This window comes from Eumetopias jubatus, unplaced genomic scaffold (genome assembly GCF_037043125.1).
Source record: "Eumetopias jubatus isolate StellerSeaLion01/CBP00866 unplaced genomic scaffold, mEumJub1_p1.0 scaffold_16, whole genome shotgun sequence".
NCBI lineage: Eukaryota > Metazoa > Chordata > Mammalia > Carnivora > Otariidae > Eumetopias > Eumetopias jubatus.
Window position 1 is genome coordinate 86,552,531 of NW_028274822.1, and position 117,495 is coordinate 86,670,025.

At 49.6% G+C, this 117,495-nt stretch overlaps 2 protein-coding genes and 1 pseudogene across 4 annotated transcripts; 2 read left to right on the forward strand and 1 right to left on the reverse strand.

Annotated features, from left to right (window-relative positions):
• The first annotated feature begins 11,993 nt into the window (after positions 1 to 11,993).
• On the forward strand, positions 11,994 to 37,936 carry BCL7A (BAF chromatin remodeling complex subunit BCL7A). Of its 2 annotated transcripts, none has more exons than XM_028116398.2 (6): positions 11,994 to 12,214; positions 19,184 to 19,265; positions 22,393 to 22,489; positions 26,585 to 26,752; positions 33,064 to 33,248; positions 36,387 to 37,936. In XM_028116398.2, exons 1-6 carry the CDS (start codon positions 12,123 to 12,125, stop codon positions 36,456 to 36,458), a joined length of 696 nt encoding a protein of 231 aa, XP_027972199.1. In that variant the 5' UTR covers positions 11,994 to 12,122; the 3' UTR covers positions 36,459 to 37,936. The 2 variants fall into 2 exon arrangements, with proteins under 2 accessions (XP_027972199.1, XP_027972200.1); XM_028116399.2 differs by having other exon boundaries at positions 33,064 to 33,185.
• An 11,741-nt stretch (positions 37,937 to 49,677) lies between these two features.
• LOC114219184 (thioredoxin pseudogene) lies at positions 49,678 to 50,006 on the reverse strand (annotated as a pseudogene).
• Positions 50,007 to 55,417: 5,411 nt separating this feature from the next.
• On the forward strand, positions 55,418 to 115,511 carry MLXIP (MLX interacting protein). 2 transcript variants are annotated; one of them, XM_028116508.2, is made up of 17 exons: positions 55,418 to 55,916; positions 98,246 to 98,352; positions 99,128 to 99,213; positions 100,611 to 100,700; positions 101,074 to 101,115; positions 101,439 to 101,610; positions 102,244 to 102,333; positions 102,879 to 102,970; positions 103,909 to 104,563; positions 105,009 to 105,130; positions 105,252 to 105,441; positions 106,868 to 106,992; positions 107,528 to 107,629; positions 107,737 to 107,864; positions 108,085 to 108,208; positions 110,043 to 110,172; positions 110,757 to 115,511. In XM_028116508.2, the coding sequence occupies exons 1-17, from the start codon at positions 55,504 to 55,506 to the stop codon at positions 110,876 to 110,878; spliced, it is 2,790 nt and encodes a 929-aa protein (XP_027972309.1). In that variant the 5' UTR covers positions 55,418 to 55,503; the 3' UTR covers positions 110,879 to 115,511. The 2 variants fall into 2 exon arrangements, with proteins under 2 accessions (XP_027972309.1, XP_027972310.1); XM_028116509.2 differs by having other exon boundaries at positions 105,252 to 105,405.
• The last annotated feature ends 1,984 nt before the right edge of the window (positions 115,512 to 117,495 follow it).

Consider the following 117,495-nt stretch of genomic DNA (forward strand, 5'->3'; position numbering starts at 1 on the left):
TGAGAGTCCCTGCTCGTGGCTTCTCATTAGCAAAACACCTAAGCAGTTGTGTGTGGTCGTTATGAAGAGCGTCACTGGCCATGCTTAACCCCGGCGGCAACTGCCAGAGAAAATGCAAAAAGGCACCCCTGGGGCCCTGTGTGCCTTGCACCTGGACCAGAAACCACCTGGCCAGCCCCACAGAGGGCCGAACTCAGCGACTAGAGTCTGTGAGCCTCCCCCTCCCCCCACACCCCCCAAACCAGCGGGGGAGATTGCTGCCTCATATTCCGCTGGGCTTCAAAACACGTAGCAGGCAAAAAACAGAGCCCAGTTCAGGGGATATTTGGGGAACATTACTGAGTTTTCAGCGGTGTTTTGCCCTTGAGAGTAAAGTACCATCATTGTGTAAACAGGTGAAAGTGCTGGTCTGATTTTAGAGATTTGTTTTTTGGGGGTTTTTTTGTTTGTTTTTTAAAGATTTTATTTATTTTTTGACACAGAGAGAGACAGCCAGAGAGGGAACACAAGCGGGGAAGTGGGAGAGGGAGAAGCGGACTCCCCGCTGAGCAGGGAGCCCCATACGGGGCTCGATCCCAGAACGCTGGGATCATGACCCGAGCCGAAGGCAGACACAAAGACTGAGCCACCCAGGCGCCCCTGATTTTAGATATTTGTTATCAGTAATGAGTTCTCACTCAGACGTATGTGCCAAATGTGATTCTCCACACGTACTCAGTCCATCACACCCTCCCACCCAAACCAGGTCTTTCCCCAGAGGCCCTGGCATGGGAGATGACATTTCGACTCCCCTAAGGGCCCTTCGTCCTCAGGAGCAGAGTCTGTGTGAGAGAAGTAAATGACAGTGGCACCATCCCTCGTGCACAGAGCCCTCCCACTGCCTGGCCTCCACTTGGAGGCTGGGCTTCAGTGAGTCTTTGGAACACCCTGGAATGTAGAACAGAACTGTCTACCCCAAACCAGGCTGTGTCACGGTGACCGTGGGACAGACGGCGTGGGCCAGGGTTCCGTGGCACCTGCTCATCGAGTTGTGTCGCCGGGCTTGGCAACCTGGTTTACATTTTGTAAGAACCAAAACAACCAACCCCCCCCCCCCCGCAAGCTTTATGAATCAATTTTGCAGCTGCTAAGGGCTTAGGAGATATATTACCAAGCCGGTTAAAAAGTTCCTGGGGACATTTTAGGGAACAGGAAACTCTCAGATGACTTGTTCTCTTCAAAAATTTACTCAGAATTGGATTCAGTCTGGAGTCCAACCAGAGGCTTCTTTCATTAAATTGGGCACATTCTGCTTTTGTTTTTGTTGACTGCATGTATTGGAATAACTGTCTTGAGCAGAACTGGCCAGTGGTCTGACCCGCTGTGCCTGGACCAATGATCTGGAACCATGGTCACACCACAGCTGAGGGGCTCCCACTGTGCTGAGCCAGCTGCCCTGTCTCCAAGTCCCCTCCGGGAGGGGAGGCCAAAGCAGCAGGGGACAGCAGGCTTCCTGTCAATAGCGTTCCAACCACTCCCAGCCCAGCCTGGCCAGGGGCCCCCCTCCTCACCTTTGGGGCCCCCTTCTGCAGGTGCTTTTGTTCGGGAGTCTCTCAACTTGTTTGACCAACGTGGAGAAGACTTGTGCACCTTTCAGCGCTGGGAGGCCTTTGTCTCCCATCCGCAGCAGGCCCCACTTGCTGGCCACACAGATGGTGGAGGCATAGGACATCAGCGCCCCCATCCAGGGGAGGAAGGGGAGGGCAGCCTTCCTGCAGAGTGAGCAGAGCCCCCAGACTCTCCAACAGTGTGCATGGCCGAGCAGCGACACCAGGAAGGGAGCAAGGAAAGGCCAAAGAAGTATAATCATGGACTTAGGGCCCAAACACTGAACACTGTGATGTTCCTTTGGAAGAACACTGTTTCAGACGGGGCCTCCAGCTACTGACCAACCAAACCATCCTGGTTTGTTGCTTCTAGAGTTCAGGAACCATCAGGAGCCTCCCTGCCCCACCCCACCTCGCCCCCTCTGCTCCAGACCCCAGGGCTCTTCCCCAGCATGGTGAGTAAATTCTTTGCACAGCATCTGCCTTGGAAGCCCATGGGCTTGACTGAGCGTCTCTGCTCCTGCCATTTCAGGACTCCCTGTGTGCCTGTGGGTGTGGCTCGTCTCTGAAACCTGTGTTTCCTCCTGGAACAGCTCCTGGCTGGTTGAGAGGATTAAAGGAGAGGGTGCAAGTAAAGCGTTACCAGCATAAGGCAGAGCTCAAAATAGGACAGCAGCTATTATTACAGGACAAACTGCACAGAGACCTGGGGAGGCGGTTGATGAGCACTAACTGTCTCTAGTTCCAAAGTTTTGGCTTCCTTAGCGCTTGCCTAAATAAGGGTCTCTGCTAGGTTTGACAAAGGGCCCTCAATAGTATCTGTGGAATGACTGGACAGATGCACTTGGAGCTCTTTAAGAGCTGGCTTTGCTTTCAAATAAAGGCAAACGCCAGGTCCTGCCAGGCTCTCTACATCGGGGTCAGCCGACTTTCTCTATAAAGATCCAGAGAGTAAATATCGAGCCTCTGCAGGTCAAATGGGCTCTGTCACAATCCCTGCCTTGGCCATTGGAGTACAAAGGCAACCACAGACAATCTAGAAATGAATGATTATCACTGCATTCCAATCATGTTTACTTGCGGACACTGAAATGGGAATTCACGATAGTTTCCATATATCATGAAATCACCTTCTTTTGATTTTTTTTTCAACCATTAAAAAATGTGAAAACCATTCTTAATTTGCAAGCCACATTTGTCCCTCGGGCTGTAGGCCACTCTACCTCCGAGGCCAGGATCACTCATCCCAACAGATTTTTATGAACACAGTGCATCTTTACAACTGACCTGACCGGTGCTCTTCAAACCTGTCAAGGTCGTGACAAGCAAGACAGGACTGAGAGACCATCACAGGCTGGAGGAGACTAGGGAGACATGGTGGAGAAAGGCAAAACAGGCTCCCAGAACGGATTTCCAGAACAGGAGGAGGATGTTGGGGAAAGCATGCAATCCAGGTGAGGTCTCTAGTATAGTTACCAGCATCACACCCATGTTCATTTCTTAGTTTTGATCACAAGATAGTGGTTAGATAGCGTATACACACCTGGGAAGCTGGGGGAGCGGTCCCTGGGAACTCTCTCTTCTACCTTTGCAACTCTCCTATTAATCTAAAATTATCTTGGGGCACCTGGGTGGCTCAGTCGGTTAAGCGTCTGACCCTCGTTTTGACTCAGGTCATGATCTCAGGGTCGTGAGATCGAGCCCTGCATCAGGCTCCATGCTCAGCGGGGAGTCTGCTTTAGATTTTCTCTCTCCCTCTCCCCTTCCCCACACTTTTTCTCTCTCTCTCTAAAATAATAAATAAATAAATCTTCTTAAAAATCTAAAATTATCTCAAAATTAAAACTTAAAAAAAAGAAATCTGCACCACCTTTCTGACTGAGTCACCCCTGAATTGTTTCCGTGATCTGCCCTGCACCTCTCCATTCTCAAGCAAACACTCCTGAAGCCAGTCAGGGCCGGCTGCTTTGGGGTCACCCCACTTGCTGTCTATCCTCTGCAAACATGAGCCTCTGCTGCGCTTCCAGGCAATGCAGACAAGAAGGGTCTTTTTTTTAAAGATCTGTGTCCTTAAGCCACAGCTACCCTCAACACTAGTGTTTTCAGCCTGAACACGTTCTTTAGAGATTTGGCCAACAGTTCCCCTGCAGGCAGCTGCTTCCAAATCGACTGTAATAAATAGATACAGGGCACTGGGAATCAACAGCAAGTTGCCACCCTACTCGTATGTCATAGAACTACCTTCTGCTAGCTTAGCCTAAAGGAAAAAACCAAAATACAAAAAACAACGCAGGGTCTCCTGGTTGGTTCGGTCAGTAGAGCGTGTGACTCTTGATCTCGGGGTTATGAGTTCGACCCCCACACTGGGGGTAGAGATTGCTTAAAAATAAAATCTTAAACAACAACCCAGGTTGATGTGACATTCTTCAATGGCAGTGCAATACGGAGTATAAGGACCGATTGACCTCACAGGACAGCTAATAGGGGGGTCCCTGGGCCCTTTAGCTTGTTATCCTGAGCTGCTGATCGATGCGGCAGGCCTCCTGCCTTTCTAGGTCACAATGGGTACTTACCAGTGCCCAGGTGAGAGGCACCAGGCCCAGAAGGATCACCGGCCACTGCCGGTACTGCTGCTGTTCTTGGTGGTTTGCAATGACCAGGGGTGCGGCGGGGGAGTTCAACACCAGGGACGTCGCCACGGCATGTGGTCGTCCCAAGTCCTTCACGTTTTCTTGTTTTGTTGATTGGAAGTCACAAACCACATCAGTGTAAACATGGTATTTATTTTTGTATATCTTACTCTTTAAAGCAAGCAGGGGTGCTTTCTTTGGGAGGGAAACAAGTTTAGTACACCCTCCTCGCCAGCACTTCAAACAACACAGAAGCGCGTGCTGCAAGGGGCCAGTCCCCCGGCCCGCCGCCGGCCAGCACGCCTGCCCTGGAGCAGGGAGCCGTGAGCGGTGCCGCGGCCCTGGGGTCTGAAGCACCGAGGGCACGTCAAGTGCAGCCTCCAGCACGAAGGAGTTAGGGGGCCAAAGCACACCGTCCTATTGAAGGGGCTGACTGCTGCCTGGCTTCTCCTCTCCGAGTGTCTGAGCTCTTCATAGATGGGCTTCGCCCATCCATTTGTCCATTCATGAATTCAGCCAACAGTTCCTGTGCGCTAGCACTGGGTATGCAGTGCTGAGCCAGACAGGCGTGGCCATTGTCTTTAGGGAGCTCACGTGAAACAAACACATAAAGTGTCATTACAGATTGCGCTCGGAGTCCTAAAGAAAAAGCCCAGGCCCTGTGACATGGAATATCAAGAGGGGAATGTGCTTTACTTAAGATGGTTGGGAAGGGTCTCTCCGAAGACAAGACATAGATGTTGAGAGCCAGTCATGGAAAGAGATAGGGGATAACATTCCGGACAGAGAGGACAGTGTGTACCAAAGCCAGCAGCATTCAGTGACCACAGAGGGGGATGTAGGCTCAACACGACGTCCTCAAGGGTCTAGAAGTTTCCCCTATATGATTCTTCCTCGTGAGTCTGGGTAGGAATGTTTTCACGTGAACTGTGAGCAGGAGGAATGGAGGCTAGCCGGGTCTCCCAAATGGGAGATCTGGCCACTCCCGTTTCTTTATATCCAGAGTCTTGGTGTGAGATTGAGGATCCCAGGAAAGACTATCAGTAAGTCATGTGTGGAGCCAGCCCTGAAGCTGACATGTTCTTTTATATGACACAAGCCAAAGGTGGAAATGCTCACAGCTGGCTCCAGCTTCATAAACCTTACATCCTGAGTTGGCATCGCTTCATCTTCCATAGTTTTCCAGAGATTTCAATATCTTAAAAAAATGGAACCACAGTTTTCTCCGCGATCTTGTTCCCTCATACACAATCTACCCTCCCCCTAGTCGCTGCTAATTGCCAGAAGGCAGCCAGCTATGTGGGAAAGCATCAGCAAATGCATGCCACTCACCCCTTCCTCCGTGTCTGGTTGGCCACCTCTACCTTTTCGACTTCTTTACAATAAATGAGGGAATGGCCATAACTGGTCGCCTACAGATCCTCTTACTAAGTGACCTCAGTGTCAACACAGCCTGGTAAGCCCTAGATACAATGTGGCACAGAGCCTGGTTCTTGCCCTTAAGAAGGTTACATTGTAATGAGGGAAACACATGTCCATGATAATTACAGTACCTCATGATATGATATAGGGGCATCTAGAGCAGATGGGGTGGGAAGGAGGAGGAGATCAGGGCAGGTAGGGAGGAAATTACATCAATGAGGCACTCTAAGCCAATCTGAGGGGTCCCTAGGGGTGGTGGCCGGAGAGCAACCCAGAGAAAGCAGTGCTTACATTATGGATGGCGTTGTGCCCTAAATCAAGGAGGTTAAACTTGAAGATTAAAGTAACGGAGGAGGGGCACCTGGGTGGCCAGATGGTTAACCGTCTGCCTTCGGCTCAGGTCATAATCCCAGGGTCCTGGGATCGAGCCCCACATTGGGCTCCCTGCTCGGCAGGAAGCCTGCTTCTCCCTCTCCCACTCCCCCTGCTTGTGTTCCTGCTCTTGCTATCCCTCTCTCTGTCAAATAAATAAATAATCTTTTAAAAATAAAGATAAAAAAATAAAGTAACGGAGGAGAAGTGGATTACCTTTGCATCTCAGAAGCATAGGACTGGGTGGGTGATGGGCAGGAGGGGAAGGCTGGGAAGAGGGACAATGGCAAGGAGACTATCACAGTAGTTTGGGGAGAAGTGAAGGACGGCAACAGGACGCAATTCAGGAAGTATAAATAAGTGTCAAGGCTAAGGGATAGCTTAAATATAGTATCAATCATGATCTTTGACGTGCAGCAAAAGAAAGTGGCTCTGGTTAGCTCCAGTGGAAAGGGACTTTACTTGAAGACCATCCGGTAACTCACAGAAGCAATGCAAAGACTGGAGAAACAAGTTCTGAAAATGAGAGGGAACCAAAGAAGGCCAGATGTTACGGCCCTGCCGCGCCATGAGCTCAGTGCCTCCGACACTCTTGGGCTCTCCAGTGGCCACTTGTGCTGTAAGTCATTTTCCCCACTGCCCCTCCACTGCCTCACAAATCAAAGTCAAAATCAAAAGCCCAGTGAGATGCCACTTCACACCCAGTAGGATGGCTAAAATAAAAAAGACAGAAAAGAACAAGTGTTGGTGAGGATGTGGAGAAGTTGGAAGCCGCGTGCACGGCTGATGGCAACATACAATGGTACAGCTGCTGTGGAAAACAGTCTGGCAGTTCCTCAAAATGTTAGAGTTACCATATGGCCCAGAAATTCTACTCCTCCATCGCTATAGGCAAGAGAAACGGAAAAACACATCTGTACAAAAACCTGTATGGTAATGTTCATAGTAACTTTATTCAGAAGAGCCAAACAGGGGAATCATCAACCAATGACTGAATAACCAAAATGTGATAAATCCACGCAACGGAGTATTGTCCAGCCATAAAAAGAAATGAAATATTAATACCTGCTACAACATCGATGAACCTTGAAAATATGCTAAGAAGCCAGACACAAAAGGACACAGATTGTATGATTCCATTTATGTAAAATGTCCAGAAGAGGCAAATCCATAGAGACAGGAAGTAGATTTGTGGTTGCCTGGGGCTGGGGGGGTTGGGAGGGGAGAGGAGTGACTGCTAATGGGTAGAGGGTTTCTTTTTCAGATGACAAAAATGTTCTAAAAATAATTGTGGCGATGGTTTCACAACTCTGTAAACATACTAAAAACCACTTTAAAAAAGGGTGAATTTTATCGTATGCTAATTATATTTCAATAAAGCTATTATTTAAAAAAACCGACTGGCTCAACCATCGCCAGATGGCTAAGGTTGGGACCCATGCCCAGGACCTAACGCCCTGGCAGAAGAGGGAGAAAGGCCCCACTGTAGCTTCTGTAGTGGGGGGTGGCTTTCACCCCCAAGGGCTCACCCAGAACGGGAAAGGATATTCAGATGCTGGGCAGCATGCAGGAAGGAGGCAGAAGGCATTTGGGCAGCCGTCTAGATTCCTAACTGGAGAACTCACCAAGCCTGTTTGTGGACAGGTCTCTAACTTTGCTCCAAGTCACTGCGTCCTGAGCAGATACCCTGTGTTTAATCATTCATTGTTAGAAGAGCGTCTGGATTACACTGACTCATCTTTGAACGCCTCAGTATTTCAGAGCACTACACGTCCACTATCTCTTTATTTTTATATAACCTCAAGTGGCCCAATTTCTGGGCAAGCCAATGGTTGCATGGATGGATATGCAAATTGCCAATTTACTGGTATTTGAGCTGGTGACCATTTTTATGGTTGTAGTTTTAGGCGAGAAAGATATGGACAGGCAGATTACAATATCTGATTTGTCAAAAAACCCTCTTTTTTCAAGACCTCCCCAGTCTATTATAAGGCCCACACTTCAGGGGACCCCATTAAGCTCCACCAGTGGTATGCTTGTAAATGTTTACCAACCAGCTCTGGGTAGAGGAAGGCCAGGAGGCTCCTGATGAATAGCACTTGCCAATTTCCAGAGTGTCAACATTCCCACCATGCTGATTTCCAACCTTATGATGGACGTCGAGCGGGGAATCCTGGAGACCACAACAGGAGAGCAGGGTTCTGGCCAGAAGTCTGCTAACTGGCTGCATGACTCCTGAGTTTTATTGTCCTTTTCCGCAACAGGAGGGGGGTTTCATACCCTGCAGCACACCCTTTGGCTCCTGTCTCCAAGGAGGGGACTATATTTCATTCTGTGGTTGGAGGGTTCTCTTCAGTACTCTCCCTCTGCTAATGGCCTGCTCCCCAAACACCAAAGCACCACTGTTTATGAAAACAACTTGCCGCTACAAGTTGCTAGGTGAGGACCAAGGCTGCCTAGAAGCAGGAGATGGCCTGAGCTTCCTCACAATTATGTGTTACGCTCCAGAGGTGGAAACCTCCTCACCAGCCCTCTCCCCGTGTCACAGTGGATTAAGGGTTGAATTTAGCAGCCCAGGAAAGAGAGGTAGTTGACCTTGTGTGGGTCATAATGAAGCAAGGGATCACCAGGTCCTTTATTCAACAAATACTTTCTGGTCTCTAGCACTTACTATGTGCCAAGCACTGTTCTCAGTCCTTGACAAATACTGTGTTTAAATCTCATGCTAGCTCCATGAGGCAGGTGTTCTTTCCATCCCATTTTACAGATGAGACCCAGAGAGGTTAAGCCACAAGCCATAACTAAATAACTAACTTCTGTAACCCTTTTAACATATCTAGAATAATAACATTCAGAGAGAGCCCAACTTCCCAGTTTCTGGTAACCAGGGATCCAGAGGAACTCTCAAGCTAAAAGCAACTAAAAATGGTAGAAAAAGTATCAAAACATTCTAAAAGCCACCACATGCTGACAAAATAAAAAGGAATAGCTGAAATTGAAGGAAAAAGAGAACCCTGAAAGACAATCCAGCAGAGAAGCCATCTTAACCCAGCAGATTATCTGTCAAATCTCGAATATTTGAACTCTAGCGTGAATGGTTTTTTGAGGCAAGAGGCCAGAAATAAAAGTCCAGGTGGGAGATGAGACTTGCCCCCACAATAATTTGAGACCCTGTTGGTATGCTGGTAAATGTTTGCCAACCAGCTCCAGGTGAGGTTGGGGAGAGGGTCCTGATGTATAGCATTTGTCAATTTCCATAGTGTAAATACTCCTGCTACAGTTGATTTCAAACATCAACATGGGGGTCACTATACACAGAATTGGGGAGTGCACGCCTGTCAGCCACTTGCTGACATCATTGACACCCCACCCCACCCCGCCGCCAGAGGGTACAATAAGCAAACCAGTCTAGCTCGATAGGGCGGCCTGTATTTGTATCACTTGGGTGGTCCAGGGATCCGTAAGCCCTGAACTTGGATATAGATAGTCCTGGAATAGAAGTGCCCTCAGGAGCCTGGCAGAAGCAAACATAAATCATCTCTGGAGGAAGGTAACTTCATCCTGGGCCTCAAATTATCCCTATAAATAAATTTTCTCCTCAGCCTGGCTGAAGAGAACCAGGCAGATCACAAGGAAATAGGACACCATGAGCAAGAACTAGGAGAAACAGACCCTCAGATACTTCAAATATTAGAATTATCAGACACAGAATGTAAAACAACCATGCTTTGTTGAGAGAAAGGTTAAAAATATCTGCAGGGGACAGGGAACTATGAAAAGTGACACGCTAGATTTATAAAGGACATTTGTAGAAAGCTTTATAGTTTAATCAGAGATCAAGAACACAAATACCTTCAGGGGCCATCTGGGAATACGAATGAGTTAAGTGACCTGGTGATACTGGAAAGCTTTGTCTGAGGGGCACAGGGCTCCTCACCTCCAGCTGATTGTTACCATGTAGCACCAGGGTACCAGTCTGCAGATCTTCTGCTCTTTCTGGAGAAGCTAGATATTTGGATTTCTTCTTATTGTGGTAAAATACACATAAAACTGACCACTGTAACCATTTTAAGGTGTACAATTCAGTGGCATTACGTACATTCAGGATACGTATGATAATCACCATTATCTAGTTCCAGAATTTTCTCACCACCCCCAAAAGAAACCCCACCCCCTTGGAAGTCACTCTCTATTCCCCACCCCCACCCACTGGCAACCACCAATCTGCTTTGTCTCTATGGATTTGCCCAGTCTAGATATCTCATGTAGGTGGAATCATACAATATTTGTCCTTTTGTGACTGGCGTATTTTACCTATCATGTTTTCAAAGTTCATCTATGTTGTGGTATGTGTCAGTACCTCATTCCTTCTTAATACCCAAATAACATTCTATTGTGTGGAAATACATATTTATCCATTCATCAGTTGATATTTGAATTTTGCTATCTTCCTATTTTATTTTTTTAAAGTTTTATTTATTTAAGTAATCTCTAGACCCAATATGGAACTCGAACTCACTACCTGGAGATCAAGAGTTGCATGCTCCTCCTACGGAGCCAACCAGATGCCCCAAATATCTTCCTATTTTTTCAGACATATGTATTCAGAAGTTCTTTGTGGCCCTAAGCCATCAGAGGGCCAACAGTAGAGACCGCTGTTTTATAACCGGCTGTGACATATTTTCTTATATAATGTTCAGAATGACTCGCTGAGGTACTATCTTATTTTTTTGTATTAGGCATCCCATTTCCCCAGTAGCTTTTCTCCCCAAATCCAAAATCTCAGGGGAAACTGCTTGGTTCCAGAATGAATGGGAGTCTGGGGTCTAGCTTACGGGTGTAACCTTGAGCTTCCCTGGAACTCAGTTTCCCCACGGATAAAATGGTGTTGGACTGGTTTATCTCCAAGACACTGGGTTTGCTAACAGGGTCACCCTCATTTGCTCTAGCCCCCGTCTGGGCATGAATTAGCCTTGGTCAAGTCGGTTTATCGGCAGCTGAACGAACACAAACATGTGGCCACCAGGGTTATCCTGATAATTGCAGATTCTTCCACAGAGCTGTCCTGAGGCACGATGGAGAAGAAACACCTCAAAAGTCCTCCTTGTAGGCCGGCCAGCCCATTTCACCTGCTAGGGCCATATGCGCGGTAGCAGCACCCGGTCTGAGCCTGGGACTTCGGTCAGGAGTGGCTTCGATTTAAATCGTGCTTCTCTGACAGCAACCCCAGAGGGAAAGGAAGAGCCCCAGATGAAAGGCTGATAATCGTAGAGCTGTTCCTTCGCGGAAAGCTATTTAACAGGCAAGGTCGAATGTCTCGTGGTCGCCTCGCCCCTGGCACCTTTCCTCCGATTCTAGTTTTCCAAAAGGACGAGGGAAAGGGAAGCGACGTCCTAGCTCGCGTGTTTGCACAGGGCAGAGGGCCAGCAGAGATCCGTGCTTCCCAACTCTTTCCAAGAGCACCTCGCATCCCGAATCGCCGCCTTCAACTCTGAGAAGTCGGGAGCCCCACAGGAAACTTGCATTATTGCACCCGCTGCCACACACACCCGGGGCAGCGGACCAGCCGCATAGCTGGCTCCCCAGGAATGCGCCCCCTCCACGGCCGCCCGCCCCGCCCCGCCGGCGCGCCCTCCCTGGGGGGACCCCGCGGCACCTGCGGCCTCCGAGTGAGTGTCCTCGCGCCCCGCCGCCCACCACCCCCCCCTCCGCGCGCCGGGAGCCGGGGGTCGCCGGACGCCCCCGGACGCCTCCCGGGGGAGCGGGGAGTCGCGGGGGGTCGCGGGCGCCTCGCCAGGCGGGCGGGGGCGGCTCGCGGCGCTGGCCGGCGGCGGCGGCGGCGGCGCCCGGAGGCCGCACTACTGGCGGCCGCGGCGGCGCTGCTCCCCCTGCTCGGTGCAGCTGGCGCCCGGCGCTTGCGCACTGGGCCCCGAGCGCGCGGCGGCTCCGGCTTTGTGTGTATGTGTGTGAGTGTGAGTGTGTGTGTGAGAGAGTGTGTGTGTGAGTGTGTGTGAGTGAGTGAGCGGGCGGGCGGGCGCGAGTGTGGCCGCCGCGGAGCGCGAGCAGGACCCGGCGGGCGCGCTCCCCCAGCCTCTCTCTCCCCGCCAGAACCATGTCGGGCAGGTCGGTTCGAGCCGAGACCAGGAGCCGCGCCAAAGATGATATCAAGAGGGTCATGGCGGCTATCGAGAAAGTGCGCAAATGGTAAGCGGAGGCGCCTGCTCGCTCGCCCGCCCGCCCGCCCGGCGCCGCGGCAGCCCCAGACCCCCGGAGCACATACAAAAAGCCGGCGGGTGCCGCGCCGCGGGCCGGCCGCGGGCCCGGGAGTTGGAGCGGCGGGCGGCGCGCGAGCCGGGTCACCTGCGCGAGGAGGGGGCCGCGGCCGCTGCCCAGGTGCGCTCGCGCCTGTCGCCCACCTGGCGCGGTGGCGGCAGCCTGGAGGCGGCGGGGCGCCCCGGGGCCGGGCGGTGGAGCGGCGGGCCGGCCCCGCCGCGGCGCTCGGCTCCCGGGAGGGGGGCTCGGGGCCGGCCCCAGAAGCCATTTCGTTTTGTGCAAGTCACATGAAAGCGGCTTCCCGCGCGCCGGGGCCGCGATGCCGGCGGCGGAGGGGAGAGCGCGAGCTCCATTGTGCAGGCACCGAGCGGGCCGCCGCCGTCTCCGTCTCGTCCCCGCGCGCCCCGGGCGGCGCAGCGCCGGCCCCCCGCGCCCCTGCCCGCGCCGGGCCTCCCTCCCGCCTCCCTCCCCGGCTGGCTGGCTCGCTTGCTCCCCGCCTCCCAGGCCCGGCGCCCTCGAGTCTGCGGAGTTTGCAAAGCGCGAGCCGTTTAAATTTAGCGCTTTGGGCTGCCTGGAGCGAGGGTTCTCGGCGAGGAAGAAAGATGGGGGCGAGCGCGAGGAGGAAGCGCCGGGGCGGCCGCGGGCCCAGGGCGCCCGGCACCCCCGCCCAGCCCGCCCTGGCCAGCAGGCGCCCGCGCGCGGGGGTCGGCGGGCGAATCTTTTTGGCCAGATACCGGTCCTCGGCCGAGTCTGTCTTTCCCAAAGCAGCGGCTCGTGTTTGTTTTGCCGAGAGAGCCGTTGTTTTTGTTCTCTGCGCGGGGGAGAGGAGATTTGGTGCGGGCCGTGCGTGTTCTTCGAGCTCACGTTGGAGTCTGTCCGGCGTGGCCTTGTTGCAATTAATAACGACTGAACGCGTTCGCCGCCTCATCGGGGTCTGGCTCCGAATCGGCCCGCGGGCCAGGCCCCAGGCGCAAGCACCTCCCCAGGTTGGGGCAGACTTGTTGAAAACTCCCGGCTCCTTGATTTCAACTTTATTATTTTTTTCCCACGGCTTCACCAGGGTCAGGGAGGGAGAGGAGCAGCCGCGATGATCTCGAGTGTCAGCCCCCGCGGGCTCGTCCTGACCCTTTTTATTTAAAGACTAAAAACTGGGCAGGCCCCTGGTGGGGTATGTTTATGTTTAGGGGTATCATTTCTTGAGTAACGCCTTGGTCTCTAAAACCCACTGGGGGTGAGCCTCCAGCCTAGCCGTGTCACAAGTTAGCTGTCCTTTCTGAGTCAAACCCAACAAAAAAAGGCAAGAGGAAAATCAATAAAGTCCACGTGCTCCCGGGCCTCCTATGGAAAGAGCTGTCTGCGGATGGCCGGATGCCCGGCCAAGGGCTGGGTTTGGCTCCAGTGGGACAAAGAATTTTCAGAACCGTGAGAAGGGGAGGCCTTCCAAAGTTGAGAGCCGAGTTTTCGGTGCTGTGGGCGCTCCCCGGGGCACGCAGGGTGCCCAGGGCCCAACTGGAGCCATTTAAAAATGGCAGAAACAGCTGCAGGCCAAAACAGACACAGGAAAACAAGCCCACAATCCCCTCTCCTGTGGGATTCCCAGAGGGAAGGCTGGGGTTGTCCCCTGCCTTAGTGCCGGGGCAAAGAAAGAACCAGTGTCTGGGCCTGAGTCCCTTCTGTCAAGGCCTGGAGGTGAGAAAGGGGCTGGGGGCAAGCTGCCTTTCTCTGTTCCATGAGGCGTGGTGGGGCCTTCTGCTCCAGGTTCCCAGCAGGACAGAGGCTCGGTACCCTGACAGATGCTTCTGTGGGGCCAGTCTGCCAGTGCTCTGCAGGGAGGGCAGATGGACCTCTCGGGCTTTCTACCCTGGGGGTGGCAGAACAGGCAGCCTGCCCGCCCCCCCCTCTGGCCTGGCCTGTGTTTGGGGGAAGGGGAGAAGAACCGGTTTCCCTCCCTCCCTGTGTTTCGGGAAACAGGTCATGATAAAGACCTCAGGCTTTAGGATCTCCTGGCTGGGCTTCCAGTTCACTTCCTTGCTGTGACCTTGGGCAAACTGCGGAACTTCTTTAACCATGGCAGCCACGGGTCTGGTGCTGCTTTCTCCCTCCTAGAACAAGATCATGTCTCCAAAAGCACCTATTCCTGCAAACAGAAGCAGTCACTCACGGTGTCCTTATTTAAGGTGGACGCCATAAAGTATGTGTTTTGCTGATTTTCTTTTCTTTTTCTGCCCCTTTTAAGCAAAAAAGACTTCGCCTCATTTTCAGGGTTTCCCGAGCCCCGAGAAGCCAAATCTCACCTTCACTGTACTTTTAGAATAGGCCTTCCAGTCAGTCCTTGAGGCTTTGGGTTGTTTATTAACTGCGTGGCCACCAACCATGCCTTTCACTAGTGGCTGGGACATCGGGTTGCCAGATTTAGCAAATAAAATTACAGGACACCCAGTTAAATTTGAATTTCAGATAAACAATGAAATAACTTTTTAAAAATAAGCGGTATATGTGTATAAATTTTAGTGTAAGTATGTCCCATGCAGTACTTGGGACATACTTATACTAAACTGTTACATATCTGAAATTCAAATTTAATTCATCATCTCATATTTTACCCAGAGAACAGAGGTGTCTGGCATACCATTTATCCTGTGAGTCTAGGGTGGTATTTCTTCTCAGCCCTGGAGACCCCTAAAAATCCCCCCTCTGCCAACCCTTCCCTTCCCTCGTCCCCAGAAAGAGCCAGCAGTCAGCCGTGACCACCCCATCCCTAGCCGCCAGCTGTTTTCCCTCCCTCGTCTGGTGTCCCAGCAAGGCAGGCTGGTAGGCTGTGAGGGAGCCACAAGATGGCTGGACGAAAAACAAAATGGTGGGCCGGGGTTAGGGGCGCAGTGTGGGGTGGAGAGCAAGAGAGGGGGGTCACTGGGTGAGAGACAAAGGCTTGAGCCACAAAGTAGGCTTAGGCCCGGAACCCCTGAGCCCTTGGTCTAAAGGGTCCCTCAGTGAGTTTTTGAAGGAGAGAGGCCTGTTCCCTGGAGACCTCCTACCCATCCCACCCACCCGTCTTTAGGGCCACACTTCTTTACCTTTGGGGATACCCTCTTGCCAGGTGCAGGGCAGGTCAGGTGAGCCTGGGCCTAGTTAGTAGGACACCAGCCCTAGACAAGGCCTCCTCAGGTGTCAAGGACTAGCCCTGGGAAGTGATACAAAGTGAGGGATTTGCAGTCTCTTTGAGGGAGTCAGCAGGGCCCCCCTTGGGCAGTGACCCCAAGATGGTCTCCTTGGCTAGCCCTTGGACCTGGACCCAGGAAAACATTAAAAATTGACCATAGCCTAGAAAATCTGTGACGGGTGCTTGCAGTTTATATGGGAGCCTATGCTGGGGGCGGGGGAGTGTTTGGGGCTTTATTGCTACAGCTGGGACCCCATTTGCCGTTTTGTCCAGGAGCCCAAGTCTGGAGGGGCAAAACCTTGAGTACTTGAGCCTGGCTGGTTACCGGGGGGCCCACAGGCCCACTTTGTGGCAAGGTGGGGGTGTGCCCACTGGCTGTGGTGAATCTGGGCCCAGTGCCTCCAGTGGGGTGGGGGGTGAGTGCTGGGGGCTCTGAGAGAGCCCTGACTCCTCACGCACGTGGGCCCCTCGTGGCCACGTCACCGCCTTTGTGAGAGTCATCAGGAATCTGGATTTTTATGTGGAGTCTCACTTTTTTCTTCTTAAAGTTTGGCAATTGATTCAAATTTTAAAAACTAATATGCAGGCTGGACAGAACATACCTGTTGGCCACTTGTTTGTCACCCCAGCTATAAAGTAGTAAGTACAGCTTAATTCCCTCATTGAGGGCCGGCGCTGCGTGTTCTGGGATGATGGTTTGGGGAACTAGTAGGAGCTCCATCGTTTCCCTGAGCCCATGTGTTGTCTTCCAAGGAGCTGCTGTCTTGAGGAGACACCCAGAGCCCACTGGTCATGTCTGTGAAATCGCTTCCTGTCCTCCCTGGTGCTTGCTCTGCCTCATTACCCGTGTTCCAGGGCCTCGTCTCCCTGCGGGGCTGCTGGGCAGAGGGCAGTCCTGCGGTCCATTCCCGAGGTTGGGTTCTTAATGCTTTGCCCTATGTCCCAGAGCCCCTCAGTGTCCAGTAGAAATGCAACCGAAGAAAGGTTTCTAATCTTTGGGGTGAGTTGGGGGGTACTCAGGCCAAGGGGTCACCAACTGGGGCAGAGGAGGGCGCGAGAACCTGGCTGCAGTCTGCCCGTAGGTTGCAGGGCCCTCAACCACTGTGGGAGGCACGTGCAACTTGAGGGTACATCTTGGCCGGCATGCAGGCTGCAAAGCCCAGACCTAGCACGCTTTCTGCCTTGACACACGTCCTGTGTTTTGCACGTCAGTTACTTTTGTTTTTGTTTTTGTTTTTAACACAACCAAACCTTGGATTTGCTGACCTACTGCGGCCCTGGCTGAGGAAGCTGGTTGAGGGACTGTGAGTAGTGAGCGCCTTCGGCCGTTTGCGTGGGATGCTAGCAGTTTGTGTTTTTGTGTCCAGCTTCCGTAACCGATGTGCGCTGTGGAATGATTTCTTAGTTTTTCACAGGAGACAGAATAGCAGAGAGTGGGCTCTAGTCGGAGCCTGTGTCCAGTCCTCGCTCTGCCTTGGGCTAGCTGTGTGACCATGAACTAGTTATATAACCTTTCTGGACCTCTTGTTTCCCACCCATAAAATGGAATGACAGTGATTCCCCTCTCATAGGCTTATTGGGCAGTCTTTGGGGGAGAGGAATTGATTGTAAATAAAGCACTTGGCAGATATAAGCCTTCGCACACAATGACTATTAGGATTGTTGCTTTGTCACCAAGGTGGTTCCTTGGAATGCCTCGTCCCTTCCAGATACCTTCTGATTATTCAGAATAGAGGTGGGGAAGGACACGGATTATGGGTTGTCCATTCTGCCTCCAAGATGTAGGAGATGGGTGGGTGGTGACTTAGATATGTGCCTTCATTTTATTCTTTCTGGGCTAAAAGGGGGCAGGGATGGGGTTGGGAGAAGCTGCTCCTAAAGCAGTGCGGCGTGGAGGCTTTGAATACTGGTCCCGGGGAGACAGACTTCACCTTCTCATGCCTCAGTTTCTTTATCTGTCAAATGGGGAGGGTGACCGTTCCTGCCACACAAGGTTATGGGAAGATTAGAGCAAATGTGTATGGGAAGTCAGCACATTGAAGACACTAGAAATAGTCCTAAAATAAGTAAAAGCCAGACTGTGGCTTCCTCCAGCAGGGAACCTGTAGGACCTGAACAGGCACAGTTGGGGGAATGGAGATTTCTGTGGTTTGGGTTAGCTGGTTTTGAGTGTGCTCCGGTGCCCCGAACCCTCTGTGGCAATTGAGTGCCAGGTGGCTGTAATGTGTCCCACCAGCCCATGAAGGCCACCCACCCATGGAGGGAAGGCTGGGCAGGTACCTGGTAGCTCACAAACAGAGGTGCTCTTGCCACACGTAAACTTTGGTTCTGGTGGAACCCTTGTCACTAAACTTGTTGGGGGCTTCTGGCAGCTCTGTCACCTGTCCTAGGTGTGTATCTGGCCCCGTCATCCCACGGTGGGTTCCTTGAATTAAGGAGCCGAGAGAGATCCTTTGTGACCTCCCACTTCTCCTGAGATGGCAGAGCCTGGTGCCAGGAATGGAGACCCGAGAGTCCAAACTGCTTGGTTTGGAGTCCCAACTTTCTTTCCGGGTGATTCCTCCGAGCCTCGATATTGTCAGGTGCACAGCCTCTGGCTCTCATTCCCAGTGTTAGGGGCAAGAAGTGACTTGACCTGACCTGTAGCCTGCAGGGGTCAGGGACCAGAGTTTGGAGGCTGTGGCAGGAATCTAGGGAATGATGGTGGCTTGGAATACAGTGGTGTGGAGGAGAGGGTGTTAATTTTTATCCTTAATGGAAACCGGTCACCCCGTTTCCTTCTCCTGGCTTGTGATTTTTCTCCTTACCCATAAACCTGCTTCTAGTAGCGGGGGTCCCTGGATGCGGTCCCCCAGGAGCTTAGGCTGTGGTGGGGGCAGGGGCGGGGACAGTGTGCTGATGTGGGTCTTAGGAGGGAAGACCCAGAAACACATGCCTGGCTTGGAGCCGGGATGTGGGGTCTCAGGGCATCCGTCTGGCTGGCTGCTGTCCAGGCTGTGCTTCCCTGTTGAGGCCTGGGGACCACCCTTGGGGCCAAGGCCACTGGGCATCCAGGTTTGTTCTTGCTCCCCCACCCCTGTTCCCCTTGCCCCCTCCCCCCCCCCGACTGCTCCAAATGGCGTTTGCCCCGAAGAGCACTGGGTGGTTATCATGCTATCTTCTCCTGCCTTCCTTCCTCTGACCTCAGAGGCACTGCGGGGAGGACAGGGTGAGTCCCTGGGTGCCCTTGGTGAAGCCCCCTCAACCCCTGAGGAGGAAATGCCCTGCTGGCCTAAAGCCCGCCCTGCTGCCCAAGGGGTTGGGGTGGCCCAGTTCGCTGGCTCCGTGGAGTTGGCAGCGGTGTGAGGCACAAAAGCTGGAGGACCCTGGGGCACAGTTCTCTTCATCCAGAGCAATCCTCTTTAATGGCAGCCCCTCTGTCCGCCCAGTCACACCAGGCACACCCTTCAGGGCATGCGGAGGCTTTTCACACGTGCTGTCTCACGTAATCCTCGTGACAGCCCAGAGACCGATGACCCTGTGTGGTCTAACAGATGGGGAGAGAGAGGTGTAGAATGGTGAATGACTTGCCCAGCAGCCCCCAGCTATTAGATCTGGGGTGATCTGGAGCTCCTTCCCTTGACCCCAAGCTGAGCAGCCCCTGTGTCGCAGCTACTCCAAGGCCCGTGTCCACCACGAGGGGTGCGCAGGGTTCTGCCCCAGAAACCCCCTGGTAACGAGCTCTTCCTCATCTTCTGCAGGGAGAAGAAGTGGGTGACTGTGGGTGACACATCCCTGCGAATCTATAAGTGGGTCCCTGTGACAGAGCCAAAGGTGGACGATGTGAGTATGTGGGCCAAACCCCTGGGGTAGGGCCATCCATCCGTGCTCCCCGCACCGCAGGTAGAAGGTGCTGTCCACCACTGCCCACCAGTGTGCGACCCTGGGGCCAGGGCCACCTGGGAAGCAGAAGGACCAGCTTATGGCTGGAGAGGCTGCTGCACCTGGGTCCTCCTCACTCATAGTCTAGCCCCAGAGTTTGGCCCTCTGGGAGCTGGGAAGTGTCCCCTGCAGGTCATCCCTTCTGAGCTGAGAGCCCTATAGTTTGCCAGTGGGGACATGCCTTAGTGCAGAGCTGTCCCCTCCCTGGGGCCCTGGGCACCACGGTTTGGGTGTAGCGTACGCCCAGACAAGCAGACCCTCCCCTGTTGTTGTCACTGCTCCGGAGCCCCCAACCACCTGCCAGGTCTGTCGAGTTGACCCATTATCCCCTTTGGACAAGTGAGGACACAGGCTCAGAGAGGTGAAGCCACTTCCCCGGAATCACACAGCAAGTGCCGGGTCTGTTTGACTCCAGAACACATGCTCTCTTTGCTGTTGGAGAGCCTTCCGGTGGTTGGAGCTGCAGGCCACCCCAGAGCGACCCCAGAGCGAGAGGGCTTGGTGCACGGGAACACAGCCACGGCTGGGGCCCTGGGGCTGGGGGGCAGAGGGTGCTCCAGCCACTAGAAGGAGCGTCAGCAGCCGTGCCTGGTGTGGGGGAGGGCCTGCGGAAGCTGCTGCCCACATCGTGGGTAGTTTTTCAGCTTCGTGGCTCCTGGGCCAGTTTACCCCCAAAGACCCCAGGTCAGCTACTCTTATTTCCAGTCAGCATCCAGAATGCTCCCACCTACAGACCTCGGCATATACTGTCCTGCCCAGGGTGCCTTCCCTATTCATGTGAACAATCCTCCCCCCCAGGAAGATGGCTCACGCTGAGCCACATGGATTGATGGCTCCATTTGCTTCTGGGGGGTCGTAGTCATGATTGCTGGGTTCCTAGGGGGCCATAAAGGCGAGGCTAAGCCTCCCCGCAGCTGTCTTCAGTTACCTGTCCCAGGTGTCCAGGCAGGGCTGAGGCTCCATTCTTGACCCTGTGATCACAAGCTCGTCTCTGGGTAGGTTGGTGCTCGGTGGAGAACGTCGGTGTGTATCACCCTTTCTGGTTCCGGCCTGGGCTCCTGGAGCCACCAGGGTTGCGTTCCTCGAGGCCCCAAGACCTAGCGCATCACAGCCGTTGGTGCTGGCCGTCTCTAGAGGGGAGAGCAGGGTGCAGCCGGCTCCTCGAAGGCAGCTCCTGGCTCTGGCCCACATCTGTGCCTTGCACATCATTAGGTGTTGTATAAACGCTGGTTGCATTTGAGAAGACATGGTCCCTGCTCTCAAGGAATTTATAATCTCGTTGGGAAAGATAATTATAGAATAGCATGAAACAGACATCAGGGAAGTGCCAAAATGGATTGGGATCAAGGAGAAAGTGTAATATATGGGCTGTCGGGAAGGACAGGGCAGCTGCAGGCTGGGCAAAGAGAGGACAGGTGCCCCCCCCCCCGTTAACCTATGATGTCAGACAGGTGACCCCAACTTGCTGGGCCCTCGTTCCCTCTTTTGTGCAGTGGGGCAACAATAGGCAGCTCCCGGGGTTTCTGCAGCAGTGTAAAGGCGATGTGTCAAACAGAGAAAACTTAACCCGGGCCCCGCTGTGCGGACGGTGCTCTAAAAATGCTAATTTGCCATTGTCTCGGAGCCATGATGGACAATATGATGTTTCCCCCCACCCCCTTTCCCTCTAGGGCTGTGGGCCCCACCCCTGGCTGAGCATCCAATCCCCTGGGAACCGTGGAGAAATGCAGGTCCCTGGGCCCCACCCCAGACAGCTGAGTCGGAATCTCCGGTGGTTGTAGCCGGAGGGGTAGCTTTTTATTTTTCTAAACACCCAATTACAACATGGTTGCACCATCCCCCCCCCCCCCTTTGGAACTCTAGCAAGTTTTTTCCTTTTAAATAGGGAAACCAATTTACAGAATTCAAATATTGCTTTAAAAACATTTTTTTTTCCAATGAAGACAACTCACATGCCATAAAACTCACTCTTTTAAGGTATACAAGTTAGTGTTAGTGTATTTACTGTCATCTAGCCATCACTGCTATAATTCCAGAACATTTTCATTACCCCTAAAAGAAAGCTCACACCTGTTAGCCGTCACTCCCCCCCCCCCCCCCCCCCGCCTTCACGGTCCTGGAATCCACCAATCAACTTTCCATCTCTAGAGGTGTGCATATTCTTCAAATGCTACCTTTTTCAAATATGTATATATCTTTTTGTAAATCTGCTTCCTGTCCCTGTGTACGCCCCCACGCCACCCAGCTCCTTTCTCTGGAGGCGACCAGCATTTGTTTATCCTTCCAGAGACAGTGCCCACAAACACACGTGTGGATAGACATTCACGTGTCCTTTCTTTCCGTGAATAGTGGCCTTCCCTTCCCATGTTCCGCACCTTCCTTTTACGCATCCTGGAGATGACTGAGATATTCTAATATGCTGATATTTCTGTAGATCATTCCACGTTAGTATATGAAGAGCTGTCTTATTCTCAGTAATTATTGCATTACGTTATGTTGAAAGAATATGCTGTAATTTAACAAGTCTTACCAGTGGACACAGGTCATTTCCAACATGATCCTATTCCATTTGTAAAAAAAACAAAACAGAACAAAAACAAATGGAACTGCACACAAAAAGCATCCTCTTCCCCACCCTTCCTCCTTGGGATTTCTCTCCTCACCTGGCCTTCCAGTGTTTTGCTGGGAGTCAGCTGACTACTCTAGGCAACCGTGGGGCCTACAGATAGTGGGAGTGTGTGACCTGTGTCTTCTCTGTCCCTCACCTGGCATCACTGTAGCTGTTGGCATGCCTGCTGGTGCTGGCCCCCCACACAAGGCAGGTTTATGCCCAGCCCCAGAATCCTCCCTTCGGCAGGTGAGGCCCCTAATGGGACGTGTTCAAATGCAGGCCAAGGAGAGCCCTCCAGAGACTTGCAGGCTCCAAGATGAACCAGCCAAATAAAATATTCATATCACCCCCCGGGGGCTTGCTCACGCATGCACACACAATGTGGTGACTCGGTGTCTGCTCCATTTTCTCCTCCAGAAGAACAAGAACAAGAAAAAGGGCAAAGATGAGAAGTGTGGCTCTGAGGTGACCACGCCGGAGAACAGCTCCTCCCCGGGGATGATGGACATGCACGGTGAGCTCTCCTGCCCAGCCCTGGGCTGCGGCAGAGCACTCAGCTTTTGTTCTCACCAGCAGGTTTGTTCACATTCCAGGCAAGGGTAGGAGGGCTGGGCAGCACCAGGAGGCCTTCGTGCCCAGGAGAAGCCTCAGCAGAGGAGAAACTTCTCTGCCCAGCACAGCAGGCCAAGAAACGTAAAACAAGAAACAAGCTAGAGACATAAAACAAGACCTTCTCGAGCCCAGTGACACAAACCTTACGGGGGGAGGGGGACGCGACCTTTCAGCCCTGTGTGTGCTCAGGAACTTTTTGTGGGTCTACGATCTTTTCCCCTCCTAGGCCTGACCTACCGTGAAATTGACGCCGTTTTCCATTTCCTATTTCTCTTTGGCTGCTGGGAAACTCCAAACTGGATTTCCGCATCCCGTTAATCACTCTGGGACCTGGGGACCTGCGTTCCACAATGACATCCTACCTTCCTTTGCTGTCTTATTTCAAAAGTTACAACCAGTGTCCCCCTGATGGAATCCAGGCTGGAGACCTGCATTAGCCGGTCTGCGGTTTTGACATTGCTCGCGTGAGTTCCCCCTTTACCTCGTTAATGGATAGGAAAGGCACGCATCGTAAGGGTATGGCTTCATGATAGGTATACAGGTTCCATACATCCATACAGCCGGCCCAGGTCAAGACGGAAACGTGCCTGGCCATCCCCCTGGTGTCCCCTTCCGGTTGTCCTCATCCCTCCAAGGAGCACCGCTGCCCGGCTTCCGACCTGAGAGATTCCAACATGAAATTTATGCAACGTTGAGTTTCCGATGTTTATAAACTAGGAAATCTGCGTGTATGCCGTGCTTTGGGAAATCAGACCCAGAAACTCGGGGAGTGTGTTCCCCTCAAGGCAGCTGTAGCCATTGCTACAGGAGACTGTGGTCCCTCCAGGGCCACCTGCTTGGGCTGCCACTAGCAGAGCTGGTACCACTTGCTTTTTCCCATCTCTTGATCCCACTTTCAACGTCTTTGTTCTTTTGACCCTGCAGGCCTTTTGTACAGCATGGTGCTATTCGATAAATAAGCACATCGAAAAGGAATAGTGGATGGATCGCGTTTCTGCCCCTCTGGTTCCAGGGCTTTCTTGCTCTGGGGAAGGAGTGCCAGTGAACTTTTGCATTGGCCCAGGCTGACCAGTCTGGAAACACAGTCACAAGCTCTGAGGGCAGGGGGGGGTCTTGCTTATTGCTGGGCTGGCTTCAGAAAGCACGGAGGGGTTTTACTGACAGCTGACGCGTCAGGAAAGCCCCTCGCTGGCCATACAGTCGCAGTTGAAACATGGAACACAATTGAACCAGGTATTGGAGCTGGGATGTGACCTGCCCCCCTGGCATTGCTTAGATCCTCACTCTCTTGGGATTTGAGAAGGCCCCTGCCTGGCTCACAGGTGAGAGCCTTTTAGAGCAGAGGACAAGATCCCGCGTGGGTTCACATCTGGCTCCCTAGGACCCCCCCTCAACCGGCTGTGTGATCCTGGGCTAGTTCCTTAGCATGTAACCATCAGGTCTGTTTTCAGTCTGCCCAGTGGGAATGGTAATGCCCACTTCATAAGGTCCTTGTGAATATTAAATAAGATAACCCCCTCAAAGCCCTTGGCATGTTAGTAGCTGACGTTTAAGGCTGTCACAGTGTGCCAAAGCATCTTGCTAAGCCCATTTCATGCCTTACCTCATTCATCCTAAAAACAAGCCCCATTGTGCAGATTAGGAAATGAGGGCTCGGGGAGGTGGCACCCCAGGTTAGGAAGCTCACGGATGCCAGTGCTGGCCTTGAGGTCCTTTGGAGGCAGAATCCAAGTGTGTGGCCACCAGCCCGGGAGCCTCGCTCACATTCTCAGTATCCTTTCCATCTTCGCACATGTGCAGCTGAGACCCTCCTCCAGCCGCAGGGCATAGATGTGTGCAAAGGCAAGGAAAGATGTGGGCCTGGACAGGATTATCTGCAAGACTCCCAGTGGGGTAGCGGGCATCTGCAGCCACCTCTTTCGAGTCTGAGATTCTATCAACATTGACTCGAATGTCAGGGTCACATCGTTACCGGGTGACCAGGTTAGGCTCTGGCAACTAACTCGTTAAACATTAGCACTTGTTGTCATTAATTAACATAACTCTGTGCTGGGACCTGTGGGTTAGGCCTCTGCCTTTTACATACATGCACACACAGCTTGGTGTAGGAAGAAGGTTTAGATTTTCTTAAAAGGCAAATCAGGAGAGTGTGCTTTTTTTTTTTTTTTTTAAAGTCCCAGAATTCACAAGAGGATCTTGTGTGTAACTAGTACACTTAGAGTAAGATGCAGTTTACCTGGCAGGGATCGTGTGACTGCCTGGCACTTCCTTGGCAGGTTGAGTTTGGAGTTGGGTGGAGAAGCTTGAGCAAGGGGTTCTGCCGCTCAGAGCCTCAGTTTCCCCCTCTGGAAACGAGGGAGGTAATAGCACCTACTGGGCAGGTTGTCGGGAGGATGAAACAAGTGGTTGTAAGTGTTTTTGCCCAGGTGTCAGCATGAAGTAGGGCCCAGGATGTGTGGATGTGCTTCTCCGTGTCTCTTCCTTGCTATCTGTTTCACAAAAGTGGCCTTGGTCCCAAGTGCACAGCATGGCCCAGAAAAGCAGTGTGGTGGTGGTTTTCGAAATCACCACTTGGATATCTGCAACCTAACATGATTCTCTGCACGTACGACAGGGTCTAGCGCCAGGGGGTACGTGCCCCCGGACCCCCAGCCCTGCCACTGGCTCAACCATGAACGCAGTGCTCAAATTACTTCTCTTTTTTTCTCTGTATTATGAAAAATTTCATAATTGAGAACAGTAGGAAGACTAGTGTGATGAACTTCACACACCTGTCACCTAGGTTTTCACTCACATGCCATGTTTGCCTCATCTTTTTTTTTTTAATGTATTAAGTTTTTTAATTGAAATGCAATTTACATAGAAAAACCACATAGCTCTTGAGTGTTCGGTTCAGGGAATTTTGACAGTCGTGGGCAGCCTGTGCTGAACTGAAGTTTCCCTGCGTTGTGTTTTAAGTCCGTGGCTAAACCTTTCAGCACATGTCACTAACAACATTTCTATACACCTGCCGTGCTGTTTTCACTCCTAACAGAAGTAACTGTTATTCTGTTGTATCTTCTAAATCCCAGACTATATTCTAAACTCAATTCCCCGGTTGTTCCAAAATGTCCCTTACGAGCTGGCACATTCAAAACAGAATCTAAATAATTTTCACATGTCCTTAATTTAGCTGTTAATTCTCTTAAATTTCTTTACAATAATTTTCCCTGCTTCTCTCTCCCTCCCTCCCTCTCCCTCCCTCTCCCTCTCTCTCCCTCCCCCTCCCTCCCTCCCTCTCCCTCCCTCTCCCTCCCTCCCTCCCTCCCTCTCTCTCCCTCCCTCCCTCTCCCTCCCTCTCCCTCTCCCTCCCTCCCTCCCTCCCTCTCTCTCCCTCTCTCTCCCTCCCTCCCTCTCCCTCCCTCTCCCTCCCTCTCCCTCCCTCTCCCTCCCTCTCCCTCCCTCTCTCTCTCTCTCTCTCTCTTATTTAATGGTTCTGACTTGAAGAGGCTGGGCCGATTGTGCTGTGGAATATCCTACTTTCCATTTACGTGTTCTCTCCCCCTTTTATTTTGTATCAAGTGGAAGTTGGTCTAGACACTTGATTAGATCAGTGGGACATGTTTGGTAATGCTGCCTCATGGACCGTGTTTCAGCCTTCGCGTTGCCACAGAGCCAGGTGCACAAATCTGGCTTCTTCACCCAGAATGAGGCCTCAGAGGCCCCCCAAAGACTTGAAACGTGGGAGGCCACCGTGTGTCGCTGGCTGCCCCCACACACAGGATGGAGCCAGAGGGGGACGTTCAGGCAGGCTTACGGAAGCCTTCTCCTTGCAGGACGTATGGAACGGCCCCAGGTGGCTCATCTCTAAGGTCTTGAGGGTGGGGAAGTGTCTCCTTCCCTGGGAGAGTGTCCTGTGGGGCTGCCGGCAGAGAGGCTTGGGGAGGCCGAGCCCCCAACCCGCCTTTCCTCAGTAGCTGGGGGATTTCACCCTGTGGTTCTCTTCTCCCCTGTGCAGATGATAACAGCAACCAGAGCTCCATAGCGGATGCCTCCCCGATCAAACAGGAGAACAGCAGTAACTCAAGCCCTGCTCCAGAGCCCAGCTCAGCCGTGCCCGGCGAAGGCACTGACGCTAAGGCAGACGAGACCCAGGCCGATGGGAAGGAGCTCCCTGGGGTGGAAGGTACGTGGCCGCAGGGGCTGGGCCTTTGTGCAGTCGGTTGACAGGTCTCTAGGAGGTCCAGCCACATGCCGACCCCTAGAAGGTCACAGTAGAAGAAAGGTAATGCCTAGATTAGCTCTAGTTTTGGGAAGGTAAGTTCCGTGGAAAACTATAATAAGAAAGAGGAATGGCGAGTCTTGGTGAATTATGGGGAATGTTTCCATTTTAAATAAGGTGGCCAGGGAAGGCCTCACTGAGAAGGTGACATTAGAGGAAATTAGGCTAAAATTAGGTAAGGGAGCAAACCCTTTGGGAAAGGGGGAGAAAAGCACTGTAGGGAGAGGGAATGGGCAGTGCAAAGGCCCTGAGGCAGGAGTGTCCTTAGTGGCGCGGAAGGGCGGATGAGGGGTTCACAAAGTGAGATGAGGTCAGAAGAGGCAGGACCTTGAGTGTGGGGGGCTCTTAGGCCACTAAACAGACCCTTGCTTCTGTGCCAAGGGAGACAGGAGCCATTGGGACTGAGTGCCATGGTCTGGAGGGTCACTTTGGTTGCTGTGATTGAGAACAGATAGAAGGGCTAAGGCAGTCATCCAGATGGAAGAGGGTGGCGACTGTTGGGACCGGGTGGGAGCAGACGAGGTAGTAAGCGGCAATCTGGCTGTGGAGGACATACGTGTACGTGGATATGTGTGTGTTGGCTTATCTTTGTCTGTTTTGAGATCTCTGGATTCTTTTTTTTTTTTTTTAAACATTTTATTTATTTATTTTGATGGAGAGAGAGAGAGAGACAGCGAGAGAGGGAGCACAAGCAGGGGGAGTGGGAGAGGGAGAAGCAGGCTCCCCGCTGAGCAGGGAGCCCGACGCGGGGCTCGATCCCAGGACCCGGGGATCATGACCTGAGCCGAAGGCAGACGCTTAACGACGGAGCCACCCAGGCGCCCCGAGATCTCTGGATTCTTGTAAGAGAAAGTTTTGAAACATACAGAAAAATGAATAGGGTACTCTCCCATATATGTCAGCTGAATTCGGCGGTTGTTGGTCTGTTTGGCTTTGTCTGTAAATATTTGGGGGGAGGGCATTTGAAGGTAACTTATAAATCTTAGAGCATTTCATCCCTGAACACTTCAGCGCACGTCTCTTAAAAATAAGAATGTTTTCTTACCTGATCACAGGTACCGTCATTACACTTAAGAAGATGGGTCTGTAGTTCTTGCTTGTCTGGTATCTGGTAGTTTGAAGGTCCAAGATGGGGTATGTGTTGACAGGTGGTACCTGGGCTGAGCAGGGACCTGGCATCTGAGGGGATGTCCTGGCCAGCATTTGTGAAGGGAGGAGAGGGGGAAGAGGGCTGGCCCGGGGTGGAGGCCAGGCTTCCCTGTGCTTGGGGAGGGACTGGCTCGGGTCTTCTCGGGAGGAAGGCCTCTCTGTGCTGTGGTATCACTTCGAACCCCTTTCCATTTCCTTTGACACGCTTTCCCACACCTGCGGCCTGTGTGAGACTGCTTCCTGCCCCCCAAGCACTCAGAGGGAAGCAGTGGGGGATGGACACCAAAACTGAGAACGAGACTCCCCAGAGGTCACAGACAGACTAGATCCAGCCTGGGGCGTGTGGATGTGGCCACGGGCCTGGTGCTATTTTTATTTTTAATTTGAATTGGATGTCAGAATTTTAAAATTAAACAATTCACTTAAAAGAAGATTGATTTCCACCTTCTTTTGAGAAAATCAGAAGACTGGGCAATACTGGGTCTGCTTTTCCATGGAGCAGCAACCGGTTAAAGCAGAGATGTGGTTGCCCTTCCAGGGAGGGTGCGTGAGCCTGCGTTTGCTAGTCACCACACTCCCTGCCACTCCCTATTGTCTTCCTGACACTGAGCCCAAGAGTCGTGGCCCCATGTCCCTCTGTGATCACTGTTGCTTTCTCTATTACTCATTTAAAGGAAAAAGTACATTGTTTTTTTTTAACCTATTTCTCTATCAAAAGTGGAAAAGTAGAAGTCTGAGAGGTTGGGAGAATCTGTATTTTTTTGAAGAACAGAAGAATATTCCTTCAGATTTTTTTTTTCCTTACCTGTGTCTGAGTTGAACAGCCCCCATGACTCATTCACGGCACTGCCTGGCCCTTAAAGGGGCTTTTGAGTTTGTGGTCAGTGCTGTGTTAGTAGGAAAAAGGAGCCTAGGGGGCTCAGGAAAGGCTTCCTGCTGCCTGACGTGGGCTCGAAGGCTGAGCAGAGATAGGAGGGAAGTGAGCAATGCAAGCAGAAGGGACCAGGGGCAGTGCTTGGGGACATGTGGGGGAAGGGGCGAGCCAGCCAGGCACGAGGGTCTCAGGTGCTCAGTGTGGCACCCCCTGTCCAAGCCGGATGCGGAAGCCCTTGTGCCAGGTAGGCCTGTGGGCGGGGCACGGTGGGGGGGGGCAGGTGACCCCACACACGGGGAACAATGCCGGCATCAGGACGAAGACCGGACGGCCCCCCAGTCAGAACCTCGAGTGTTCTCCCTACCCCAGGAGGACCTCTGTTGAGTCTAGTGTGGTGGCCCTAGAAGAATCTAGATGAGATTATAACCTCCTTTTTTTAGAATACTTCCCTTAACAATCACCATGGAGATTGTTCCATGTTAGAACGTACAGGTTTGTTCCATTCTCTTTACCAGCTTTGTACTATTCAGTGGTACGAACATGTCATCATTTATTCAAATAGTCCCCACGTTGATAATCATACAGGTTTTTTCCCCACACATGATCCAGCAGGGAGTCTTGTCCTCACATCTTTATGTGAAGGATAGAGGGACTGTGTATTTAGTCAGAGACGCGGGCATTTAAAATTGGGGAAGATCCCACCGTTTTCCTTCAGAGATGTGGTAGGCAAGGCTTGTCAACCTCAGCGTGGCTGGCATTTGGGGCCAGATGCGTCTCGCCTTGCGGGGCCATCCTGTGTGGGGTGGCATGTTGAGAGGCCTCCCTGGCTTCTCCCCACAGCGGCCCCCAGCACCGTCCCGCTCCTGTGGCTTTGTGGGCAGTGGGCGGTGGGACCAGGGCAGGATGAACCGTCACGTCTGGGCTGACACTTGCTAGCCGTGTGGCCTTGGGCTGGCAGCATCCCCTCCTATGAGCCTTTCTGTTTCCTTATTTATAAAGTGAGACAGATGAAAGTTGCCTCCCTCACCCAGTCCCCGAAAGGAGTGGGGCGGAAAGGAAGCAAAAGTGCTCACCCAAGCCTGAGCCTGACGTGAGCGAGGGGAGGTCACGCACACCTGCCGGTCCAGGTGTGCACACATCCTGGCTTCTTTCCCATCCTTTGTGCTTTCTCCCTCATGTCTCCCATGTCTGGGGGCTGTATCTCCTTTCCCTAAAAGCCAGTGAAAGCGCAGTTGCAGAAATTGCTTCTTGGGTTGTTGCTTCCGGAATTGGTAACTACAACACCCTGCCCCCCTCCCTCCCCCCCCACCACCAAAAGCTTTACCCGTCCAGGCGGACACTACACCAGGGTCCTCTTCTGATGACCCCAGGCCACTGGGCCCACACAGTTGCCCAGCATCGCTCGAGGGAGGGGGGTGCCTGCCACGGTTGAGGGGAGCCCCCATGGGAAAGGCATGAAGGCCTCCCAGGTGGGTATGTACAGCCTGCGGGATGGGGTGGGTTAGTCACCAGCTGTTGACCTTGCTTTGAACTTGTTTACTGCTGAGTGAGTTCAGGGAATGACATAATGTCCAAACTCACTGGACTAAATTTAGGCCCTAGGAAAATAATTTCCCCTGGGCGAGTTCCAGCACCAGCACTAGGAGAATCAGGCCGCTGTACCAAGCCCTTGCACGCTCTGTGAGCTTTAAGGCCAGTTCCTGCTGAGCTCTCAGGCCGGGCAGGGGGTCAGTATGACTCTCGGGGTGGCTGGCCATGATTTCTGAACCTCCCTGTCCAGTCTGCAGAGCTCAGTGTGTAGGGCAGAAAGGGGAGGCCAGAGGAGGGCAATAACAATTCAAAGTTTGCTAAAGCAAACGTCTGTTACAAACTAGAACATAACATTAACATGGATTTCTTTCCTTTTTAAAAAACTGAGATGAAATTCACCTTTGTCCAGTTCCAAAACATTTCCATCGCCCCCAGAGGAAACTCTGTACCCATAAACTGTTGCTCCCCCCTTCCCCCTCACCCTAACCCCCGGCAGCTGCCAGTCTGATTTCTGTCTGTATGGATTTACCTGTTCTGGATGTTTCATATACGTGGCGTGTAATATGTGGCCTTTTGTGTCTGGTTTCTTTCACTCGGGATCATGTTTTCGAGGTTCTTCCACCTGATAGCAAGTGCCATTCCTTCCCTCCTATCTGTGAGTCAGTAATACTTTGCTCTGTGGATTGCGTGGATGCACCACGTTTTGTCATTTGATTCATTTGTTAATTTATATTTGGGCTGTTTCCATCTCTTGGCTGTTAGGAATAGTACTGCCGTGAACATTCATGTACACGTACCAGTTTGAGGACCTATTTGCTCTTCCTTTGGGTCTCTACCTAGTGGTGGAAGAGCTGGACTGTACAGGGATTCCGTGTTTGACTTAACATAATAGGGGCGCCTGGCTGGATCCGTTGGTCGGTAGAGCGTGTGACTCTTGATCTCAGGGTCGTGAGTTGGAGTCCCGCACTGGGTGTAGAAATTACTTAAATTTTTTTAAAAAGTAAAACAAAATATTAAAGAACTGTCAGGTTGGTGGGGAGTGTGGTCCTATGCCCTGGTAGTTTCTCCCCCCTGGGTTATTTTGTTACTTGAGTACTTCCCCTGCCCTTTCCCCTGTCCCTTTAAGGCCTCACCAAGACTCCACAGCGTGGCTGTTGTCAACCGGGAAGACTTTTAGGGCTCCCAGAGGAAACAAGTGGCAGAGGCATGACAGGAACTCAGGTCTATTTCTAAACCCTGGGTCCTCCCAGGTACCAGGTTGTAGGCAGAGCCCAGCCCTGGAGAGGGCGGGCCCCCTGAGCCTCCCCGCAGCAGCCGGAACACCCAAGCTCAGGCCCTGGCAGAGTGGTGGGACTCCGGGTGCTGCCCTCGGGATATCAGGGCTGCTGGTTTGGGGAGGCAGAGTATGTGTTAAAGAGCAGCTCACCTGGGATGGACATGCTGGGAGGGCAGCCTCCTTGGGAGAGGTGGGGTCTTCCACCTCCTTCCTGCCCTTCTCCCCAGCCCTCTGCTCCCCACTGGTTTCAGGTCATGGAGTGCTGCCGACTTGCGTGCCTGCTTTAAAACTTAAGCCTGGATATATATATATATATATTTTTTTTTTTCTTTTCTGCCTCAGAAACCCCAGAAAGTGAGGCATTCTTGAGTCTTCTAGTGCCCTTTGAAAAAATCAGGGTGATGGATGTTGTTGGGGCCTTGAGTGCAAGCCAAGTGGGGCCCTGGGCAAGATGCTGCTCCCACCGTGAGTTCTGTGGCTCGGTGCCCAAAATAACCTCCTCTCCCACAGCCGTACCGCCTCGCCTCATACAGCCGGATACGGCCTGCAACCCCCTTCTGCTAAAGGACTGCGCTGGGGAGGGGAGGAGGGAGACCGATGCATAAGAAGCAGCCCGAATCATTGGCAAAACAGGATTCATAAATAAGTGATTGCTGGATGGAAGCCGTGCAGCCATCTTGTACACTCTTGTATTCAGAGAATTTTTAAAGACATGAAAAATTTTTCCAAAATTCTGTGTGATCTCTATTTGGGGAGAGCAGAGAATTATATGCATGTCGGGGGGGGGAAACATCTGGAGAGATGAAAATAAATCCTCTGAAATGTTAGTGGGTTGGTAGTTGTGGGTGGGGTGAGGTAATCAGTGATTCTGACTTTATTTTTTCCCGTATTTTCTGTTTCTGTGCAATCATCAGTCATTGCTCTGATGGTCAGGAAAACACCCACATTATTAAGAGAAAAGTCTACAAAGGGGCAGGTCCCTCGGCCAGCTCCCCAGGCCAGCGCCCCAGGTGGAGAAGGCAGGCTCTGGAATGGAAAAGGGAGGAGTCAGCAGCCATGATGGTTGGGGTGCGTCGTGCCCACTAGAGGGCGCCAGGTGCACGCGGCACAAAGCATGTAGCATTCCCTAAGATGTCCTCTTAGGGCACATGGCAGGTAGTGGGTGTGCAGGCAAGGGTTGGAGGCCCCAGGGCCAGCGTGGGGCCTGGCCGCTTCAGACAACCTCATGAAAAACTAAGAGGCTTCCCAAGCGCCCCGGCTCACTGCAGGCCCGACAGACCGCCTGGCCACAAAACTCCCCAGTTCCAGGTATTTTTAGTAATTGGTCCATCTGGCTCCACATCTCACGTGTCTGAAAACAGCTTCTGTCATCTTGCTTTCCCTCAGATGCTTCTGACGAGCAGAATTCGCAGTCTTCAATGGAAAACTCGATGAACAGTTCAGAGAAAGGTGAACGGCAGCCATCTGGAGACGCGGGTCTAGCTGCAGAGATGTCCGCAATCTCTCAGGTACCTCGATCGAGGTCTCAGAGGGGCGGCCAGATCAGCCGGGAGCCCGCTGGGGTGTCGGGGGTACGTTGAAAGGGGTTTTGTTACTTTGTTTTGTGGTTTTCTCCTCGGAAGATTGGCACTTCCCTGCATTCACTGAGCGGGAGTCGTGAGTGTCCTGGGGCCCAGCCCTCAGGGAGGAGGGTGTAGGAAGAGGAGGCGGCCTTTATCCCAGCCTCGGCTTTGTCACTTTGTTTACTCAGGTCCACAAAAGCCTTGCCTGCTCTAGTGACCCCAAGTCAACTTCCTTTAGCGCGGGGACTGTAAGTCTTCAGAATCCTAAATGCCGGATGAATCATCCTTTGGAATTTTGCAGCTGACCGCACCGCCCCCTTGCTTGGACCCCGTTCTGGGTCATCCCTGTTTGTCAGCATCTGGTCCGAATCAGTGCAGGAGCAGGTGGCCGGTGGCTAGGAACAAACATCCTGGGTTCGAATCCCAGCTCCTTCACTTAGCATAACCGAGCCTCCTTGTCCACAGCTACCGGAATGGGATCACAGAACTGTCTTGGGGCCAGGGCGCAGATGGGATGAGAGAATGTGGCGAACACACTCGGTGTGGAGCTGGACACGGGAATGCCTCAGATGCCATCACTGTGATTTTTCACTGTCAACCCTCTGTGCCCACCTAAGCTGAGTGGGGACTCCGAGGTATCAGAACTTGAACTAGTAAAACTACTGTCCAGTACCTCCGGAGGAAGTAGCAGCAGAAAGATTGGAAGGGGCCAGGGTGCAGCAGGACTTGGTCTGCGCTTTGCAGGGCCGTAAGCCAGTCCTCCCCCAAGGGAAAGTGCCTTCTGGACTCTAATGTCTATAACCCCTTGGATCTGTAGCCTCCTCCTCCCGCAGAACACACCTCAAATGCCCAAAGACACAAAAGGAGTGTTGACGGGAGATGTGAGCCACAACCTAAGTTTGCCAAAAGGGGACTGGTTCAATTAATCGGGGGTCCTGGATAAGACAGACTGGTACGGAGCTGTTAAAAAGAGTGTGGCTGACCCAGGTACAGACAGACAAGAAAGAAATATCCTCCCAATGTGAAATGAGAAAAGCAAGACCTAGAACCTCAGGCATAGCTGGAGCCCATTAGATTAAAAATCAAAGCTTCCTGAACAGTGTGTAAAACCAGAATATCTGCTGGGGTCTCCTGGCCTTCTGAACTCAGTGGAGGAAAGGTTAGCTTGAACCTTTGATCCGTACCCTGGGGGCATCTAGTGCTCTTCCTCCCTGCTCCCACCCCCATGTCTGAAAGGTGCAGGGGTCTTCCATCTCACAAGCCCCCCACCTCCACTGCCATTCCTGGGGGATCCAGGCCTGGAATGAGGCCTCTTCCGCTGTTCTCAGGCACACGTGGACACATACTCATCCACAGAGCTCTGAAGTTTGTGAGCAAGGTGGAGGATGCGTTACAATTAAGCAAGCAACTAGACACTGACATTTGGCTGTTCCTGTGTTTAAAAAAAAAAAAAAAAAACTTCCCCAACCGCCCGACAAGAGCAGTACTTTGACTCTTGTCCCCTGTTCGGCTGTCCTTAGCTCCTGGCTCCTCTCTTTTGCTCCCTTTTCCCCTTCTCGTCCACTCCCAAGCTCACATGCCTTCCTCCCATCCAACTGTTCTGCAGAACCGAAGAACCTTCTCCCCAGGGGGACCCGGCATCCTCTGAAGGCACAGTACCTGCTTTTTCTGGTGTCTGTATCAGGCTTTTACTGCTTACACAGAGGCGGCTCTTCCGGCCTCCCTGCGGTGCCCGCTCTCAGCATCTGCCACGTGAAACTCCCACGCAGCCCACCTCAGGGCCTGGGGGCTCCATTCAACATACGTCGTGTACCCACTGTGGACCGGGTGCTGTGTCAGATACTAGGGACCCAGGGTGAGCCAGAGATGGGGTCCCTCCCTGCCCGCAGGGGGCTCACCATGACACAGTCAGGGCATCGCAGGCACGGGCGGATTACAAGGTCACAACATGTGTTGCAGAAGAACCCGAGTTCTTCTTCAGGCAAGGAGACCTGACGGTAGAGCATTCTTTGGACTGGCGTAGGCAGAGGACCGGGCAGTGAATGGGAATTTGAAGGCTGAGAAACTACGGCCACAAGGGCAGGCTTTCTGGGCTGGGCCTGGAGACAGGAGTGAGCCCGAGGAACAAAAGGGGAAGCCGCAGTGGCTGGGGCCCTAGTGGACAGGGAAGAGAACAGCCGGACGAGGCGCAGGTAGGCCTGCGCTGGGTGCTGGGCCTTCTCGGCCTGGTACGGAGTCGGGGTCTTGCTCTGGAGTCAGTGGGAAAGTAGCAACGGGCTTTATGTTCTGGATATGATTGCTGTTTGGGGAATTCTTGTCGGTGTGGAGGGCTGTGTAAGGAGGCCGCAGAGCAGAATGCTGCTTTGTCTGGGCAGGTGAGGGTTCGGGTGCGGACGGTGCAAGCACGGCCCCGGGTGGAGGTGGCGGACCCTTCTTGGGCCGGACAGAAACCAAGGGTATTTGGAGACGGAGTTGGTGGGACTGATAGGTGGGGTGTGAGGCCGTCAGGGTACCCTCAGCTTGATCCTGAGCAGGTGTGGTGTCATCGACAGACTGGGGGCGGGGGGCGGTCAAGGTGGGTAGTCGTTAGCTGGTCTCGGGCAGTGGGTCAGTTTGGAGATGGCTGAGTGGGAAAGTCAGAGTTGGGGGGGTGAGTACCGGACCTTTCTGCGCCGTGGGACTTAGGAGTGTGGTCACAACTATGGCTCTTTTCCCCAGAATAACACACATGTGCGTTCAGCAAATGCTGAGTATCAGGAGGAGCCCCTTGACCACATGGCAAGGTTGGACGAGATCTCTGAGCTTGGAGAGGTCGACGTGGAAGTTGTGCACAAATGACTACCCTGGCGATTAATGACAGGCCGGAAGGCTGATAATGGGGAGACCCTCCCTGGCTGGTGTGGGGCAGGGGACGGGGGAGCTTAGAGGTAGAGGCACAGGGGGCAGTGTGCTCGGAAGACCCGGAGGGAAACCACCGTGGTGGGGACAGGCGGGGCCCAGGTGACACGGGGCCGCGGGGTCAGAACTGCGGGTTTGAACCACAGAGGCCGGTCCTCCGTTTCTTCCTGGGTTGACCTTCAGACTCACGGCTGGCCTAAACTGCCCTCCTGGTGCGGTAACCTGTGTCCTCTTCTCTTCTCCCCCAAGGATTTGGAAGGAGTGCCACCCTCGAAGAAGATGAAACTGGAGGCCTCGCAACAGAACTCTGAAGAGATGTAGACACTATGTTCAGTCCTGCTGTCCATGTTTCACGGGAGATCCCTCTGCAGGCTGAATCCTAGAACAACTTCACCTGAGCAATTCCTCTCGGGTGCAGACAGGACTACTAACTTTCCAAGTTTACCAAGTGCAAATCCAAGAAAACCCAGAACAGCGTAACTTCTCAGACACTGAAGAACTTTCTGCTGTGAAGCAAAACACTCGAGTGTTGAAGGGACTGTCCTTGGGAAGATGGGGTTGACAGCTCAGGAGTGTCTGCACACTGTCTCTGAAGCCAAGATTACATTTGTGTTGCTGCTGTATTGTTTTGTGTCCCCCCCCTCCCCAACTTCTGTATTTAACGATATAAGCTATTCGAGGGTGGTACCGATCAGGGAATCGGTTTTCGTCGGGGCTTTTCACTGTTCGCCCGATTCCTCCCGCTTTCTTTTTTTGTGCCTTGTGCCCTTGAGGTGACCTCTGGCATGTTTTCCTGGTTGTTTTGCATCTCCCTTTGCAAAGTGCCCTCAGTTTTGTCCAGGCAGCTGGTGCCACCGTCCTCACACCTCTCTCCTCCCTGACCCGGGACTTCAGCTGGAGCGGAGCAGGCAGGGAGGAGGGGGCCCCGAGGCCTCGCAAGGGCAGGACCTCCTCGGCCGCCCGATTTGCAGCTGCAGGGGTGTCGGGCAAGCCCTGGGCCCTGGGCCCCAAGTCCGAGGAGCCTTGGATGTCGGGGCACTGCCGCCAAGGGCTGGCTTCTGGATGTGCTCTCTCACTTCCTCGGGGCATCTGGGGCCGGCGTTTCGAAGGCCACCGCGGTGGCCCAGACGGACACGCAGAGCCCTTCAATTGCTCTGGCACTTGCACCCTCCCCGCACCACACGGCTTTCTCCCACACCTCCGAAGATGAAGTGGCTTCTGTGGCTGACTGCAGGATTGTCTCCTTAGGACGGGAAAAGGGCTGAGGAGGCTGGGAGCAGATAGCAGGAAGAGCTGGTGCTGAACTTGCTGTCGTGCGATGTTGCCTGGATTTCAAATCCGCAGTAACCTGCTACCCTCTGCCTCCCCCCCCCACCACCACCACCACTCGGCAACCCCCCCCATCCCCGCCCCGGGGGAGGCAAGATTGCAAAGTGTTCCTGACGCTCAGAGCCAACAGTCTGATGGCCTCTCGCTCCCAGGATGCACTCACAGTCCCCACGGGGGGGGGAGCAGACCCTGAGGATTGGGCCTCAAAGGCCAGAAGCAAGGCACCAAGGAGTGGGACGCTCTACACTCCTCCAGAAAGGGGTGATCGAGTCCTCTCTCCTCGCCTCCGTCCCCTGCCTGTGCTGGGACACCTTCCTCTCACTAAAATGGAGATACCCCCTTGGATGAACTGCCTGATTGTTTGGTTCTGAGGCCTGGTTTGCTCTTAATTCCTAAATGGACTCCTCGGACCTTAACCCTTTTCCTGAGCTTTCTTTACTGCACTGGAGTTCCAACTCCCTTTGAGTTGAGTGAGGGGGTGGGCGGGTTGGGGGAGAGGGTTGTTTTGTTTTGTGGTTTTTTGTTTTGTTTTGTTTTCGTTTTTGTTTTGCTGATTGGTGCATATTCAGGTACCACCTTTGATACCTTTGACGTGTGGATCTCTCTCCTGACCACCATGGAAAGTGTCTGCCAGTTTCTAAGTTTCTGAGGGTGAGGCTCTTTCTTGTTTTTAAGGGAGCCAATCTATTTCCTGCACTTCAAGAAGAATCAAAATGTTCCTGAATTTCAAATACCTCATGCAAAAATGTCTCCTGAAATAAGGGAAAAAAACAAAAAACAAACTTTGAAAATCTTAATGTTGAAGTTCGCAATGCCGAAAGGTTTCTGTCTTAAAAAAAAAAAAGTCCTTATCAATTTTGCCCCTCAGGCAGTCAGCTCTGTGCAGAACTGTGTTCTGCGTTACCTCTCAGCATATCTCAAGGCGGCTTTACCTCCAGATCCTCTAGAGCTAGAGTAACTTTTTTTTCTTTGCAGCGAAACTCCATTTTGATGAAAGATGAATTTGGATATTTATTTCCTTTCTTTTTGGGAAATGAGAGGTTAGAACCAAGACAGCTGAAGGAGAATCACACACATCCACAGAAACGGCACGTCGGCTGGGGGTCCCTCCCCTGCCACCGCGGGGGCCCCTTCCGGTTGCGGTGGCCTCTCTGGACCCAGGCAAAGGGAGTCAACACGGTTGAGGATGAAGACGACATCCGCGACACCGAGGCTGTCATTTGTTTTTCTCTGAAGTGCCTGAAGGTAGGAAGGGGCCCGTGGCCGGGACCGACTGGGCCCCCCCCCCCCCCCCAGCTGCTGAGGCCACACCAGGCAAAGCACCAGCGGCCCTGTACTCATCACTGGCCAGGAAGGCCTTCCACGCGGGACAGTGAGACTACAAAAATCCAGATGTGCTTCCTTCCCCTATGCAGTCCGCTCCTCGGAGCCACTGTCCCCCACCCACCCTGTGCCCCTCGCCCCCCTCCCACCACAGAATCTAAGACCTTTCAGCCGGCCGAGCCAGGGGCGGGGGGGGGGGGGGGTGGGGGTGGGGTGGGGGGTGGCGCTCAGCAAATGCCTTCCGTGGCCACCACATGGCCTAAAGGGCTCCCAGGGCAACCTTGCTCCCCGCCACATGTGAAGTCGGGGGAGCTTCGGCTACACATTCCATGAAGTGCTGGCACTTACACCCGGAACCCGGAAGGCGGTGGGCCCGTTTATAGGGTGGTGGCCTCCCATTACCAACGATGTCATGGTTTGGAATGTTCATTATCGCCAAGGACCCGGTTAGAGGTATAAAGACCTTTTTTTCACCGTTACCTAATTTTTTTTTCCTCTTATGTTTGGGTTTTTTGTTGGTTGTTTTTTTTTTTTTTTGGTGTGTTGTACAGCAGTATAATTTTTCACTTATTTATTCCATCAAGTAGATATGGTTTGTACAATGTACAATGGTTCCATTTCAGAAAATAAAAAAAATTCAAATCATGAACACCATGTGATTTTGTAGCATTATAACAGAGCGTAAATCTGATGGATGGTGAGAAGGTCCTGCACCGGCGCGTCTGGCCTCTCCTGTGTAGCCCTGACTTTGTGTAGGACACTGAGCTCCTTGCAGGCAGGGACTCCCACGGTCATGTTAGCTGCTGTCATGAAGCACCGGCTGGGTACTGTGGGCAGGGGATGTGGGACCACCCTGTTGAGGTGAGAACACAGCCCTAGAGGCATAGCCAGGCAGAGCCCTCCTGGAAAGGCCACGCCTGCTCCCTGGTCAAGCGTACCAGCTTGCCATGTCCCTGACTTTGGGAGGCTGTGACTCATGGCCGGGATTCCGAAGGGTCAGCCCAGAGGTAGAGTGTAACTTTGTCTTGTCTTAATTGAGTGACTTGTGGCCAGGCCAGAGCCAGAGCCTTCCCAGGGCCCTTTCCCCTCCCAGCAGCTGGGGCGCTTCTCTCCCTCAGCTCAGACTCCCTCTCCAGAGTAGACTAGTTTCTTTTTCTCTGGTCTGTCTCACTGCCTCGTCTTCCACCTGAAACCTGAACGTGGCTGAGCCACCTGCAAGGGGGTGGGGCTGGGGTGGTGAGATTATTGTTTTAGCCAGGCCTGCCAAGACTCACCATGCTGACCCACCTGGAGGCAAATGTTCTCTCCTTTGTTTTGTCTGCCTCTCCTCCCCACCCCCCTTCCTTTTTAACATGTTCTAGTGTTTTTCCCAGGATTGATTGCTCAGCGAAATAAACTCCTGTCGGAACTCCTGATAGAGAAAGTTTAACGTGACAAAACAGGAATCATAGGAGCCTTGTTTGCTCAACCAAAAATATGCTTCAGCTCACACCCTTTGGCTCCCTCCTTTGATGTCTTCCCTGTGTGTCTACATCTCTGTCCTGGATGAAGTTCCTTCCAGACTTGTCTCCCTGGATCCACCGCCTCCAACCCCTCCCCCCCCAATTATGTTTCTCAGTCATTCTCTCACTCTCTGTGTCTCTCTTGGCTTCTCTGTTGCTTTCAGTTTCCTGTCCGTCTGTGGAGCTGACTTCCGCTCATGCCCATTAATAGAGGAGTGGTCATGCCAATAGGTAGAAATGTAGGCTTTGTGGGTATTCCTGTGAGCATCGTGGGTGTGCTGGGCCCGGGGCAGCAGTGACTCAAGCTTGAGCCTTTCCCTCCAGGCAAAGAAATGAGCCAGTGTGCCAGGATGGCCAACACAGTTTGGAATTAGGGGAGGTGCATTTTGATGAGGAGGTGGCGTCAGGAAGGCTTCTAGGCGGAGGGAGCCCAGGCATGGGGCTAAGAAGCTCGTTTTTCCTTGTTGATGCTAAGGAAAAGGCTGGAGGTTTCTGAGCCAGGACTCTGCTGGACTGGGGATAGTATTTCCAGGGAATGGCATGGATTGGAAAAAGCCAGACTGGAGTTGGGGGCAAAGCAACTAGGGAACCGGGGCAATGGGTCAAGCAGGAGGCCAGGAGTTGGCAAAAGGCCGAGTGCTCCCAGGCAATCAGTACTACAGCCTGGTGGGTGGAGTCAGGTGGGCTGGGAGAGGCAGGTAGAGAAATTCAGGTCCAGATCTCAGCCCAGACTAAGCCAACAGGGGTCACGGAGGCCCACAGTCAAGACTAAGGAGGGATTGCAGACCTTAAAGGCCAAGTCTAATCATCCCCCTTTCTCTGGGTGGGAAATGCTTTATTTCCCTCCAGAGGCTCATTAATAGACACCTTGCTGTTTGCCGGTTGCATTCCCCTCTCCTGCCAGTAGGGGTCACCCCTGCCCACTCAGTCCCAGGGGCAGCCAGGTGATGCAGGCTGGTACTATCAGCAGGATCCCTCCTGGGGCCTCTGCTGGTTCAGGGATGATCACATGGGCCAGCGTGGCCCAGTGAGAGTCAGCCCTGGGATTTCTGTGGGAACTGCTGGGAAAGAGGCCCACCAAAGTATTCACTGGGAAATTCCCTAGAGGGCCACCTTTGCAGCAACGTTGGGAGAGTCCTGCTTGAGAATGAAGTGGACACAAGAACGAGTTGAAAGACAGGGAGTTCGAGCTTCCTGAGAGCTGCATGTGAACACTGGGCCCCAGCCGGCCCTGAAGCCAGCCCTCCTGAACTTCTCAATCCTGTGAGTCAATAAATGCCCTCGATGACTTGGGTCTGTTTTCCCTGGGTCTTTTTCCCACGTGAGCCCCCCGTCGTCTGTCCCAGGGCTTGGAGTGTCTCCTGGATGAATCCAGAAGGAGGGGCGGTTGCCCATATGGTAGCTCTGACTCCTGACTGGGAGTCATTCTCTTGGAGAGAGTGTCTCTCTCTCTCCCTTCCCAACTTCCCCCTTTTAATGCTCCCATGTGACAAGGACTTAGACGACTCAGAGTTGAGAAAAGGGATATAAACAAGACAACATGGACCCGTTTTGGACTTCTGAAACAGCTACTTCTATCATCCTCAGAGCTGCAGCACTTCGGAGCTGTGTCACCTCAGGTAAGAGTCTTAACCTCTCTGGGCCCCAGTTTCCCCATCTATAACGTGGGAAGAATAATAGTGGCTACTCGGGTTGTTGCAAGGATTAAATGAATTAACACACTCGAAGTGCTTGGGACAGGTCCTGGCATGTAGTAAATCTCAATAACTGTTACCTGCTGCTGTTGCTACCATTATAGTTACGATCTTCAATCACGTCTAGACTCCAGAAGTCCCACTCCTAGAGAATGAGGCACAGGGAAAGGCAAGAATTGTCCGCCCCCCGGCCGCTTTGGGCTTGCCTTCTGAGTTCTATTTGCCTCTCTGAAGACCGGCCTCTGCCCCAAATGGTTGACCCTGGGCTAATCCACCCAGAGTGATCGATAGCCTGAATGATGCCTTGTGGGATGAGTAGAAGCCTGCCAGGAAACAGGAAGAAGGGAAGACACTGCTGGCTGAGGAGATTTGAGGACACATCCCTGTTGTACTCACCGGCTGTTCAGTAAAGCAGGCCCAAGTGGGGAGCTTTGGGGCCCTAGGTTTCAGAGGAACGGCCCACTGGGGACGCAGTTTTCCAGCCTTTCTTCATCACTGTTCTTCCTCCACAGGCTCTTGAGGGAAAAGCCTCTGGGGTGCCAGGACCAGGATGTGGCGCCAGGCCTGTGCGTCCTGACTCCCTCCAGGATACCCCTGGGACACTGGCGCCCATGGATGCACTGGGTGACTTGGGGCCAATGGCTTTCTCTCTTCAGACCTTGGCAGAAATAACAGTTTGCTTTGCACCAAAGAATCTCAAGAGACTCTTAATTCCTACTCTTTTCTCCCTCACGGCTCCCTCGGTTATGAGCTCGTTTGACCTCTGTGCCCCCTGGGATGGTAGTTTAGAGCAGAGACCAGCCTCCCCATTATACAGATAGGAAAACTGGGGCCAAGGAAGGGACTGAAGAGGGACTCAGTGAAGGAGGCTTTGGAATTCAGCCTTTCACTAGATGAGGGGTCAGCAGATCCAGCCCACTGCCTGTTCTTGTAAATAAAGTATTATTGGAACACATCCATGCTTGTTCATTTACATATCATCCCTAGATGCCTTCACGATACCACAGCAAAGGTGAATCGTTGCTTCAGAGGCTGTATGGTTTACAGAGTCAAAAATATTTAGTATCTAGCCCTTTACAGAAAAAGTTTGCCAACCCCTGCAGCTGACCACACTTTCCCATGGAAACACTGTGTAGATGAAAGAACAAGAATAATAATTCCCTACTATGTGCCAGGCACCACGCAAGACTTTTCTGAAGTGTTTATCACCACGTAAAGGTGGAGCTCAATGATCTTGCACATACCGAATATGCCTGCACAGCCCCCCTGCTGTCCCTTCCAGTCACTACTCCCCAAAGGTCAACCGCTTTCCCTACTTTTCTTTGCACAGGTGTGTTTTGCCTGGTTTTGACCTTTCTGTTCCTGGAATCACAGGATGTGCTCTTTTGTATGACTTCTTTCACTCAGTGTGATGTTCATGAAGTTTATCGATATGGTTGCGCATCATTGGAGTCCATTCTCCTTGCTAAAGAAGATTCTACAGGGCAAAGACACAACAAGGTACCTACCCATTCTCCTGCTGCTGGCCATTCGGTCTGTTTCCAGTTTCCATGGAGTATGACTCTGCAAGATATTGGACCCCCATTATCTCGTCTCAGCCTGGCCTCAAGCCTGAGAAGGGGACCCATGTATAGCTCCTTTGGAAGATGTGCAGGTTTGGAGACACGGCAGGTGGGAAAGACCTTTGGTAACGGTGTGCTTGTGGTCCTGGTTCTCTGGCCTCCTTCTTAGATTCTGGCTTGAAATCCCACTGTGACTACATACTGCAGGATTCCATTTACATGAACTTTATAGAAAAAGCAAAACTCTGGTGACTGAAGGTAAAGCCTGGGCTGTCAGGGACTGGGAGCAGCAAGGATGGACTGCAAAAGGACAGGAGGTGATGGAGATATTCTAACACTGGATTGTGGGCAGGATCACACAACTGTGTGAATTTCTTTAAAGCTCATGGAGTTGTACGCTTCCAAGTGGGTGAAATTTTACGGGATGTAAGTCATACCTTGATAAAGCTGTCCCCCCCCAAATCCCAAATTCACACTCATCTATTTCTTCGTGTGTGTGTGTGTGCGCGCGCGCGTACACGCACACACACACACACACACACACACCTCACCCTGCCTCGGTTTCCCTATCTATAAAAGAGAGGTCGCCCTCCGTAGGTGCATGAGGCCGATTGTGCAAACAGTCGAGGGCCGTTTAGCCTGGACCTCTTCCGGCTTCCCCCACGATTAGACACTTCCCCACCAGCGTGGCCTCTCTCTGCAAAGGCCTGGAGGCGGGGGTGGTCTCCCTGGCCAGAGCTGACATCTGAAACGATCAGGATCCTGTTTGGCTTTGCTGCATCCGACCTGCCGCCGGCGGGGGCAGGAGAGCCACGTGCAGCGGATGCACCGGCCCCGAACTGTTTCTCCAAGTAGTCCCCAGAGATGGCCATTGGCTTTCAGTTTCTGCACTTGTTTATTTTCAAAGGGACGTTGCCAGACCACTAAGCCACCCCTGCCCTTTCATGGTTTGTTTTATGCAAGGGATTTCAGGAAGAGAGAGAGGAGGTAAAGTACCCCGAAACCAATTCCTCTGCCAGCAAAGAACTGCAACAGGGCCCCCGGCTGTTAGATTTGAGCGGCACGTGGGGCCAGGATGCCCTCTTGCTGACTGCAAGCCCCCCCGAGAGCTGGGGATCCTGAGAGTGTTGATACTCACTGCAAATATTTAACAGTTGATGCTGGGACAATTGGACATCCACCTGCAAAAGGAATGAACCTCAGTCCATCCCCCGTGCCTTATAGCCAAATTCACTCAAAATGGCTCATAGACCCAAATGTAACTCTAAAAATTCTAAAAGAAAACAGGAGAAAATCTTTGTGACTGGGGTTAGGCAGAGCTTTTTTAAACATGACATCAAAGCACTAACTATGAACGAAAAAGTTAATAAAATTGGACTTCATCAAAATTCAACCTTCTGCTCTGCTAAAGACACTGTTAGGAGATAAAAAGACAAACCACAGACTGGCAGACAATCTTGGCCAAACACATATCTGATAAAAGACCTGTATCTACAATATATAAAGAACTCTCAAGAGTGAATAATAAGAAAGCAAACACCCCTGCCAAAAAAAGAAAAAAAGAAAACCTAGCAAAATACTGGCATAGATATTTCATCAAAGAAAATATATGGGAAGCAAATGAGCACATGAAAGATGCTGAACATCATTAGTAATTAGGGAAATGCAAGTTCAAAGCACTGTGAGAAGCCAGTACACTCCCACTGGAATAGTTGAAAAGATAGACCACGCGAAGTGCCAGGGATGATGCAGCGCAACCAGACCCCTCCCACCCCTCCGACACTCATCTGCTGGTGGGGAGCTAAAATGGTACAGCCATTTGGAAAATAGTTTGGCAGATTCTTACAAAGTTAAACATCAATGTACCAAACAACCCAGAAATCCCACTCCTACATATATTTATCTAAGATAAATTAAAATGTCCAAAAGCCTGTGCATAAATGTTTATAGTGGCCTTATTTATATAAACACCCTAAGCTGGAAACAACTAAAATGACCTTCAATTGCCTAGTGAATGAACAAACTGTGGTACATCATAAAACGAAATCCTACTCAGAAATAAACAGGAAAAGGGGCGCCTGAGTGGCTCAGTCGGTTAAGCAGCTGACTTGATTTTGGCTCGGGTCATGATCTCAGGGCCCTGGGATTGAGCCTTGTGTTGGGCTCTGCACTCAGTGGGGAGTCTGCTTGAGGATTCTCTCTCTCTCTCCCTCCCCCTCTGCCCCTCCCCGTGATCACGCTCTCTGTCTCTAAAATAAGTAAAAAATCTTTAAAAAATTCTTTTAGTTTATTTGATAGAGTGAGCGAGAGAGAGAGAGAGAGAGAGAGCGAGCACATGTGAAGGGGCAGAGGGAGAGGGAGAAGCAGACTCCCCGCCGAGCAGGGAGCCCAAAGCACAGCTCCATCCCAGGACCCTGGGATCTTGCCATGACCCCAGCTAAAGGCAGACACTTAACCGACTGAGCCACCAGGTGCCCCTAAATAAATCTTTTTTTTTGTTTTTAAACAGGGGCACCTGGGTGGTTCAGTTGGTTAAGCCTTTGCCTTTGGCTCGGGTCGTGATCCCGGAGTCCCAGGATCGAGCCCTGCATCTGACTCCCCACTCAGTGGGGATTCTGCTTCTCCCTCTGACCCTCCCCCCATCTTGTGCGCTCTCCCTCTCTCTCTCACTTTCTCTCTCTCTCAAATAGATATATAAAATCTTTTTTTAAAAAAAAGAAAAGAAATAAACAGGCATGAACTACAGAGACACTGAAGAATAGGGAAGAATCTCAGGTACATTATGCTAAATGAAAGAAGCCAGACTCAAGGCTACGTACTGAAAGATTCCATTTGTATGGCATTCTGGAAAGAGCGAAATGGTAGGGACAAGAAGCATATCTGTGGTTGCCGGGGGCTGGGGTGGAACGAAGGGGTATGAGGGAAGCTGTGTGTGTGTGGAGTGGGTACCGGAAATACTCCACATCTTGATTGTGGTTGTGAGTACATAACTATATGTTTGTCAAAACCCATGGAACCATACACTAAAGAGAGAGCTTTCCTGTATGTAAATTACACCCCAACCAAACAAAACAAATAATAATAAACCAACATGGCACCACATACTAGGTGCCAGGCACCATTTGAAGTACCTCTCACATATTGACTCAATCCTCATAACCACCCCAGGAAGTGGGCACTAATTATCCTAAATTGTGAAAGTTTTGTCCCCAGAGCTCTCTCACCTTCTTCAGTTTCCTCACCACTTTGGTCTGACCCCTAGCATGCTCTTCCTTCTGCAGGCCTCACCTGTCCCGTGGCTGTCTTCTTCCCACAGCCATAGTAGGAAGAGTTCCCACTAACTTGGTCCCCTGAGAGGCACACAGCTAATGAAGAGGCCTGGCAGGGAATGCAAACTCAAATGCCTACAGGAGCCAGGCAGGTAATGTAAAGAAGCAAAAGCACACTGGGGCAATTGGCAGTGGTGGGGACTGCAGAAATGGGAAAATCCATGCTGTATTTAAAGGGGACAGTTGCTCCCGAGCTCCAGCTGCTACCAGGGGGGGAAGTGATAAAGGCCCAGTGTTGTCAGACCTTCTGATAGTTCAAGAAAATTCTAACATTCTCTTGTTTATATGAGATGTCATGATTTTTTAAATATCAGCAAATCAGCTAAATTAAGAAAAAAAAACCTGTTTAGATATGTTTTTATTATTGTATAATAATCGTGTGTTCACCCCTTTCTTTTCCACCAAAGCACCCCCAAAGTACAAGAAAACAAGAAGCAGAAGTGGCAAATCCATATTTAGTGAACTAAGGCAACATCTGTAGCCCCAAACTGCAATATACAAAGTGGAAAGGAGGATGAAGAATGCAAATGAGCTCTGCAAGGTGGAGAAAGGTCAGACCCAAATGCTGGATAAGGAGAATCTAGTGAGAGGCAAGCCAGTCCTCTCCCGTGGTCCTGGAAAATCTCAGGAATTGGATGCCTCAGCTACTGCAGAAAGCAGGAGACTGAATCGGGGATTGGTTGAAAGTCTGTATATGAAACAGACCTCTAGATTGCCACCCCCATCCTGCTCAGTCTCAGCTAACTGCCTTCTCTCCCTTCCTCTGGAGACAGGAGATGTAGCATCTGGAGAAATTACATCAGGGAGGCTCCAGACTCATGGGCGGTAGCATGGAGCAGTGCAGGGAATGAGCTGCCCGAAGCTGCAGGCAGAGAGTTTGGTGGCAGTGGACAGATGAACAGCGAGACCGCTGCCCCCTTCCCTGGCCTTGCCCCAAAGAGTCTGTAGCCAGGCTTATCCTTTCCCAGAAGGCAACTGGAGCTCATTTGCACAATCTGAACCACTCAGAGCAAAGACCTCCAGATTCTGACATATAGGAGTCTCTAACCTAAAAGCTCCCTGGCAACCCACTGACTCACCACTTGATGAGCCAAGTTCCTGCCATGCGCGCTGATCCTAGCGGTCATTCTAATGGGCACCCAGACTTTTGAGGAAAGCTTCCCACGTGACAAGAGAGTTCAAAACAAACTAATGGAAAAAAAGAAGAAGAAGAAACATAAACAATTCAGGGAGCAAAAGATAATTTCAAATAAACTCAGAGTAGTATTCTTGAAGAGATAAAATGAGATTGCATCTATGAAACAGGAACCGGATGCTCTCTCTATAAAGAAATAACACTCCAAATATAAGAAAGACCTCTAAGAAAAAAGTTTTAACGTGGCATAAGTTAATTTTTGGTAAAATTCCCCTAAAAGTAGGTCAGGGAGACAAAAATCAGAAAATATAATAAAATTAGAGAATTGATCCAACGGGTCCAATATCTAATAGAAGTTCCAGAAAGAGAGAACAGGAAAAATGAAAGGAGAAAATAATCAATTACATAATATAACAAAATATCCCTCACATGAGGACATGAACCTTCAGGTTAAAAGTGCCCACAGAGGGGCACCTGGGGGGCTCAATCAGTTGAGCATCCAACTCTCAGTTTCAGCTCAGGTCATGATCTCATAGGTGTGGGATCAAACCCTGAGTCAGGCTCCACACCCAGCACAGAATCTACGTCAGATGCTTTCTCCATCTCCCTCTGCTCCTTCCCTGCTTGCATGCTCTCTCGCTCTCTCTCAAATGAATAAATAAGATCTTAAAAAAATAAAAGAGCCCACAGAGTGCCCAACCTCATTCATTTTAAGGAGACCCACACTAAGACACATGATCATAAAATTCAGAACACTAATGACAGAAGATTCTAAGGCTCCCAGAGAGAAAAACACGTCACAGGAAAACAAACAAACAAACAAAAAACCAAACCAGTATAGGAATGGCATTGGAGGGGTGGCTGTGGCTCAGTCAGTTAAGTGTCTGACTCTTGATTTCAGCTCAGGTCATGATCTCAGGATTGTGAGATCTAGTCCTGTGTTGGGCTCCGTGCTCAGTGGGGAGTCTGCTTGAGATCTTCTCTTTCTTTCTCCCTCTGCCCCTCCCCCCACTCACTCTCTCTTTCTCTCTCTCAAATAAATAAATCTTAAACAAACAAACAAAAGAATGACATTGGATGTCTCAAAAGCAATATCAGAAGCTACAAGATAGTGGAACAATCTCTCTCAAATTCAGAGGGCAAATGATATTCAGCCTACATTTTTCTACCCAGCCCAACTATCAAACAAACATGCAGGTAAAATAAAATCACTTTTAGATTTGCAAAGCCCCCGAAATTCTGCTTCCCATGAGGGAAGAGGCTTTCTGGAGGATGTACTCCTATGAAACAAGAAAGTACACCAGGAAAGACAAAGACAAGGGGTGTGTGTTTCTTTTTTTAAAAGGTAGAATTAGTATTTTATTGTCACTTACAATCAGAGGGCAGTTGGGTATATAGTCTTAATGCTTGATCTCTCCTTTTCATAAATAAAACAATTATAAACAATTTTTAAAAGATTTTATTTATTTATTTGAGGGAGAGAGAGCATGAGTGGAGGGGAGGGGCAGAGGGAGAAGCAGACACCCCACTGAGCAGGGAGCTCAATATGGGGCTCGATCCCAGGGCCCTGGGATCACGACCCAAGGTGAAGGCCAACACCTAACTGACTGAGCCACCCAGGCTTCCCCTGCCCCAAAATTATAAGTTTTAAACAGGCAATGGCTGGTTATGCTTCAGCAAACAGGATTAGATTAATTCATTCTTCAAGATTTTCTTTATTAACTCCAGAAAATCCACCCACCTTTTGTCCTTTTTTAAAAGAATTAGAAGGTTGGCATGCATTTGACTTCACACTCGAAAGCAACCTCCTGATGTCATTCACATCTACTTCCAAGGAACATCATGTTGGAACACTTTTCAGAGAAGGAATGAAGAAAGGCTTGATCATTTTGCGAGGCCCACAACATGTGAATGAAAGTCAACTGCTAAAAGTTTATCTCCTCCACTGTTTAAATCTTCCTGAGAAGCACACTTGCTTTCAATCTGCTTCACCATTTTCGTGGCTGGGGTCTGACAAGCAATTTTAAAAACCAATGAAAGGGGATCCAAAGCACCATACAGATCTTAGGAAGTAGTATATTTGACACAAGATCAATGAAGTAAATTTCCAGGATGATAAAGGGAGGTCCCAGGACAATAGCTATGCAGTAAGCCTAGACAACAATCAATCCCTATTGTTAGGACAAAGGACTTCAGTGGGAAAAATTGAGGCTGGTAAGATCTGATAGGGTTGACTCTGTCAAAGTTGTATTGAGATATATTTAACAAAACTATTGGATGGTACAGGAAGACTTAAGCCATGGGTTCAAAGAAAGCTAAACAAATGGGGGGAAAAAGTGAGGCAATTGTTAACTCCAGGAAAAACAAAAATTTGAACATTTTTTTGTTCAAAGAAACAAGGAAAAGAAATTATAGTGCACAATTATTTTGTGGCCGGGGCGCCTGGGTGGCTCAGTTGGTTAAGCAACCAACTCTTGATTTTGACTCAGATCATGATCCCAGGGCCATGAGATCAAGGCCCAAGTAGGGCTCTGGCTTGGGTGTGGAACCTGCTTAAGATTCTCTCTCTCCCTCTTTCTCTGCCCTTCTCCCCCTACTTGCATGCACATGTGCACTTTCTCCCTCTCTCTCCCTCTAAAAAAACAAAACAAAACAAAATAAAATAAATAAAATAAGATAATTTTGTAGCCAAAATAATAAAAACATTGAATATGAATTAAACAAAATATAATTTAACTATAGTAGTAAAAAAGGGGAGAAAAGAGGTGTATAACAAAATAAAGTAAAATCATTCTTTTTTTAATATTTTAATTTTTTAGTTAATTAATTAATTGTTTATTTGAGACAGAGAGAGCACGCGCACACAAGCACGAGTGAGAGGGAAGGGCAGAGGCAGAGAGAGAAACAGACTCCTCACTGAGTGGGCAGCCCAACTCAGGGCTTAATTCCAGGACCCTGGGATTTTAGAATATATATATATATATATATAGCTAAAGAGGCTTTTTTTAAAATTTGGAGATAAATACTAGAAATAATAACTAAAAATTTCAAAAGGGATTACCTCTGGGAGGAGGTGGGTGGCGCTATCAGTTACTAAGGGGTATGGAATGGGTGTGTGGGGGCCAGATAGGGGACTGGTATTTTTAATTACAAGACTTCTAACATGACTTATTCTTAAAAACTTTATTTTTTTAATTTTATTTTTATAAAAATCTTATCATAATTTTTAAGATTCAAGTTTAATTTTTGTTTTGCTCTACACTGTTTCTTGTGTACTCTATTTACTTGAATTTAATTTTTGTTTTGCTAAAGAACAACCTCCAGTAATTCTTTCAAATATCCTATGGCTGGAAAAAGCCATTTATTTAACCTTTTATCCGCCAAGATTTATTGAGGTAAAATTACATACAGTAAAATTCGCTCTTTTCAGGCATACATTTCTATGACTTTTGAGAAACTTACACAGTCATACAAGCACCACCATAATCAACAGAGAGTATTTGCATTACCACCAAGAGTTCTCTTGTTCTTTTTTGCAGTTAGTTTCCTCCCCACAAGCTCCTGGCAACCACTGATCTGGTTTTTCCGTCCCTATCATTTTGCCTTTTACAAATGTCATATAAATAAATGGAATCAAACAATATATGGCCTTTTAAGTCTGAATTCTTTTACCTAGCATAACGCTTTTGAGAGTCATCCATGGTATCAAAGTCATGGAAACCAAAGGTATAATTGATCATTACTCATCAGTACGATTAACTAAATAGTTCCAGTCGTACGCTCAGATTATACTTCCTGGCTCCTTCGTGTTTGGGTGAGGCCATGTGATTAGTTCTAGGCAATGAGTGGTGAGTACATATCACTTCTGGGCTGGACCACTGAACTGTTAATGTGAGACCCATTGATCTTTCTCTTCCTTTCTGCCACAGTGATGCGCAACATTCCAGACAGTGGTTGCTCTGCCAGCCTGAGTCTTAAGAGTGACTACAACCAGCAGAGTCCACTGCTGACCTGTGATGGACACGTAGCCAATAGATAGGTAGCAAGAGCCAGAAAACACACCTTTGTGGTTTTAAGCCATTGAGATTTGGGTGTGGTTTGTTATCACAGCACGATCAGCCTATATTGATCCATAGAGAAGGCTTGTGTATTTAAGCACAGGAAAATTTTCCTTTATTGCTGCTTTAATTATTTCCTCTCTCTATTTTTCCCTCTCTTTTTCACTTTCTTCTTTCTCTCTATTAGGCACTATTATCTCTATTAGGAACTATTAGGCAGGTGCTGGAACTTTTGAATGTACCTTCCATGTCATATACCTTCTCTTTGTCCTTTCAGAATTTCTAGGAGAAATTCTGTTTTAATCTTTTAGCTTACTACTGTGTTGTCCAGCCATATTCATTTTGCTATCAACTCAGCTTTTCAAAATCATATATTTGTATTTATTTTCCAAGACCTCTATTTGCTTCTTTTAATAAAGAAGCTAAAATGAGTTTTTGCTTGATGGGCGCAGAAGCTTCCACATTTTTTCTAGAGCTATTAATTGTTTTTAAAGCCTTCTGTTTGTTCTAACTTCCCCCTTACTTGTTGGTTCTCAGGTAGCTTTCTTCCAGAGTGCTGGCTTTCCTTAAATGCTTGCCCACTGATTTTTGCTGGTCTGTAATACTCTGCATTCAGGAATTCCTATTTGCCTGATTGTTGATTTAATTATAATGGAGGGCTTCTGATTTTTTTGAGAAGAGATGGCTGTCCTTATGAGGTTCTGTGTTCTTGTGGTTTGCTGGGTATAGGAGCTCTCTGTCCTTCGTGGGAGTTGTTAGCTCCCCTGGAGCACTGCCCTGCATGTCCCTCTGTGCATGTGGCTGTTAATACTGCTCCTTACTCTGCAGGAAGGAAGGTGGGGCCCCTCAGGCTAGATTCTCTGCAATCATTTCCACATATCCTGGTAAACTGCCCCCAAGACCTTCTCCCTCTAGCCATTGATTGCTTTTTGCACCCTCCAGATCTCACTCTTGGTAATTTTCTGCTTCCTGCCTTTCAAACTGTGTTTTCCTCCAGTCTTGTTTTCTTTTTTTTTTTCTCTAATACAATCTTTAAGAATCCGTGGTGTGAATTAAACAAAGCATGTCTGTGCACTGCATATGGCCCATGGGTTGCCAGTTTGCAACATCAGCCTTAAGAGAGGTTCTGTCCTCCTAGGGAATTGATGTTTGCTTTTTTAAATTAAAAAAAAAAAGTATAATCCTCCCACAAAGATGTCTTTTGTGCTAAGAGACCAAGGAGAAATAAAGAGTACACTCAAAAAAAAAAAAGTATACAAGTAAGAATTGTTTCTTTTGGAAATTAGAAAATACAGATAAGCATAAAGAAGAAAATAAGAATCGCTCCACCCAGAGATAAGCGGTGTGAACATTATGGTGCATTTTCTGACACACACACACATAAATATATGACTTTGTTAGTACTTGTTTGAAATTGATATCAAACTACTGATAACTTTTTTAAAAGTTGGTTTTCCACCTAACATTGTATCATGGACATTTTTCCACATCAGTAATATTTACTTCATTTAATATGTCATGTTTCAGGGGTTCCTGGGTGGCTCAGTCAGTTGAGTGACCCGCTCTTGATTTCAGCTCATGTCATGATCTCAGGGTTGTGAGACCGAGCCCTCTGTCAGGGCTCTGCGCCCACTGGGGAATCTGCTTGAGATTCTCTCTCTCTCCCTCTCTCTCTGCCCCCCCCCCCCGCCAAAATGTAGTGTTTCATTCCATTTGGGGCCATAATATATTCAATGAATTCCCTCTTGTCAGACATTACATTGTTTCTAATGTTCACTCTTGATAAGTGATGCTACAATCTTAGGATCAAATTCTAAAGTGGAATTGCTGCATCAAATGCAGCTGAGTATTTAAGAGTTTCCCAAGGAGAAAGGTCTTCAGATGAAGGAAGGCAAGTCAAAGGGTGGCCTTTTAGACATCTGCAACCAGCGTTGGGAGCACTGCTTTGGGCAAGGGGGTAGACCTCAAACTCATACTCGAAGCCGCCAGTCCCTTTGGCTTATCCCTCCTTGGAGACATCTGGGGAAGGAGGATGCATGACCCATTTTGTAAGAGCCTTTTTTCATTTTCCCTCTGAGCACTGTCCTTCTAGAGGCCCTTGTGAGGAGGAGGGTGGGGCAGGGTACTCAGCGTCCACCCGAATCTGGAAGTGAAACTGTTTTCAAAGCAGAGCACAGAAGCTGTGGAGGACTCCCAAGGGACTAGAGTGGGTGCTCTTAGCCAAGTGTCTCTTTCCCCCTCTCGATACCCTGTTATCCCCCATCTTCCCAACATGGCCCCCACCCCAGGCTGACTTTGAGTCCCTGAAACCTTGACAGCTTTCTAGAAGTGTTGACTATTAGGCTGAACCATACGAAATTGCTGTTTCTGTAGGTCCAAAGTGGTTGAGTATTGACAATTTCTAGGTAACTCTGGTCTGGTTGGTTCCATTATTTCGGTCCGTAGAACATTTCTTTAGCACTCGTTCCGAGCCAGGCACTGTGCTAAGCAATTTACCATCATTTTTAACCGTCACAACTTTCTGAGACAGAATTGCTCCCTATCTGAAAGAGAAGAAAACTGTGGCTCAGAATTTCCCCTTTCAGAATTGCTTGGGGGCTGGCTCACCCTCCAAATTTAAGATCTTAACAAAAACGACAGTATTTGGAGTTGTAGTTAAAGGAGCTGGTGGCTCTGGCATGTACTAATTGTGATGCCCCTTGGAGAGTGTCTTAACTTGGAAGAGCCAGTTTCCAACTCTGTGGGTGTGAGGTCTCAGTGAGAAGTGTTCTTGATCTTGTTTCCGCGTTAGAAAAATCCCTTTGGTATTGAGAGACTCAGTCTTTTCATCAAGAAGATGGAGATCATAACCACTGTGCTCCGCTACACGAGGGACCAGCTGTTAGGACCCAGTTCCAGGCCCAGCCAGAGGAAGCGGAGCCTGGGAGGGGGAAGGAGCCCCACCTCCACCCACCACGTGGAGCGCCCGCCCCGCCCGCAGCGCGATTCCCGGGAGTGCGGGGCGGGGTCGGCACGGCACCGCTCGGCCAACGCCTCTCCAAGGCCGCGACCCTTGCGAGTGGCACGACCCGGCCACCGCGGCCCGCAGCATCCCCGGCAGCCGGGAGCGGAGGGGGCGGCGAGGGGCGGGGCCTCAAGGCGGGGCCTCCCGCGACCTTCCTCCCCGCCCCACCCCCCGCTTTTTTTGTCCGCCTAGATACGGAAAGGCTCCCCTGCGCCTTTAAGAGGCCGACGAGGGCAGCCGATTGGCCGAGACGCGCCGGTGACGTCACACCGGGGCCGGCGCCGAGGCGGCCCTGTCGGCCCGCGCCCTACCCCTCCCGCCCCGCGGCGCGCTCGCGGACAGTCCGCGCGCGGGCCGGGCCGGCGCCCCGTCAGCCTCGCTCGCCCGCGTCGCCCGGAGCCCCGGGGGATGCTCCCGGCCGGCACCCCCTATGGCCGCCGACGTCTTCATGTGCTCCCCGCGCCGGCCCCGCAGTCGGGGCCGCCCGGTGCTGCTCAAGCCTCAGGTGCCTGAGGACGACGACGACTCGGACACCGATGAACCGTCCCCGCCGCCCGCCTGCGCTTCGGCCACCCCGGGCCGGGCCCACGCGAGCGCCGCGCCGCCGCCGCCCAGGGCCGGGCCGGGCCGCGAGGAGCCTCCGCGCCGCCAGCAGATCATCCACAGCGGCCACTTCATGGTGTCGTCGCCACACCGCGAGCACCCGCCCAAGAAGGGCTACGATTTCGACACGGTCAACAAGCAGACGTGCCAGACCTACAGCTTCGGCAAGACCAGCTCCTGTCACCTGTCCATCGACGCCTCGCTCACCAAACTCTTCGAGTGCATGACCCTGGCCTACAGGTAGGGACCCGGCGACCCCGGGCCGGCCCCACCTCTCCAGAGGAGCTTCCTACTTTGCCAAAACCGGCGCAGAGGGCTCGACCGCCTGAGGACCCCTGGGCTGCACGCATTGCCATTGGTTCTTGCCCCTTTGGGAGGGTTTATGGGTCTGGGATCCTCGGTGGAAGCCAGAGGGGTCGGTGTCCTGGCCTCTTCCCCTGCTGGCAGTGCTTGGGTTCTTCCGGCTTCACGTCCTCCATCCAGGCCCTCCCCTCCAATGTCCCGAGGCCACCGACTTTGGACGCGAAAGAGGTGTAAATACAGGCTGCGCCTTGTGTTACTCGACTCTCCACCCCTGCCCCCAGACGCTTTGTGTGTTTCCAGCAATATCGAGTAATGGGTAAGAGCACCTGTCCAGGGGTGGCTTCAGTGCTGGTTCCAGTATTTAATGGTTGCGTCAAATCTCGGAGCCTGTTTTCTCCTTTATGAAGAGGGGATGACAGTAGTATCAGCCTCCATTGGCTATTTTGGGGATGGAACGAGAGAGGTAGTGCTTATTCCAGTGCCTGACACATAGTTAGATGCTCTGCAAATGTTAGCTACTTTTCTTATTGCCCCAGCAGAGAGAGGCTGGGTCTCCGCACATCTACTTTATTGGGAGACCCTCTCCCACCTTAGTGGCCACCCTGGGTGCCTCCTAGGTAGACTTTCAGACCCACAGCTGTTGGAGGTGCAGTCTGCCCCCCTGACAAGTTGGAAGGTTCTCTGGTCAGCCCTGAAACATTATATGGAGATGGCATTGTTGAGGGCAGGCATCCCAGACACCATTCTGACACGTGGATCCAGCTCTGGGCAGAAATCCCTTTTTTTTCTAAGTCACAGATCTGCCTGGCCCTCACGAGTTAAAGTGTCTTTCCACCCTCTCCTCCTTCTGAGTGCATGTTAGGTATTTGTGCCAGGTGACTTCTGCCTCAGCAACAGAACTTCTTTGGGCTAGCTGCAGTGCAGAGCAGTCCAGTCCCGTAGGAAGCTCACGATAGGATCTCTGCTGAGTGAGGGTTATTGCATTTGTAATTGCACTGGCCCAGGCTGTCTTAGGTCTGCTGTGCAGGCGGCACAGGGAAAGTTTCCTAGGAGACTCCAGAAACAGTGTAAAGAAAAGTAGGTACGTCCCACCCACCCCCCCCACCCCCCCCGCTCCCCGCCTTTTTTGGAGAGCCTTTAAACCCAGATCCAAGTTAAAACATTACACATTTACCTGAAGTTAAAACATGGCTCAGGGTGGCATTTTCCCTCTCTGGAATAAATGATTAGTCAATTTGTTCCTTTGTTATGTTCTGAAACGAGCCCTCCCACCCCCACCCCATTTCCTCTCTTGAAGGTTTCCCTGGTGGTTTGTTTGCCACATGGCTGCAGTGCATTACCCAGAGCTCTCTTCCCATCCCCCTTGCGTGGCACATTGGTTAGGCTCTGCTCTGATTCTCTGGTCTTGCCAGTTTGAGCTGGCACTGAGCCTATGAAGATGTTCTCTCTTTTTTTTAAATGGTATTGAGATTGCAGCCTTTTGCCCTCTTTTAGCCCTGCTTACTCAGTCTCGAATTTTGAGCACTTCATTGGAATCAAACCCACCTAGATTGTAGCATATGCCACAAAGCCTTTTCCAACAAAACTATAGGTGAAAGACAGGAATGTGTTTTCTGAAGACGACTTAATCCTTTTCTTTCTTTTAATGTAAACTTCTTCGTGTGCTGGGAGAGAAGGGATGATTAAGTAGCAGGAGGCATGAGTAGAAAGCTCTTACCTAAGCTCTGCTAAAGGAAAAATAAACCAGTCTTCCCTTTGCCCTTTTAGGTTTGGATAACCTAAAGGCTTATTATTAAAGAACACCAAAGAATTTTAGTAATGGCATTTTTTCCCCCACTTCTTTCAAAAATATCTTGGCAACTGGCCATTGCTCAATTAAGTTTCTTGATTGCAACATGCACCCTTACCTTGCTCTTCAAGACCTCCAGCCGCACTGGCTCTTTTGCTTTGCTGTAGTTCCCTGTGCACAAGTCCTGCCACTCTGCAGGTCCCCAGTGGGTATCTGCCTAGTAATTTCTCATGAAGACACTCTTTGTCTCTCCCTGTGAGGCTGATTTGACTGTCCCCAAATTTAGTTGGCAGTGTGGAACTGTGGTACAGATTGACAGAGGAATGACTCAAAACCAGTTGTCTGGGCTCTCGCCTCTGGCACGGAAAGCAGCAGGCGAACAGGGGTTTCTGACCTCAGCTGTGCTATCATGACCACTAGCCGAGAAGGAGGATTGAGATGGGGGCAGGGGAGAAGCGGACTTGATCTCAGTGGTGGTCTGACTTCCCTTTCCATGGGATTCGAGACTTCACCACTGTTTGCCAGGTTTTCTCCTTCTCCTTGGGCCTAGAGGAAGGCCAGCGGGGCCTTCTCTTCTGCCTGTTTCTGGCCTAGGCTCTTTTTTAACCTCAGCTTCCTGTCTGTCTCCTGGTCTCTTGGTTCTAACTGCCTAATTCTTCCTGGTACACTCTGTGCCTTTTTTTTTTTTTTTTTTTGGCTTCGTTTCCTGTTAAACTGCTGTCTCCCAGCTGTTTCCAGATGATGTTCAACAGTTCTTTGGGGGAGGAACTAAATGCAGGGGAAGTTGTGGTAATTTTTTCCCCAGTCCCGTGAAGTGGTCCAGGGATTCTGAGTGTGATCTTCCTGAACATGCAAAGTCTTAAACTCCTAAAGGGTCTTTGGCAGGACTGACTTGGGTTGGGGAATAGGGTGTTTGAGAAATGGGGACTGCGTCTGAGTGCGCCCAGTGGCCCACCTGGGTAAGTAACAGCTCCATATCTGGCCTTAGAATCCGTGTCCTTCCCGCACTGTGATGCTAAATAGCCCCATAGGAAAACATCTTGATTTGGTCCTACAATGTGTGCTCAATTACTGGGATGTTCTGGAGGGGAAGAAGTTGCTTTTCTCCAAGGCAAAGTTTAGGTGATAGATGGTGGGGAAAAAGCCCATGGTTTACCTTTTCAAAGCCTTCCTGTCTGCCACTGTAAAATGGGGAGAATAAAACTGCCCCTCAGGGTGGATGTGAGGATTAACTGATATGATGTCTGTAAGTGTGTCTAGTACCTGGCAGGCAAGAGGGGGGCTTCACAGGCTGAATCCAATTCTCTGTCTTCACCCAGCTGACATTTAGGAGGACCAAGATTCCTCATCTGTAAGCTGAAGGAAATAACGTGTCTGACTGGGGTCTTTTAGTGTGGCTTTCAAATGCCTGCTTGACAAATACTAAATAGATGCATTCTTGCTTTGCCCATGCTTTCCAAGCTCCACAATGGAGCTATGTACTCTAGAACATAGTTCATGGTTCTTGCCCTCTTAACATTTTAAGGAATGTCACACATGTAACTCACCCACACAGATTCTGATCACATCTAGTAGATAGTTTTTTTGTGGTTGGTTTTGGTTTCACTTCTCTACCTTTTTATGTAACTCTTTATTAGGAGGCCTAGGTGTGAATGTTTCTGGAGGGCAAGAGATGGTCTTTTTATGTATTTAGGGATAAGCAGTAGCTTTCTGGACAATGGGTTTCTGCTTAAGTGGATATCTGAGGAGACCTTTTAATTCGGACCTGTAAGATAGCTTTGGGATACGAATTTCCAAAATCTACCCCTGTATACTTATGCTCTGTATAGTAACCCTGTGCTCCTGACCCAAGGTGGGAATCTCTGCCAGACTTAAGGAATTGCCAGGATTAAAGGTTTGGAGCACAATATCCTCCAAATTTTAGGTTATCAGTAGAGGTACTTTCTAATGCTAGGCATGGTAACTAGTTGTAAATGGGAACCGTGCACACAAATGACGAAATTTACTCTTCTGCAAACATGCCAAAGATAAGCAAGTTTTCTTTTACACTTTTTTTTAGTATTTGTTCATTATATAGTATGCACTGAGGGGCGAGAATGAGGTGGGAATGAGGGCTACAGAGATGATGAGAAAGACAGTCTCTGTCCTTGAGGAGCTCACAAACTAGGGATTGGGGGACAGATAGACAGTGGTAGAATAATTAGCAAGGGCTATGATAAAAAATGTGAGCCAGCTCTGCTGGCAGTACTGAGATTGAGAGAGAGAGAGAGAGAGAGAGAGAAAGAGAGAGAGAGAGAGAGAGAGAGAGAGAGAGAGAGAGTGTGTGTGTGTGTGTGTGTGTGTGTTTACATAATTGCTATCAATGTGGATGGTTTCCCCTGACATCAGGGTTTAATACTTACCTCCCCTTCCCCATGTTAACTGTCCACAGTTATGGACCATATTGCCCAGCAGGAAGCCCCAGTGTTCCTTTGCTCTATCTTCTTCCCTTTAGTAGACTGGGAGCAGATTTCCTTTTCATGTAGAGGCTGATTGGCTAATTGCCATACTGATGGAAGGGCGAAGAAAAGCGATAATATTGGGAAGAGCCTGGGAAAAAAGGTTAGAGGAGAAGGTGGAGAGAGTTTATTTGCAAGGGTGGAAGAAGGGATGAGGATTCACACTAACTGAGCACCCCTGTGTGCTGGATTCTCTTTATGTGATTTTTGTTTTTTAGATTTTATTTATTTATTTGAGAGAGAGAGAGAGTGAGCACAAGAGGTGCGGAGGGGCAGAGGGAGAAGCAGACTCCCCTCTGAGCAGTGAGCCTGAGGACAATGACATGGGACTCTATCCCATGGTCCTGGGATCATGACCTGAGCCGAAGGCAGACACTTAATCAACTGAGCCACCCAGGCGCCCCTCTCTTTACGTGATCTTAAGCAACTCTCACAATAGCCTTCTCAGGTGGGTGGTGGTGGAATTGTCATTTTTCATATTAACCCCCCCCCCAAGTTTAGAAGTTAATTTGCCCTGTTGCTGAGGTGAGGCAGCTTGTCCAAGGTAGTGTCTCTGGAGCTGAAAAGTTACCTCTCTCATCTGCTCCACAAAAGCCTGCGGTCCTGTTAGGAGGTGAGAGTGCCAATCCCTCTAAAGCAAGGCATGGGGAAACCAAGATGGGGGAAAGGGGGAAAGGAATGCCTTTAGGCTGCTCTGTGCCCTTCCATGTGCTGCCCTTCCCCACCGATGAAATCCTCCCCATCCTTCAAGACTCAGCTCAAGCACTGTTGTTCTAGTAAGGCTTTGCAAAGGGCGTGCATATCACATTGCTCTGTAAATCCATGATCCTTGTTGATTCTGCCTCATAATGTTATGTAGACCTGACTTGGCACCATTCATGCTGTCTTCACCTTTGACTTTCCCATAGAGCCTAACAGTGTCTGGCACATACTAGGTGATTAAGAAATACTTGTGAAATTGAAAACGGAAGCTCAGGGACCTGGAAGCCAACATCATAAACTTGCCCTTGGCGAGCTTTATTTATCTTCACCTGTGCAAAGGCAAACACAAACTCTGTGGAGCAGTGCTTTAGAGGATGTTGGTGTGGAGTGGAACAACAGGCTGAGTGCTTTTGTTGGCTGGTATTTGTATTGTGGCCCATGTGGACTGTTGCAGCAGATTAATGACACCTCCCCCCGCAATATCCATGTTGTAATCCCCAGAACCTGTGAATATATTAGGTTACGTGGAATCAAGGTTGCTAGTCAGCTCTCTTTAGGATAATGGAGAGATTCCGAACGCCTGGGTGGCTCGGTCGGTTAAGTGTCTGCCTTTGACTCAGATCACGATCCTGGGGTCCTGGAATCGAATCCCGCATGGGGCTCCTTGTTCAGTGGGAGTGCTTCTCCTTCTGCCTGCTGCTCCCCCTGCTTGTGCGCTCTCTCTTTCTGACAAATAAATAAATAAAATCTTTAAAAAAAAATAAAAAATGTAGAGATTATTTTGGATTATCCAGGTGGGCCCATTGTATCACAAAGTCCTTAAAAATAGGAGAGGAATTCAGAGAGAAGCAGAGAGAGCCGCAGAAGGCCTGGCCTGACGCTGCTGGCCCTGAAGACAGAGGTGGGGCTGTGTGCTAAGGAATGTGGGTGCCTCCAAATGCTGTAGGAAAACATATTCTCCCCTAGAGCTTTAGAGGGAACCCAGCGCTGCTGACATCTTGATTTTTAGCCCAGTGAGACCCATGTCAGACTTCTGACGCCTGGAACTATAAGATAATAAAGAGGTGGTGTTCTAAGCCACTCATTTTGTGGTCATTTATTATAGCAGCCATAGGAAACTAATATAGCCTAGTTTGAAATGTTCCTTGAGGTCACGTTTTTAAGCATGTAACCCAGCTTATATAAAGCATTTTCAGCTCTTCTTCAACCGCAGGAGCGCATAGCAGCCTACCGTGGAGTTCTGTCAGGTTACAGGGTGAAGTAGGCACCAGTTCAGGGGATCCAGTGAGAGGAGGGCCCAGTTACGTAAGGACAAGCCTGTAAAATGGATCTTACCCTAGTCCCCGGGACAATTCCTAGAATAGGGTATTGTAGAAAGTTAACTTTACTTATATTTAAAGATTCATACAATGGTGAAAAATTCAGTGTGAGCTCCCATTCTCTTGGGTATAATATATCCAGTTCAGACAGCAAATATCTTAGGTGATATTTTCCATCTTTTGTTGAAATTCTGTCTATAGTTAGAAACCCAGGTCACGGGAGTTGTATTTTATTTAGACAGAACTCTTGGGATCAGGATCAAGGATCAGAGACCCTCCTGTGCTCACCTCTGTAATGGGGGTTTATTGCAAGGATCAGGAAAGGTGCTGGTAATCTTGAGATGATTCCAGGATTGCTAGGACTGCCTGACTTCAGTGCAGACCGGAGCCAGGTTCCAGGCGGCTCTGGGGCTTCGGCACGGAGACGTTGTCGTTCTTTCCTGCTTCACCCCTGTGAAGTGACTCGGCTCTTCTCAGGCTCTGCTTTTCTTCACAGTCTTGCTTATCCCAGTGCCAGCTGGCTCACTTACCTGCAGCCCCGTCTCTTCTTTGCGTCAGAGCTTCTGCTTAGCGGGGCTTTTGCATCTGCCTGACTAGAGCTTGCCCGTGGCCTGTGTTTCAGATCCAGCCCTTGCTTAGAGCTTCCTATTACCGCCAGTGCCCTTTGCCAGATGCCTAGCTAAGCCCCGTAGCCTCCGGTTAAACTCTCTGAGGGGGAGACTAGCTGTCCCCTCCCTCTCTGAGCAGCACCTCACAAGCCCCACAGCATGATTCTGCCCGTGGTCTTTGGACTGGCTGCTCTTTCCTTCTAGAAGTTTTTTTTTTTTTTTAAGATTTTATTTATTTATTTGACAGAGAGAGACACAGCGAGAGCAGGAACACAAGCAGGGGGAGTGGGAGAGGGAGAAGCAGGCTTCCCGCGGAGCAGGGAGCCTGTTGCAGGGCTGGATCCCAGAACCCTGGGATCATGACCTGAGCCAAAGGCAGACGCTTAACCGACTGAGCCACCCAGGCGCCCCCTTTCTAGAAGTTACTAATCATGCCTCTGTTGGGTGCTAGGCACAGCTCTAGCCTGGGTGATACAGTAGTAAATGAGGAAAATTAGTCATCTCCTGTCATGGAGTTTATATTCTAGTAAGGGGACTCGGTTAGCAAATCAGATGTATGTTGTTAGTGCAGTGAAGAACATAAAACAAAACGAAAGAAGGAAAGTGATAGGGCGCAGGGGGAGGGTGAGCAGATAACTTTATCTCACTGGTCAGAGAAGTCTTATGAGGAGGTGACATTTCAGGTTGAGCTGAAACCTGAGTGGTGAGTAGGAGCCAGGCATGGATAGGCATCCCAGGCTGTAGAAGAGCCCGAGGCGAAGGCCCAAGGTGGAATGAACTTGGCACATTGTGGGGTTAGAAAGAAGGCCAACATGGCTAGAATGTTGAGGGCAGGGTGAGTGGTAGGAGATAAGACTCAAGAGGCAGGGGGCCTTGTTGGCCATGGTGAGAAGTTAGGATCTTGAGCTCACTGCCCTGGGGGATACGGCTTGTTGAGGCTGCTCTGTGGAGACTAGTCGATAGGAGGCAAGAGTAGCAGCGGGGGTACCACTTGGGAGGCTGTGGCGCCTTTCTCAGACTAGGATGGCAGCTGTGGAGGTGAGGAGAACTGGATGGCTTCACGGTGGGTTTTGGATTTGCCAAGGGATGGGGCGTGGAGGATTAAAGAAAGACCAGCATCTACAATGACTGGGAGGTTTTGGCGTGAGCCGTGGGGACTCTTACTGAAGTGAGGAAGCTGAGGAAGGCCCAATCAGCTGCGGTGGCAGGACACACTGTGGTGTGCCCTGAACTTGTCTGATGTGGGTGCCCTGTGACCGGAGCTGTGGGAGGGGTAGCCTCCCCAAGAGGAGGCTGAGAGGGGGCTGTCAATGTAGGGGGTCCTTCAGTTGTTCAGTGAGGTCCTCACTCTCGCTGGAGCAGTCCTCACATAGCCTTGACCAGTCTTCTGTCCACGCTCTTCCATCTTGCCTCCCAGACCTCTCGTGTGCCTCTTGAGGGGGCCAGCTGCAGGCGGGAGGTTTTGGACTTTTGAGCTGGCGTTCGGAGGTAGTGTCTTTTCTTGCAAAATATATACTATCATATATCCCTAAAGATATTTTTGCTCAGCTGGGTCTAGTTGTGGTAGAGGAATACTGCCTGATCTTAAATAGTCTAAAAAAAACTTCTCCAAATCTAGCATTCTTAATGTATTTGGGGTTGGACTGCATCACCAGAAAAATCGTCTGGAAGGAGGCAGTGTAGAAGGGGAGCTCTAGGAAGGCGTCCAAGATCTGGAAAAACAATTCCAGAAACAGGATTCCTTGCCCTTCACTTTTGAGTCTCAGAAGTGAAGGTAAAGAATCTAACAGCGAAGAGTAAAGCTAAGAAGTAAGAGCCCACAAGGAGTGAGCAAGGAGAACCAGGCTACTGGTAGAAGCAGGTTAGGGAGTTTTAGCTGCGGTGGAGTGAGAAACCATTAGGATTTAGGTAGCGCAGCTTTGCTGTTGAGGAATTTTCTGGGAGTAGGAGGATCTGTTCTGAACGCTAGTTACAATTCCTTCCCTCTGTGGCTTGTGGGCATAGGGAAGAAGGTGGCCTCTTTTGGTTTGTCACCATGAGACAAACTTGGCCATCAAAATAAAAAACCGCTTCTTATGTAAAAAGTAGGGGGATTAACTTAGTTTCTAGATATTTATCCAATAATCGAGTTTCTGAAAGAACACTCTGAAGAACTTTATCCTGTGCTCACATGATAACTGACCCGTTTGCCCATGGACTACCCCGTCTCATGATGGGCAGCTGGGACCTGCCCTGATAGCTTGGTACTGAGCTTTTTAGAGGAAGTTAATTTATAAATCCCTTTTATTTATTAAAATGAAACACTTTGAATGGATTCTTAAAACAACATATGATTGTATTTGTTTGCTATCATAAACAACTCTTTTCTAGTTGAGTAGCAAGCAGGGTCTTTTAAAATGCCTTCTTTGTTCTTTAAATTATCAAACATGTCTTTCTCTGCCTTGGAGCAGGACTCTTAGCCACTTGCACAGACAAGTTTTTGTTGTTGTTTTTTAGCAACGTTACTGAAGTATAATTTATATGCCATAAAACACACTCATCTTTTTTTTTAAGATTTTTATTTTCATTTATTTATTACAGAGAAAGAGAGGAGCGAGAGAGTGTGAGGTGGGGGAGGAGCAGAGGGAGAGGGACAGGCGGGCTCCCTGCTGGGTGGGGGCTGGGGTGGGGCTCAGCTCCTGGACGCCCAGATCTTGACCCGAGCCAAGACCTGAGCCAGTACGAAGAGTCAGACGCCTAACTGACTGAGCCACCCAGGTGCCCCAAACCCACTCCTCTTAAGTATACCACTCATTGATTGGTGGTTGTGCAGTCATTATTCCAATCCAGTTCTAGAGCTGGATTCCATCGCCCCACTGAAATCCTGCCCTTTTATGTTTGCTCCTAGTTCCCACCTTGGCCCCAGATGCGCCCTGACCTGCTTCCTGTGTCTGTAGGTTTGCCTTTGCTGGACGTTTCCTATCAATGGAACCGTTTACGTCTAGCTTAGCATCCTGTCTTGAAGGTTCATCCATGTTGTTTGTTTTATTTATAATAAAATATGTGTCTGTATTTTATTCCTTGTGGTTGCTGAATAGTATTCTATGTATTAACATAGCACATTTGTTTATCCATTCATGACAGACATGTTTTTGAGGGAAGCCTAGTACCTTCATCATTTGGGTGTTGATTTTCCCTTCCCTGTAATAAAATGCTCGTACAGATTGAGATGGGAACGTTCTTCTAAGGTGAGAATAGGAAACAGCAGTGCATATGGCAGAAAGATGATTGGTTTGGGTGCTACTGGACAGTGGTGCCACTGGTTAGTAACATATCACAGCCCCTCTAAGTCACTGTGTCTCTAACTGGGGGGAAAAAAAGGCAAGGGGTGGGGGAAGAGCTTAGACTAGAGCCATGGTTACCAACCTTATTTATCTTCAGTGGGCCTAATGTTTTTGAGAGAGATTGCCTTAGGAACAATGTGCATTCAGCAATAAAAAAGATCAAACTACCGGTCTGTGCAACCTGACGAACCTCAGAAACATTATGCTGAATGAAATAAGCCTTAGTCTGAAGAGTATATACAGTTTCATTTATATGAAGTTCTAGAGTAGGTGAAACTAAGGTGAAGAAAAATCACGCCAGTACTTGCCTCTGAGGGAGGTTGGAGAGGGGACTGACTGGAAAGAGGCACAAGAGAACTTCCTAGTATGGTGGTAATCTTGGTAGAGGGTTATATATTTGTCAGAACTCACTGAAAGAGAAGAGCACACTTAAAATTTGTACATTTTTTTTCTGTCAGGAACCATTGACAAATATTGAACGCTGGCTGATGTTATGCATGCTGATGTGTTAAGGATGAAGTGTGCAGATGTCTGCATCTTACTCTGAGGTGCTTTAAAATAGTGGTGCTCAAACCTTTTGGTCTCAGGACCCCTTTGTGCTCTTAAATATCAAAAACCCCAAAGAGCTTTTGTTTGTGTGGATTATATCTGTTGATGTTTACCATGTTAGAAATGAAAACTGAGAAAATGTAAAAATATTTGTTAGAGCATTTAAAAAAATAATAAACCCATTACGTGTTAACCTAAGTAACAGTTTTGTAGAAAATAACTGTTCTCTGAAAAGACGAGCAGATATCTTTAATGTTCAGCTAATGTTTGGTTGGAAGACAGCTGGATGCTCATATCTACATTCATCTGTTGCAGTATCACATTCCTGGAAAACTTCACTGTGTACTCTTGAGATAATGAGAATGAAAAAGGAAAAAAGCCTCTTAGTATTATTTTGAAAATAGTTTTGATATCATGGACCTCCCAGAAGGGCCTCAAGGACCCCCAGGGGTCTCCAGATCACTTTGAGAACCACTGCTCAAAAATAAATAAGATGGATGGATGGATGGATAGATCAACTTTTGATAAAGTAAATATATCAAAGTGTTAATTGTAGCATCCAGGTTGTGGGTACATGGGTTTGCACCATATAATTTTTTCAATTTTTCTGCATATTTGAAAATTTTCACATTGTTAGCAAAGTGAGAAAAATGCATTTATGTAAAGAATGACCACCATGGGGGCGCCTGGGTGGCTCAGTCGTTAATCGTCTGCCTTCGGCTCAGGTCGTGATCCTAGGGTCCTGGGATCGAGCCCCATGTCAGGCTTCCTGCTCCATGGGAAGCCTGCTTCTCCCTCTCCTGCTCCCCCTGCTTGTGTTCCCTCTCTCGCTGTATCTCTCTCTCTCAAATAAATAAATAAAATCTTTAAAAAAAAAAAAAAAGAATGGCCACCATGGCTTTATCACAGGCAAATAAATACTTTTAACAATATTGAAGACAACCTTTGGAATGAAGTACTGACATATGCTACAACATGGAGGAGCCTTGAAAACATTACGCTAAGAAGCCAGACACAAAGGCCCACCTGTCGTGATCCCATTTATATGAAATGTCCAGATTAGGCAACTCATAAAACAGAAAGTGGAGTAGCGGTTGCCATGGAGATGGAAGAATGAATCAGCAGAGCTAATGGGTGTGGGGTTTTTAAAGGAGCAATGAACATGTTCTAAAACCAGAGAATGGTGAAGATCACGTAACTCTGTGAATGTACTTAAATACCAATGAACTTTTTTTTATATTTAATTAATTTATTTATTTTTAGATTTTTTTAAATTTATTTATTCATGAGAGACAGAGAGAGAGAGAGAGGGGCAGAGGGAGAAGCAGGCTCCCAAGGAGCAGGGAGCCCGATGTGGGACCCGATCCCAGGACTCTGGGATCACGACCTGAGCTGAAGGCAGACGCTTAACCATCTGAGCCACCCAGGCGCCCTAATTTATTTATTCATGAGAGACAGAGAGAGAGGCAGAGGCAGAGGCAGAGGGAGAAGCAGGCTCCGCGCTGAACAGGGAGCCTGATGCGGGACTTGATCTCAGGACCCCGGAATCATGACCTGAGCCAAAGGCAGATGCTTAACCATCTGAGCCATCCAGGCGCCCACCAATGAACATTTTTAAAGGGAAAATTTCATGGCGTGGAAATTGTGTCTCAACAGACCTGTTATTTAAAAAATATTTAAGACATTTCAGGTTTTCAACATTATCTTTAGGAAGCCTGACTTGGGAAGCACTGGACCGTATGATCCTCAAGATCTTAAATATGTCAGTGTCTAGAAATTTCATAATTCGTTATCTCCCTGTCTCTTCTGTGTATAGTAAATGAGAGAATGGTTGGGAAAATGACCTGCCTCTCCAACTTGCCCAATAGCTTGCCAAATGACCCTCTCTGAGGTTATCCTGTTAAGACCTTTTTTCCTCTTAACGTTGTATGAGTCAGGGGTTACAAATACAAATGCCCACGAGGGCCAGGTGATGTGAGCCATCTGTGAGGAAAAGAGGACCTTTTCTATCATGTATTTTCCTCCTTTTGATAAAGTCATGGTTACAGAGAAATTTTCTATTGTGAAAACCCATGTAAGCATAAACTGCAATTGACTTGGCCTCAGTGATGGATGGAAAGGCAATAGGGAGTGGTGGGGTGCGTGGTGAATTAAAGAATGTTTGCCTGGTTTAAAGGGGGCAGCCATCACTCAGCTTCAGGTGATTCTTGCTATTTGGGAATGTGAGCCCAGTGTTATGAGATTTGGCATATTTGAAAAGTTGGAAGAAATCTGAATTAATATGTGAACTCCACTTTTAAATTTTGCTTCAATTTACAGTTTAATGTCTGAGTCCGAGTATTAGTTATTCTGGGGAATTGAGTTTGGGCTAGGTTAAATCTAGTTTAGAAGTGAGTCTTGGCCAAAGAGATGAAGGAACGTGTTGTGCTGTTTGCCACAGGTCAGCTTCTGGCACAAGGAAAATATTTTTGGGTGTAGCAGCTCTTACTGTGTACCTTCTGCCCTGTGCGTATTTAAAGTCATGGGGCCGTAATTTTAGGAATATAAAATCTAGGATTGCCTGGTAAATCCCAGAGGTATATATGCACCTAGTAGCCAGTTACTTTGAGTTAGGAGGAGCTTGGGCAATTATTTTAAATGATCTTATCTTGGGAAATGGAGGGTCCGTTCTCCATTTTTGTGAATTTCTTGGGCTAGAAGTTACTCTTAACTTTATAGTCTGTCTCAGACTATACCCCTTAACTTCACCATAGTTGGGTGGGGTGGGGCTGTTTTCATAGGCGGATTCTGGGGTGGAGGAAAGGGATAATAATTTGAACTCCAAACAGTTGATTTGGTTAGAGTTGAAACAAAATTATAACTCTGTTAGACTGAGGAGGCCTGTCTCTGGGCTCTTGTTTAAGGTTTCTAATCTACACATTTAACATTATATTACATGCCTCTGGCTTTTCTTCCCCAGTTTGAGAGAGAGAGAGAGAGAGAGAGAGAGAGAGAGAGAGTGTGTGTGTGTGTGTGTGTGTGTGTGTGTGTGTGTGGCAGTTAAGATAAGAATAGATACTCTGCTTTAGAACCCTTAGCCTAACACACACATTCCCACATAAAAGTACGGTTCCTGCAGCCACCTTGAGCATGTTCCTGCTCTCGGATTTCTATCTATATTTGATCTGATCTATAAAGGTATGGGCAAATTAGCTTGATGGTTCTTAAATGCCAGTAATTTCTGCTTCTAAGCCAGAGTGAAATAGAATTTGTATTTCTTAGAGGTGCAGTGCTTTCTGCTGAGGTATGTGCCCTGAAAAGTTGGGGAGTTAGTCTTTTAGGCTTAACACCTTGCTTTTTGAAATTTGACTGTATTGCCAGGCCTCCTTCCAGTAAAAAAAAAAAAAAAAAGAAAAAAATCCCACACCCAGATATAACTACTGTCAGTTCCCTAGTGTTTATCCTTCCAGACCTTGTGGGGTTTTTGTGTGTTTGTTTGTTTGTTTTGTCATGATGAGTGTATTTTTTTTTCCATTTAATAGATTATGAACACCTTTCAAAGCCCTAAAATATTCATCTGCAATGTTTTTTAGTGACTGAATTGTATTTTCACTGTGTGAATGGATGTACTATTTGTTAAATCCCTCTCACGGTTATTGACAATATTTCATAGTGTAACTTTTGTGTAACTTTAAGGTGTTTCTGGGCCCTTGTTCTGTTCTTCTCTGTTACCATACTGCAAGGTGGTTACTTACTCTGGAAATGTCCCTTTGCCACTTCCTTCTCCCTGACAGCAATAACCCTCCACCCTGAGAATCCTTCAGCAGACTCTTGATAACAGGCGGCAATTGGGATTGCCATATTAGCCACTCCACCTGCCTTGTCACACCCTCCCAACCCTCGTTGATAAGGTGTTTCTGGAGGGAGGAAGTGAGCAGGTACGCAGTGGAAAACACCCTTTGTTCTCTGCCCTCGGCTGCTGATAGGAAAGCTCCCCCCATTTCTATGTGTGTCCCTACAGCCTGCAGAAGGGCAGGGAACACGATGGATGGTGTTTGACACGCCCGACAGCAGCTTGCACGCCTGAACTGAGGCCTGAGCTTGCATGTCTGTGCTGTGTCCTGCTGGCTGACAGGCCCCTGAGGCCAAGGGCTTCGTAATGATGTGAACAGGTGAATGCAGTCCCTTGGCTTTTTGTTGTTCCAGAGGCAGGGAGAGCATTGAGTGTCATGAAAGGTTGTAATTCCAACTGTGTAAATCCACACCACATGTGATGGGGAGCTGTGTGGATGCATTTCCTTTGAATTATAAAACAAAATGCTGGTATGACTTGGTTTGTGGAAGGAAGAGCTAATTCAGTTCACTAGAAAACAATTAATCTCTGTCACATCAAGTCCAGAGATGCTGACCTCTGGCTTTGGCAGTTATGGGGTTTCTTTGGTTCCATCTAGTACACCCCCACACTGCTGGCAGAATGGTGGAGGGGCTGGTTGGAGACATGAGCACCTTGGTCATGTTTGAAAAACGGCGTTAGTTGTAGGACTCCTTGGTTCAGTGGAGAGGTTAGGCTGTCCTTTGTGGCATCTACAACCACCCGCCACATACCTGCTCAGGGCTCCAGAGCCAGGCCCCCCAGCCTCCTAGCTCTTTCTCAGGCTGGTCTTCTATTCATTAGACAAGTCTCTGTTTCTCTTTAGCTTTGGAATTCATGATTTTTTTCCTCCCATGAGAGACCTTGTCAGAAGGCTTTTTCCCATGGAATAAAAGCCTCTGACAAAAGCAGAGAACCCAGTTATCAGCCCCTGGCTTGTCCTTGGCACTGTCCTTGTGCAGTACCTGAGAGCCAGCAGGCAGGTGGTGCTGGAGAAACTCACCTGTGGCATACATGGCCTCCCATAGTTGCTTCTCAAAGCAGCCTACCAGAGACCTCTTGATTATTGTTGAGCTGGCTTGGCCAGTAGGTAGCCAGCTGCTTTTTACCCCATAACTTTGTTTGTTTATCTCTGTTTTTGTGCTTGTTGCTGGCTCCTTAGAGCTCTGGGTGTGTTTATACAGTGCTTGAGGTGATTGCTGCTGATTGGTAAAATATGGATAAAGTGAGCAGGGCTGGGTGTGGTGTGAGAAATACTGTAATCTGCAGGTTCCCCCACCCCAGCTCCCTCCAGGTTCTTTCCTGCAGAGAGAATTTCTTTCTTTGTCCTGCCCTAGAGGGTCCTGGGGTGCCAGCTTTCAGGCTCTTGTAAAGCTAGGGACAGTCACCCCAGCTTGCTAGCTCTAATTGAGGTCTCGGGTGTGCTGCCCTCCCAAAGTGACTGGAACATTGACCCAGCAGCACTATAGAAAAACTTGACGTTTCAGCATTTCGTTCTCTGTTGGCTGGGATCACTGGAAATATATCAGTAAGTGAGACTCAAATATGTCCTGGGAGTTCCAGCTCCTGGGTAGGAGATCCATGGCAGCAAAACAGCCAGCTCCAGTGATGTGTCATCTCTGAATGGCAGCTGGCCTGCCTCTCTTGCGTCACATGGGTTGGCTGATGTTGGTTTAAATGTATACTTTTCTCCCCTCTTTTTTGTGTGATATCTTAAAGTCATGGGGACTAGGGGGCAGAAATCAGGAGGGGAGGGCAGGTTCTTCAACTGGCTCTTGTTGGCCTGTTGCAATCTCCTGACAAAGCCATCATTGTTTTGAGTAAAGCACCAGTTGGTTCAGTTTGAATCGGTTCAGTGGCTGCTTTTCTTCCACCTCAGCCACGTTCCTAGGAGGAGGCATTCCTGGGGGGAGGCGGGAGGAGGGCTGCCCGGTTCAGAGGGAAGAACCTGCTTTCCTTTGCCCTCTTGGCTCAGTAGTATCTTGGGCTCGTTAACCATTCCAGAATAGACAGCTGCCTCCTGGTCAGTGGCCATCCCAGGCCACTCCTGGACCCCAGCTGGGTGGTAGCTATCCTGGCCTCCTGGCATGGAGCCTCCAGGAATCTGGCTGCTTGCCTATGGCCTCAGCCTCACTTGGCACTCCCCTGCCTCATACGGGAGACCACCTTCTCTGGCCAGGTTCCCCACCTGCTTTCGCTGTGGCCCGGCTGACTTCATGCCGACCTTTTGGCCTGGCATCTGCGCCTATCGTGCATATGATGCTTCAAGCTACAAAGTTAATCTGAAGAGGGAATAATTCCTCTGGTTGGAGTCCCAAACAGAGTCCCTCCAGCCTGGGAGCAGGAACTCAGCATTTGGCTTCTTTCTGCTGCTGACTTAAGTGGCACTGGCTTCCACCCCTCGTTTAGTTTCGTATTTGTGTGGTCAGATTAGTCACATCCAGCTGTCTTTGTGGAAACGCCAGCCTCACAGGTGCGGACAGCATGAACTCACGTGGGGGTGGAGGTCGCTCACATAAACAGTGAGAAGATCAGACTCCCATTTCCTTACCAAGTCAGGAACTTAGTTTCTCTGCATATGAACTGGTAGCTATCCAAATGCAGTGTGGTTGCAGAGTGGCATTTGAAGAGCTTAGGAAAAATGCAGGGTATGGGACAAACATTTTCTAAAGACCTGGGCCCCAGACAGCCAAGTTAAAGTGCTTTTTTGCAGAGGTGCAAAGGCGGAAGATTATATATGGTGGACAGAGCCAGATGGGAGGGTAGTAATAGAAAGTGATCTTATGGCAACCCTCTCGGGTCCCTCCCTCCTCCGGAGCTTTGTACTATCACTTAAGCTGTTGCTCAGTAAGCCTTGCTTTGCTGCCCACACACACACAAAAGTGATCTTGTCCACAGGGCTAGTTCTTACTCAGAGCTGGTCTTGGGAACCACCTACATGGTGAGATCTGAGGAGCATAGAAGAATCTGTCAGTGTATCTAAATTATTTCTTTAGTTCAGTCCTTTGAGTGGCATTAAAATTGGGTAGCTGTTAAAATACATTTACAAAAATACCTTAGTTATTTGCCCCTCCTTAATGAATAGAGAGCTTCCTTTGATATAAGCTAGTCTCCCAGATCTCCATGGCTCATTTTGTTAATCATCTCTTTAATAAAATTAACCATTTTTTAAAGATTTATTTATTTATTTATTTGACAGAGAGATACAGTGAGAGAGGGAACACAAGCAGGGGGAGTGGGAGAGGGAGAAGCAGGCTTCTCGCCGAGCAGGGAGCCCAATGTGGGGCTCGATCCCAGGACCCTGATATCATGACATCAGCCAAAGGCAGACGCTTAACGACTGAGCCACCCAGGCGCCCCTGAAATTAGCCATTTTTTTTTAAAGATTTTATTTATTTATTTGAGAGAGCGAGAATGAGAGCGAGAATGAGAGAGCACATGAGAGGGGGGAGGGTCAGAGGGAGAAGCAGACTCCCTGCTTAGCAGGGAGCCCCATGTGGGACTCGATCCCGGGACTCCAGGATCATGACCTGAGCTGAAGGCAGTCGCTTAATCAACTGAGCCACCCAGGCGCCCTGAAATTAGCCATTTTTAATGAAAAGTGGAAATCTCTCTCAAATACATCATAATCTCCACTCCTTTCTTGAATGTATTAAGTATTACTTGATTATCTAGCCACCTATTTCTGAATATTATTTATTGTGTCATTATAGTCCTTTCTTGATATCCTTGCACCGTAAATGTATGTATATTTGCTTCTCTGTTCAACCATCACAGGCTCTCTTGTGCGTGGGTTTTCGTATCTCTAATGATTGTCTCCTCCAGGCTCTTGGCTGCCACTTATGCAGTGAGTTTGCCACTTACCCTCCCTGTTGGTCTAGTGCTTCCATATTCTGTTGGTTTGCATAACTTGTTAAATTGAGTGTAAAATTAGAGTAATTAACTTAGACTCTCCTCTGAGTCAAGTGCACAGACTTTTATTGTCTATCTTGAATAATTTTTACTTCTGTATAACTAAGCCAAAGAGAGTTGTGAGATAATGCTGTACATATAAACTTCTTTTTACAGAATAATGTTAAGCCATTATTATCCATTTATATCACTGAAATTTGTTGATATATTAACTTGTGTATATGATAGAAATTATCTGCAAAAAAAGGGCAAAGATAATACACTCTTAAGAAAGTTACAATGTATTCTTATTTTTGAAATGTGGCAAAAAAAACCCCACAAAATTCCAAATCAACATGGTAAACTGAATATTACTTTCTATTAATTATGAGATGGAAATTCACTTTTTCCCTTTTTCAAAATGGAAATAGTTTTGTGGAGGTTCCTCTCCAGCTCTCCTCATTATATAGAAATGGGTAGTCTTTGTCAAATGGAGAATTCAGACATTTCAGAAAGACAGGAAGAAAAGAGCATTCTGCAACACTCTGTGGAGTTATATACCCTGTTATTTTGTCTCTACGTCCTTTTTATTATTTTCTGTACCTTTGTAGATAAAAATAGACCTGCACTATCATTTTCAGTCATCTTTTGAAGAGCAAAAGTTTTAAATTTTGATGAAGTCCAGTGTATCTATTTTTTTTTTTTTTTGGTAGCTCATGCTTTTTGTGTCCTATTTAAGAAACCCCAAACCCAGGGTCTCTAAAGTTTTCCTATATTTTCTTCAAGAAGTTTTATGGTTTGGAGTCTTACATGCAGGACAGTGATCCATGTGGAGTTAATTTTTATTTATGTATGAGGAAAGGATTGAGATCCACTTTAAATAGTACGGCGTGGAATGTTTTCATTATTAGTTAGCTCTTCTCATTCCACTTATTTAATTATTCTTTTAGGATAAATTCTTAGAAGTAACTCTATAAGATAAAAGGGTATTCACACTGAAATCTGATATATGTTGCCAGACTTGATTTTAAAAGTTGTACCACTTAGAAACCCCCAGAATGGGAGAAAATATTTGCAAATCACGTATCTAATAATGGATATGTTATATAGAATATATAAAAAACTACAACTCAGAAATAAAAAGACAACCTGATTAAACAGTGGGCAAAGGACTTGAATCATATTTCTTCAAAGATATATGGATGACCAATAAACACATGAAAGAATGTTCAATACCATTAATAATTAGGGAAATGAAAATCAAAACCACAGAAATGTTGCTTTACACCCACTAGGATGTGACAAGTGCTGGCGAGGATGTGGAGAGACTGGAACTCTCTGCACTGCTGGTGGGAATGTAAAATGGTGCAGCCACTGTGGAAACCACTCTAGTAGCTCCTCAAAAAGTTAAACATAGATGTATCTGGGGCACCTGGGTGGCTCAGTCATTAAGCGTCTGCCTTCAGCTCAGGTCATGATCCCAGGGTCCTGGGATCGAGCCCCGCATTGGGCTCCCTGCTTGGCAGGGGGTCTGCTTCTCCCTCCCACTCCCCCTGCTTGTGTTCCCTCTCTCACTGTGTCTCTTTCTGTCAAATAAATAAATAAAATCTTAAAAAAAAATTTAAATAAACATAGACATACCATTTGCCCCAGGAGTTGGCATTCCTGGGTATCTACACAAGAGAAATGAAAGCATATGTGTGGACAAAACTTGTGCACAAATGTTCATAGCAGCATTATTCAAAATAGCCCAAAGGTGGAAACAACCCAAATGCCCATCAACGAATAAGTAAATAAACAAAATGTGTTGCATCCATATAATGGAATATTGTTCAGCCATAAAATGGAACTAAATATTTGCTATCACATGGATGAACCTTGAAAACATTATGCTAAGTTGAAACCAGTCACAAAACCACATATTACATGATTCCACTAATATGAAATGTCCAGAGTGGACACACATGTAGAGATAGAAAGTAGATTAGTAGCTGCTTAGGATTGGGAGGTGATGACTGAGGGGTATGTCTTTTTGAGGTAATGGGAATGTGGTAAAATTGACTGTGGTGATAGTTGCACAACTCTGTGATTAGACTAAAAACCATTGAATTGTACACTTTAAATGCATGAATTTTATATTCCAATAAAGCTGTTAGCAAAAAAAAAAAAAAGAAAAGTTGCACCAGTCAGTATTCCCAATAGCAGTGTATGAGACCCCATTCTCCCACATTCTCCCCAACTCTGGGTGCCTTACTGTAATTTGAAAATTTAATTCAGCTCTGTTGGGGTTTAACATGGAAACAATAAAATTCACCCTTTTAAATGTACGTTTCAATAGTTTTGACAAACGTATACACATGTGTAACCACTATAGCCAAGATACAGAACGTTTCCAGCAGCCTGGAGGGTTCCTTTGTACTCTTTCCAGGCATTCTTCCCATCCCCCATCTGCTCTTTCACTGTAGATTAGATTGGTCTTTCCTTGTGTTTTGTATAAATGGAATCATACGGTATGTACTCTTTTTGCTTGATTTCTTTTGCTCAGCATGTTTTTAAGATTCATCTGTGTTGCTACATGATCAATAGTTAATATTCTATTGCTTGGATATACCACAGTTTGTTTTATCCCTTCCTCTGTTGGTAGATATTTGGCTTGTCTTCGTTTTATTGTTTTCAGCTTCCCTATGAATGAAGCTGCTATGACTGTTAATGTACAAGTCTTGATGTGGACACGTTTTCATTTCTCTTGTGTAAATGCTGGGTCATAGGTAAGGAGATGTTTCACGTCATAAGAAACTGCCAAATTGTTTTCCAAAATGACTGTACATTTTTAAAAAATCGTGTGCCATTATTACCGTGCTTTTAAAAATCATTAATCCGATAGGCAAAACACAGTATCTTGGGTATTTAAATTTTCATTTTTTGATCTCTAGTGGATGTATTGTTCCCTGAATTTGACCATCTCTTTTGCTCTTTTTGTTTTTTAAATAATTTATTTGAGAGAGAGCATGAGTGGGGGGTGGGGGTGGGCAGAGGGAGAAGCAGATTCCCCGCTGATCAGGGAGCCCAATATGGGGCTTAATCCCTGGAGTCCGGGATCATGACCTGAGCCGAAGGCAGACGCTTAACTGAGCCACCCAGGTGCCCCAGGTCTTTCTTTTTCCAGTTTTTTTTCCCCAACATTTGTATTATAAGAAATCTTAGAGAAAATTTGAAACAATGGTTCAGCCAGCTGTCCCCTTCATAGCTACCCCCTGCAGTGGACATTTGTTAAATTTGGCCATACTTGCTTTACATACCAGTCTCCCTTACTTTCATATAGTTCAGAGAAAAAAATTGGACATCATGACCTTGTATTCCTAAAAATAAAGCTATTCCCTTTCATGACCATTATGTCATTTTCATGCCAAAGTCAATAATCCTTCCACCTTTCCCCTTGGCATTTTTTTGAAGTGTCAGGTCCAGTTGTATTGAAGAATGTCCCACATTCTGTATTTGTTTTCTTGTTGTGGTGGTTAATTAACATGTTCCTCTGTCCCCTGTGTTTCCTGTAAACCATGTTGGGCCTAAAAGGCTTGATTACATTTAGGTTCAGGATTTTTTTTTTTTAAGGTTTTATTTATTTGATAGACAGTGAGAGAGGGAACACAAGCAGGGGGAGTGGGAGAGGGAGAAGCAGGCCTCCCGCTGAGGGGAGAGCCCGATGCAGGGCTCGATCCCAGGACCCCGGGATCATGACCTGAGCCAAAGGCAGATGCCCAACGACTGGGTGTGCTTCACAGATAGTCACATCAAAGGTACATAATGTCAGGTTGTCCCACTATTAATGGTGCTAAAATGATCATTTGGTTAGGATAATGCCAGGTCTTTTCATTGTAAAGATATGTTTTTCTTTCTGCAATTAGTAAGTAGTTGGGGAGCTTAACCGATTTTGTAAAACTACTTAGTAACGTTCTTTCATGATCTCTCCCTCCATTTGGTACTTACCTTCTAACTTGCTTACTGATTTTTGGTTTAGGAGAGATTTTTCACTTTTTAAAGTAAAACCATCAATAGTAGAAGACATATCTTTCCCAAACTTCCCTTTTCTCAACCCTCCCCCCTTCTTCTTCCTCTCTCTTTTCCTCCCCACTTTCTCCTTCTGCTTTACTTCAGAAACGGGTGTGACAGCCTAGCTCGTTCTCCCATTCTGTCATCTTTTTTGCATGACAGATTTAGGAAATTGCACTGATCCTCAATGTAGCTACAGAGGAACTGACTTCATCCAAGGACTTCACTGCTGTGCCCAGCCCCATCCCACTGGCAAGGGGGGGACTTGGATCCTGAAGGCTGCAGACAGTCAGTGGTCTTACTTGCACTTCTTCTTCGCCCATCAAAGCTAAGGATGGAGAAGAGAGGGGACCAGAAGCCAAACTGCTAATATTTTGGGAAAGACCTCTTTATTCCTTTTGCTTGCAACCCTTTTCTCTACATCCTCTTTCCCTGGTTCATGCCTGCCCATCCTTGGGGGCTTCAGCTCAGGCATCCTACCTGAGGAAGATGTTCTGGACCTGCTGATGATGTTGAACGCTCTTTTATGGGTTTCCATACACTGCACACGTGCCTTAGCTCCCTTGAAGCTGTCTTTCCCATTAGCTTGTGATGTCCCAACATCACTGTCACCCAGTTCTCAGTGCAGAGCCTGTCACATTGCAGGTTCTTGGTACATGTTGCTGGGATGTTACCTTTCCTGGCCTGCAGATGACCTCTGCCACGTGCATCTGCTTCCTGGTCGTGAAAGCAAGATGGAATTGCAGGTTCTTTTTGATCAAAAGACATATTTATCTGTACCGTATAAATAATTGAGGAATTAAAACTCCTTGGCCACCCCCTCTTTAATTGTGCCAACAGCCTTAAAGCTGGCTTCTCCACATTCTAGGGTAGTTGTTTCTCACTCGGTACCTTCTTTATTCTTGTAGACCTATAGAATTGTGGACTTTGAGCTGAAACAGGCTTACCATTCAGCTACGCCACCAAATACACAGATCCACAGGCTGCCCACTTTCTCCTGGAGCACTGCAGTGCTCAGAACATCGTTCCACTCTCTAGCCTGAGTGGTGCCTGGTAAGGGACACTGTTGTGAAGTGTGCCCCAGAGCTGATGTTGAAGGCGAGTTATTGGCCCCCAGGGGGTACTTCCTTGCTGAAGGAGCTGCTGGGGGTGTATGTGCCAGATGGGAGGCCGTGGAGGCCCCCAACTGTAGTTCTTGCTGAAGGGCTATTAGACCTTGCTACCATGTAGACACTCCTTTGTGGCGGAGAGTGAACCAGTGCTAATAAAAAAGACAGTTGTGTCTGTGCGGGGGCACTGGTGGGATTCGATTGTGTTTCATTGAAGAACCGTGTATCTAATCTCTAAATGGCAGTTCCCTCCCACTCTCAAGACCTTTGCTCATCACCCACCCTAACAGTCATGCTCTCTCTGTGTCCCTGAGTCCAGTTGCTGGGAGGCTTGGCTGCTGTGGCCAAGAAGCCTTTAATTGTGCTTTAATCACAGCACACAGAGTCAGAGCAGCTCTGACCGTCATAGGGAACATCAGCTGAAGTCATAAATCCATTGTATTGGATTTATGTATTCTCTTGTATTCTAGACAGTTAGTCCATCTAAATACCTTACTTCATTTAATTCTTACCATAGCTCTGTAAAGTAGGTTGGTTCCTCCCCCCGCAAGAAAGTAAAGTTCAGAAAGGCCAGATGTTTACCCAAGGCTGCGCAGCGGGCAGGAAGGTGGGGACGCAGTCTCTCTCCCCACCCCTGTGGCCAGTGGCAGGTAACAGGTGATAATGAAAGAAGGGCTGCTCTTGTTCTTGAGCGTCAGCCCATAGCGGGAGCCACACTGGGTTTCCACCTGAAGAGAGTGGCCTGGCCTGAGGTTCTCTTGGTAGATGAATTTATCACTGTGGCACAGTGGACAGGATGAGATTTCCTCCGTAAAATCTGGGGTTTTGACTTAAGGATCAGATGTTATTCACCTTCCTTATACCAGGGATGTGGATTGGGCTCTTACAATAATACGAAGACTGAAATTTTACAGTTAAAAAATCAGTTTCAAGTTTCTTTCATTGGGACTTCTCTCCCTACTCTTTTCCTTCTCTTCCCAACCCACGCCAGTTCCCAGAGACCTGCAGGTTGAGAAAACAAAACCTCCTTGCCATTTGGTTCAGTCTTTCATACCACAAGCTCCGCCCGCCTGGCTCATTTGTTGGCTTCGTTTGTGAATATGAAGGGGGAAAAAAATCAGCATATCAAGGACTTTGCTTTTGAGAAAATAAATGTCCATCACTTTTTCTTTTGACTTTTTTCCTGCTGTGTAGTTTGTTAAATAATTTGTGCCTTAGATATGTTCATTTTATTTTTGTCTGTTTTCCCAGGAGGCCTTGAAGCAGGGGTAAATGAAAGAGAGATAAGTTTACCCTGACCTTGATTTTTATAGCACTGTCGTAACTAAGGTGTGTTTAGCCTCCCATGGAGCTATAAAGACACACTTTTTTTTTTTAAGCATTTGCAACAGTAGTTAAGATGGGAAATGCCCATGCAGTAGGTTTCATACTGTATAAGGTTCTGAGGTTAAAACTGGGATTCGCTAATGAACTGAAACCTCATCTTCTTACCACTATTTTCAAGTTTGATTTTTTTTTTTTTTTAAGATTTTATTTATTTGTCAGAGAGAGAGCACAAGCAGGGGGAGCGGCAGGCAGAGGGAGAAGCAGGCTCCCCGCTGAGCAAGGAGCCTGATGCAGGACTCAATCCTGGAATCATGACCTGAGCCAAAGGCAGATGCTTAACCAACTGAGCTACCCAGGCGTCCCTCAAGTTTGACTTCATGAATAGCAAATTGTTGCTTTTGACAGAAAGACCCGAGTGAAAATGAGCATATCATGAAGACAAAAATGTAGGTATTTTGAGTGCCAATAAAGACTAAATATGTACACACGTCTCAGGAGATGGTCAGCAGGGCTGTGTGGTGCAGTTGGGGCGTTGCGGAGATTTACAGTGTTTCTGAAATAGACAACAGTCTGAGATTATCTCGCTTGCCTTCGTTTCAGTGAGTGAGCCCCAGCTCTCCTGCCCACCCCAAACTTCTTACTTGGGTGCCTGACAAGTTGATTAAAATGCATGCATGGGAGGGGAATAAGAAGAGGGAGAGATTTAGGGTGACAGCTGTAGCAGATGGAAGGGAGATTGTCTTTAGCAGGCAAAGGTAAAACATTTTGGAAATTTCTATTATGTGAGGAGGGCCATACGAAGTTCTTTTGTTTGTGGTTTTTTTTTTTTTAATTAAGTTTTTATTTTAATTCCAGTATAGTTAACAGAGTGTTGTATTACTTTCAGGTGTATGACACAGTGATTCAACACCTCCATACATCACCCAGTGCTCATTGGGACAAGTGCGCTCCTTCATCCCCATCACCTAGTTCCCCCATCTGCCCACCCCTCCCCTCTGGTGACCATCAGTTTGTTCTCTATAGTTAAGAGTCTGTTTCTTGGTTTTATCTCTCTCTCTCTCTCTCTCTCTCTCTCATTTCCTTTTGCTTGTTTGTTTTGTTTTTTAAATTCCACACATGCATGAAATCATACAGTATCTTTCTAACTGACTTATTTCACTTAGCGTTCTACTCTCTAGATCCATCCATGTCATTGCAAATGGCAAGATTTCATTCTTTCCTATAGCTGAATAATAGTCCATTGTATATATATTCCACATCTTTATCCATTCATCTATCAGCGGACACTTGGGCTGCTTCCATATCTTGGCTGTTGTAAATACTGCTGCTGTAAACATAGGGGTGAATGTATCTTTTTGAATTAGTGTTCTTGTATTATCTTTGGGTAAATACCCAGTAGTGTGATGCTGGATCTTAGGGCGGTTCTATTTGTAACTTTTTGAAGAACGTCCATACTGTCTTGCGCAGTGGCTGTGCCAGTTTACATTCCCGCCAGCCGTGCGCCAGGCTTCCTTTTATTCCACATCCTCGCCAACACCTGGTGTTTCTTGTGTTGTTTGTCTGTGCTTTTTATTTTTTTTTATTTTTTATTTTTGTTTAAGTTTTTATTTAAATTCCACTTAACATGCAGTGTGATACTAGTGTCAGGTGTACAATATAGTGATTCATCCCTTCATACAACACCCAGTGCTCATCACAAGTGCCCTCTTTAATCCCCACCACCTAGTTCACCCATTCCCCCACCCCCCATGTTTGTGCTTTTTAAAATCCTCCTCAGAGATATGGCGGAGGTGTGTGGTTGTGGTGGGGGTGTTACAGATCCTTCTATTCTTTCTTTTGCCTAGCAGTAGCTGGTGTTTCCCCAGTATACCCCTACCCTGGGTACCTCTCATTTATACTCTTCAGGGGCAGCATCTCCCTTTCTGAGGAGGGGTACAGTTCTAGACTCGTAGAACTGGCAGGAAGTTGGCATAAGCTAATTCAGTTCTCTCTCATCACAAAAAGGGAAACTGAGGCCAGGAAAACTGAGTTGGACAGAGATGGTATCCCACTTAAAGTCACACTGGTGTTTAGCATCAGAACTGACAGCAGTGCTGGGTCCCCACTCCTGGTTTAGTTTTGTTCAATTTGTAACATACTGTTCCTTCTCATCTAGATATGGTCTCTACAATGAAGCACTCCCAGAAAAGACTGTAATTGTTAATGCACACAGCTGTGTTACCTGATTTTAAATGGCCAGGGGAGAAGGGAGGTAGAATGGGGGGACCCACAAACCAAGAACAAATGGACAGTAACGCATCTGCACGAGCGCCTAGCGTTCCCACCAAGGAGAGCAGAGTGTAGACTGAAACAGAGGACTTCTTGCAGAGGGGGCCCGGTACGGAGCCCAGAGGAGTGCAGAGTGCAGGACAAGTGGAGCAAGGCCAGTGGCTGTCCTAGTCTGCAGTGGGGCTCTGTGAGCTGGGGGTACACACTGGTGTTTTCACTCGGGAGGTCACTCAGCGCATACTCAAGGGCCTGTTGCGCAGTGGCGCGCTGTGTTGGTACGACACGGGTATTGGTGGATGGAATAGACACGGTTACTCCCTCATGGAAAGTGCAGTCTGGTTGTAGAGACAGACGGTCAACATACACACCAGTAGGTAATGGCAGATTGTGGTGGGTCCAGGGTGTTGGGAGAGGACTTAGCTAATACTTTACACTGAGAGTGGTCCAGGAGGGCTCCTGCGGGAAGCTGATATCTGCGAGGTGACGAAGTTAGCTGGGTGAGTGAACTGCTTGTTTATGCCAGGTGTGTCAGCTGGGGGACTCTACCTTAATGAGTGAGTGTTTAGGGACTCTGTCCTACCTTATAAGCTGTGAGAACCCCTGCAGGAGTTTCAGCAGGGGAAAGGTGTGAGCAGACACATTTGTTGAGGTCATCCTGGCATGCGAGTAGGGGGGAGGCGAAGGAGAGAGTGTGGGGTGTGGAGGGTTCAGGACAAGCCCCTGGACTGAGGGAAGGGGGAGGAAAAGCTGATGAAGGGGAGAGCAGCCTGGCATAGGAGTAGGCTGCACAGTGGGCGAGGGCATGGGGGTGGAGTAGGGGCAAATGTTGCAGGAAGCTCTGTCAGGCGAGGTCTGACAGTGACTGATTTGACAGTGTAGAGGCAGAAGTCAGGATCTGTCGGTGTCCACACTATCCCCCTTCCACTTTCATACTTAACCCTATAGAAACAGCACCTCCCAGCTCCCTCTCCACCTTGCTTTTGCTCCATACCACTGTGTGCTCCTGACATAGCACATACTTGGTTCTCTGTCTTTCCCTATAAATGTAAGCTCCATTGGGCTAGGGAGGTTGTTTTGTTTGCTGTTGTATCATTAGCAGCTAGAACAATGTTAAGTAAGTGAATCAGGCTAGTGTCATGAAGAAAGTGATGTCTTAGCCAAATTAATCTGGCTACAATATTCGTGCTGTATAGCCCACATGCAACTTGAAAATGTTCTCATTCTTATCATCAACTCATTTCTTTTGTTAAGCACCATTTTACACAGGGCATTATAGTAGGTGCTACATAGAATTAACCTACTAGCTCTAGCTCCTACCCCCAGAAAATTTAGGATTTGATAGATGTACCCATACCTACTTACCCTACTGTCACTGTGACCCTTGTTACTGTCAGAGTCAAGGTTTGGGGTTTCAGATTCAGTGGAGAACAGATTTCATGGGTTTTCTTTAATTGTCAAAGCTGACTTTTAGAAAAGGAGCCAATCAGGAGCGCCTGGGAGGCTCAGTCGTTAAGTGTCTGCCTTCGGTTCAGGTCATGATCCCAGGGTCCTGGGATCGAGCCCCACATCGGACTCCCTGCTCCGCAGGAAGCCTGCTTCTCCCTCTCCCACTCCCCCTTGCTGTGTACTCTCTCTCGCTGTGTCTCTCTCTGTCAAATAAATAAATAAAATCTTAAAAAAAAAAAAGGAAAGGAGCCAATGTTTTTAAAACCTATTTATAGGTCTTGGCTACCTGGAGAGTGTTACCTTATCCTTTGAAATGCATCAGACAGTTTCAGATTTCTCTGCCTTTTAAGTGGGTTAGGTAGCTGGCATTGCCTTGAAAATGACTAATAATGGTAATAATAACAAATTTGTTTCTTGCCAGTCTTCATAGGAACTCAGAAACATCTGCTGATCTATTTCTATTACCTCTCTGGTACACAGTTTTCTAGAGTCCTGACTCCGGGTGTGTACTCTGGCTGGAGACCTTTGTTAATTTACTTCCTCTTTAAGCCAGATGTCTGTAACGGGTGGAGTTTTTCATCCTTTACATAAAAATCTTAACCTTGGTGAATATTTGAACCTACTAATTACCTTTTTTTGTAGGTGGATAAAAGTGCTAGGAAAGAGGCACCTGGGGGACTCAGTTAAGCATCTGCCTTCAGCTCAGGTCATGATCTCAGGGTCCTGGGATCAAGCCCCGAATCAGGCTCCCTGCTCAGTGGGAAGTCTGCTTCTCCCTCTCCCTCTGCTTCTCGCCTGGCTTTGCTCTCTCTCTCTGTCAAATAAATAAATAAATCTTAAAAAAAAAAGTGCTAGGGAACGGCTGGATTTTTTGAGGGTAGTTATTCCTAGTACTGATTAGATAGAAGCTTCTAACTTGTGTCAGAGCGTCTGTGGCTTCGCCACTTTGATCAGGGTTAGGGTGGCGGTTACCATACTAGCTACTGGGGGGCAGGGGTGTGCTAAGTTGAATAGAGTAAAATGCAGACAGTGTTTGTGTTTGGGTGTGTAACTAATTTTGCTGGTTTAGCTTTCTAAATTTTCTTTTTACATTATTTTAAAACATTAATAGAAGTATATGATTAGGGACACTTGGGTGGCTCAGTCGGTTAATCTGCCTTCTGCTCACATCATGATCCCAGGGTCCTGGGATCAAGCCTCACATCAGGCTCCCTGCTCAGTGGGGAGCCTGCTTCTCCCTTTCCCTCTGCCCTTCCCCCCTGCTTATGCTCTCTCTCAAATAAATAAAATCTTTTTTTTTTAAAAGAAGTATATGGTTAAAAATGTGAAGGACATAGATTAAGTAAATTATAGAATATTAGACAGCTTCAGATTCCTCTGATATTTTAAGTAGGGTAAGTGGCTTGAGTAAGTGGAGAAACATACACTGATCTAGGAATGGAGATGACCCGAATGGAATGGTCATCCCTGCCCACATTAATTTATTTATTAAGTGCCACTCTAATCAAAATACCAGAATAGTTGTCTTTTGAGATTTGACAATGTGATTGTAAAGTTGGAACATGGAAGAGTAACTATAGGCAAGGATTCTAACATTTAAAAAAAAAATGATGGGGACCAACCTAAACTAGATAGTATATTACAAATTTATAATTATTAAATCTGTGTAATACTAGCATAGGACTGGGCACGTATCAGTGACATGAGGCTCCAGAACAGACACTAGTGTATATTATAATTTAATATATGTTAATGGAAGTTTCATAAATTTGTTGCAGAAGGTGAGACAATTAGATAGCGAATTGGGGTGAGCTGTGTGAAGAAGTAAATTGATTTTTTCCCCTAGCTGAATCAGAGTTAAATGTAAAAAGCAAAACCATTAAAAACATATGCACAAAACACCAAAAGAAATAGGATGTTCAGGAATAGTCCCAAATATATATATAGGGGAACATAGTGTATGATAAAGATGGTATTTTAATCCCAACAGGGGAAAGTTGGATTATTTAGTAATTAAGTAGCAGGATCCCATTAACACTCGTTAAGCAAAATAAATTCCATTGGAGCCAAGACTTGACTGTAAAATGGGGAGCTGTGAGAGCACTGGAAGAAGGTCCAGTTTTCCCGTCTTGGCATAGAAAAAGCTTTTTTAAGTATGGCCAAAAAAATAGAAACATTAAAGAAAAGACTTTAAAATTTTGACTACATTAATGAAAAGTTTCTACTAAAAATAACAACAAAAGCCCACAATACATACAAAAAGTAGAGTAGAGCTAAAAAACAAAAGCACACCATAAATGGTCAAGGCAGAGGTAGACCGTCAAGACAGGCCCAACAACTGTCATGTGTTACAGTCATTCCCACCACATTAAGAGCTCTCACACAACACAAAACAAGAAGATATGTGGATAATTAACATACAAATTCCAATGGCTAATAAACAAAAAAAGATAAAAGTAGGAACCAAAAAATCAACTGATTTTTTTGCTTGTCAGCATCACAAATATTAATAATAAATAATGTAAGTACTGATTTGGGGAAATAGGCACTGATCACTGCTGTTGGAAGTGTAAATTATTATAAACTTTGATTCTTTGTAACAAAATTATAAATATACACATACCCTGTATGTAAGTTTCTAGGAACTTACCTCCCAGAAACAGTCATATAATTGCACAAAAATGTAAGTAGGATGTTCATCACAGCATCGTTCATAATAGTGAAAAACAGAAACATGTGTCCTTTAGCATAAATGAATGTCTGTTTATGGAGAAACAGTTAAGTAGATTGTGATAAGTATATACAGCCAATAAAAATAATATAAAACTGGGGCGCCTAGGTGGCTCAGTCAGTTAAGCATCTATCTTCGGCTCCGGTCATGATCCTGGGGTCCTGGGATCAGGCCCCACATCAGGCTCCCTGTGCTTCTCGCTATCTGTCTGCCACTCCCCCTGCTTGTGTGCTCTCTCTCTCTCTCTGTCTCTCTCTGTCTCTCTCTGTCAAATTTATTTGACAGAGAGAGACACAACAAGAGAGGGCACACAAGCAGGGGGAGTGGGAGAGGGAGAAGCAGGCTTCTCAGGGAGCAGGGAGCCCAACATGGCGCTGGATCCCAGGACCCCAGGATCATGTCTGAGCTGAAGGCAGACGCCTAGTGACTGAGCCACCCAGGTGCCCCATAAATAAATAAAATCTTTAAAAAATATATATAAAACTATATTTATTGGCATAATAAGATACCTATAACATATAAATGAAAATGGGTTATAAAACAGAATTATGATCCAACATATTTAAATATTTTGTTTATTTATATATATAAGTATATATATGTATATTACAAGGACTTAAGGGCCAACTACAAAGTTAGGGAGACTAGTCCACAAGACCGTCCTCACTTCTAACACCAGTTTATAAATTAGAGGAATTCCCGAAACCATCTTCGAGTTGAACAATTCTCTAGAGGGACTCACGGAACTCACTGAAAACTTATATTCTTCATTACGGGTTTATTACAGGGAAAAGCTTCTAATTGAATCAGCCAAGGGAAGGGGTACATAGGGCAGAATTGAAGAGGCCTTCAAAAAATGCAGTGCTTCTGGTGGAGTTACCTCCTTCCCACCACAGCGTGTGACAATGCACACAGAGCTTTGCCAACCAGGGAAGCCCACCTGAGTCTTTGGTGTTCACAGTTTTTATGGGGCTCGATCACATACTGCCTGTGTGGCCACCTTCTGGTCCCCAGCCCCTCCTAGAGATCCGGCTAATACCTTTAGTTACCAGTTTCTCTGGAGATTGGAACTGATACCAAAGCCCCTATAGTGAATCAGATTGGGAGATTCTCCTAAGACCAAAGCCCCCAGGCAAACAAAGACACCCCTGTCAGGCATGACATTCCAGGGGCATAGAGGTCACCTCCCAGGAACAGAGGGCAAAGGCCAGACTCTCTTTGGATAAAGTTATTTCATTTCTTCACGACACAGTATTATCATCAAAATTCAGATAATAGTTATTTCTAGACAATGTAATTTCTGGGGACTTTGATTTTGTTTGTACTGTTTTGTGTTGTTTGAATTTTCTTTCAGTGTGTGTGTATAACTTAAAATCAATAAGACTAAAAACGCTAAAAAAGAGATTAATAGAAACAATCTCATGGGGTAGATGGGTGGGCAGTGAAGCAATAAAAGAAATGATAGAAGGAGACCAGTAGATACGACTGTACAAATGTATAATCTGCTTATTCGAAGATATGCTATATAAAGAATTAAAACCCCAAAACTTAAGGGAAACATTTGCAGAAACATCACAAATTAATATTATGGCATTACCAACCTAAAATAGCAAGAGAAAAGCAGCGAACATTTTAATGGATGGTGAAAACTGAGTGAGATCTGTAATCTGGTTAACAATAACATGCCAGAGTCGTTTCCTAGTGGGGAGATTGTGCTCACAGCTACGGAGGATGCAGCCCTGGGGAAGGCTGGGGACTCTTTGTGCTATTTTTTGCAACTTCCCGTGAGTCTATAATTATTTCAAAACAAAAAGTTTTTTAAAAGACAAAGGGGCGCAGACAGCTCATACAGTAAAAGAGACACATGGCTAATGCACATATTTTTTTAAGTATTAAAATTTATTAACAAATGATGCAAACTGAAGTGACATACCACTTTTTCTTGTTTTCAGTCTAGTCCCGTACCCAGGCCAAAGGAGTCTGAACACCCTGGGTTCTGGATTCAAGTTTATTTTCCTGGCAAATAAACATGAATCTGGCTTTAAATGGTGCCCTGCCCAGCATCCCTGCTCCTGCCGGGAAGTCCAGTTATGGCTAGAATCTGACCAGAAACTCCAAGCTTTAAAACTCAGCAACATGCCCCAGAACTGACTGCTATTCAGCAGCGTGCCCCAGCATTGGCTGGCACTCCCTCTGTCCTTTTATACTTCACCTGTAATTCTCCCGGTGAGGTGGACATATCACCATTTTATAGAAGGTGGGGCTTGGACAGCTCATGTCACTTGTCCAAAAATGGAAACCACTCTCCTTTCCCTGTTGGCTTGGAAGTGGTACAAGCATGGCAGTGTCTGTCCCCTCGTGGAAAGCCAGAACACAGGAGAGAGTGCTCCCAGCAAGGACACAGGTCACCAGAGTTCACAGACAGGGTGAAGGGGAGGTCACCACTGCAGCTACTCTGATTTTGCCTGGTTTCAACTCCTTCAAGTTTCTTTAATTTTTGAAGGTTATAGAAATGATTACTCCCTGGGCGCCTGGGTGGCTCAGTTGGTTAAGCGTCTGCCTTTGGCTCAGGTCATGATTCCACGGTCCTGGGATCGAGCCTCGTGTCCGGCTCCTCTGCTTCTCCCTCCCTCTGCTCGTGCTCTCTTTCTCTGTCTCTCTCTAAAATAAATAAATAAAATCTTAAAAAAAAAAAGATCACTCCCTGCTCTTTACACAAAACAAACATAGGCCCTCATAAACGTGCTCACACACGAGGACAGATGCACACCTAGATGGGCACTAGCATGCACATGTACACAGTGTGCTCTCACAGTCACACCCGCACACCACATACCTGTACACACACACCCGCACACCGTATACATGCTGCACATACATCACACACCCACACACCACATACCTGTACACACACACCCACACACCGTATACACGCTGCGCATACATCACACACCCACACACCACATACCTGTACACACACACCTCACACACCGTATACACACTGCGCATACATCACACACCCACACACCACATACCTGTACACACACACACCTCACACACCGTATGCACACTGCGCATACATCACACACCCACACACCACATACCTGTACACACACACACACACACACCGTATGCACACTGCACATACACCACACACCCACACACCACATGCCTGTACACACACACCTTACACACCGTATACACACTGCGCATACATCACACACCCACACACCACATACCTGTACACACACACCTCACACACCGTATACACACTGCACATACACCACACACCCACACACCACATACATCAACACATGCACACAACACACATTCGCTCACCTTGTCATAGGGCAGATCTGGGATGAGGATCTCAGGAGGCCATGTTCCTGCCTTGCTGTCATTGCCCTCAGAGTCTACTTTTCCAACAGGACTTTCTTTGAATATAAAAAAGTAAAATAGACACCAAGCGACCCACGAGGAGGATGAATTGCGGGTTTAGGCGTGGGAGCAGGACCTGACAACCTCGTGAGTTTCCTCTGGGAGGAGACCGCTTGGCCGAGAGGCCCAGGGCAGAGGCCCACAGCTCAGGCCATTCCGTTAAACACACGGCCCTCCTCCTGCCACGCCTCTCGCTGTGCCTGCTCCCCACGTCTTGGCTCCTCAATGAACCTTTGTCCGTCTGGAGCCTGTTAGTTTTGGCTCCTAGCAGCCTGTGGAACCAGGCCCAGATCCCAGGAAAGCCCATAGAGACCGCTCTTTTGAAGAAAAAGAGAATCCTGGAAGAGAGACCAGTCTGAGCATTATTAATCTGCTCACTTATTAAAGAAATCACTTAATAAGCATTATCCTCATATTTGGGTCTAGTTCACAAAATTGACTTACACGTAAATTTTGTATCTGCTCATGTGATTAATTGCCTTCCCCAATTAGCCCAAAGCCCTATTATAAGGTCTTGGGCGGTACCTGGTCTTTTTGCCTTACTTATTTTGAAAAAAATAACATACTCTTGTATTATGTTTCAGCAGTATAAAACAGTAAACAGTGAAAATTAAGTCTCCAACTGAACCCCTTAATTCTCCAGTTTAGCTCTCTGAAGGGAAATCACTGTTTCCCTGTTGCGTGTTTCTCATGTATCTTTCTGAGCTTGACTGACAGGCTCTCTCCTTCTCCCCAACCCCCGGCCCAGCCTGTGTGTCTTGTGTGCGTAGCTCCCTGTTATGAATATACACAGTGGCCATGCTCTTCATCTTGCCCCTTAGTTTCCTTCTCGTTACATACAGCTTGTAGCTCTTGCCTGTGTCTCAGCACATAAAATGTGTGCTGCCCCACAGTGTCCCTCGGTGTGGGTACAGCACAGTTTTCAAGCCAGTTGCCTTTGATGAGTGTGTAAGTTCTTTCCAGCCTTTTGCTGCCATGTCGGTGCGGCTGCTTGATGTCTTTCACATGTGTCCTTGTGCACGTGTGCTCGTGGCGAAGCTCCTCACGGTGGGATTGGGAGTCAAAGGGGTGTGCGTCGAAAATGTTGACAGCTGTCTGCTGGCCCCCAGCAAAGTTGGTTTTGCCCATCCTTGTGTCCTCAGTGTCAGCTGACGCGTCAGAGCTCTCCCTGCCGGAGGCTGGACTGTTGGGGAAATGACACAGAGGACTTGGTCCGCAGCAGCACTGTTCACAGCAGCCAAAGTGTGAAACAGCTAATGTCCATCAGCGGGTGAAAGAAGAAACAAATGTGGTCTGTCCCTCCAGCGGGATAGGATTCCGCCATGGAAAGCAATGAAGGTTACAACATGGATGACCCGTGAAACTGGTGTGCTTCGTGAAAGAAGCCACACACAAACGGCCACGTATTTCATCATTCTGTTTATATGAAGTGTCCAGAAGAAACAAACCCAGAGAGACAAAGTGGATTAGTGGTTGCCAGGGCAGGGGGAGGAGGAGATGGGGAGTGACTGCTCCAAGGGTACAGGGCTTCCTTTTGGGATGATGAAAACTGCTCTGAAGCTAGGTAGCAGCGATGGGCACGGAGCATTGCAGATTGCTTAAAGCCACTGAATCGTATGCTTTAAAATGGTTGAAATGGTAAATCTTATGTCATATGTACTTAACCACAATAAAAAAGAGTCCATAGGTGGTAGCCAGAATATTACCTTTATTGTTGATGAGGCTGAGGGTATGGCTTACAGGCGAATCACAGGCTGCCTTTCCAGGTGGCACAGACAATCCTGGACTAGTGTAGGCCTCACCCCCCCCACCCCCCACCCCACCCCCGCTCTGTAGGAGCAGAGCAAGAGGAATGGCAGCTTGCTCCCAAGAGGAGAGGAAGGGAAGGGCCTGGACCACCCACTCCAGTTCCCCCTCCTCCACTCACTGCTAACACACCCACTCTACCCAGCTGGGTGGGAATAAAGCTGGGGGAGGTCTTGCTAGTGGGCGTCCAAGAAGCCTTTCGAGGAATGGTGGAGAAATATTGCCCCATAACAAGCAAGTATGGTTCAGTGAACAAATGAATGGGCCCACCACTCTTCTGGGGCCTGTAGCGACAGATCCTTGAGACTCTGCCTGCTTTCTTTTGTGGAGAATGGTCCTACTAGCAGTTAGGAGCTAACCCGACCTGGGAGGGACACACTCCAAAAATCTCATCTTGGTCCCACCCACCCCTGTTCTTCTTACTTTCAGCTCCTGTCTGTGCAAAGCTTGCACTTTAATTTCCATTCCAAAGCAGTCTCTTGCCAGACCTCTGAAGAATTCAGAGTTTGCTAGTCTATCCAACAACAGTCCTTTTTTAAAGATTTATTTCTTTATTTTGGAGGCGGGAGGGGGAAAGGGGGAGAGAGAGACTCTCAAGCAGACTCCCCGCTGAATGCGGAGCCCAATGCAAGGCTCGATCCATGACCCTGAGATCATGACCTGAGCCAAAACCAAGAGTCCACTGCTCAACCAGTTGAACTCCCCCCCCCCCCACCGCCTCAGGCGCCCCGACCAACAGTTTTGAGAGACCTTTTTTGTACTCTGAATTTCCTGTTTCAGGTTGTGAGCCTGTCTTCTAGGAGTGTGTCCGTGGCAGGACAATGTGAAGATTTTTCATTATGGAAAAGGTTAACACTCACTTAGTAGCTCCGTATTTAAAACTGCCTCCCATGTGCCAGGCTTGTGCTAGGATGAGTCAGCCCTAGACCTTGGCCTTCCCGTAGTTTGGGGAGAATCTGGGGTCGTTGTTCTGACAGGAAAGCCCATGGGGCATGTAGGAGGGCAGTTTGGGGAGGTGAGGCCAAAAGGGCTTTGATTATTGAGGAGAAGCCAGTGGTCTTAAAAATCTTTGTAATGTGTTTCTGGTTATGCTTTTTTTTTTTTTTTTAAGATTTTATTTATTTATTTGACAAAGAGAGAGAGCACAAGTAGGCGAAGAGGCAGGCAGAGGGAGAAGGAGAAGCAGGTTCCCCGCTAAGCAGAGAGCCCGACGTGGGGCTCGATTCCAGGACCCTCAGATCATGACCTGAGCCAAAGGCAGACGCTTAACCGACTGAGCCACCCAGGCGCCCCTCTGGTTAAGCTTTAAAGAAGGAATGTGGTGGGGCATCTGGGTGGCTCAGTCCGTGAAGCATCTGACTTGATTTCAGCTCAGGTTGTGATCTCAGGGCTGTGAGATCGAGCCCCAAGTTGGGCTCCGTGCTGGGCAGCTGCTTAAGATTCTGTCTCTCTCCCTCTTCCTCTGCCCCTTCTCCTCCAAAAAAGAAGGAATGTAGCATAATCCTGAGTTAGACCAAGAAGGACCCCCATCAGCCATGTCTGGAGGATGAGTGAAGCTGGGCCAGGGTTGAGGGGAACAGAAGCCCAACTACAGATGCTTTCTGGGGCCCCTGCTCTAGAGAGGTCTGCCAAGGGAGCTGCGAGTTCCCTTTAGAAGTGTGTAGAGCAGGCTTTCCCTAGTATGTTCCCTGGGAAACTAGACTTTGGGTCCCCCCCATGGAAAGGGTCCCAGTCCAGGTTTGATCTGTGGACGTCTGCATAAGGAATGTCTCCTCTTCCCTCCTTGAAGACTGACAGTGACATCAGCACACCAGAGGCTCTGAGAAAGCCCATCAGTGAGGAGACTTAAAGAAATGTATCCCCACATGGGGCGCCTGGGTGGCTCAGTCGTTAAGCGTCTGCCTTCGGCTCAGGTCATGATCCCAGGGTCCTGGGATCCAGCCCTGCATCGGGCTCCCTGCTCCGTGGGAAGCCTGCTTCTCCCTCTCCCACTCCCCCTGCTTGTGTTCCCTCTCTCGCTGTCTCTCTCTCTCTGTCAAATAAATAAATAAAATCTTAAAAAAAAAAATTTATCCCCGCATTTTTCTAAAAACGTGTCTATGGATTCCTTTTTTCTCTGTAGTACTTTGATATATAGAACTGTGCGTGCTGCTTCTTCAGATCTTGTCTTGAAATTTCTGTGGGCAAAGGGTGGTCAGTCACCATAAAAAACATCCTAGTTGCTCTTTACTGTCTGTGCTTCTGTGGGTGCCTTAGGTTTTGGTTTTGGACTCACTTCTTTGTGTTGGTTGAGCACCACCTGTTGACTGTTGAGATATTACAGAAATCTGGGACAGGGATGTGATGCCAGTTGTGTATTCTGAACTCTTACATATTTGTTCTGAGGTTTGACCAAATTTGACGCAAACATCAAGGAAAAGTGAACCATTTCAGCAAGCGAGGAGGAAGGAGAGGAGAAGCCCACACTGCCCCCGTCCCGTTCGGTTTCTGGCCTCCAGGGCTTGAGCTCTCTTTGCATCTTCCCACCTCTTCATTGTGGGTAGTTGAAGCTGCCCGCGTGACCTAACGTCTTTGAGAAGATGCTCACATCAGCCACTTTTTCTTAAAGCAGGACTGAGGTTCGGTCTGTAGGTAGTAAGCACAGTGGCCAGTTCTTAACAGACCACTGCAGGACGTCAGAGGTTGTTCTCTTCCCTGGAGTTCTCATTCACATGGCAGCCCTTCTGCTTCTGTCCTCCGCGGCCATCTGTGGAGGCGGCAGACACCCTGGCAGGATTCCGCAGGGAAGGGTGGCCTTTGAATCCTGGCTTCAGCATGAGGAAGTTGTCAATTACAGAAAAAGTGTCTTTTTTCCCTTTAAGGAAATAGAAAAACAGGGACAGTTTTCTGTTTTGTTTTGTTTTGTTTTGTTTCCTGGAACCACCTGCCCAGCTAGATACCAAGTTGCTGGAAGGTCTTACAGAGGAGGGGAAAGAGGGTTGGTTTTGCCAGGTTGTGGGATCTAATCTACTCTGCCGTGTGCCCTGCTCTCCAGCCTGGTGTAAAGTGCCCTGCACGCCTCCCCCCGGCCTCATGCAGGGGCCCTTGACCAGGCGTATGGTTGCTCACCTCAGGGCCCCCACAGGCAGACAGAAGAGCAGCAGGGGCCCCTCCCTGGCTCGGGGTTGAGCCCGTTTCCTCATCCTCCAGGCGGTAGCTGAGATGTTACCTCCTCCAGAAAGCCGCCCCTGACTACTCCGACTGGGTTGGTTATACACCTCTACGCTCCCACAGCCCTGTGCTCTTCTTTGTGACCCTCAGCGCCTGATGTGCTCCACAGGGCCGGGGCCTCGTGTGCCCCATCTGTTCCTTTCCTCCCTTTGTAGCGCCCATCCCTTGTCGAATGTGTGAATGAGACCCAGTCCCTGCCTTCAAAGCACTTAGACAGGGCTGCCCTCTGCCCCGGTCTTTGTTCACTGGTGTATCGAGGGTGGAACCATGGGTGTCAGCTTTTTCCTCCCCTGGAGGAGGAAGGGCCACATGACAGTGGTGGCAAACACAAAAGGACTTGGCAAGTCAGGAGGTGTTAAAATTCAGGCCTTTCGGGGCGCCTGGGTGGCTCAGTTGGTTAAGCGACTGCCTTCGGCTCAGGTCGTGATCCTGGAGTCCCGGGATCGAGTCCCGCATCGGGCTCCCTGCTCAGCAGGGAGTCTGCTTCTCCCTCTGACCCTCTTCCCTCTCGTGCTCTCTATCTCTCATTCTCTCTCTCTCTCAAATAATTAAATAAAATCTTAAAAAAAATAAAATAAAATTCAGGCCTTTCAGTAATAACTTAAGTCCAGATAATTGAGATGGTTATGAATACCTTAAATTTATATTTGGCTATAGGGTTTACCAGTTATATGTGTCTAAGTGTATATGTGTACATACATACATACACACTGTCTCTCATTTAATCCTTATTAAAACACTCAGGAGGAGATGGTATTATCCTGAGTTTACCCAGGAAACTGGGTGTCAGACAAGCTACCTGACTGCAAAAGCCAGTGCTCATGCCGTGCAGCAGAGGCTCGAGACCTAGCCGTTGGCTACTGAGGCTGAGTGAAAGCGAACCACTTGGAGGTGGGTTAGGAGTACCTTTGGGCTGGGCAGAGATGGCAAGGAAGGTGACTGACACGTTGGAAACGTCCAGCCCTTTGAGCTGAGACTGCTGCTGTCTGTCTGTCCCTCAGAGTCTACGAGGGCGTCCTGTGACATTTTCTCTCTGGGGGTCATGGCCTTCTGGCCTGTGTGATCCAAAGCCTGGCTTGCTGGGTTGGGTGTGAGAGGCACGAGGTCTTGCCAGGTGCCCAGCCAGGGGCTTTGCTTTTTAAACCAGGTTCTCAGGTTCAGGTAGGGTTTACTGCTTGGGTGCTAGTCTTTGGAGACCGGTTGCTATTCTTCACGAGGTCTCTGAGCGGCTTTGCAGAAGAGGTAGGGCTGTGGCTCACAGCCAGGTAGAACCACCAGAGCCCCCTAGAGTGTGGACTAAAGATCATGCCTTGTCCATCTCCAGCCTTCTGTAAAAGGGAACCCTGTGTCAGCCGCCCAGAGGTGCCTTCTGACAGCACTTGGCAAACTAGACTCTCTGAGAAGCCTGTGCCACTGGGGAGTGCTCCTCGCCTGCTGGTGGCTGGGGTACAAGGGCTCCTTAACTCATCCAGAGAATTATTCCCAGGCCCTGCTATGTCCCACGGTCTGTGCTAGGTGTTTAGGGTGATGACACCTAACGGGCCTTCCCCTTGGCAAGCCGCAGGGTACTGCGTGCGGCTGTGGGTGTAGATACTGCTCCGTGGAGGGTGGCTGAATGCCGCCTTTGAGTTTGAATGGTGCTCAGGGAACCCTGAAGGGGTCATCAGCAGCCTGGGGGAGGCCAGTGCCAGCATGGAGGAGATGGTGTTGGAGCAGGGGGCAGAAGGAGGTCCATGAAGAGTGAGGACCATGTGTGCACAGGTCGAGGCAGGAGAGGGTCGCGCAGGCTTGGAGGCCAGTAGGGCGTTTGTGTGCCTGCATTGTAAATGCCTCTTGGGGGCTGGTGGCAAAGAAGGTGGCCCAGGGTAAAGGAGCTTGGCTTTCGTTTATTTGCCAGCAGATTTCTTTCTTTCCTCCCTCCCTGCCCCCCACTTTATTGGGTTGTAATTGACATACAACATTGCATAAGTTGAAGTAAGGTATACAACGTGATGATCTGATATATTGAAAAATCAAAAGATTTTTAACTTTTAATTATGGAAAATTTAAAAGACAGGTGAATGTCGACAGACTAAGACAGTGAACCCGTGTGCCAACACCTACCAACGCGTGGCCAGTCCTGTCCCCTGTGTGTGCTGACTCTGCCACCACCCCCACCGCCACCTCCCCCTTCCCTACTGCCGATCACTTGGAAGAAATCCCAAAGTGACATGTGCCTTCTGTCAGGCCTAGCCTGTGGCTTGTAATGGATTAATCCAGAATTTTCAGGCCTGGAGTGAGTGGGTGACACTTTTTGATTTCATTTCATTTTCAGAGAAACCACTAAGTTTCCCTTCTTTGTCTTACCTTTCAGTGGGAAGTTGGTGTCTCCAAAGTGGAAGAATTTCAAGGGCCTGAAGCTCCAGTGGAGAGACAAGATCCGGCTCAATAATGCCATCTGGCGGGCGTGGTACATGCAGTGTGAGTGGTACACAGGCTTCCGGCAGGAGGGGCCTGTGGGGGCCCTGAGGCCTTGTGGTGGGCAGGACCTCCAGGTTCTAGCACCTGGAGGCCTTTGCACCTTGGGGCCCAGAGCCCACTTTTCAAACATTATGCCTCAAAGGGAAGCCTCTCTTGGGCAGTCTGCAGCAATAGGAAAACCAAGCCAAATCCTAATGAACTGGATACTTCTCAAGTGTCAGGTACAGGGGGCCAGTCACATGATCTGTGTCGTGTAGTTGCCTGTAATCTGCAGGAGACAGATGTGTTCGCCCAGGGTTCATAGCGTAATGTGCTATTAGGTTAGATGCTTGGGCCCAGCGTTGTAAAGGCAGAGGAGGGAGGGCTTAGGAGGGCTTAGTTCTTTCCAGGGGAGTCAAGGAGGTTGTAGCAGAGAGGTGATATTTGAAGAGTCAGGGAACAGTTCCTATTTTCAGCAGATCAAAGAAGATACAGACGCAGGCCTTGTTCATTCTCTAGCTGGCTTCATGCCGGTAGATCCGGTGACCTTTGCAGGAGATCAGCGTGCTTGGGCATGCTTGGGTTAGGCTGGCATTTCTTTTGATAAGCCAGACTCCCATTCTTACCCATGAGTTACTGACAGATTCTTTTCCTTTATTGTCTGAAATCTCATTTTCAGGGGAAGGAGAAGAACACTTGGGAGGGTCCCACCCTGAGGGGGATGTGGACAGAGGGGGCAGGGACTCCTTCAGGGGTCTTGGTCATAGTGATGACGTCTCATCCTTTCTCTGCCCAGATTTGGAGAAGCGCAAGAATCCCGTGTGCCATTTTGTCACTCCACTAGATGGCTCTGTTGAAGTAGATGAGCATCGCAGGCCAGAGGTACTTGGCTGGTGACCATCAGTAGCTGGAAAGGATCTGCCCTCATCAGGAGGAAGCGACTCTCCCAAGGCCGGGAGCAGGGGTTGGATTCCACAGCAGCAGGGGTGGGGTAGGGAGAAGGACCATGTGACCTCTCAAAGATGAAGTTGTGACAGACCACAGAGGCTCCCCTCTTCTCGGGCTGGGCTGACCCGAGCACTGAGGGGTTCTCCCATTGGGACTTACTTTCCACTTTCCCTTAACATTGGCATTTTTCTGGAAGTCAGTAGGGAGGGATCTGGGCTCCTTACAAGGCAGATATCTTTAACAGTTAAAGAACGGCCTCAAGATCTTTATATGCTGAGATGATAAGATGCTGAAGAAATAGTAAATGAAAAAAAAAAGCAAGTTGTGCAACAGTGTTTCAGTAACTTTATGTTAATTTTTTTTAAAGTGTGTATCTGTGTGATTGTGTGTAGGAAAAGTCTAGAAGGATATACAGAAATCCTTTATTGGTGGCTACCTCTGGGGAAGGGGGATTAGAGTGAGGTGGATACCCTTATACCCTTCTGCGTTGTTTTAATGTTATCCAAACATGTCTCGAGGTTGGGATAAAAGGGGGAACAATTAGAAAGTAACCCAGTGAAAGACCCTTTTGAGTGGTGGGATGTGATCTGGTATTGGACAATATTAAGGAATACCATTTTGTTGGTCTGGTGATAATACTGTATTGTTCACTGTGAAGATTCTTTACCGTCAGGTACACAATGAAGTATTTGTAGGTGAAATTATATGGGCCTTGTGATATCTGGGACTGGCTTCTATATACTCCAGCCATAAACAAAAAGGAACCTGAAAGTGAGGCAGGCTCTCTGAGGAGGGCGTGACTTCTTCGTCACCAGAGTTCTTCAGGGATATGTGGAAGGGGCTCACCTGCGTGATGGGAAGGTTGAAGCAGCTACTCTTGGAAATCACTTTCCACCTAAAACTTCTGTGATTGGCCATTTGTTTTCACCCTTTGAAAATGTGGCAGAGTCTCCTGGATAAGGGCATTTAGTGCTACCCCTGGCTCTCTGTAGGGCTTTTTCAGTGCCTGGGTGGAGGGCCCTCTCCCTCTTCCCTGCCCGAGCACTCTCTGACCCGTGTCCAATCCAGACCCTTGGGACTAGTGCCACCAAAGTCGCAACTTGGTTATCTGAGGTCACGAAGTAAAAGCCCATCTCTAGGGTGGAGGCTAGTTGTAGCACAGAAGAGGTAGGACGCACTTTGTGAATGAAGCTGTATGCATGTGGGAGGGTTCTCTGAGCTGGATTCCCCGAGCTGACTGCCATTGTCAGACGCATCTTTATTTTCAGGTCGAGTTCTGCCAGTCAAACTAGATTGCCCTCTTTTGATTCTGACCCGCATTCTCTTCACAGGCCATCACCACAGAAGGGAAGTACTGGAAAAGCCGCATTGAGATCGTGATCCGGGAGTATCACAAGTGGAGAACCTACTTCAAGAAAAGGGTATCTGGCTTGGGCTCCAAGAACAGCATGTTCAGGAAGCCCCATAGGGGAGGGAGGATCTAAGTCTATGTTCAGACACCGGCCCCCGAGGCTGTGGGTCCATTGCTGCCCCCGTGGAACCCAGTGTTCCAGCCAAGCCCAGGTGATGGGCCTGCTTTGGCCGTGTTTTTTGTGGTCTCAGTTCCTCCTGCTGCTAGTTATTCTACAAACACTGGTTGAGAATCTCTTCTGTGCCCAGCATGGGCCTGGGAATGGCAGAGAGCAGGATCCCCTCATGCACCTTCCAGGGAGAAGAGGCCTAGATGCTTCCAGGAGGAGCATCATCCCCTCCCAGGACCCTGGGTGACCACCATGTCTCCCCTTTTCTCCACAGCTGCAGCAGCACAAGGATGAGGACCTTTCCAGCCTGGCCCAGGTGAGTGAGCTTGGGGGCTGGGAGGACCCTCATGGGAACCCTCCTTTGACAAGAAACAGCAATGACGTGGGTGGCCCGACAGTGAAGCCTGCCGCACCTACCTTCCTGCAGCTCCAGGAGGGGCCGCCCCCCTCCTCACATGGAGGACATGCAGACTAAGGAAACAGGCCAGTTCTCCCCGCTCCACGCACTCCCCTCCTCTTTTACAACAGCCCTTGCAGCTCTATACAGTAGGGTAACATACTCCCCTGGCATGATGTGATTGGGAATTCTGAGTTCACTAGTGCCCCTCTGACTTTTCCTCCTCCCTCTGTTGGCGGTAGGACGATGACATGCTTTATTGGCACAAACGTGGGGATGGATGGAAGACCCCAGTCCCCATGGAGGAGGACCCACTGCTGGACACAGACATGCTCATGTCGGAATTCAGCGACACCCTCTTCTCAACACTTTCCTCACACCAGCCGGTGGCCTGGCCCAACCCCCGGGAAATAGGTAACCCACCTCTAGATCCTTGACTTTGAAAACACAGGTTTCCTTCTCTGCCAGCGCCCCCCGCCAACCTGGCCCGCCAGGGCAGGATTGGCCAACCTCGCTGGCATCTGAGGGCCACGTGCACTGAGTGGGTGGGGACTGCAAACGGACCTTCCTGAACAGCTGTCAGGGCCATGGTGCCCCTGAGAGAAGACTGGGTATTTGGTCTGAATCAATTCCACATTTCTGATGCTGTCCCCAAGTGATGGGGCCTTTGACTGGGAAGAAAATTAGAAGCATTCCTGGACATGACCTTTTACCTGGCTGCATTCAGGCATCCAGTTAACACCTCAGGGAAGAGCCCACAGACTAGCAGTGAGAACTGGGGATCTCTGCATCCTGGGAGTGTCTGTTTCCTGATACTTCACCTTTCTTATAAAAACTCTCTTTTTTTCCTTTCCTGCCTTCTGAGGGTGGAGAATAGCCACAAACCCACAAGAAGGTAGAAATTCCAGCCAGCCGCCTGCACTTCTCCTTGGAAGAATCTAGAATGTGAACAGGGCCAGGAGGATCCATTCCAGGCCTTTTATGTGTTTCTGCAACATTATTTGAGAAGGCAGAATGATTCCTCTGTCTCCTTTCTGATTCTTACAGCACATCTGGGAAATGCAGACATGATCCAGCCGGGGCTGATTCCTCTGCAGCCCAACCTGGACTTCATGGACACTTTCGAACCCTTCCAGGGTGAGGACATGGGGCAGGGAGAGAGCATGGCTGCCTGGATCTATCTCCCTTTGCCCAGGATAAAGCACACTGGTGCTTCCCTTCATTAGAGTTTGCATGGGCAAGGGGGAGGACTTAGAATTTTTCCAGAACTACCTTTTTTTTTTTTTTGGTAGTAGCAAGGTTTGGGAAGCTTTTCTGCCACAGGGTTCTCTCACTCCTGCAGTCTCATCCTCAGGTTTGCCCAGGACCATAAGCAGTTCTCCCTGTAGGCAGCAGAGGGCGCTGGCAACACAGCCACCTCCCTGCAGAGTCCTGCAGTTAGAACTGGGCTCATAAGAGCCGCCAAACACCAGGCTTGGGAGTATTTCAGACCCCACACTAGTTGCCAGCATGAGTGGTTCCGATCAGAGGGCCTCTTTCTGCAGAGTTACTTCAGGGGGGAGCGCCCTCTGTCCATGGCATTCCTCTGGGTAAGATGGGGTTCAGTGCCTGATTTATTTGGATCTTAATTCAAGGATATGATAGGCACACAGAGCTCAGAAGTGCCCGATGTTGTCTTTCAGACCTCTTCTCTTCCAGCCGCTCCATTTTTGGTTCCATGCTGCCTGCTCCTGTCTCAGCACCTGCACCAGATCCCAACAGTCCACCTGCTCAGGTAGAGGGAGCTGGGGAGAGGTGGCCAGGGCTAGGCCAATGAATAACCATGCAGTCATAAGCAAAGTGCTAGGGCTTGCTAGATCTAGTGCTGAACACACAAATAATGCATAAAGACGTTATTCTAGCCCTCCTTGAAAGCAGCCATAGATCTCCAAGAGGTGGGAGCTCTCGGTAAGCCCGTGCTCCTGCCTAAGGCTCCATGTAACCTGTGTGCGGCGAACTCTGTTCTAACCAGTTAAGAGAGGATCAGCAAAGGAAAACACGGATCACTAATAAAAAGTTCCATGTATTTCTTTTGCTTCCTATGTAACAATTAACACAAGTTGGTTATCAGCTGCTGGGGTTGCAGAGCTGAGTGAGGCACGGCTCTTTGCCCTTAGGGGCTCTCAGGCTGGTACCCATATCTAGTTAGACACCAGAAACCCTGGCCCCATCTTCTTCCATCTGGCTCTGGGAAGAATTTCTTCTATAGAGACCGAGGTCTTGACAATTGATTCCTTAGAGCGTTTCCCTTTTAGGAAGAGGTGACCTCTAGAAGTTGATACATGAAACTGTCCTGAGGGAACCCCTTGAGCAGCTGTGCGCCAGGCTGCCTGTGTTCTGTAACAGAAGATGGCCGGGACTTTGGGGGGACCCCTGCTGGACTCTAGAAACAAGATATTCCCAGACCTAGAGCCAACTGTGTGCAGACAGTCACTTTGTCTGAGCTCTGTGTTATCATTTAGTCCCTAATGGAAACAAGACCCCTGCGGACTCCTGGAGAGACACAGCTCCATTCCCCCCAGATTAGCGGGAATGGGGACAGGAGCCATCGCCTTGTCCCTCTGTCTGAAGGTTCTGCTCAGGTGCCCAGTGTACGTTGTTGGACTTTGTGGTGTGTTGTACCAGGAAGTGACAGCAAGTTGTGTGATCCAGCATTTGTCCTTCCTTTCTTAGGAGAGCATCCTGTCAACCACCACTCTCCCCACCATGAGCCTCCCTGATGGCCTCATAGCACCTCCTGCAGCCACCACCCTCGACCCCACGGATAGGCAGGGCTGTGAACGAGATCCCCGGCCTGGAGACCCCTTTATCCAGCCCACAGACTTCGGTCCTCCTGCACCGTCGCTGAATGTCCCTCAGCCTTTCCTCCCTGTGTTCACCATGCCCTTGCTGTCTCCCAGCCCTGCCCCAGCACCTGCTTCTCCTGCCCTGCCTTTAGCCCCACCACCCCCTGCCCCTGCCTTGAGCCCCTCGGCTCCATCTACCTTCCTACAGCCGAAGTTTGCTGGAGCCAGCAAGTCACCCTCCGTCATCACACACACGGCCTCTGCCACCCTCACCCATGATGCGTCTGCCACCACCTTCAGCCAGAGCCAGGGCCTTGTCATCACAACCCACCATCCCACGCCCTCAGTGTCCCCCTGTGGCCTGGCACTCCCTCCGGTCACTCGGCCGCCAACTGCCGGACCTCCCCAACCCTGTTTAACTTTTGTGCACCCCAAACCTGTCTCTTTGACTGGGGGGAGGCCCAAACAGCCCCCCAAAATAGTGCCTGCTCCCAAACCGGAGTCTGTGTCCGTGGTATTGAAGAATGCTTGCATTGCCCCAGGTGAGTCAGGTGGAGGGAAGCCAGAGTCTAATCTCCCCTTCCTGAGGGATATTTCCCTGTCCCCAAGGCTTGCAAACTTGCGACTCACCCACACTGGTGAAACAAAAGGGTTCCAGTCTACCACATGTGTGTGATCTAGTCTGTTGTCTACTTTGTGGTCTTCTTTTCAAATTAGTCTCAACCCAGTTTGAAAAAGCATGGTTCAGGTGATCTCTTTCCTGGGTCTGTAATCTGTCCCCTTCAAGGAGAAGTTGCAAAACAAATGTCAGGTACCCCAGTGGTTTTGTCTCTCCGTGCCCTGCGGTGAGGAAGGCAATGTCTGAGCAGCAGGAGAGGGGTCTGCACTGCTCCTGGGGAGCCCTACAGTGCCTGGGCTCAGCAACAGTAGTGTCAGAAGCAGGCCCCCACGACTCCGGGCCTCACCCTCACCTTCTTGTTCTGGCAGCTGCCTTTTCAGGACAACCACAAGCAGTGATTATGACATCAGGCCCTCTGAAGAGAGAAGGGATGTTGGCTTCTACCGTGTCGCAGTCCAACGTGGTCCTTACGCCTGCTGCCATTGCCCGGGTGAGGGAGCCCTAGACAGACCCTCCGTGTCCTTATCACCCCAGCATGGCCCTGCTCTTGGGTGGTCCTCACCTGACATGACTCTGGTCGGGGGTGATCTCTGTCTCCTGTGTCACCTCAGGCTCCTGGAGTTACGGAGTTCCACAGTGGCATCCTGGTGACAGACCTTGGCCACACCACGAGCAGCCAGCCAGCCCCTGTCTCTCGGCTCTTCTCTCCAAGCGCTGTGCAAGACTCCTTGGTGAAGGGCGAGCAGGTCCCTGCCACGGGTTCCAGTGAGTGTGCGCTCCAGTCTGAATGGTTGGGACTTCGTGAGTAAAATGAGCATGCCCATACCTGGGTCAGGGAGACTGCCCGTGGGGTTCCCCGGGATTGAGGCTGGACTTACAGGATGTGCAGTGAGGTCTTAGAAGCCTAGTGGCCCACGCTGGAAGTGCTCAGTGTAGTGCCAGATCATCCACAGTAGCAGGAAAGTGGCAAGCGTGTGCGGGGCAGGCAACTAATGCACTTGGGGAACACCACTCTGACCTCCTTCATAAAGGCCTGGCTCTGAGCTACCAGTTCTGATCCAGACAAGGGATTGAGGCTGTCAACGCTTTCCAGAAAATGGAAACCACCCAGGCTTGTCTCCACATCAACGTGGTCATCCCTTAGTTTTCAAGCACCTCACATCATTGAGCCCATTTCCACACCGTGGGCCTTCCATTGGCAGGACTATCGGGGGAGAACTGATTTTGCCCAGTGAAGAGCCATGAAGCCAGAAATAAAGGATTTGCCCGAGGTTGTGTGTGCCCCTGGCGGTGGGGGTAGAACCAGAACCTAGGCTTCCTCCTTTCAGATGCCCCATCTGGGAGGGAGACCAAAGGTGCCTTGTCTCAAATAAAACCTGGGCATGGTTGCTCCTGGAGCTCTATGGTAAACAGTTGTCTTCCCTGAACAGTCAGGAAGACCTGAGGAGGAAAGGTCTCTGCCTACAGAGATCAGACAGTAGAGGGACTTGTCCAAGGAGGTCGGACGAATAAGGGCCTCCAGTCTGGAAAGCTAAAGATGAAGACTAGTTAAGAGTCAGGCCCCTACAGTGGTGTAAGTTAGGGCTCAGGTAGCCTAGTGTTACCCTGTCTGCTGAGGCGCAGAACACTGGGTGTTGGAGCTGCGTGGGGAAACTGAGCAGCAGGGCAGGGAGGTGGGCAGCGCCACAGAAAGGAGTGCACTGAGGCTCTCTAGGCAGGCAGGTGGGGCAGCCCCAGAGGTTCTGGGGGCCTCCTGAGAGATGCCAGTGACCAGGGCATGGCTGGTGTGGAGTGAGCGAGATTGAAAATACAAGAAAATGTGTATGTAGAGTTGAAGGAACAAAAATAAACAGATACGTGTACTTGACACACAAGGTAAGAACTAGAGCCTCGCAGAGGCTGCGGAAACCGCAGGTGGCCCCCACGAGGCTTGTTAGTAAGCTGGGTTAGCAGTTAGGCCTCCTCTCAAAACTCTCCGTGTCCGCAAGACCTGTGGCTGGCCAAGCTCAGGCCATGTTCCTACCCCACGTCCAGCCAGCCTTCATCAGGCCTTGTCCATACCTAACAGAACCCTCCTTGGGATGTTGGCAAGGATTTCTCCAGTTTTTGCTCTGGGGTCGCTGTGGGAGGTTCCGGATGGGTTTCCAGGGTTTGGGACTTGTGGGGCTTCCCTTACTGGGTGAGCTGCAGCCAGCCGTGTCCTAAGAGGAGTCTCTGTTCTTCTCAGGTCGAGATTGCCCAAACTCAGGGCAGGCCTCTCCATGTGCTTCAGAGCAGAGCCCTAGTCCCCAGTCTCCCCAGAACAACTGCTCAGGGAAATCAGCAGACCCCAAAAATGTGGCTGCTTTAAAGGTATCACAGGTCTCTCTTGGGTCTTGATTTCCTTGGAGGGATGGGGGGAGGGCACGGAGGAGAATATCAAGGGACCGTTGGGGCAGCTGCGTCCCTTACTAAGGACACACAGGAAAGGAGCAGCACAGACCCGGCTGGTGTTCCAGCAGGCTAGGGTAGCATCAGGAACCTGGATGTTTGCTACTTTATCTGGAGACAAGGTCGGCTCCTCCCATTCCCCCACCTGCTAGCCGGCCCTGAGCCCCGGAACCAGCCCTGAGCCCCGTAGCATGCGGGAGATGGCGGCTGGAGGAACTGGGTCAGCGGGGGAGTGGGCCGAGGGTGGCTGGGAAAGGCTGATCAGCAGTGGTCATGGCCCCTGCCGAGGGCCTCCACTCAGCAGGCAGGGTTTTCTAGCAACCCTGTCCTGCCCCTTCACGGCTCCTGTCGCCCCTCCTTCCACTTACTCTCTAGCCCCTGAGCCGCAGGTTGGGAGGGAGGGGCGGTGGCCCTGTGGTGCACCCTGTGTCACAGCGACCACTCGATTCCCCAACAGAACCGGCAGATGAAGCATATTTCAGCTGAGCAGAAAAGGCGCTTCAACATCAAGATGGGCTTTGACACCCTCAACAGTTTGATCTCTAATAATTCCAAGCTGGTGAGTGGTGTCGGGTGGGCGGGGAGCCCCTGTGTTGGCCTCGGCACCGGCTAGCCAGGCAGGGTCGCCGTGGCTGCCGTGGTTTGACCCTGCCACCCCTGTCCCAGACCAGCCACGCCATCACACTGCAGAAGACCGTGGAGTACATCACCAAGCTGCAGCAGGAGCGGGGCCAGATGCAGGAAGAAGCCCGGCGGCTGCGGGAGGAGATCGAGGAGCTCAACGCCACCATCATGTGAGGCTGCGGGGGTGGGGCCCGGGGCTGGTGCCTCATCCTCCCAAGCGCGTGTCCCAGAGGCAGGAGGGTCCTTTGGGCTTTTGTCATCCTCCTCCTGAGGCCTCCCCTCTTGGGCCCGCAGTGACCAGCGGCAGCTGGCCCTGCCCACTTGGCGCCTCAGGGTCCAGCTTCATCGCTGGCCGCTCTGAGCTTCCTCTGATTCTTCCTGTCGTTGCAGCTCCTGCCAGCAACTGCTTCCTGCCACAGGAGTGCCCGTCACCCGGCACCAATTCGATCACATGAGGGACATGTTTGATGAGTATGTGAAGAGCCGGACCCTACAGAATTGGAAGTTCTGGATTGTATCTTTGGGTTTGCTTTGCTTCTCCCGCCCCCCACAAATGGTTGCTGTTGAGTTCATCCAACAGGCAGTGCTGGTTTCTGCCTCGGTCAAGGGGCCTGGCCTGGCCCGTGGTGGGAAGGGGGGCTATTGTTGGTGACCATCCAGGCTCGGGGCTTCCTGGGGAAGCAGAACAGATCAACTTTGCTCTCTCCGTGCTTGGGAAATAAAGATGCTTTATCGCGAGGTGCCAGAGCCACCTGCTGAGGCAATGCTGTAGGAAGGAGGTAGGATCTAATCCGACACATCCTGGCAGCCATCTCCGGGGAGGGGCGAGTACTGCCCCGTGAGATAGATGGGAAACCAGGGCTCATAAATCACTAAGCGGCAGAGTCAGGATTTGAAACCAGCTCCCTGCAGGTTGTTATCTGCGTTTGGGCCACATGGTCTTCGATGCTGTTATGAGGCACGTACATCTGCGTGCTGGGGTCCATCTCTGGGGCCAAAGCCCGCCTGCGCTCAGCCTTCCAGATATCAGCAGGGCCCCTCTGGGGGACAGCCCCTGCCTTGTCCGTCCCCTTTCAGCCACCTCTCTGCCTCAGACAATCTACACACATGGTAGGTTGGCCATGTGTCTTCACCTTCTTGCTGACAGACTGAAGAGACAGCCGTTTAGGAGCAGAGGATTTTATCTGTTTGCACTCTAATGGCTGGTTTTGAAGAGAGGGATGACAGACCAGACAGCAGCTCTGTTGCCTCTGCTCTGCCCGGCTTTCCCAGCCTGGCTCTGGCCCTTAGCACTGATGGAGGTGGCCCGGCTTACCCAGCCTGGCTCTGGCCCTTAGCACTGATGGAGGTGGCCCGGCTTACCCAACCTGGCTCTGGCACTTAGCACTGATGGAGGTGGCTCTGGCCCTTAGCACTGATGGAGGTGGCCCGGCTTACCCAGCCTGGCTCTGGCCCTTAGCACTAATGGAGGTGGCCCGGCTTACCCAACCTGGCTCTGGCCCTTAGCACTGATGGAGGTGGCCCGGCTTACTCAGCCTGGCTCTGGCCCTTAGCACTGATGGAGGTGGCCCGGCTTACTCAGCCTGGCTCTGGCCCTTAGCACTGATGGAGGTGGCCCGGCTTACTCAGCCTGGCTCTGGCCCTTAGCACTGATGGAGGTGGCCCGGCTTACTCAGCCTGGCTCTGGCCCTTAGCACTGATGGAGGTGGCCCGGCTTACTCAGCCTGGCTCTGGCCCTTAGCACTGATGGGGGCGGCAGCTGGGATGAGCCAGGACCTCTTTGGTAAAGTGGCACATTCTTCATCATCAGCCTCAGCTCGGGGGCCCTGGGCACAACCGTGGCTCAGATCAGGGAGAAAATGGACCTCATGCTTTTGCGGATTTGCTTGCCTAGGATGGTTTGGGAGACCCGCACAGAATGTGACTAAGAGCCAGCACGTGTGTTTATCACAAAAGACAGATCTCCTCCATCTCTAGACAGCTTCTATTTTGTGGTCTGCCGTGTGCTTCTGCTCTTCTTGCAGGTATCCATAGACCGCTGGCTTTCATGTCAGGGTGCTCGGACCTGTTCCACACTGAGGAAACGTCTGTGTCCCTCCCTGCCTCCGGCCTGCTCAGTGGTCACTAACCTGTTGCTCAGTTAGAGTTAGATGGAAAGATTTCAGGGGAATGTGAGGGTGCATCTTATCTAGATCACACTCCCTCATCAACTGTACGTGGTTACTTGTCGTCCCTGGGGAAGTTGGTCACGGGCAAGACCGTAGCTGGACTTTATTCTCCTCACCCCCAGTTACATGTCTGCCGGCCTCCTCCTTGCTTATCTTTTCTTTAACCCATGTGCCGTGCAGTTCAGTATCATTATCAAGCCGCTGTTTGAGTCCTTCAAGGGGATGGTGTCCACCAGCAGCCTGGAAGAGCTGCACCGGACGGCGCTGTCCTGGCTGGACCAGCACTGCTCCCTGCCCGTCCTCAGGCCAAGTGAGTCGGGGGCTACGCAGGGGCCGCGGCATCACGGGGGCTCGCCAAACCCTTGAGGATAGTCCCAGGGAGAGGAGGGCCTTTGCAGACAGTGCCGTGGCAGGTCCAGGCGCCCCCACGAGCAGCTGCGTCAGCAGGAGGCCCCGGCCAGAGAGGCCGGCTGCAGGACAGGGGCATGGCCCCTAGCGCCTCTCCTTTACTTCCTGTCATCGCCGTGCATCCATGTGCTCAGGTCCGCCTTGCATTTATTGAGCACCTACTGTTCACCAGGCCCTGTACTTTCAGATGTTTTCTGATTTAATTCTTAGAACTAACAAGGCTGCGCCCTTATACTGAGGTTATAGAGGTGGACAAACGGGAAGAGCTTGGGGTTCCCTGCTTGTCTGCAGGAGAGGAGACGGGATTTGCAGTTATCCTAGGGGCAGAGAGGCTTTGCCGGCATCTGTCCCTCAGTGGCGCTCTCCTTCGGTGACATGAGAATTACCACACGGGTTTGCGCGGAAGAGCGCGTGTGCTGTCCACGGTGGGACCTGAAGCGGCCGTGTGTGCCTGTGCCCCTGGGCTAACCTCCCCCTTTCTTCCAGCGGTGCTGCACACCCTCCGGCACCTGAGCACCACCACCTCCGTTCTGACAGACCCGTCCCAGCTGCCAGAGCAGGCGGCAGAGGCCGTCACCGGAATCGGCAAGAGATCGGGGGAGTCTTAGCGGCGCCTGGCGGGCACGTGGCCGCGCAAGATGCCATGGAGGCTCTTCCCTGCCCGCGGAGAGGGTGCTGCACCCCATGCCTCTCCTGACGCAGAGCTCAGGGCCCCCCTCCAACTCCACCGGCCCACTGGGCCACTCAGAACACTGCGCTCAGGTCTGAAGCAGGTTCGGGTCCTGCCGACAGCAATAGCCCGTCTTTGGGAACCCCTTGCTGTGAACTCTTACTCATTGACCTCAGTCGTGACCTCCCCTGCCCTCAGGCAACCCAGACAAAGTCCCGTCCTGCTGGTGGTCTGCCGGGCCCCTGGTGCCTGAGCAGGGAGTAGAGGGGACAAATGGGGCACGGCCTGCTCCTGGGAGCTGGGAAGCGTAAGGGTTCCTCTTCGGTTCTGTCCTCAGACTTCTGGATGTTCGCTCCTGTCACCCCTGGGCACTCGGATGGCGCTGCTCTGACTCTCCTGGGGGGCAGGTGGAAGGCACTTCCCTTCCTCCCTCAGACTCTGACCTTGTAAGTAGGTTTGGACAGCTGCTCCCACCACACAGGCCGCCAGGGAACCCCGGAACCCGCGTGCGGAAGCGGTGGGTGTGCACGCTCGCGGCGCGAGAAGGATCGCACATCAAGGCAAAGCTGCTGCTCTGGCTCGGAGACCCCTCGGGCGGCGCCGCGGGCGGCCTCGTTCTGTTCTGCCGGTGCTGCGGCAGCCACCGTCGGTGGCTTGAGAACCATGGTGGGGACTCCGGCGGGGCCTCAGTGGGCGCCACCTCACCGCATGGCCCTTGTTCTCCACCTTCCTCCAAGCCGCAGCCTGGGATGAGCCAGCAGCCTTGGGTGCATGCTCACAGCCCTGAGAGCGTGGCGTTTGAGAGGCCAGACTCCACGGTGCTGCCATGGGTCTGTCGCCTTGCCTGGATGGTTCAGCCGGGAGCCCCAAACCATAACAGTTCTCGGACCAAAGATGTCACCACACCCAAAGTCTGTCCTGTGTTGTGTTTGGAGGAAGAAATTGAATGTTGATGGGCAGCCCTCTGAGGCAGCCAGCCTCAGAGCTGTCTCTGGGCATCTTCCAGATCATACGGTGAAGAGTTACACTCGTGTTTGATTAAGGCGGAGGGATATCTGGAGGCAGCGGCCTGCTTCTGAACATGGAATTGTATTCGGGGTGTCCAGGCCCATCCTCTTGCTCTATGTGCAAGAGGAGCTGCAGATGGAAGGGCGGGTGCTCTCTCTAACACTCAGGAAGCCCAGCCAAGGGTACCTCCTCGTTGAAAGAATGTGCTTTTAACGTCCTGCTGTGAAGTTCAGAGGCTCAGTGGACTTTCCATTCAATCTCTGTCCTCCCTGCCAGAGATGGAGCCTGCACAGTGCTAGGCAAGGCTGGAAACGCTGGGGTAGGCTCTGGGGGGGGCGCTACTGAGGGCAACCTCCTGCAGCTTGGACCCATTTGGAGGCTCCCGCGGGTTCCTGGAGGCCTGCTGAAGGTGCTCGGGGGCAGCCAGCCCTGCCTCAGCCTCAGTTGATGGAGGATGGCAAGGGTGACGTCTCTCTGCCGCCGGCTGTGCCACCGTCTCTCCTGCAGGTCACCGACCAGTCACCTACTCCCTTGTCTGTGCTTCAGCCCCGCACAAGAGCAGCTTGGCGGCAACCCTCAGTCTCTCCAGAAAACGTGTTTACAAGCCTCCCAGATCACTCCCCTGAGGGGCGAGCACAAGACAAGGCTGGGCTGATCCTTAATGTCCACTGGGAAATGGTAAGAGAACTCATCCTTCACCCCAGGATAAACTCGGAGTTGCCCTTCCAAAGGGGAAGACCACCATGGTAAGAACTCACTAGGGTCAAAAGGAAAAACACGAGATATCCCCAGGGCTTGTGGGGGGTCATGAGCTCCGTCCCTTCCCCAGTTCCTGTGCCTTTGTAAACCACGTGAGTGGCCGGAATGCTTGGCCCACCAAGATCTCTCCTAAATGAGCAGCCTTCTCCCCACCCGGTGCTGGGTGTCTTTTTTTTTTTTTTTTTTTTTAACTCTGTGGGATATAAATTTGGCCTCTTGCTTCTTCGGCCTACCTCTCCTTCTCTTCCTTTTGCTGAATTAATGTTCATGATTCTGTTTTGTTAAATATTTAAGGCTGTTGGGTCACATGAGACTTTGAAGGGTGTGTGTGTGTGTGTGTGTGTGTGTGTGTGTGTGTGTGTCCTAGCAGACTGTTAATTAGATGCATGTTTTTGTTTTGAGACATTGACTTAAATCCATTTCTCTTGGTGCTCACGATTACCACGGCTATAGGGCCACAAAGCTGTATCTCTTACCACAGACATGTTTCTTGTCCCAGAATCATTTCTTACTTTGGAATCTTGCCCGATGAATCTGGCCAGACAGAGGGGCCCAGCGGGGGCGCAGGGACAGCGAGATCACCCTGCCAGAGGCCTCCAAGGCGTGCTGCCCACAGGGCCGTGCTTTGTTTACACTCATTTTCACCCCTGCTCCTGCCTCTGCTCCCATAAAAGAAACTTTAAAATGCTGACACTTTGGAGAATAAAAAAAAAAAAAAATCAATCTGAAAAGGAAAAAAAAAAAAGCCTGTCTGGCACATAAATCTTTGAAAAGCATTTCTGTGAAATCTTTCTGTGCCATCAGCCCCCTTCACACTCCTGCCTGCTCTTTCACGATGAGTGGGAAACGCAGGGACAGGGCAGGTGCCACCGCGGGGCTTTCTGAAAGTTGGCGGGCCCGTCCCTCCCAGCTCAGGCGGGTTACACTGGCAAGTCGCCCCCCTAGGGGGGCCCCAGCCCATGCACCCCCGCTGCTGTCCAGCCGGATTTTCTCACACAAAAGCAAAGGTCCCAGCGTCAGAAGTTAGAGTTAGTGAGGTGCTAGCGGACGTCACTGGCCCTTGTCAGGAGGAAGGACCGAAGGGCAGGGAACCCCCAGCGCCACCCTATTCTTGGAGCCTCCGCAGGAGGAGGGGTGGCCAGTTGTCGCCCATGTGCCCTTGGGCACCCAGCTTCATCCGCTTCCTGCCCTTGTGACCTGACGGTTGGACCGGAAGGTATTCCTGCTCTGGCCGATAGAAATATAAACTTAGACTGAGCAAGCATGGCCCCCCAGGGTAGTGCCAACCCCCTTTGTCTCGACCCAGGTGAAGGGGTCTGGTGGCAAGTGACCTGAGAACTAGAGGAACGAGGAGCAAGTCCATTGTTTGCAGGATTACAAGCTGGCACGGTCTAGCTGAAGCACACGGCATGGCACCGGGCTGTCCTCAGTGCTCCCTGCCCCATGCCCAGGACCCCCACACTTTGATGGATAAGCTGGTCCACTCTCTCCTCTCTCTCTGGTGGAAAGTTGCCTTTCCCTAGAGATGCCCTGCTTCCCATTACGCACCTTGCCAGTGACGAAACCCACCCACCGCTCGTGGGAACTTAGCTTTGCCAAGTGTTCCCTCGGTCATGGTCTCATTGGAGGAGAGAGCTGGGGTGCCCTGGTGTGAGCAACATTGGCAGCCGCAGGCCCGAGTCTTCACCTCGGTGCCCCGATACCGCGTATGTCGAGGATTTTCACCAACGTCTGAACATGCACAAGGGGAGAAGGGGGTTGGAGGGTGGAAGAGCTTGGAAGCTCAACACCTGTTTGTAACTTTCAGTAGTCTCCCTGGCCTTGACCCTCTCGGATCGGACGGACGGCAAGAGCAGGGAGAAGCCTTAGGACTTAACTGTGTACCTCCAGAAACTGCCCCGTTTTGTTTTCCTTCTGAGGACTTGGCTTTCCTGGCTCATCACGCGGGGGGCTGTTTCCTTGTCGGGGTTTGCGAAAATCAGCCTTTGAGAAAGAAAAGGGAACTTTTCATGTTAAATGTTGGCTTTGATTCAGTGTGTGTGTGTCTTTGTGTGCGCGCACGCATGTGCACGTGCTTGCACAAGCCCGCCTGTGTGTGTTTACTTAATGGAACTTTATTTTTGTGAAATTCCTTCCCAAATATGTAGCAGAATTCACTTCCATCTCCCAGTCAAACTTTTGGTTTCACAGTCAACCCTGGGCACCACTAATTTGAAGAATTGCCTTCTGGGTTTCTAAACAGAGGTGTGCTCCTCCCAGGGCTTGAGATTGTGGAGGGTTTGGGAGAAACGGATACATTTCTGTAGAGTTTGTCCTGCAGTTGAAGGGTATGAAGGGCTCAGCCCAGGGACACACAATTCCTAGACTGTGTTTCTCACAAGGGAGCTTGAACACAGCCTCCCCCCAACAACGCCCTGCTGTTTCTCTACCCGAATCTTCTCAGACGGCCCGCGAAAGGGAACCTTGTTCATCTACTTATTTTGTAACATCACAGCTGAGCCACCACGGCGTTCTCTTCCTTTGCCAGCTTCCAGTTCATTGTGTAAATGGTTTGTTTTTTCTGTTGTGAGCCTTGGTGATTGTGTCAGGGCTCCGTTAGGAGACGGTTTCCCCTCGTGGTCCGAACAGCAAAACCTGAGAAGAGCCTTGTTACTCGGAGGCTCCCTCAGGCCTGCACCATCCAGAACACCACCCTCATGCTCCGCTGTCAAGAAGCACGTTTCCACCAGCTGATTTCAACACTACAATGCAGTTTTAAAACTATATTTGCATCCGAGACAATAAAAAGCTGTATTTTTTGAAAAGCCTGTGATGTGTGGTCTTAAATGCTACCGTGTTGGGCTGTGGAAATGATGATACTGGGAGATCGGAACAAAGTGATGCTCAGACTGGCTTACTCCTTCCAACCTTGGGCGGTAGCTTCAGCCTAGGGTGAAGGCTTGGGGGAGAGAGGCCCCAGGTGAGTAGGGGGTCCTGAAGAGAGGCTGCTGGAAGGACCCATGTCAAAAGCCCCAAATCACCGATTCTCGCTGTGAATTCACCAGGGTCTGGTGCTCCAGGCCTTTCCCGGGTGGACAGAGTTCAGTGGTGCTTGTACAAACTGTCATGTCCTCATCTGGAACCCAGGCAAATGGCACCTGCCCTGCACACTTGAACAGGGTGGTTGTGAGGTTCACATAAAATCCTGTAAGGGGGCTCGGTAACCCATGAGACACTGTACTTAGAAAGTGTAGGTTCTCGTCAGTATGGCTAACACTGACCCCAGTGCTGAAAGTGTTCTAAGTCCAGGTGATGGCCCCAGGAGGCCGTGGTCTCCTGGCTAACCAGGGACCCAAAACCGTAGGAAAAAGCAGGTAAGTTGACCAGCAAAGATGCCCTTTGTTGATCTGAGAAGATATGGATGATCTCTGTTCATTTTAGAAGCTTCTCTTTTTTCCATACATTATTCCTGCACCCACCACCCCCCATCTCCCCCACCTCAGCTCCTGGTGCTTGAGAGGCGGACGCAGTGAGCTGAGTCATGCTACCTCCTGCAGGCAGCCTGGCCCCTGCTGGCTTGTTTCACCAAACAACTGCCCAGATCCAGATCTCTGACTGAAATGCCGTGGGTTGACAGACAGGCTCTTGTCTGATCAAACCCGATGCCTCCCCCAAACGAAAAAGTCTCCATGACACAAAGCAAGATTTTGGGTCCTAAAAACAGGAGGCCCTAGAAAGAAGCAAGTGATTCACGGACTCTTCTGGGCTGAAAAGCTTGATTTCCATTGAGCAACAGATGTCTGCTTTGCTCTTCTGAAGTTTTCGAACCCAGCTCCATGTTACGTATGGAATCTTAAAAGATGCTCGGGACATAATTCAGAGAAGAGGGTTGAGTTTGGATAGACTGGGAGGGGGAAGACGGAGCAGAGGGAGCAAGACCAGGGCGCTGGAGACTGTCCCTCTGCATCAGGCCCTGGGCGCCTCGGGGACATGGACGCCCCTGGATAGTTCTCAACCTGGCAGTGTGGCTATTCCCATTTCTAGAAAGAAATGAAAGTACTTTCCAAAGTATCAAGGCCACGTGGATCAGGAAAGGCTAAAGGGTCATTTTTTGTTTTTGTTTTGTTTTACCTTGTAAATGGCGTCTCCACCCAGTGCAATGGGAGGATTATCCTTGACTTGTCCCCCCACCCCCACCCCCACCACCTCTCCCAACACCAAGTCTGGTCAAGTTCGTCTTCCAGATCTCTTCCAAATAACGTGATTCACTTCTCTCCATCACCACTGCTGTCTTCAAATCGAAGTTGACATTATTTCTCGACCAGTTCACGTAACAGCGTCCCCCTCACTCTGTCTTGCAGTGTCTGTCACAGTCCCTGGGAGCTTGGAAAAGCCCAGGTCCAGCCATGTCACTCTATGCTCCGTCCAGGGCCTTCCAGACGAGGGCCAAGTCCTAGGGGGAGAACCCGCCGCCCACTCTTGCCCATCTGGCCCCTGCTTCCCTTCCCAAGCTCATTTTTGCTCTTTCCCGTTCTCTGAACGCACCATGTTTTGTGTGCCATGTCACTCTTAAGGCTTGTCCAAGTCCTCCTTCCTCTGTCCAAGCCTCTCGCCATCTCCCGGCTCGCTCCCATCCTTTCTTCCAGTCCCAATCTTTGGATGGACCTCAGTTCTTCAGAAACCAGCCCTCGTGTCCCCGCACCCCACCCCCGATGCAGAGATGCACGCACACGCATGGAGTCGGGCCTCAGAGCACCCTGTGTTTGCTCAGGACGCCTGTCGTGTTTGTCATTGTCATCTGTCTTCCCC

Coding starts and splice junctions, on each gene's coding strand:
- BCL7A (XM_028116398.2), top strand. CDS start 12,123: ATGTCGGGCAGGTCGGTTCGAGCCGAGACCAGGAGCCGCGCCAAAGAT. Junction 12,215..19,183: donor ATCGAGAAAGTGCGCAAATG/GTAAGCGGAGGC, acceptor CATCTTCTGCAG/GGAGAAGAAGTGGGTGACTG. Junction 22,490..26,584: donor GGGGATGATGGACATGCACG/GTGAGCTCTCCT, acceptor TCCCCTGTGCAG/ATGATAACAGCAACCAGAGC.
- MLXIP (XM_028116508.2), top strand. CDS start 55,504: ATGGCCGCCGACGTCTTCATGTGCTCCCCGCGCCGGCCCCGCAGTCGG. Junction 100,701..101,073: donor GAACCTACTTCAAGAAAAGG/GTATCTGGCTTG, acceptor TTTTCTCCACAG/CTGCAGCAGCACAAGGATGA. Junction 105,131..105,251: donor CGCCTGCTGCCATTGCCCGG/GTGAGGGAGCCC, acceptor GTGTCACCTCAG/GCTCCTGGAGTTACGGAGTT.